Consider the following 144179-nt stretch of genomic DNA (forward strand, 5'->3'; position numbering starts at 1 on the left):
CTCGCTGCAGCCCCTGACCTCCTGCCTGTCCCTGGACCTCCGAGCCTGCCTTGCCCTTTCTGGACTTCCGCACCTGTGTCAACACGCACCTCCAACACCTCCCGGTAACACTCAACATATAATCGCCTCACATAGTCTCACCACACATATTTGGATTAGTTACACGCCTCATTTCTTGTTATAATAAATATGCCTAGAGCTAAAAGACGTCCCTGCCTCTGTGCCAGCTCCTTCCCCCACTGTACCATAACAACTACAATGATTACATCTCTTTTTTCTACTATCACAAAATGTTTTGTCATTTTTATTGTTTATAAACCCAGAAAAAATGTCCCTGGATACAGGAGAACTTTACCATTGGATGAACATGTGATTACTTGGTATTGGACAAATTGTGGAGTATCACCCAAAACTTATGTAAAGAACAAGTGCAGAAGTGCAGATAGTGTCTATGGTGTGAAACACAGAGGAGGTGGAGTACAAAGATGCGTGGGCAAAGCGGTAAATCGACAGTCTTTAGTAACAAAAATACACATAACTGTCATGGCCCGGGCGCACGTCAGTGCGCATTCATCTGTGCGCTCTGCTGAGCTCGCCTCCAAGAGCGCGCAAGGCGTGCGCCAGTCCGTTGGTAGCAAGCAGCTGCAATCAACACACTTGAAGCTGATGATGACACCTGCCTTCATAAGCCGGCGCAACCTGCTATCCTGGGCGAGAACATAGTCATCTGTTCCTGTACAGTAAGCAATTATCTAGCTCTATGTACTCTTGCTCTCTCTATGTGTTCTACCCCATTGTGTTGAATTGTCTCGTGTTGTTTGGGCGGTGGTGTGTTTGTGCGGGTTTGGGTTGGGGTGGTGGGGTCTTTTGGTGAGGGGGGGGGGGGGGGGTGTTGGTGTCTCTTGTTTGCGTGTTGGCGTTTGGGCTTGCTGGCGGGCTGGCGCTGGCTGGTCTCTGTGATCCTGTTGGCGTGTGGTTGCCGGTCGCGTTTTTTTTGTTTTTGTTTTTTTTTGATCGCTTTGATTTGATTGGGTGGTGCTGGCTGTCTGGGGGTGTTGTGGCTGCTGTTTCTGCTGCCGTTTGTTTGTGGTGTGGGCGCCCGTGGCTGCGGGGTCTGGTGCAGGGGGGTGGCTGATGTTGTGACTGGTGGCAGCGCGCGCGCGTGGTGGTTGTCGGGGCTGACAAACTGTGTATATGTATGTGTATGTATGTATGTATGTTTGTATATGTGTATGCATTTGTATGTGTGTGTATGTGTACATGTGTATGTTTATGTGTATGTATATATATAGGTATGTATATTTCTGGGGGTACGTTCTGGGCCTGCCTGTCGGGTGGGGGTCGGCGCCTCAGGCTACTGCATCTGGACTGCGTGTCTGCAGCTCCTGGGTCCCACCGTCCATCCCTTCCGGGTGCCCATCTTGGTTGGGGCCTGCTGGGTCTGGTCCCTGCGTCTACTGTGGTAGCTTGGTGCTGCAGGGTATTCCGAGGTGTTGCGAGTCGGCCAGTTGTTGGGGTAGCGACTTTGTGTGTCAGCATGTCTGTGATCTTCTTTTAATTCTTTTTTTTTTTTTTTTTTTTTATAAATAGATTTAATTTTTTATTTATTCTTATTTTTTTAAATATATTTTATTAATATTATTATTATTATTATTATTATGTATTTATTTATTTATTCCCCTACCTCAGGGGGGGGACTCGGCGGGGCGGTTGCTGGTTGTTCCATCTCCATCGTTGGGGTCCCTGCGGGTGGGGTGGGTGGTTCCCGTGGCCCCGTGCTGGGTGGTCCTGTGGCGGCCGGCTTGGGTGGGGTGGCCGTGGGCTGGCCTCGCCGCACTCTCCGGGGGTGGGGGAGGGCTCGTGGGGGCCCTATTGCCGGTGGGGCAGAGGCGGTCTTCCCGTCCGGTTGCGGGGGGTCTCCGGGCCCCTCGGGCGGGGCGTCCCGCCTTTCTGTCCGTGTGGGGTGTGGTCTCTCGCTGGCTTGGGGTCTGGCTGCTCCCTGCTTTTCTCGTGCCTTGTCCTCTGCCGGGTGCGTCTGTCTGCGGCCTTCTGCTGGCCCTTGTGGGCGGCGCGGTGGGCCAGGCTCTGGGGTTCCTGTCGCTGTCCGGCTTGGCTGCGTGGGGGCGGTGGCCCCTGGTTCCCTGGGCACCACACCTACTGTTTGTGGGATGGGCTCTCTGGGAGGCTGGGGCCGTACTCTGGCTCCCGCACACACTGGGAGTCAAATGTATTGTACATGCAAATTCACATATACTCACACACATACATAGGTACCTACGCTCCCACATACATATACAAATAAATACAGTACATATTTACACACCCAAAGTTCGTACATCCACACGCACATTCATTATACAAACATACTGTATACACATACTGTACATATACACTCACTGTACAAACACACACATACACATACTACACATATACATTCACTGTACAAACACACACATACATATACTGTACATATACATTCACTGTACAAACACACATATACACATACTGTACATATACATTCACTGTTCAAACACACATACTGTATACACGTACTGTACATATACATTCGCTGTACACACATATACACATACTGTACATATACATTCACTGTACAAGCACACATATACACATACTGTACATATACAAGTACATATGCACACATACACTCATGCACATAATCACGTTTCATCAAACATATATTAACGTTGTTGCCCTAGGGTAAACTGGGTACAACACATGGCACACTGACAAAGCTTAACCTATTGTTACTATAACAATCTACAAGGTTAATGTAGGTTGCTTCTCTTTCTTCCCCTCATTTTTCTGCATTCTTTCGTATCTCAAGTTATCATTACGTATATGTATTGTTGCATTTGAACAATTGTATTGTTGATAATAAAGGTAAAGTATTGGTATTGTTTATTATCAATAGCACTATTTCTATTGGTATTCATATTGCTCCCTTTTCAGTGTAATAATGCTCATTGTCATTTCTGTATTTTTTTTTTTTTTTTCGGTAACTGCTTATTTGCTATTACTTTTACCATCATATTTGTACATGTCGTATTTGCTGATGTTGCTCTGTTGTTGTTGTTGTTGTTGTGTTTGCTGTTGTTGTTTTTGTCTCTCTGTCTAATCCCCCTCTTGTCCCCACAATTCCCCCCTCTGTCTTCCTTTTTCTCTCTTTCTATCCCCTCCTGCTCCGGCCCGGCTGCACCAAATGATAATATAAATACATTTAATAAAGTCAAAATACAAGTAAGGCAACAAGAGAAGAATCCTACACTTCTCTTTTGTAAAGTAAATCTGAACAGCCGATGTGGGCATCTACATCTGCTATATGATTTACCCGAGAAGCTGGGCAGGACATTATAAAAAATAAAAAAATAAAAAAAGAATTGTCTCGTGTCCTCCTTGTCGTCCTCCCTGCAGCCTGCTTTTGTTCCCACGTTACGAGCTGTGTGTCTCGTCTTCCCACGTTCCCTCTGGTTCCCTGGCTGCCTCTTGGATCTCGACCTCCCGCCTGGATACGGACCTTTGACGCCTCTCTATTGCCCCCGACTGCCTGCCTGTCTCACGGACCTTCGAGCCTGCCTATCCCCTCCAGGACTTCCGCCTCTCGCTCAACACTTCCGGTAACACACAACAGTTAATTCCCACACATTGTCGCACACCATACACTTTTGGATTTGTCACACTTCATTCTGTAGTTTATTAAGATTATTATTAGTTATTTATATATATATGGTATATATATATATCTAAATAAATAGAGCGTATACGCCATCCCTCCTGTCTTCCTCCTGTACACATAACAAGAATGGCAGGCACTCACAAAAAACAATGGTGCCACAACCACCTGGAGGGGGAACCAAGAAAAATGGAAGAGTGAAAAGTAACAAACCCAAATGTTGAGGTCGTGCCGGCAAAGGAAGAAGGTGCGGCGGCAACTCACAAGGATTCAGGATTACGAAGGTAGAGCTTGGAAACACAGGAGGAGGCCACGTGGCGTGGGTAAAGCAGAATGAATCTCCCAATGCTACCAGCTGGGCGTGACCGGACTAAATACCCCTGCTGATGTGAGCACTCTACACTCCGCCCACCCTGGAAGTGCTGGCACTGAAACATATAACCCCAACATACAAAAAAGATGCATAAAACACACTGACAAACCAACAGATAATCACCACATAAAACGTAACCTAAACCATACTGACCAGATGTCACGACTGGTGCGACAAGTAGTTAATATTCCATTTTCTACCGCTTGTCCTTCATAATTTTGACAAAATAATACAACCAGAAATGTCTCAATATGTTACTGCATACATCAGCAGCCAAATTAGGAGCCTTTGTTTGCCTACTTAACACTAAAAAAGAAGTTGTCTAGTGTGTTCACTATGTTTTTTATTGCCAAAATAGTGTTTGGATTGCAAAAAGAAATATATGTTTAATGGATCATAAGATTTTATGTTAAAATAAAGCCAATAATGAATAGTTTTTCGGGTCCCCTTTATTTTGAGAAGTATCAAAAAGTATCAAAATACATTTTGATACTGGTACCAAAATATTGGTATCGGAACAACCCTTGCGCAGATGAGCATTAATTCACTCGAATTGCATCAATCAATCAATCAATGTTTATTTATATAGCCCTAAATCACAAGTGTCTCAAAGGGCTGTACAAGCCACAACGACATCCTCGGTACAGAGCCCACATACGGGCAAGGAAAAACTCACCCCAGTGGGACGTCGGTGAATGACTATGAGAAACCTTGGAGAGGACCGCATATGTGGGTAACCCCCCCCCTCTAGGGGAGACCGAAAGCAACGGATGTCGAGTGGGTCTGACATAACATTGTGAAAGTCCAGTCCACAGTGGATCCAACACATCAGCGGGAGTCCAGTCCACAGCGGGGCCAACAGAAAACCATCCCGAGCGGAGACGGGTCAGCAGCGCAGAGATGTCCCCAACCGATGCACAGGCTAGTGGTCCACCCGGGGTCCCGGCTCTGGACAGCCAGCACTTCATCCATGGCCACCTGACCTATGCAACTCCCCCTCGCAAGGGACAGGGGAGAAGAGGAGAGAAGAAAAGAAACGGCAGATCAACTGGTCTAAAAAAGGGGGGGTCTATTTAAAGGCTAGATTATACAAATGAGTTTTAAGATGGGACTTAAATGCTTCTACTGAGGTAGCATCTCTAACTGTTACCGGGAGGGCATTCCAGAGTACTGGAGCCCGAATAGAAAACGCTCTATAGCCCGCAGACTTTTTTTTGGCTCTGGGAATCACTAATAAGCCGGAGTTCTTTGAACGCAGATTTCTTGTCGGGACATATGGTACAATACAATCGGCGAGATAAGCTGGAGCTAAACCGTGTAATATTTTGTACGTAAGTAGTAAAACCTTAAAGTCGCATCTTAAGTGCACAGGAAGCCAGTGCAGGTGAGCCAGTATAGGCGTAATATGATCAAACTTTCTTGTTTTTGTCAGAAGCCTTGCAGCCGCATTTTGTACCAACTGTAATCTTTTAATGCTAGACATAGGGAGGCCCGAAAATAAAACGTTACAGTAATCGAGACGAGACGTAACGAACGCATGAATAATGATCTCAGCGTCGCTAGTGGACAAGATGGAACGAATTTTAGCGATATTACGGAGATGAAAGAAGGCCGTTTTAGTAACACTCTTAATGTGTGACTCAAACGAGAGAGTTGGGTCGAAGATAATACCCAGATTCTTTACCGAGTCTCCTTGTTTAATTGTTTGGTTGTCAAATGTTAAGGTGGTATTATTAAATAGATGTTGGTGTCTAGCAGGACCGATAATCAGCATTTCCGTTTTCTTAGCGTTGAGTTGCAAAAAGTTAGCGGACATCCATGGTTTAATTTCATTAAGACACGCCTCCAGCTGACTACAGTCCGGCGTGTTGGTCAGCTTTAGGGGCATGTAGAGTTGAGTGTCATCAGCATAACAGTGAAAGCTAACACCGTACTTGCGTATGATGTCACCTAGCGGCAGCATGTAAATACTAAAGAGTGCAGGGCCAAGAACCGAACCCTGGGGAACTCCGCACGTTACCTTGACATAGTCCGAGGTCACATTGTTATGGGAGACGCACTGCATCCTGTCAGTAAGATAAGAGTTAAACCAAGACAAGGCTAAGTCTGACATACCAATACATGTTTTGATACGCTCTAATAAAATATTATGATCGACGGTATCGAAAGCGGCGCTAATATCAAGAAGCAGCAACATAGATGACGCATCAGAATCCATCGTTAGCAATAGATCATTAGTCATTTTTGCGAGGGCTGTCTCCGTGGAGTGATTTGCCCTGAAACCGGATTGAAAAGGTTCACAGAGATTGTTAGTCACTAAGTGTTCATTTAGCTGCTGTGCAACAATTTTTTCGAGAATTTTAGAAATAAACGGAAGGTGGGAGACCGGTCGGTAGTTTACCATGAGGTCAGGATCGAGGTTAGGTCTTTTGAGCAGAGGATGAATAACCGCTTTTTTGAATGCTAGGGGAACAGTGCCGGAGGAAAGTGATAAGTTTATAATATTTAACACTGATGGACCTAATAATGCAAACAGTTCCTTGATAAGTTTCCCAGGAAGTGGGTCAAGTAAACATGTTGTTTGTTTTATCCCACTTACACGCTGTAATAATTCCTCTAATGTTATTTCATCAAAAATAGAGAGACTATTTTGGAGGGCAGTGTCCGTCGTATATACAGTCGTATTTGTGTTAATAGAACCCAGTTGTAGCTGGGATGCGTTGTCTTTAATCTCCTTTCTAATGAGTTCAATTTTCTTATTAAAGAAATTCATAAAATCATCTGCCGAGTGGGTGGAGCTACTGGGAGGAGTCCCTTGTTGGGTTAGCGATGCTACTGTACTAAACAGAAATTTAGGATCGTTTTTGTTGAGGCGGATGAGATTTGAGTAGTATTTAGCTTTAGCTAAGGTAAGCATGCGTTTATAAGTTATTAAACTATCACTCCATGCTTGATGGAAAACCTCAAGTTTAGTCGCGCGCCATTTGCGTTCCAGTTTTCTACATGATAATTTATGAGCTCTAATTTCTTCTGTAAACCATGGGGTGCGCCTTTTAGGGGCCCTTTTTTGCTTTAGCGGTGCTATACTATCAATAATTTTGCGCGAGGCATCGTCAAAGTTGTTAGTGAGGTTATCAATAGAGCCGACATAATTTGGGAATGGTGCCATTACCGAAGGCAGTAGGTCAGCAAGAGTCATCGTTGTGGCAGCATTAATGTTGCGGCCGCTATAGCAGTTATTATTATTATTAGCTTGTTGACAAAGAGTCAAAACTTCAAATTTTATAAGGTAATGATCGGACATTACTTTATCACCAAGTCGACTATACGCTTGGTTATGCTTTTGATGATTTCTTTCTTTAATTCAATGAATATCATCCACATCTTCTTCTCAGGACTGTCCTTCACACTCACCTTTTTCCTTCTAATGGTGATGTCCATCTCGAGCTTCACTGCAAATTATGACACTTGCCAAGATTTAAAATTTGGTTTCTTTACAGATCCGCAGTTTTGTTTGTAATACATTCCCCAGGTTTCCAAATTTACCGACTGACACAGTTTTAGATGTTTTTTTTTTATTTTTTACATAACTTCTGACTTTAAAAGGATCAATTAGACGTATTTACAGTCTCTGAATTCAATTAATTAAATTTAGTATGACTTAAGGATAGCTGGACAGAGATTTTAAGTATAGTTCATAAGTCTTTTATTTCTGCTAGACACAGCCTTGTTCAATGCATGCTAACACATGGTACTTAATATACCAAGGTCCAACTGGCTAAAATATATGACGGAATAACGTATTATGTGATCATTGTCAAAATTCTCCAGCTAACTTAATACATATGTTTTGGCTTTGCCCATCCCTGTGCAGTTATTGGACTGAAATGTTTATTACTTTTGTCTTTTGTAATTGGCAAAAACATTGACCCGAATCCTCTAAGCGGACTATTTGAGGTAGCATCTTTGTCGTGTTCTCTAAGCAAATCCAAAAAGAACTTGGTAGCATTTTTGTTGGCCAGAAAACTCATTGTGTTGAATTGGAAGGTGACAGCGCCTCCTTGCCACACACGCTGGATGAGAGATACTCTTTATTTCCTTAAATTGGAGGAAATTTAGGCTGACATTTTTTTTTTCTAGTTTATTATTTTTATTTTATTGTATATATATTGTTTCTGGGTTACTTGATTGGCGGAAGAAAAAAAAGAACATCTGAAATATAAAAAAAATATGAATGCAACTACAAAAAAATATATTTTTTAGAAATGTCCCTAGTTTTAAGAGCTATTTATTTATTTTTAGTCATTGACTAATCTTAATTTTAGCATGGATAATTATATGTTTCCTATTCTAGTTTAAAAATCTTAAAATTTAGAAAATAACTGTTTATAAAAGATATTTTGTTTTTTCCCCCACATCGAACATATTGTTTAAAGATTCTGCAACATCTCGAGGATATTTAATTTAAGAATTGCAAGTTGAATAATGCTTGTTTGCATAATTAATCTTCTTATGTTTTTTATATGTCATTATGAATTTGCACTAAATTAGTTTGCCTGCAATTTCGTTGTACAATGTACAAACCCCGTTCCCATATGAGTTGGGAAATTGTGTTAGATGTATATATAAACGGAATACAATGATTTGCAAATCATTTTCAACCCATATTCAGTTGAATATGCTACAAAGACAACATATTTGATGTTCAAACTGATAATCTTTTTTTTTTTGCAAATAATCATTAACTTTAGAATTTGATGCCAGCAACACGTGACAAAGAAGTTGGGAAATGTGGCAATAAATACTGATAAAGTTGAGGAATGCTCACCAAACACTTATTTGGAACATCCCACAGGTGAACAGGCAAATTGGGAACAGGTGGGTGCCATGATTGGGTATAAAATTAGATTACATGAAATGCTCAGTCATTCACAAACAAGGATGGGGCGAGGGTCACCACTTTGTCAACAAATGCGTGAGCAAATTGTTGAACAGTTTAAGAAAAACCTTTCTCGACCAGCTATTGCAAGGAATTTAGGGATTTCACCATCTGCGGTCCGTAATATCATCAAAGGGTTCAGAGAATCTGGAGAAATCACTGCACGTAAGCAGCTAAGCCCGTGACCTTCGATCCCTCAGGCTGTACTGCATCAACAAGCGACATCAGTGTGTAAAGGATATCACCACATGGGCTCAGGAACACTTCAGAAACTCACTGTCAGTAAGGTCGCTACATATGTAAGTGCAAGTTAAAACTCTCCTATGCAAGGTGAAACCGTTTATCAACAACACCCAGAAATGCCGTCTGCTTCGCTGGGCCTGAGCTCATCTAAGATGGACTGATACAAAGTGGAAAAGTGTTCTGTGGTCTGACGAGTCCACACTTCAAATTGTTTTTGGAAACTGTGGACGTCGTGTCCTCTGGACCAAAGAGGAATAGAACCATCCGGATTGTTATAGGCGCAAAGTTGAAAAGCCAGCATCTGTGATGGTATGGGGGTGTATTAGTGCCCAAGACATGGGTAACTTACACATCTGTGAAGGCGCCATTAATGCTGAAAGGTACATACAGGTTTTGGAGCAACATATGTTGCCATCCAAGCAATGTTACCATGGACGCCCCTGCTTATTTCAGCAAGACAATGCCAAGCCACGTGTTACATCAACGTGGCTTCATAGTAAAAGAGTGCGGGTACTAGACTGGCCTGCCTGTAGTCCAGACCTGTCTCCCATTGAAAATGTGTGGCGCATTATGAATGCTAAAATACCACAACGGAGACCCCCGGACTGTTGAACAACTTAAGCTGTACATCAAGCAAGAATGGGAAAGCATTCCACTTGGAGAAGCTTAAAAAATGTGTCTCCTCAGTTCCCAAACGTTTACTGAGTGTTGTTAAAAGGAAAGGCCATGTAACACAGTGGTGAACATGATAAATAAATAAATGATAAATGGGTTATACTTGTATAGCGCTTTTCTACCTTCAAGGTACTCAAAGCGCTTTGACAGTATTTCCACATTTACCCATTCACACACACATTCACACACTGATGGCGGGAGCTGCCATGCAAGGCGCTAACCAGCAGCCATCAGAGGCAAAGGGTGAAGTGTCTTGCCCAAGGACACAACGGACGTGACTAGGAAGGTAGAAGGTGGGAACATGCCCTTTCCCAACTACTTTGGCACGTGTTCCAGCCATGAAATTCTAAGTTAATTATTATTTGCAAAAAAAAAAACAGGTTTATGAGTTTAAACATCAAATATCTTGTCTTTGTAGTGCATTCAACTGAATATGGGTTGAAAAGGATTTGCAAATCATTGTATTCCGTTTATATTTACATCTAACACAATTTCCCAACTCATATGGAAACGGGGTTTGTACAATGACAATAAAGACATATTCTATTCTATAAAATACTTATTTCAAGCTTAAAAGATTTATAAATATACAAATATTGATTTCGGATTACTTCCATCCATCCATCCATTTTCTACCGCTTGTCCCTCGCGGGGTACACCCTGAACAAGTCGCCACCTCATCACAGGGCCAACACAGATAGACAGACAACCTTCACACTCACATTCACACACTAGGGCCAATTTAGTGTTGCCAATCAACCTATCCCCAGGTGCATGTCTTTGGAGGTGGGAGGAAGCCGGACTTCCCGGAGGGAACCCACGCAGTCACGGGGAGAACATGCAAACTCCACACAGAAAGACCCCGAGCCCGGGATTGAACCCAGGACCTTCTTATTGTGAGGCACACGCACTAACCCTTTTTTTCCACCGTGCTGACATTTTGGATGACTTGCCAAGTAAAATGATCTGTCCTTGCAGCTGGTTGATTTCACTAGGTTTTAGTATGTATTTTATTTTATTTTAACTTTTATGTATAAGATAATGTTAGCAAGTAAGACCAGATTGGGTTCACTGTGACATTTGCTATGCCAACTAGTAAATCAAAATTTTGCTTGTAACTTAAAGCATAACAATTAGCCCAGAGACAACTCATACCTCAAAACACTGTTGGGGTACTCTTAAGGTGAGGTACCACTTTGTTGACATAATAGATGAAACACAGTAGGGTTATAACGTGAATCACCATTAAAAGCAACTATTAAAAAATGCACTCTACTCTCTCATTGTGCAAAATCAGTTCATTAGTCTGCTTGTAAAGATGAAACATATGCAATTATGATCAGTCATACCCCAAACCCACACACGCTCTGGGAAAACATGCAAACTCCACACAGAGATACTGCAGTGCAATCACATCATCATGGTAGCCAAAGCAAAGACCAATGCTATCATTTTTTTAAAATGTATTATTTGGCCATTGGCCTAAAATTTGAACAACAATACAATACATTAACTATGGCAGTTAAGGCCTACTGAAATGATTTTTTTTTATTTAAACGGGGATAGCAGATCCATTCTACGTGTCATACTTAATCATTTTGCGATATTGTTATATTTTTGCTGAAAGGATTTAGTAGAGAACATCGACGATAAAGTTGCAACTTTTGGTCGCTGATAAAAAAAAGTCTTGCCTGTACCGGAAGTAGAGTGACGTCAACAGAGGAAGGACTCCTCAAAATTTCCCATTTTTTTTCAATGCAGCTAGAGCGATTCGGACCGAGAAAGCGACGATTACCCCATTAATTTGAGCGAGGATGAAAGATTTGTGGATGAGGAACGTTAGAGTGAAGGACTAGAATGCAGTGCAAGACATATCTTTTTTCGCTCTGACCGTAACTTAGGTACAAGCTGGCTCATTGGATTCCACACTCTCTCCTTTTTCTATTGTGGATCACGGATTTGTATTTCAAACCACCTCGGATACTATATCCTCTTGAAAATGAGAGTTGAGAACGCGAAATGGACATTCACAGTGACTTTTATCTCCACGACAATACATCGGCGAAGCTCTTTAGCTACTGGGCTAACATGGTAGCATCAGGCTCAAATGCAGATAGAAACAAAATAAATAAATCCCTGACTGGAAGGATAGACAGAAGATCAACAATACTATTAAACCATGGACATGTAAATACACGGTTAATAATTCCCAGCCTGGCAAAGCTTAACAATGCTGTTGCTAACGACGCCATTGAAGCTAACTTAGCAAGGGGACCTCACAGAGCTATGATAAAAACATTAGCGCTCCACCTACGCCAGCCAGCCCTCATCTGCTCATCAACACCCGTGCTCACCTGCGTTCCAGAGATCGACGGAAGGACGAAGGACTTCACCCGATCATCCGTGCGGTTGGCGGCTAGCGTTGGCTAGCGTGTCTGCTATCCAAGTAAGTCCTCCTGGTTGTGTTGCTACAGCCAGCCGCTAATACACCGATCCCACCTACAACTTTCTTCTTTGCAGTCTTCATTGTTCATTAAACAAATTGCAAAAGATTCACCAACACAGATGTCCAGAATACTGTGGAATTTTGAAATGAAAACAGAGCTTTTTTGTATTGTATTCAATGGGGTACCAATACTTCCGTATTAATTGTTGACGTCACGCTCTAGACGTTTTCAACCGGAAGTGTGGCGGGAAATTTAAAATTGCACTTTATAAGTTAACCCGGCCGTATTGGCATGTGTTGCAATGTTAAGATTTCATCATTGATATATAAACTATCAGACTGCGTGGTCGGTAGTAGTGGGTTTCAGTAGGCCTTTAAATGATTGAAAGTGTACAACATACATAGTGTTATTGGGTGTACAATGCCACAATGACAACCAACCATAGACAACTCCTAATGACTATTAGGTTGCTTAACAAGCTGTGTTACAAAATCTAATCACCTGAACACCTTTCACTCACTCAGGGGCATCGGGGCAGAACACCCATTAGGGCTCATTGTGTTGTAGATTAGCATTCTCAGTTTGAGTTACAGGGAATGGAACTGTTTATTTTTATTTTTTTATTTAAAAGCGAACTGCTGTTAGGAGCTGCAGGCGAAGTGTCTCGTTCTAGAATTTGCTGAGGATTGTGTCTATCCACTCAGGCATCTGCAGATTAGCTCTCTCTAAAGGTTAACTGAGCCAGCTGTGCCTCGGACTCAAACAACAGTGTTGGGTATTGGCATTCCTTTATACAATAAAGAGGACCTATGACGATTTTTATTTTTGCTCCACAGTCCCTTTAACAACCTGTTTTTCTGACAAGATGCAAATGAAACCACATACCCACCACTATGAGGGGAATGGGGGGCATGCTAGTAATGCCTACATTAGTACAACCGTCAATCAGTGTCGTCACTGATCCCCCACTGTTAAAAAAATACTCAAACACTGTGCAGAGGCATCCAAAACTGCGTTCAAGCGTTCTGATTTGACGCGTTGGCATTGTTTAACACAAGTATCCAACATTGTAACATCATTATAAGTCAGAAAAGAGGAACATTTTCATTAATCGCCTGAAAAAACTATAAGCCGTGCACATCTGCATATTGAGAGTAAGTACTATGCTACAGATGGACGCTAATGTAGACAACATTTTAAAAACAAATACTTGAGTGGATCAACAAAAATATTCTTATTTTTAAAAGATGCTAATGTAACGCAACGGCGACAAAACAATGAAAGTCAAAGAAGTGGGCGAAAAGCGCCATAGGAGCAACAATTTAACAAAAAGTTGAATTATACGTGGCACAGATAATGCATAAATTGACCTCGTCAGCGTCCTTGTTGTGGAGATTTTATCAACACTGTAATGGGCAAAATGGCCATTTTTGAAAATAGTGTTTCAATTCCGCAGGGGTTAGTGCATGTGCCTAACAATACGAAGGTCCTGGGTTCGATCTCCGGGCTGGGGGTCTTTCTGTGTGGAGTTTGCATGTTCTCCCCGTGACTGTGTGGGTTCCTTCCGGGTACTCCGGCTTCCTCCCACCTGCAAAGACATGCACTTGGGGATAGGTTGATTGGCAACACTAAATTGGCCCTAGTGTGTGAATGTGAGTGTGAATGTTGTCTGTCTGTGTTGGTCCTGTGATGAGGTGGTGACTTGTCCAGGGTGTACCCCATCTTCCGCCCGAATGCAGCTAAGATAGGCTCCAGCACACCCCGCGACCCCAAAAGGGACAAGTGGTAGAAAATGGATGAATGGATGGAATTTCAGACTGTCTGTGAGGCCATGAATGTGTCCTAACTAGCGATTGAATGAGCGAGTGTGCAATGTCAGTGAAAGACACGACTTGCAACATACGCAATGTAACGGTGGCGCAAGCGACATGGTCCCTTTATTAGGAACGGCAGGCAAAAAGAGCCACACAGGTATACAATTTGTTCACTGTGGCATTTAGGAAACAGTGAACCAGCAACGTCAGAAGGTATAAAAATACTCCTAATTAGTTTTCCCGGCAGGTGAGTCTAATCAGCAAGCCGGTACAGGTGTAGACAATCAGCACTCCAACAGGAAGTCATAAAGAAGGGAGGAAAGAGCACTGACAGAGAAGCAAACACCAAACACAAGAAGAATGTAACTAAGGCCCCTTCTACAATAATGTTATCCAGGGTAAATCCCACCTAAAATTATCCTTGTCCACATACACACACAATGGTCGTTTAAGACCCCCTCTGTCCGCCGTCGCAACGAGACCTAGTAAGCATGCGCGGAAAATGCGCACGTCATAGTCACCTCCAGTGTTGCTTTGTGTGCAAGTTCTTAAATTAAATTTAACTTATCTGAACAATATCCAGTATTGTGGTATTTCAATTAACTGGAATCCAGTGTGCTGTGGGGCCCTATTGTAGTAAATCACACCTGAGCCATCATAAATTAATCAAATCATTATTAGACACGTGAAAGTAAACAATGTGATAAAGAACATTTTACATCAGTCAATCTAGGAATCTAGATATCTGGTCAGGACACTCCTCACTCTTTTGCCTTCACCTTCATTGTCCATTCGTTTTTGGTGACTTAATATACTCTGGACCTAGACGTTGAGTCCATGACATACATGGCGGACAATAACTGATACAGTCTGCTCTGCCAGTCCAAATGCATTAGATGTTTTTCGTAGTCTTCCCTCGATGGCCAGGTAATACAAAGCACACGCTACCCTTTTTATCACATCCACGGGAGCCCGCATTCTCGTTGACTCTCCTTTGACAAAAGGACAAAGTTTTTCGGTAAGTAGAATCACAGCAGACCTCAACATTTGAAAGTTCTCTTGCCGTCTGAGATGTGCAGTATCCAAAATAGCTGCAATCGCGCGTTTCCTTCTCTTAAGGTATTCATGTGTGATTTCCACAAGCGTCTGTACATGTAGAAGAAGGAGAATATCTGGATGACTCGCCGCTATCTTTCCAGTGGTTACCTCTGGTTGTTATAAAGCTGGCTGTGGCGCGTTGTTTGTGATTTCACTTCCTCTCCGAACTCAGTTTGTAAACGATCAATGAGTCCATACAAAGCTAAGAGCCGGAGATTCAAGAAATACACGGCACACTTACCCGTGTAAAAAATTATCCAAGGAGGGGAACCTTAAACGATAGATTAGCGTGGCTGAAACGGGGCTTAGGATAAATAATTATTCGTTTAAGGGGTTATCCGGTTTAGTGTAGACATGGCCTAAACCAAAACAAAGTATGCTAACCATGAACATATGCTGCTAAATTTTTTTTAGAAAAATGTGTTTGTGACGGACTCAAGCCGTCTCGTGGGTTCCCTGGACGATCAAATAGAGACATCTTGAGCAGAGTTGACGTTTGTTTTATTTTTTCAAACAAAACCTTCAGTCCAGGTCGCTTTTCAGCTCCTCTCCTTCGCTCGTCGTCGTCTGTCTCTCGCTCTCCTCCTCTCTCGTGCTGCGTCAGCTTCCCTCTGGTTTCGTCTCCTTCCGTCTCTCCTTCCGGTCCTCCTCCCTCTCTCTGCTGCTCCCCTTTTCTTTAGCGAGAGGATCGTGCCCAGGTGCGCAGATCGCGCACCTGGGCACGATTGCGGCGTCGCTCCCGGCGTGCCTCGCCTCGCCGCTTGCTCACCGGCCACGCCTCCTCGCCGCCATCTTGGGCCGGGCCCCGGCGTGCGCTGCTTCGTTGCTCGCTCGCCGGCCCCGCCTCTCCACAGTCCTCCATCGCCGGACGCAAGCCGGGAGTCCGACCGGCTAAGCCTACTCCCCCCCCCCCCTTTTTCCGAGGGAGCGGGAAGTGAGGATGGCCAGGTTCTCCTGTGGCCCCGGTCTTCTCCTTTTCTGTGTCTTTTTCTTTGTCTTTTTGGTCTTTTTCTTTGTCGTCTTGGTCTTTTTCTTTGTTTTTTCCTTTGCCGCCTTGGTCTTTTTCTTCAACTTCTCCTTCTTCTTCTTCTTCAACTTCTTTTTCTTCAACTTCTTCTTCTTCAACTTCTTCTTCTTCTTCTTTTTCTTCCACATCTTTTTCTTCAACATCTTTTTCTTCAACATCTTTTTCTTCTTCTTCGTCTTTTCCTTTGTCTTGTTCTTCTTCTTGTTGAGCACATGAGTGGTTTCCCTCCTGTGCTTCTTCTTCCACCACTTCCTTGGGGAGCCACTCGCCGCCACACCCCGCCTGGACCGCTAGCACCTGCAGGAGCTGCAATTGTTTGCGGGACTCTTCAGGACGCTGGCGGCTGCCTGCTGCCAGTTCCGTGAACGCCCCCACGAGGGCCCACAGGAAATCGTCCTCCCCCGCCTCCGATGGTCCAGCCAAGTTGGGTGCCAAATGTGACGGACTCAAGCCGTCTCGTGGGTTCCCTGGACCATCAAATAGAGACATCTCGAGCAGAGTTGACGTTTGTTTTATTTTTTCAAACAAAACCTTCAGTCCAGGTCGCTTTTCATCTCCTCTCCTTCGCTCGTCGTCGTCTGTCTCTCGCTCTCCTCCTCTCTCGTGCTGCGTCAGCTTCCCTCTGGTTTCGTCTCCTTCCGTCTCTCCTTAAGGTCCTCCTCCCTCTCTCTGCTGCTCCCCTTTTCTTTAGCGAGAGGAGATTGGATGATCGTGCCCAGGTGCGCAGATCGCGCACCTGGGCACGATTGCGGCGTCGCTCCCGGCGTGCCTCGCCTCGCCGCTTGCTCACCGGCCACGCCTCCTCGCCGCCATCTTGGGCCGGGCCCCGGCGTGCGCTGCTTCGTTGCTCGCTCGCCGGCCCCGCCTCTCCACAGTGTTTAATTCTGCATTAACAGATTTATTTGAACTAAAATAAATTAAACTTCAAAAAGGTTGAAACACTTCTACTAAGACTGTTTCTTTAGTGGAAAAGGGGAAAACTGGTTATTTTTCCTGGCATAGGCGACCTGATTCCTCTGACACGTAAACAACATAGGATTAAACAGAACCGTATGTAAAAGTCATGTTATTTTTCTGACCTGATGCATCTCTCTCTCTCTCGCACACACACAGTCACACACACACACCACAACCAAAAATTCAAGATCTTTACGAAAATGAGAAGCATATTCCAGGTCCTTCCATCCGCGCCCACCCGCCTTCCCTCATCACTGGCAACAGGTAAGTGTGAATACATCCATTAAATTGGATTCTCAAATTGGATTCATGGCCTGCAGGGAGTGACAAGTAGAAAAAAGGTGGTTCACTCTGGGAGGAAGGATATTCATTTGGGGGGATGCAGCAAACAGTCTGTGTCCTAATAACATGCCTATTTGGTCTTCTCAAGCTTCAATTTTCACAGTGCTGGACACAGGACCACAATCAACATGACCACAATGGAGGAAATAGCTGTGACAGGCGACCACTTTCACAAAAGGAAATACATATTGAGAGGAATTTGTATGCAGTGTAAAACAGTCGCAGAGGATGTTTGCATGATGTGCCACAACGCTTTCCAGTTTTATTGCTGCTTTATTTTCACACTCGAGCGCCGCAGTCTCACTGAATGGAAAACATGGATCAAGTTGCTTGGCTGTCCATCAAATAACAACTAATTACCAAAGCAGCACACACGCTTGACAATTTTTTCCACAGTAACCTCATTATTCACCTGTTGCCTGCTAATGAGGAGGCTGCAGGCCATACTGTATATGTGTAACAGAGGGAATTTATGATCTCAATTGCTTACTGTCTTACTACTCTTCTTATTTTAGTGTCATTTTATTTTAATGTCATCTTATCTAATTTATTATATTCACACATTATGTAATGTGACTCTTTATTTTGCAAATTGTACTATTCTAAGTTTAGTACTGTAATGTCCTATTTTTTTATGGTCACTGAACGTCACATGTCCCAGCAGACTTCCAGGCTGTAGCCCGTATGTGTAGTCAGTCTGCTATCTTCCATGTGACTGTAAGTTGTGCTCTCTGGCGCCCCGTGAATTAGCTTTCAGCTAACTTATTAGCAGGCTAGCTGTGTTGCTTAAGGCTTAAAGGAGACACATTTATGTTAAGTTTTGTTTTATTTCTGTGCAGGTTTAGAATGTATAGAGAAGGCTGATTGAAGACTCTTTATGACTGTTTTTACCAGGTATTGTGTGTTTTTTTATCGTGTGATTAATATGTTAGTCAGTCTGCTATCTTCCATGTGACGGTTTAAATGTATAGAGAAGGCTGATTGAAGACTCTTTATGACTGTTTTTACCAGAATAAACCCTGTTTGAGCCAGAAGAAAGACTGGGTGTCATCTTTTGGGGAAAACACAACGCAAAGGAGTACTACATCGCTACAATGGTGCCGTGACCCGTTCTTCTTCCTGGTGTACCTGCGGGCTCAACGTGGGACAAACAACTCTCCATCCATCTGCTCCACGTGTGGTTTCATCAGCTTTCTGACGGTGCAGTGAGTCGCTACTTGTGGCTTGGAGCCTCATATACTGTATATTAGCTACTGTGGACTGTATTATATTTAAGGTAGCCTCAAGATAAAGAAAAAACAAGTGTTTTCTCTTTATTTGAGATTTAAATCTCAAAGGAAGAAAAATAAGTGATAAGAGGGATTTTTTTTTTAAGTGTTAAAAGAAAGAAAAAGTGGGGAAAAAAAATATTATTAATTGAGAATTGTTTTTCCCCTTTTCTTTTTCACTGACTATGAATGGGTTTAATATGTCAGGTATTGGTCGGGGTGCAACAAGGTGGTTTAATGAGTCACCGGCTGTGGGTGGGCTTAGGACGGACAAGAACTTTACTTCTACTCCTCACCGTGCTAATGTTGCTCATACTGTGTATGATGATGCAGGTGCTACGGCAGATATTGGGGTGGGTGAGCAGTCTGTACCTCCCAGTCAGGATGTTGAACATGTCCCGGTTTCTCTTCTCGGTGACTTGGTGAGGCAGATAGGGACCAGTATAGGTGAAAACATTGTTTCATGTCTACAGTCCATCCCAGCTGCTAATGCTAGCCTTACTCGGTCAAGTATAGCTGATCTTTCTAGGGTTAACCTGACTGTTTCTCATGATAGTTATGAACCACATACTTTCAGGGGAGACCACACTGACAGACTTCCCATCTCTGAGTCGGAGGAAGCCATCAGGCTTTATCTGAGTAGGAGGGGCATTGAGTTAAGTGAACAGGTAGATGAGGTTCTGAGTAAGCTAAGGTGAAGGGCACGTGATTTTGTGACTGTTGGACTGCGCAGCAAACCCTCCTTGGACTTAAAGTCTTGCCCGCAACCTGTGTTTGACATTCTTAAACAGCACTTTGGTGACTCTGTGACCTCCTTTATGCCTCTAGCCGACTTTTATGATACAAAGCCTCACTCCACCGAGAATGCTGTCGATTACTGGATTCGGCTTAACAAAGCCATTGACAATGCAATAGAAGGACTAAAGAGACAGGGCAAGACTCTTGAAAACCCTTCTCGTGAAGTAACAGTCATGTTTATCACGCACTGCCCTGACACTGAACTGTCTCTAGTCTTTAGCTGCAAGCCGTTAGAGGAGTGGACAGCTGCTGATATTCAGGTGAGGCTGGATGAACTCCACCGCAGAAGGCGTCTCCAACAGCGTCAGTCCACATGTCCAGCTGACAACTTACAGTCTACCCAGCCTGCGAGAGTTCTGCAGAGTCATGCTCAGTCTGTTGAGAGCCCTCCTGCCGCACAAACAAATACATCTGGCAGAACATTATCACCTGAGGGTCAGTCACTTGATTATGTCATTGTTCTGCTAGAACGCTTATTGCAGCGGGAGGCCTCCCAGGCTTCGAGGCTACCAAGATCAAGAAATGGCGGCCGCACGAGATTTCAAGGTCCATGTAACATTTGTCAGGATGATAACCATGACACAATGTCCCACTGCAGGAGAGAACGCCTCTGTTTCTGCTGCCATGCTGCAGGACATCAAGCTGTAACATGTACTGCTGCTCCGGTCAGGGACACACCTGCTGCTCAACCTAGTGGTTCCAACCAGCAGGGAAACTAAATGGCCCACATGACCAGGGGACTAGTGGAGGGCCAAAAGACATGTCCCCAAAATATTTTGACGATGCTGACCTTGAGTCTATCTACTCACAATTCTGTGCTTCAACAGATGATGGCTCTAAGGTGATATTTCAAAACACACAGAGACTTTCTGCGACAGATAACCTTTTCCACACTGATGTGTTGATTCAGGATGTTGTGGAGCTGCGTGCCGTGTTGGATAGTGGTTCGATGGCCTGTTCTTTGAGCTCTCGTATGCTTCCTCTCCTTGAGCAGGCTAATGTTATCTCTTCTAAAATTGATCTCTCCCACATCTGTTACCCTTATTGGATGTGGCGGTTCAAAAACCAGACCTGTTGGCGTGTGTGAGCTTCAGATGACAATCTTTGACTGTAAAATCTCAGTACCCACACTTATTGTGGACGGTCAATGTGATGACCTCATTCTTGGCAGCAATGTCATAAAACACCTCATTCGCGTGCTGAAATATACTGGGAATTTCTGGGAGCAAGTGTCACTTTCAGACAAGACATCCGTGGAGGAGGAAAGTTTGCTGCAGCTGCTGGCCGCTGTGGAGACATGGAGAAATGGTGAGTGCCCTGACAAGGTTGGCGCTGTCAAACTCAAACATGCTGTGACCTTGGAGCCCATGACAGAACATTTAGTTTGGGGTCGCCTGCCAAGCCATGCATGTCTCTCTGCTGGCAGCGCAGTGGTTGTAGAGCCAAGTGAGTCGCGCACAGTGCCACGAACTATAGTAGTGGGGCGGGTTGTAACGCCATTATGGGGCGATGGGTGGGTCCCAGTGAGAGTCATTAACCCCGCTACTAAACCAGTAACCCTGAGACGCAATTGTATAATTGCAGACGTGTCCCCTTGTGTAGCACTAGAGGACTTTGACACTGACTACTTGTACGACAATAACCAACCCAATGATGTGAAATGCACAGTTACCAGGACGGTTGACCAGACTGACACAGGTAGTGAGAAAAGCTTGACAGTTGACTCAGAGTATGCTGCGCACAGACCTTACAGCTCGACACTCCATGATTTGGGACTGGGGGACATTGACATTGACTCAAGTAGTCTGTCTCCATTCTGGAGGACAAAGCTTGTTGATCTGTTGGCCAAGTATGAGTCCATCTTCTCCCGCAACAGTTTGGACTGTGGAAAAGCCAAAGACTTTGTCTATCGCATCCGGCTGAGTGACAACAAACCCTTCAGACTGCCATATCGTCGCTTGTCCCCATCTCATTATGAGAAGCTGAAGGTAGCTCTGAATGAAATGGAGGAACAAGACATCATAAGGAAGTCCACAAGTGAGTACGCCTCACCACTTGTCCTAGTCTGGAAAAAGAACGGTGACCTACAGCTCTGCACAGACTTTCGCTGGCTGAACGCACGCACCATCAGAGACGCACATCCCCTGCCTCACCAGGCTGATGCCTTGGCTGCTCTTGGAGGAAACGCTTTCTTTTCGACTATGGACTTAACCTCAGGCTACTACAATGTGGAAGTTCATGAGGAGGACAGGAAGTTCACGGCGTTTACCTCTCCTTTTGGACTGTACGAATATAACCGGCTCCCTCAGGGGCTGTGCAACAGCCCGGCCACGTTCATGAGGATGATGATGACTATCTTCGGTGATCAAAACTTCTTGAGCCTTCTCTGCTATCTAGACGACATCTTGGTATCTGCTCCCACTGAACAGCTGGCACTGCAGAGGCTGGAAATGGTGTTTGAGAGGTTACAGACGCACAACTTGAAGCTTGCTAATAAAAAGTGCCACTTCATGAGACCATCTGTGAAATTCCTGGGACACATCGTTCAGAGAAATGGCATTTCTACTGACCCTGACAAAGTCACAGCCATTGTTGGCCTGGGGGAGAAAGATTTGATGGAGGAGGGCACCGACATACCTTCTCCTTCCAAGATCAGATCCTTCCTTGGTATGGTTGGATTTTATCAACAGTTCTTTGAGGGATACTCGCGCATTAGCAAACCTCTGTTTGCACTGACATCTGGGGTGAAGAGGCCGCGAAATACAAAGGACAAAAAGCGCCCACCTGTCTCTAGGAAGCTCTCTTCTGCTGATTGGACCCTGGAATGCAGTGAAGCTTTCAGGAAGCTGAAGCAGGCTATGTTGGAGAATGCCACCCTTGCTCATCCTAACTTCAGTAAGCCTTTCCTGCTGTCGATTGATGCCTCCTCCAACGGCCTTGGAGCTGTTTTGTCGCAGTTGGCTGAGGGTGATGATGTTGCACGAGCTGTCGCGTTTGCCAGTAAGTCGCTCAACTATGCCCAGTCCCGCTATCCAGCACACAGGCTGGAGTTTCTCGCGCTCAGGTGGGCTGTTTGTGACAAATTCAGTCACTGGCTGAGGGGACAGCCATTTACCATCTGGACTGACAACAACCCCTTAACGCATATCCTCACTAAGCCAAAGCTCGATGCTTGTGAGCAGAGATGGGTGTCAAAGTTGGCCCCATTCAACTTTGAGATCAAATACATACCTGGCCCTAAAAATGTGGTGGCAGACGCCCTCAGCCGTGAGCCATTTGTGCAGCCAAGTGTGCTTCATCGCCTTACGAAGGTCCCTTATGGTGCACTCTTGGAGGAGGCAAGTGCCTTACATTCTGACTGTGTTCAGGACGCTTTCCGTCTGTCCTGTGACCCAGTGCGCCGGCTGCAGCTGCTCCAACCCCTCACTGTGGCCTCTGAAAACACTGTGGTGGTGCCCAGTGGTCAAACTATCTCTGCCCAGTCAGTGGCTGCTGTCCTTGAACAGTCTTTCGATCAAGAGTGTCCACCTCCTCATGCTTTCCTCTTGCCTCAGCTCACCCAGTCTGTTCAACCACCAGAGCTGGCTGATTTCCCCTCTCTTCCGAGAGATGAGCTAATTGCTAAGCAGCGTGATGACCCCTGCCTGGGTCGTGTGCTTCACTTTGTGGGACGGCAGCGGAGACCATCAAGACGAGAACGTCCACACGAACCTGCCGATGCTCTGCGACTCCTCAGACACTGGGACAGACTCATCGTCAGGTCGGGTGTGCTATATCGCACTTCCAAATATGTGGTAACAAAGAAAATGACTTACCAGTACATTGTACCCTCTGCTGTTAAGGAGAAAGTTCTCAAAGGAGTTCATGACGAGGCAGGTCACCAGGGGCAGAGAAGGACGCTCTACCTGGCCCGACAGCGGTTCTATTGGCATGGGATGGAAGGGGATGTCAAGGACTATGTGCGGCGTTGCCATCGTGTGTTCAGCAAGTCCCCTGAACCTGAGACCAGAGCGCCACTCGAGAGTGTCAAGTCCTCCAGGCCTCTTGAGTTGGTTTGCATTGATTTCTGGTCAGCTGAAGATTCCTCCAACAAGTCCCTAGATGTGCTTGTCGTGACTGATCATTTTACAAAGCTTGCACAAGCTTATCTCTGTCCCAACCAGTCAGCTAAGGCTGTCGCTGAGCAGCTCTGGAACAATTTATTTTGTGTATATGGCTTTCCTGAGCGTGTGCATTCTGATCAGGGGGCGAACTTTGAGAGCAATCTGATCGCTGAAATGCTCAAAGTTGCTGGTGTGGAGAAATCTCACACGACTCCTTACCACCCCATGGGTAACGGAGTGGTTGAAAGGTTCACTCGCACCCTTGGAAATATGATCAGAGCCCTTCCACCGAAGGCCAAGCAGCGGTGGCCCCAGCTCTTAAAATCTCTCACCTTCTCCTATAATGCCACTGTACACGAGACTACAGGCTTTGCCCCTTTTCAACTCATGTTTGGCAGAACACCCAGGTTGCCTGTGGACATGATGTTCCAGTCTGTGCTGTTGGATGATCAGGTGGTGGACTATGATGATTATGTCCAGTGTCTCAGGCGTGACTTGGTGGATGCTATCAGGATAGCTCAGACCTCAGCCACTAAACAGCAAGAGAGGCAAACCGACCTTTACAACCGCAAGCTGAGAGGTGCACCAGTGGATGTTGGAGACAGGGTCTTGTTGGCTAACAAGGGTGAGAGAGGCAGGAGGAAACTTGCTGATCGCTGGGAGAACCAAATCTACACTGTTGTGGAGAAACAGGAGAGCACTCATACCTTCAGACTCAGGAACTGTGCTACAGACCAGGAGAAAGTGGTCCACAGGAATCTCATCATGCCTGTGAATTTTCTACCTGTTCCGACTGAACCTGAGGACCCTGGTTCTTTTGTCAGTGACCTGACTGATGTGGATGGATCTGCACTGGATGTGGACATTGAGAGACCGTCTATACCGCCTGACAGTGTACAGGACAGGACTGTCACGTGGGTGTCCCAGCTCCCAGTTTCCACTGGAGATCAAATGACAGCTGTGGCAGATGTAGCTGCCATGGATGACTCAGTGGAGCCTGCAGATGAACCTGACCAGTCCGGTCTGTGTGATCTGACTGAACCCCATTCCGCTATCACCATGCCTCCAGATAATGTGCTGCCTTCTTATGCTGGTTCTGTTGTCACAACAGGGGCAGTGCGTAACCTTATCAGTGATAGGACACTCGATGTGAGAACAAGGTGTGGTAGAGCTATTAGGCCAGTTGTTAGGCTTATTCAAAATATGCACCAGAAAGTTCTTGCTGGTCGCTAAATGGTTTTGCTGTGCGATGTTTTTGAGAAATGGTGTACGTGTTTGATTTCAGGTATTTTGATGGGGGGGTCTGATTTTTGTTTTATTTCCTTCTGTCAGAACAGGGACATCTGTGTGGGACTAATGATACAGTATGTATTCAAGTGATGTCTATTGGTACTGTTTAATTTGATTTGTGAGTGACTTAACATGTAGATGGGCATGTTTTCCTATGGGTGTCGAAAGGCTTTGCTAACCTTTCCCATTCTAATTCTTCAGGAATAGTCTTGTGACTGGTATACTCAGAATCAGTGATCTTAGAAGCACTGTGCATTTGAACAGGAGGAACATTTTTTTCTTAGTGGGTTTTTTGGTACCTGGTGTGTTTTTGTTTCATATTGTCTCACAGTCTACTCTATTTTTGTGTGTGTTTCTTTTGGTTGAGCTTGAAGGAGCAAGTTGAGATCAGTAGGGGGGAATGTAACAGAGGTAATGTATGATCTCAATTGCTTACTGTCTTACTACTCTTCTTATTTTAATGTCATTTTATTTTAATGTCATCTTATCTAATTTATTATATTTACACATTATGTAATGTGACTCTTTATTTTGCAAATTGTACTATTCTAAGTTTAGTACTGTAATTTCCTATTTTTTTATGGTCACTGAACGTCACATGTCCCAGCAGACTTCCAGGCTGTAGCCCATATGTGTAGTCAGTCTGCTATCTTCCATGTGACGGTAAGTTGTGCTCTCTGGCGCCCCGTGAATTAGCTTTCAGCTAACTTATTAGCAGGCTAGCTGTGTTGCTGAAGGCTTAAAGAAGACACATTTATGTTAAGTTTTGTTTTATTTCTGTGCAGGTTTAGAATGTATAGAGAAGGCTGATTGAAGACTCTTTATGACTGTTTTTACCAGGTATTGTGTGTTTTTTTATCGTGTGATTAATATGTTAGTCAGTCTGCTATCTTCCATGTGACGGTTTAGAATGTATAGAGAAGGCTGATTGAAGACTCTTTATGACTGTTTTTACCAGAATAAACCCTGTTTGAGCCAGAAGAAAGACTGGGTGTCATCTTTTGGGGAAAACACAACGCAAAGGAGTACTACATCGCTACATATGTATGCAGCTAAATTAGGGCCAAAGGTTTTGTATTTGGGAAAAATAAACTTTGAAATGGTATTTTTTTTAAATGCACCAGGGTTTATGGTTTTCTGAAGGGTGACAGACATTAAAGAGATGAGACTTGCTCAATATTTATTTTTCAGACTTTTTTCAGATATTAGTCGTTTCTATAGCCGATGACAAGATTTGGATCAAAATTTTAAAATTTTCACCAATTTATACTCGGCTTGTGAGAAATATTATGTTGTGAATTCATTGTAAGCATTCCATAAGGTGGTACATTATGCCCATGCTTTGATCGTGAGATTCTAAGAAACTTAGCTTACTTGTCTCTTACTTGGCACAACAAAAACTACAGAAACTATGCAATTCAACTTTACCATAAAACCTTCCACACAAAATGAGTTTTGTCACTGTTGCACATAATTGCTGGTGGCCTGACCACAAGATGCAGAGATGGTAGGCAAAGGGCAGAAAATAAGGTATTTCAATTAAGAATAGTCAGGTAAATATCCAAAGGCACACCATTAACATTTGTTCCGAAGCTGTCATGAGCGATCATGACAATTTTAACAATACAGAAAAAAAGCCTATACATGATAACTCTAGAATACTTAGTGTATAAAAATTGAAATAAAACAAAAATAATAACTACAAAAAGGCCTGCTACCTGCGCCATGGACCTCTGGCCAGGGGGTCGCTGGAAGCTACCATACTTAGAAGATGGTGCCGAGTGTCTTAATCCGTTTTAAGTGTAACAGTACAAAATAAGCCACAGAGCTAGCCTAAAACAGTACCATGTTTACATAAAAAAAGCTAATACTTAGCATGTGTGCTAACGATAGCATGATAACAGTCAGCATGTTTCATATACCAAGTTATATGACTCAAAGGTGTATGGCTGCGGAAATAGAAAAAAAAGTGTAAATGGGGGTTCGTTGGCCGGTTCGTCTCGTATTAGACAAAAGGTGCGTACCCATTCAATTGGCCTATTTTTTTTTTGTTCGTGAATAGCGTTGCCATGGTAACACGAAATGTTCCCAATTTAGATGTCCTCCATTGGCGCAAACAAGACCTTTCTGACGGCATAACATATGTGGGGGTTAGTTGGCCGTAAGAGAAACATGCGGAACAAGAATAACAATAAAGTTTGAAGTATAAGTAATAATAATATGGGCTGCTTGCATTGCAGCAGACCCATAATAAGTACAATATATGTATATGAATGCAGTGCACTACTCTTCCTGGTGTGTGTATACCAAAACTTGGCTACTTCAGAAAACAATGGACCAGAAAAGTGCATCCTAATGTTGCCACAATTATTTTGACTGTGGCTCATTTTGTGGGGTGTTTTAGTCGATGTGACTCCAGTTTAATCAGACGGCACACATATTATGAAGGCAGCGTAGGCAATTTGCATTCAAAAAGACTCCCAAACGAATTGGTTCTTGTCGTTCACCACAAAAAGCCATTCAAAAGACTCGACTCATTCACAAACCTCCCATCTCTAAACAATATATTCAAAATAAAAATAAGTGCACATATAATATAGTTATTGTAATTATTTTTATTTAATATATTTGGATATTTCAGCTTCTGTTTTTTTTCCGACTCAATTCTATTTTTTTAAAGTTATAATTTTTTTTAAAGTTTCAGATACTTTGCAAATTCAGACTTTTGGCGCTAAGGGCGGGGCATCAACCTAAAGGCGTGTGGAATTATGACAGACTGCTGAGCAAAAAGGGTCGAGGACAGCCAAATAAAGTTGGGAAAAAGGAACGGTCAGCAAAACGTAATGACACAAAACGACGTATTGATGCCAAAAGTGGGGCTTTCTTACAGAATATTATTTTTTACAATTAAGTATTTGCAGCCATGGTCTGGTGGTTGGGGGCCTTCAGTGTAGTCTACATAAAGTGTAGAGTTGAATTGATTTATGTCCAACACTCCCTGAAGGCAACATGGTATAGGACATCCGTTTATCTCGGCTTTCTGTTATGATTCCACGCACCTCACAGTTGATTTCGAAAGGTGGTCCAAAAGTCTGAATCTGAAAAAAAAGATTTGAATCTGAAAAAAAGTGAAAAAACAAGATTTTACAAAAAAAACCTAAAACCTCAAATATCAAAATATATGAAAAAATTACTAAAGTGAATCATTATATTTAACCTGAAAAAAAGTGGGCACTTGTTTAAATTTTGAATACACTGAACGTGGGTGGAGTGAACGAGTTGAGTCTTTTCAACAGCTCTTTGAAATGAATGACGAGAACCAATTTGCAATTGGGAATCGTTTGTTTCGGAAAGACCTGGGCAAAATTTGGCCAGATGTTTCCAAATAAATTTTTTTAACCTTTAACATCAAAACTGTGGCCACCATTATGATGAGTGCTGTTTTCAAATTGCCGTAAGTCTTATACTATAGAAAGCATTCCAATGGTTGGAATCTGCGCTTTTGGGTGATATACTGATATACAGGTTGTTATGGTTATCTGCGTCACAGCAGCTCCAGGCAGACGAGGCAACAAGCAGAGTGGACGGGGTTTGTTTACAGAGCAGCCAGCGACCGGCCCGTGACACGAGTGTCAGGAACAGGAAGCAAAGTTTTACAACAAAGTTCTGCAGAAAAGTGATACTATATCAGACTGTAGGTGTTTATTGCCATTTGCGTTCATATTTCGCTGTGTTTGTTGCATTTTTGTTGCGTTGTGCTTGATTGTAAAAGATGTCGATGAAGGAGGTGGTCTGAGAAGTAAAAGAGGAGCGACGTTCATGTGCTGTTAGTATTCAGTGTTTTATTGTTCATAGTTAATATTGTAAATCCCACATTGTTTAGTTTCATGTACATTATGAGTGTGTCATTTAGTAAAAAAAATACATTTTAGGTGGTCTGTCTGTGTTTGACACATTTTTTTCTTTCAATGTGGCACCCGAGTCAAAATAATTGCCCAGTTCTGGTTTAGGAGCTGTTTTTAAAGCCAAATGTTCAACGCTGCCTTTATGTGCACGCCACCTGACTGGACTGGAGTCACACTCTCTCAAAAAACCCCAAAATGAGCCACGGTCAAAAGAAACATAGCAACATTTGGATGCACTTTTCTGGTTGATTGTTTTGTTAGGTAGATAAGTTTAAGATCAAATGGGAAACAAATAATATTGTACATACTGTACGTATATACAAACGAACACACAAATGTACATACATACATACGTACTGTACATACAATACTGTACATAGATACATACTAACATACATACAAACATACATACAAACACACATACAAACATACATACAAACATACATACAAACATACAAACGTACATTCACACGCACATTAACTGTTCATACATACATATACATATACATACATACGTGCCAGAACGTAGTCTCCTGTTCAGTACAGTAAGCCGTACCGACTAGCTCTATGCTTTCTCTCTCTCTCTCTTGTTCTTTCCACGTCAAGTTCATTGTGTCCTGTGTCGTGTTGTTCCCGCAGCATTCCTCCGTCCCCTGATTGCGAGCTGTGTTTCTCGTCTCCCCGTGTTCCCCTCTGGTTCCCTGGCTGCCCCTTTTGGATCCCCACCTCCCGCCTGGACACGGACCTTTGACGCCTCTCTCCTGCCCTTGACATCACGACTGTCTCTGGACCTTCGAGCCGGCCCTGCCCCTCTCAAATCAAAATATATGAAGGTGAACAATTATTTTTCCAAAGAATTACCAGAGTAAATCATAAATATATTAAACCTGGGGAACAACTGTGTGCAGTTTTTAAAACTCAACAACAATACTAGACTTTTCAGTTTCAAAGTTTATTTTTTCATGTACACATAATTTAGCACCATACATTTGCTGCCAACTTAAACACATCGCATTGGAAAATATGTCGCATTTATTGGATGAAGAGATGTAAACATTACATTCTATATATAATATTTCCTGTGGGTAAAAAACTCATATCAAAGCACAAGTTTGGATTCCACAGAAGATTTTAAACCAGTCTGCTGACATTTCAGAGCTTACACCACGTGTCACAGTATTGATTTTAATCATCTCAATCCAACTTCCAGCACTGCTCTGGTCGCTGCTAATCTGTTGTGTTTATAATATTTGCTGACGTTGTTTTCTTCGTTTGTCTTTTTTTACCTTCCTTCTATTTCACCGTGACACAGGTGCATCCACGGTTGAAATGGTTGCCATCATTATCTGCAGTTGGAGGTGTAATTCAACAAAATGCATATGCAAGACTCAACGGCGACAACGTACTGTTTGTTTCTTCCACATGCTTTTAGTGCTCTCCTCAGTGCTTGCTGGTATATTAAAAACTCATATCAGTGTGATGCACTGCAGTTCTACAATGCAGATCACAATGTTACATATTCATGGATACCGTGGACAGCGTCAATTGGAGCCTATCCCAGCTGCATTCGGGCGGAACGCAGGGTAAGTCAAGTCGCCAGCTCATAGCAGGGCCAACACGGATAGAAAGACAAGGATTCACACTTTAAGGTCAATATTTTTATGCAGCTCTTGTAATAGATTGTATAAGATTGTACAAATCTGCCAAATGTCGTGGGTATTATAGCACACACATAAGGCTACCTTCCTTCTATTTCACCGTGACACAGGTGCATCCACGGTTGAAATGGTTGCCATCATTATCTGCAGTTGGAGGTGTAATTCAACAAAATGCATATGCAAGACTCAACGGCGACAACGTACTGTTTGTTTCTTCCACATGCTTTTAGTGCTCTCCTCAGTGCTTGCTGGTATATTAAAAACTCATATCAGTGTGATGCACTGCAGTTCTACAATGCAGATCACAATGTTACATATTCATGGATACCGTGGACAGCGTCAATTGGAGCCTATCCCAGCTGCATTCGGGCGGAACGCAGGGTAAGTCAAGTCGCCAGCTCATAGCAGGGCCAACACGGATAGAAAGACAAGGATTCACACTTTAAGGTCAATATTTTTATGCAGCTCTTGTAATAGATTGTATAAGATTGTACAAATCTGCCAAATGTCGTGGGTATTATAGCACACACATAAGGCCACAGGCAGTGTTTGCATCGCCTGCAGTGTAAGCAGGTTTAATGAATAATGAATTGTATGCTATTGTACAGGGTGTCCATAGTGGAGCCTAGGGGGCATTTGTGGCCCGTAGCTAATTTTTTTAATGGCCCGCGGCACATTATGAGAGACAAGAACGCACATATTTTTTTTTTCTTTTAAAGATTATTAAAAAAAACACTGGCAGCACGGTGGATCATGGGTTAGTGCATGTGCCTCACAATACGAAGGTCCTGGGTTCGATCTCCGGGCTGGGGGTCTTTCTGTGTGGAGTTTGCATGTTCTCCCTGTGACTGCGTGGGTTCCTTCCGGGTACTCCGGCTTCCTCCTACCTCCAAAGACATGCACCTGGGGATAGGTTGATTGGCAACACTAAATTGGCCCTAGTGTGTGAATGTGAGTATGAATGTTGACTGTCTATCTGTGTTGGCCCTGCGATGAGGTGGCGACTTGTCCGGGGTGTACCCCGCCTTACGCCCGCATGCAGCTGAGATAGGCTCCAGCACCCCTCGCGACCCCGAAAGGGACAAGCAGTTGAAAATGGATGGATGGATGAATAAAAAAACACTTACAAAATGTGGTAAATAGGAGTCACCGTTGTAGCCTTCAAAGCCTCTAAAACAACTTCAAAACTTTCTATCAATGTTTTATATACACACTGCAAGTCAATATATAATGTAGCAACAGACACGTTCATAACAATATGTAATATGTTCAATATTCATCGTATTTTGATAATTTTATGCACAGCCGGAAGTAATTGTTCTGCGCATTTATTTCCGACTTCCTGCAACAAATATGTTCCTACTCCCGGAATAAAACGTGAGTGTGGGTTCTAATCATGGCAGACTTGGTAATAGAAAACGAAGACGACAATTTTTGGACAAATGAGGATTCACAACCTTATCTTTTTTAAACTAAATATACAGAGGATGAACTTCTACTTATAGAAGCGAGCACTAAGAAAAAGCTGAAACGTTGGAGCAGACGGAAGCCGAGAGAGTGTGACATGGTCACGCAACAAATCTGGAACTTTTGAGCCAAGCGATGCAAAATGACACAGCAAGCTCGACGGCGTATGCACTGTAGTGTACGGTGATGTGCTGCATGTATCATGAACAGTATTATAGTGCCCAAATCAACTGGAAACATCCCTGGGCAGCCTTACCAAACAGACAACTGTCACTATAATACTGTTCATGTTACATCCAACACATCACCGTACACTACAGCAGTGGTTCTCAACCTTTTTTCAGTGATGTACCCCCTGTGAATTTTTTATTATTCAAGTACCCCCTAATCAGAGCAAAGTATTTTTGGTTGAAAAAAAGAGATACAGAAGTAAAATACAGCACTATGTCATCAGTTTCTGATTTATTAAATTGTATAACAGTGCAAAATATTGCTCATTTGTTGTGCTTTCTTGAACTATTTGGAAAAAAAGTTATAAAAAAAACTAAAAACTTGTTGAAAAATAAACAAGTGATTTAATTATAAATAAAGATTTCTACACATAGAAGTAATCATCAACTTAATGTGCCCTCTTTGGGGATTGTAATAGAGATCCATCTGGATTCATGAACTTAATTCTAAACATTTCTTCACAAAAAAAGAAATCTTTAACATCAATATTTATGGAACATGTCCACAAAAAATCTAGCTGTCAACACTGAATATTGCATTGTTGCATTTCTTTTCACAGTTCTTTTTGACAAGACATTTAAAAAAAATCTCACGTACCCTTTGGCATGCCTTGAAGTACCCCCAGGGGTACGCGTACCCCCATTTGAGAACCACTGCACTACAGTACATACGCTGTCGAGCCAGCTGTGTACAAACAAAACATGAAATGTGGGCTAATACTTTACAGATACTGTAATATGATTGTCCATGTTTTTCAGTCAGTACAGATTGGTGTCGTGTAGCATTGTGGTGTGCATTACAAACTCAAACGCGTTTCAAGCTAACTACAGAAGCGATAAGTTAGCTTATACGGCTAATACGGTAGCACTCTGATGTGTTAGTACGCTAGTGTGAATGTTTATATTCAACTTGGAGGAAGCAAACCATCGGGTCGGAGTAAATAATGTTTGAGAAAGCCTTAGATGGACATTCGCATGTGGATTGGAATTGGCTCTCTCCTGAGAAGAAGCAATAAAACCAGGCTTCGGAATGCCAGAGTTATAGCTCTATTCTGGCGGAGATATTCCATGTTTACCTTAAATGTCAAGCCTATAAGTTATGCTATACATCTGTTGTTTTCCAGACACTTACACACGAACATCTCCTTAAATGGTCAGGTGGTGCTGTTTGGACTTAGTACCCACCCAGACTGAGGAGAAGGAATATATAAACTGATGGTTTGGCTTCTCCAGTTAGGAGTCCTCCATATTTGACCTGACCTCCTCCCAGGAACTGCAGTCCTGTATAAATGACGCTCGCTTGCAATGAAGCAACTTTTGGTTCAGCAAAGCATCTCTGACGTCTCTTTTGAGCCAACTACCCAGCCGCGTATTCCCTCGACCCGGGTGGGGAAGACAAGACCAGAAATACGCTTCACGAGAAAGAAAGTTCCTCAGTGTTCGCTATTACAATAACAATGTCGCTACAATTTGGTTATTATACAGTTTACAGAACGTAAATTTAGTGTTGTTGGCGGTTTTTGAATGCATTTTTAAAGTGATTTAGAGGTAGAATTGATTGCTACCATTAGCTGCATTGCTAGCCACCAAGAACGAGTCGATTTCTATATGTTAGACTGCCAAAGAAAACAAAAAACCTTTTGTCTTCTTCTCTCTCATAATGATTGTGAATGATTGGCAAAATTCCAAAAAAGGGCTATTCCCCTTTAAGAGCAGTGTTGGTTACCTAGTTAATAGCTTGGCCTTTTAGTTTGGTGGGTAGCACGCTCCTCTCTCATGCTGGACGACCCAAGTTCGAGTCCAAGGCGTAACAGAAAAGCAGGGACTAAGCGAGGCGGGTTACACGTGGACAATAACAAGATGGCCGTTATGACAGAGATGCGAAGAATCCTTCTTGGAGTGCGTAAAGGCATAGCAGAGGAGGCGAGGAAAGTGCGTTAGATCCCAGGGGGATTACTTTGAAGGGGAAAACATGTAGTTTGGATATGATACGTACTTTCTGTCAGACTTTGTGGTTCATCATTTCAGCTCTTTTGATTGACTTTGACTTCCATATTCAGTGTTAATAATCTAGTCAAATTTTGATGCAGCTCACAGTTTAATGCACAGTGGGAGAGTGTTGTCACCTCACACTATGACTGCTCTGGTTTGAACTTGCCAACCATCTGTGTTCTTTCACTGTGCCTCAATGGCTTTTATCTGGATCCCCCGACTTGCCAAAGACAAAAATCATGCTGCGGAGCGTAAAAGAGATTTGAAAACATCCACAGGGTGATAGAGACTTGGGATATGGGTTGTGAATTCTTTAAAATATGTCTTAGTCCTGGCTGAGCTCGTTATCTAAATTTCAGTCACGACATAAAAAAAAGTACTTGAATAGCTAATGCAGAAAATATTATCATTAAAATAGTTGTATACATTGAGATTAGAGTTACTGATAGGAGGCAAATGGGCAACAATGTCCAGATGCTCCAAACATTAGAAATGATCCGAACCCAAACAAACACAAACACCATCAAACACATGCAACGGGAATATATGAATAAATATGCATAAATGAGAAATGCTGCAAGTTTAATGGACCTTTCTCAAATTCACACTTCATCAAGTTTCTCAATTTAAAAAATGTGTGTACTTGAGGCATTCAAAATCACTTTAAAATACAGACAATCACTGAAATTAAATGCCTCAGGATATTGTATTTTTCGAACTAAGGCGTATTATAAAATCCTTTGATTTTTTTCAAAAATCAACAGTGTGCCTGTTAGAATAATTATGTATAAGTTATCACACAACTCTTATGCTTAAAGGCCGTTGTTATAGTTATTATCAATTGTGCTGAAGTTGTACTTTTCTATCTGTGCAAAGGCACACTACTTGTAATCTTCCATTGGGAGTTGTCTCGCATCAGCAGTTTGTTTCCAGGCCCTGCCTGCTGACAGCCAAGGACGGACATCGAGTACCTCAACGCAGACAAAACAGAGACAGGGCGAAATCACGAGTGTCAGCACATTTCCATTCTGAATAATCACGTATTGTGGACACTGGGGCTGCTTGCATTACCCCTCCCTTCAGTAGCAGTCAGTGATGTTAACTAGGGAACTCCCGAATAAATAGAGGAGCACATGGAACTGTACCTTAGAGCGTAGGGTGAAACTGTAACTGAGTGTACAGTCCCAATACGTTTCTCCTCATGAGCCAAATTGAACTCTGACTCTGCCTGATTCCTTCTTCTTGTCTTGTGCAATAGATAGTTCGGTGTTTGAACCTGGCAGCGCCTTATAACCCGGTGCGCCTTGTGTACTTATTAATTCTGGTTGTGTTTGTTGACCTCTAACCAATTTTATAAATACAGTTGATTTTATATAGTACATGGTGTAATGATAAGTGTGACCAGATGGAAGTCACACATAAGACATAAGTGTAGAGTGCAGGTTGACGCCTGTTTAATAAATGACGCTAGAAAGTCTCGGTAAGCAGGCAAGACCAACATTTTTATGTTTCATTGAGAATATAGAACATTACACACAGCGCTCCAAAATCTGTTAAAATGTTTTAGTACAACCTTGGTAAGCTACGAAGCCGCACTGCTTGATGAATTGTCGGAGCATTACGTCTATCAGAGTCAGATGTACTGTACTTCAACATATTGGTATTATTATGGTGTCTGTAAAAGGACACCAAAATAGCACATATTACTTTAGGAGACAAATTATTTGGTGTTTTTTGTTTCAATCAATCAAAGTTTATTTATATAGCCCTAAATCATAAGTGTCTCAAAGGGCTGCACAAGCCACAACGACCTACTATGCAAAACCAACTTTTCTTACCTATTAGTACCTGCTGTTGTGTATTTGGGAAATGTAAAAGTCCACAAAATGTGTGCGCCTCCGCCATTGTAGTCCTCGCCACATTCAATATATTCCTTCTTTTTCTCTATCTTCTTGTTGTGGGGCATTCTGTTGCCTTTTTTGAATACAGAGCAACGTACAATTGTAACTTATATATTTAAGTAAACTCGCTATGGAAGCGCTAAAATCTACAACAAACGATGACGGGTAGAAGACGCTGTCAAAATGGAGCCAAGTAAATAAGACCGTTCACAAAACGGCGCACCCTTAATAAAGACGGTGAGAAAGCGGCTTGAAAACATAATTTATGCAAAATGTTGACCAAAGAACCTACATCACATATTATGTAGAACACAAAGAAGTGTTTTAAATGTGAGGAAAAAAAGATAAATGACCCCTCTAGTGCGCCTTATAATTTGGTGCGCCTTGTGTATGAAAATAGACTCGTTAATTGACAGTGCGCCTTGTAATTCGGTGTGCTTTAGGAGCCGAAAAGTAATTCAAAACCCCCAACTAGAATTTGAGATGCACATCTAAAGAGAGGCTCAAAAGTAGCAAAAAGTAATCACTATTGTTTAAAACTAAAAGTACATTTCATACCCATTCAAGCAGCTCAGACGCATGCTATGTTTTTTTTTAGATGTTTCCTATTGTGTAACAGCTCGGGCTCAAGCTTTGCCCACTACAATCAAAACCAACACATCTCTGTACAACCAGGCCTTGAAAATAAAGGATAAAACACCCATCTGCTGGCATCACTGTCAAATATTGGAAAAACATTACTGTCTTTCAAAAAAACAAAAGTAGACTGAGTTGTATTTATATAACTGGTAACATTCAAAATCTACTTAAAGTTTCCTTAGAGTCCAGATGACCAAAATTGTTCTTACATTTATGTATTTTTTGCTCCTGAAAATAAATCTGGCAGTCATTTCCCATAATGTCAATTAGTTTTTGAGTAATGAGTAGATAACTAACTGTACTTGGAACGCCTCCTTTCCATCGCCAGACTCGATATGCCGCCCCCTCTTGTTGTGACGTTGCCTACACAACCGCAGCCTATTTTCCCACAGAGTGGCAGTGTTGATAAAGAAATACGTAACTATTTTTCGATCACTTAATTGCATGTTTTTGTTACCCTGGTCCATAATTACTTCAGAGAGGAAACGGTTAACATTATTGAGCAAAAAAAGTAAAATAATCTGGAAATAGACCATGTTATTGAATTTGATTACTAGTTTGGACAAACATGGCTTCTTTGATTCAAATTCTGATTCTGAGATTTTCATTCGGATTCCCCTAACGACCACTGACTTTAACCACGGACTTCAACCATATTGTTTTCAGCCTGAAACCGAGGAGGTGTAGGCAAATCCTGACTGGGCCCCGGCTGTGGGTGGTGTACTCTTTCAGCATTTCTTCAAACATATTGAGGGAAATATCAGTAGAAGAGGACGCAAAATAGAACACAAGCGGCTTGATTTATTTTTCTCTCATTTTTGAGCGCCGGGTCTGCTCTTCTTTCTCTACTTTTCTGTAGGTTCTGACTCAGTCTATCCCCATCCAGGGTGCTCCTGATTTTCGGGATCGCATTTGGTTTGAGTCTTTTATTATTTTTACATCCAAGCTCCAATCAAAACCCTCCTTCTTTGAAGTCCAAATCTTTAAAATGATTGCTGCAAATTACACTCCTCCCACTTGGTTAGTTCCATTTTGCGGAGTCAATATGACTGGAGAGGTCAATCAATCAATCAATCAATCAATCAATCAATCAAAGTTTACTTATATAGCCCTTAATCACAAATGTCTCAAAAGGCTGCACAAACCACAAGTAAGGTCCATATTTAATATTAATAAAAATAATAATGGATTAGATTTATATACTGCTTTTTTATTAAACACTCAAAGCACTATACAGAGAAGTGACAACCCATCATTCATTTACTCCACATTCACACGTTGATGGCGGTAAGCTACATTTGTAGCCACAGCTGCCCTGGGGTAGACTAACGGAAGCCTGGCTACCAATTTGCGCCTACGGCCCCTCCGACCACCGCCAAACATTCAGTCACTTTCATACAACGGTGTGAGCGGCACTAGGAGCAAGGGTTAAGGGTCATGCCCAAAGACTTGGATGGCAGAAGCGGGGATCGAACCTGTAACCCCTTAATTTGTTGGCCAACCGCTCTACCAACCACACCCCTTCTTTAGTTGTATCGCTACAACCTACAACATTTGATAATTCTTTCAAATTCTGCACAAAATAAACATGATTCGGGATGAAGAGGCTGTCAAAACACAAATATAAAATTGCCTTCAGCCTGATGTCAGCAGGATGATGCAGGTCAGCCCACATTTTGGAGCAATGTTATACCTGTTAAAAAACAAACCTAAAATCACTACAAACCTCAAATCACTACTGCCCACATTTTGGAGCAATGTTATACTTGTTAGAAAACAAACCTAAAATCACTACAAACCTCAAGTCACTACTGCCCACATTTTGGAGCAATGTTATACTTGTTAGAAAACAAACCTAAAATCATTACTGTGTTTATTTAGGTGGAAATTTTACCTGTAGACATAATTTTTAGGTCTAGAACTATAAAACAAATTGCCAACGTTGTCAGAATTAGAACAGCCCTTTTAAGCAGATCTTCCCTTAGGTCAGGGGTGTCCAAAGTGCGGCCCGGGGGCCATTTGCGGCCCGCTGGTCATTTTTTAACGGCCCCACGGCACATTTTAAAAATACGATGAAAAAAAAAATAAAAAACATAAAAAGTGGTATAAAAGAGCAAACAGGTGAAATGTAACAAGAAAATGTTGCATTATTTACTCTAATAACACAAAGCTGCCATGCAGGCTGTTTCTTTCTATAAAAAATAATAATGAATCAAAATCAATGTCATTATGAATTATTGACCTATTCAAGGCTCCATTTACTTCACATTAAATATTCCACAAAAACAAAGTTTTTTAAAGAAGTGCCTAAAACGAACAAACAAAAAACATAAACAACAAAAGAACTTATAATTGACGGATAGATCTGAAGTTGATCTTGAGACTATTGTGGTAAAAGTTAAAAAAAAATGTTGGATTTATTTTTTTAAACTTTACTGAGCAGTACCCTTTTGGATCCCCAATAATTTTAGTTGGACTTTTTTTTTTTTTTTTAAGTGTCATTGCTCAAAAAAATAATGAATTAAAATCAATGTTGTTATGAGTTATTGACCTTTTTAAGACTCCAATTATTTTATAATCTCAAATATTCCACTTTAAAATTTTATTGGGGGAAAATATTGCATATTTTGTGTTTTTTTTCCATAAAAAAACACGGTTTTCCTTGACAAAAATGGCATACAACTTAAATCTTTAAAAGCGTTATATTGACAGATAGACCTAATGTTGATCTAGAGATTTAAACCTTGAATAATAATAATAATAATAATAATAATAATAATAATAATAATAATAATAATAAAACTAAATAATTACACTTTTCTAATATTTTTTTTGACCAAAACCTTTTGGGGTCCCCGGGATCAAGTCTGAGTGGAGGCCTAAATGTATCTTTTTTATACATACAGTATATTGTATTGGTTTTTAAAATAAAAAATATCAAAATGGCCCCCGCTTGCTTTGATTTTTCAGTGTGCGGCACTCAGTGGAAAAAGTTTGGACATCCCTGCCTTAGGTAGTACAGCCATCATTGTAATGCTATTTTGTTGGTAATTTGTCATTAAATAGGAGCATAATGTCTGAAATGACTTACCTTTGTTGTGAAGGCATTTGCAGTGTACAAAGTACAAAACAACATAACAACAAACAACCAACATACCAAGAAAATATGACAATAACATAATGATTTGTTTAAACATAATGTTTTGACAAATTGCATGTTTTATTGTGCATAAACCTTAGACTTATTTAAAATAGCTCTAGAGCAGAGATATTAAATTAAACTGTTTTGGAGACCACATTTCCAGAAAGCTATAGACTTCTCCTTCTTTAGTAGTCCTATTTTGTATATTCTAGAGAATGCAGTTGACAATTAATTTTGGTCTATTTGGTGTATTTCTGCTGTTTTAAGGACCTTCTGCCAAAAAGGTAGTCAAAGACCATCTCTATGACAGCACTCTGGTGTTTTTAAGAATCTGCTGCAATAATGTCAGTCTCTCACCAGTTTTTGTTGACCAGCCGAAAAGATGAAAACACAGGGGACCTAAAATTGAACCTTGAGGAACACTAAAGATGTAATATAAAGACTATTCACTGTGTCTGAAGTAAACAAGCATCATCAACACATTGGCTACATATACTGAACAAAATTATAAATGCAACACTTTTGTTTTTGCTCCCATTTTTCATGAGTTGAACTCAAAGATCTACAAAACACAAAACCAGTGAAGTAGGCACGTTGTGTAAATCGTAAATAAAAACAGAATACAATGATTTGCAAATCCTTTTCAACTTATATTCAATTGAATAGACTGCAAAGACAAGATACTTTAGGTTCGAACTGAGAAACTTGTTTTTTTTGCAAATAATCATTAACTGAAAATTTCATGGCAGCAACACATTTCAAAAAAGTTGGCACAGGGGCATTTTTACCACTGTGTTACATGGCCTTTCCTTTTAACAACACTCTGTTAACGTTTGGGAACTGAATGGACCAATTTTTGAAGCTTTTCAGGGGGAATTCTTTCCCATTCTTGCTTGATGTACAGCTTAAGTTGTTCAACAGTCCGGGGTCTCCGTTGTCGTATTTTAGCCTTCATAATGTGCCACACATTTTCAATGGGAGACAGGTCTGGACTACAGGCTGGCCAGTTTAGTACCCGCACTCTTTTACTATGAAGCCACGCTGTTTTAACATGTGGCTTAGCATTGTCTTGCTGAAATAAGTAGGGGCATCCATGATAATGTTGCTTGGATGGCAAAATATATTGCTCCAAAACCTTATGTGCCTTTCAGCATTAATGGTAGCTTCACAGATGGGTAAGTTACCCATGTCTTGGGCACTATACACCATACAATCACAGATGCTGGCTTTTGAACTTTGCGCCTACAACAGTTCGGATGGTTCTTTTCCTCTTTGGTCCGGAGGACACAACGCCCACAGTTTCCCAAAACAATTTAAAATGTGGACTCGTCAGACCACAGAAAATGTTTTCACTGTGCATCAGTCCATCTTAGATGAGCGAAGCCGGCAGCGTTTCTGGGTGTTGTTGATAAACGGCTTTTGCTTTGCTTCGTAGAGTTGCACTTACAGATGTAGATACCAACTGTAGTTACTGACAGTGGGTTTCTGAAGTGTTCCTGGGCCCATGTAGTGATATCCTTTGCACACTGATGATGGTTTTTGATGCAGTACCGCCTGAGGGATTTCCGAAGGTCACAGGCATTCAATATTGGCTTTCGGGCTTGCCGCTTACGTGCAGTGATTTCTCCAGATTCTCTGAACCTTTTGATGATATTACAGACCGTAGATGGTGAAATCCCTAAATTCCTTGCGATAGCTTGTTGAGAAATATTGTTCTTAAACTGTTCGACAATTTGCTCACACATTTTTTCACAAAGTGGTGACCCGCCCCATCCTTAGCTTTGAATGACTGAGCATTTAATGGAAGCTGCTTTTATACCCAATCATGGCACACACCTGTTCCCAATTAGCCTGTTCACCTGTGGGATGTTCCAAATAAGTGTTTGATGAGCATTCCTCAACTTTCTCAGGTTTTTTTTGCCACTTGTGCCAGCTTTTTGAAACATGTTGCAGGCATCAAATTCCAAATGAGCTAATATTTGCAAAAAATAACAAAATGTACCAGTTTGAACGTTAAGTATCTTGTCTTTGCAGTGTATTCAATTGAATATAGGTTGAAAAGGATTTGCAAATCATTGTATTCTGTTTTTATTTATGATTTACACAACATGCCAACTTCACTGGTTTTGGATTTTGTATATAGTAAACCTTTACTATATACACAAAATACCTATTCCTCTCAAATATTGTTCACAAATCTGTCTAAATCGGTGTAGTAAGCACTTATTTTTTGCCAAGATAATCCATCCCACCTCACAGATGTGGCATATCAAGATGCTGATTAAACAGCATGATTATTGCACAGGTCTGCCTTAGGCTGCCCACAATCGAAGGCTGAAGTGTGCAGTTTTGCTTTATTATGGGTGTGGGGGGGTCAGAAAAGCAGTCAGTATCTGGTGTAACCACCATTTGCCTCACGCAGTGCAACACATCTCCTTCGCATAGAGTTGATCTGGTTGCTGATTGTGGCCTGTGGAATGTTGGTCCACTCTTCTTCAATGGCTGTACAAAGTTGCTGGATATTGGCAAGAACTGGAACACACTGTCGTATCCGCCGATCCACAGCATCTCAAACATGCTCAGTGGGTGACATGTCTGGTGAGTATGCGTGCCATGCAAGAACTGGAATGTTTTCAGCTTCCAGGAATTGTGTACAGACACTTACAATATGGGGCCATGTATTGTCATGCTGCAACATGAGTTGATTGTCTTGGGTGAATGGCACAACAATGGGCCTCAGGATGTTGTCATGGTATGATGTTGATGTTGCATTCAAAATGCCATCAATAAAATGCACTTGCTTTCGTTGTCCATAACATACGCCACCTTGGGCCACTCGATTCACAACGTTTACATCAGCAAATCACTCTCCCACACGCTGTCTACCATCTACCCTGAACTGTGAAAACCGGGATTCATCCGTGAAGAGAACACCTTTCCAACGTGCCAGACACCATCGAATGAAAGCATTTTCCCACTGAAGTCGGTCACGACGACGAACTGCAGTCAGGTTGTGACCCCGATGAGGACGACGAGCATGCAAATGAGCTTCCCTGAGACGGTTTCTCACAGTTTGTGCAGAAATGTTATGGTTATGCAAAACAATTGTTGCAGCAGCTGTCCGGGTGGCTGGTCTCAGACAATCATAGAGGTGCACCTGCTGGATGTGGAGGTCCTAGGCTGGTGTGTTTACACGTGGTCTGCGGTTGTGAGGCCGGTTGAATGTACTGGCAAAAACAAAAGTGTTGCGTTTATATTTTTGTTCTGGTAAATCACAGCACAGCAAAAAAATTGGAATTGCCAAAAAAGAGAGGGCTTAGTCTTGGCTGAGGACTTGAGGAACACTTCAGTTATGTAAGGCCCCATTTACAATAAGCCAGATAAGGTTAGCCAGGGTAAATCCCACCTAACCTTATCCATGTCCACACACAACAATGCCACAGTTTAAGATCCCCTACCCTCTCCATCCGCCGGCGCAACGCGACCTAATACGCATGCGCAGAAAATGTGCACGTCATAGTCATCTCCATTGTTGCTTTGTGTGCAAGTTCTTAAATGTAACTTATCTGAACAATATCCAGTGTTATAGTATTTCAATTAACTGGAATCCAGTGTGCTGTGGGGAATCACACCTGAGCCATCATAAATTAATAAAATCTTTATTAGACACGTAAACAATGTGATAAAGAACATTTTACATCAATCAAACTAGGGATCTAGATATCTGGTCAGGACACTCCTCACTCTTATCTTCACCTTCATTGTCCATTCATTTTTGGTGACATTATATACTCTGGACCTAGACGTTGAGTCTGCGACATACATTGCGGACAATAACTGATACGCAGTTTTCCGTAGTTTTCCCTCGATGGCTAGGTAATACAAAGCACACGGTACCTTTTTTATCACATCCACGGGAGCCCGCATTCTCGTCGACTCTCCTTCGACAAATGGACAAAGTTTTTCGCTAAGTAGAATCACAGCTGACCTGGACACTGGAAAGTTCTCTTGCCGTCTTAGAAGTATTGTATCCGAACTAGCTACAATCGCTTTCTCTTAAGGTATTCATGTGTGATTTCCACAAGCGTCTGTACAGACGGAAGGAGAAACACGGGCATGTCCGGATGACTCGCCTCCATAGTTCCAGTGGTTACCTCCGAGTTACGAAACCGCTTTATTATGAAGCTGGCTGTGGCGCGTTCTTTCTGACATCACTTCCTGTGTGGGGCGCTGTCTTTCTGGCGTCACTTCCTCTCCGAACTCAGTTTGTAAACGATCAATGAGCCCATACAAAGCTAAGAGCCAGAAATTCAAGAAATACATGGCGCACTTACCCGTGTAAAAAATTGTCCGAGGAGGGGGACCTTAAACGATAGTTTAGTGTGGCTGAAACGGGGCTTAGGCTAAATAATTATTTGTTTAAGGGGTTATTCGGTTTAGTGTAGACATAGCCTAAATCACATGTTTGGATCCCAGTGTTCTATGTTTTCTAGCAAGGTTAAAATGTCAATACTTGGATCTGCCAATGATTTTACAGTGGTCCAAGTTCCTCTACATCAGGAGCCCTCTCCTGTCTTTAGGAATGTCCTGCAAAAATGTTTGTCTCGCAAGTTTTGAACTAAACGTCATCTTACGCTAGTTCGTCCTCAGTGCCTAATCATGGTCGCTACATAAAGCTACATCTGCAAGATTGATAGTGACAATATAGTAAAAGGTGTGTCTTCTTTTTTAGGTCACAAAAAGTTAAGCACACAGCAGGGATAGAAAAGTTCAAAAAGGCTTTAACAACAGTGAAAGTAATAATTTTACTATTGCTATGTTGTGTGGTAAGAAACACACCCAGAGGGACATCAGAGCAGCTGATGGAACAACTCTGAGGTCAGATTGATGGTGGACTTTGTACCAGAAAGCAGCTGTCTCCACATTCACCTACAATCATGGGTTATTCATTCAGAGGGACTTAATTAAACATGCCTACTCAGGGTAAGGTGTTGGCTGTGATTTCTCAAAGGACGCAGCAGCCATTAGTCCATCATCCAATAGATAATCCTCAGGTGCACAGCATTACCGCCTGCCATCTGCTGCTATTTTAGAGCTCGATTGGATGACAACCTTAGAATGAGACTCTAAAAAAATATGTCCCCAACCTGTGATTTTTTCAAAAAGTGATGAGGAGAGACAAATGGAGGACATGGGAGAATATCCTTCCAGGTTTCCGTTAATGAGGTTAACATAGAGTTTAAAAAAAAAACTATGAAATATCAGAGGCTGCTGATTGCGCCGTTTTGCCATGTCATCTAACATGCCATGCATGGTCAGCACACAGGACTCAAGGGATGTGCATGTTGTGCTACCCTTCTGTACAAATTAGTCTCGCTTATAGACGATATGGTTTGCATTTTCAGAGGCAACAAATCACTGCAGGCATAAAGCTTACATTGGTTCTGTAACTGTATGTGTGTGTGGGCAACACACAGAGAGAGGGGGAGAGAGAGAGAGAGAGAGAGAGAGAGTAGTGGGTTTATGTGAATGTCCCTTTGGTGAGTATGATGTGCAATTAGAATGGTGATTTGTGTCCAAAGGGCCAGAGGAAATTTCTTTGCAGATGTGACAAACTGAGCAAGTCCCTGATGGAAGCCACAGGCGAATATCAGCAATAACCAGCAACCGGAAAGCAGTCCAGTTAATTAAGGATGAAGGGTGCTGGATTCAGGTGCAGCTCTGTGTGATTCATTTTTTTGAAGTGGCGGAATATCAACTTTCAGTTTTATATCCCCTGAAGGAAATCAGACAGCATTTGCTTTATGATATAATTGTCTTTTGTGAACTATGGAGCGCCTGGAGCTATAAAACTGTTTTGCCACACAGGAATTGAATTTGTCTCCATAGAATGTTGATAATAAATAGATGTTATTACCTCACAGTGCAGGGAATAATTATTTGATCCACTGCTGATTTTGTAACTTTACCCCCTTCCAAAGACACTCCATAATACTGTGGTATGTTTATTTTAACGATGTCAAATTTAATGAGTATAACTCAGTCGATTATTCACAAAAATATGACATTATACATGTATCAACACAGATTAATCACCCAATTTATTTTGACTGTACATGCTTATTTTGTTTTGTTCCCCCCATATAGAGACATGAGAAGTCCAGAATATTGTGGTAAGTTTACTTTAGGGCTGTCAAATGTAACAAGTGAACTGCAATTATTTAATGTATAATCACAATTGTTTTCTATAATTTGTTGTTCATTAGCAGGCCACATTGTAAAATGCACTATGTCATGTTAATGCATTTGTTTAGTACATGATCTATTTGTGGACACTAGCAGTGTGCTGTCATTGCAGAAGTGTTCAAAATGTGCACTTCATGATACCAAGTTTTGCGCAAATAAATGACCATTTAAGTAAAACAGTCAAAAAATGTCCGCGTATGACATTCTGACAATAAAATTGCATTTGTGTCCAAATACTTCGCTATTTTCTAAAGTTAATTGAAATTATGCAAGCAAGTAAGGTATTGTGATTTATCACAGTTCAAAAGTGTGGTTAATCTGATTTAAAAAAATATAATTTGACAGTGCTAGTTTATTTGAACAAAATATAAGCAACAAATCCCAAAAAATCTCACATTAATCATATATAAACGCAATTTATTGCATTATTTTTCATTGGCAAAGCACATTGCCACTGCTGCTGCCCAATGCTCCCCTCACCTCCCAGGGGGTGATTATGGGTGATGGGTCAAATGCAGAGAATAATTTCGCCACACCTAGTGTGTGTGTGATAATCATTGGTACTTTAACTATATTATACACTGAGTTATGTTTTGCATGTGTTTAGTACATTATCTATTGGTGTACATCAGCACCGTAAATGCAATATTATTGCAGGAATGTTAAAAATGTGCACTTCATGCTATACTGTTACTAAGTTTTGAGCAAATAAATGACGTGGATTCAAGTAGAACAGTCAAAAAATGTTTGCTTATGACATTCTGACAATAAAATTGCATTTTTGTCAAAATACTGCAGTATTTTTTAAAGTTATTGAAATTATGCAAGCAAGTAATTGACTGTGATTACTCACTATTCAAAAGTGTGGTTAATCTGATGTAAAAGATACTAAGTCCGTTGATTATTCACAAAAATAGGACATTATACATGTATCCACACAGATTAATCACCCAATTTATTTTGACTGCACATGCTTATTTTGTTGTGTTCCCCCTTACAAAGACATGTAAAGTCCAGAATATTGTGGTATGTTTACTTCAGGGCTGTCAAATTTAACAAATTATCTCAAGCAATTATTGAATTTATAATCACAATTTTTTCTATCATTTTTTGTTCATTAGCAGGCCACATTGTACTATGCGCTATGGCATGTTTATGCATGTGTTTAGTACATGATCTATTTGTGGACACTAGCAATGTGCTATTATTGCAGAATTGTTCAAAATGTGCACTTCATGATACCAAGTTTTGCGCAAATAAATGACGTTGATTTATGCAGAACAGTCAAAAAATGTCCGCGTATAACATTCTGACAATAAAATTGCATTTGTGTCCAAATACTTGGCTATTTTCTAAGGTTAATTGAAATCATGCAAGCAAGTAACTGTGATTCATCACAATTCAAAAGTGTGGTTAATCTGACTTAAAAAAATAATGATTTGACAGTGCTAGTTTATTTTAACAAAAATATAAGCAATTAATTCCAAAAAAAATCACATTAATCATACAAACCCCGTTTCCATATGAGTTGGGAAATTGTGTTAGATGTAAATATAAACGGAATACAATGATTTGCAAATCCTTTTCAACCCATATTCAATTGAATGCACTACAAAGACAAGATATTTGATGTTCAAACTCATAAACTTTATTTTTTTTTTGCAAATAAGAATTAACTTAGAATTTCATGGCTGCAACACGTGCCAAAGTAGTTGGGAAAGGGCATGTTCACCACTGTGTTACATGGCCTTTCCTTTTAACAACACTCAGTAAACGTTTGGGAACTGAGGAGACACATTTTTGAAGCTTCTCAGGTGGAATTCTTTCCCATTCTTGCTTGATGTACAGCTTAAGTTGTTCAACAGTCCGGGGGTCTCCGTTGTGGTATTTTAGGCTTCATAATGCGCCACACATTTTCAATGGGAGACAGGTCTGGACTACAGGCAGGCCAGTCTAGTACCCGCACTCTTTTACTATGAAGCCACGTTGATGTAACACGTAGCTTGGCATTGTCTTGCTGAAATAAGCAGGGGCATCCATGGTAACGTTGCTTGGATGGCAACATAAATTGCTCCGAAACCTGTATGTACCTTTCAGCATTAATGGCGCCTTCACAGATGTGTAAGTTACCCATGTCTTGGGCACTAATACACCCCCATACCATCACAGATGCTGGCTTTTCAACTTTGCGCCTATAACAATCCGGATGGTTCTTTTCCTCTTTGGTCCGGAGGACACGACGTCCAGTTTCCAAAAACAATTTGAAATGTGGACTCGTCAGACCACAGAACACTTTTCCACTTTGTATCAGTCCATCTTAGATGAGCTCAGGCCCAGCGAAGCCGACGGCGTTTCTGGGTGTTGTTGATCAACGGTTTTCGCTTTGCATAGGAGTTTAAACTTGCACTTACAGATGTAGCGACCAACTGTAGTTACTGACAGTGGGTTTCTGAAGTCTTCCTGAGCCCATGTGGTGATATCCTTTACACACTGATGTCGCTTGTTGATGCAGTACAGCCTGAGGGATCGAAGGTCACGGGCTTAGCTGCTTACGTGCAGTGATTTCTCCAGATTCTCTGAACCATTTGATGATATTACGGACCGTAGATCGTGAAATCCCTAAATTCCTTGCAATAGCTGGTTGAGAAAGGTTTTTCTTAAACTGTTCAACAATTTGCTCACGCATTTGTTGACAAAGTGGTGACCCTCGCCCCATCCTTGTTTGTGAATGACTGAGCATTTCATGGAATCTACTTTTATACCCAATCATGGCACCCACCTGTTCCCAATTTGCCTGTTCACCTGTGGGATGTTCCAAATAAGTGTTTGATGAGCATTCCTCAACTTTATCAGTATTTATTGCCACCTTTCCCAACTTCTTTGTCACGTGTTGCTGGCATCAAATTCTAAAGTTAATGATTATTTGCAAAAAAAAAAAAGTTTATCAGTTTGAACATCAAATATGTTGTCTTTGTAGCATATTCAACTGAATATGGGTTGAAAATGATTTGCAAATCATTGTATTCCGTTTATATTTACATCTAACACAATTTCCCAACTCATATGGAAACAGGGTATGTACATAAATGCAATTTATTGCATTATTTTGCATTGGCAGAGCACATTATACACAGAGTTATGTTTTGCATGTGTTTAGTACATTATCTATTGGTGTACATCAGCACCGTAAATTCAATATTATTGCAGGAATGTTAAAAATGTGCACTTCATGCTATACTGTTACCAAGTTTTGAGCAAATAAATGACGTGGATTCAAGTAGAACAGTCAAAAAATGTTCGCGTAAGACGTTCTGACATTAAAATTGCATTTTTGTCAAAATACACCGGTATTTTTTAAAGTTATTGAAATTATGCAAGCATTTAATTAATTGTGATTACTCACTATTCAAAAGTGTGGTTAATCTGTTTTAAAATATACTAATTTGACAGAGCTTGTTTATTTTAATATATCAGCAACCAATTTAGGACAAATATAAAATAAAGGATTATGAATTCATTTTATTTAATTTTATAGCTGTCAAAGTTAGCGCGTAAACAAACAACAAAAAAATCCCATTAATCAAGTATAAATGCAATTCATTGCATTTTTTCTTCATTTCTTGCCCATTGTACACTGCACTCTGAGTTATGTATGTCAAGGCGTGGACTGTGGTGTGGTTTGTTTTCCCGTGGTGCAAAGCGACTTGACACGACGTGAAGCTAAGGACATGTTTAATATTTACAATAAAAAGGAACAAACAAAAGGCGCTCACAGCGGAGGTACAAAACTTAGCTATGAAAACAAAACTAGCACAAAGGCAGAACTATGGACAAAAAAAAACAAAAACACTTACTGTGACAAGAAACAAGCAGCATGGATCATCAGCATAAATAACAAGGGTGTGTAGAGAGTGATGTCACCAGGCTGACTGCCTGGCAACTAGAAGCTTAAATAATACCGACATGATTAGTGAAAACAGGTGCGTGACTCAAAATGTGAAACAGGTGAAACTAATGGTTGCTATGGTGACAAAACAAGGGAGTGAAAAAGCAGGAACTGACAAAATCCAAAAACCAAACAGAACATAGCCAAACTAAACATGATCACCAAGTCATGACAATGTACATCAGCACTTTAAATGCAATATTATTGCAGGATTGTTCAAAATGTGCACTTCGTATAAAAAGTATACTGTTTTGAGCAAATAAATTACATGGATTCAAGTAAATGATTTAAAAAAAATGCTTGTATATGACATGGTGACAATAGAACAACATTTGTGTAAAAATATTGTGGTATTTTTAAAAGTCAATATGAATTTTTAATTTTCTGCGAAAAATGAAATTAACTGCAATTATTCATAATAAGAACAATTTAAAAATTTGTCATGACCTGCCATGACAAGTCTGGCTATACAAATAATTTTCCAGTCTTTTGTGTTTATTTAGAGCAGGGGTGTCCAAAGTGCGGCCCGCGGGTCATTTTTTAATGGCCCCACGGCACATTTTAAAAATACGATTGGAAAAAATTAAAAACATGAAAAATGGTATAAAAGAGCAAACAGGTGAAATGTAACAAGAAAATGTTGCAATGTTTACTCTAATAACACAAAACTGCCATGCAGGCTGTTTCTTTCTTTAGAAAATAATAATGAATCAAAATCAATGTCATTATGAATTATTGACCTATTCAAGGCTCCAATTATTAAATATTCCACTTTGAGATATTTTTTGGGGAAAATGTTGCATATTTTGTGTTTGCCATATAAAAAACTGAGCTGTTTTTTATAAAGAAGGGCTTCAAACGAACAAACAAAAAACATAAACAACAATAAAATTTATAATTGGCGGATATATCTGAAGTTGAGATTATTGATATTATTGTGTTAAATGTAAACAGTAAAAAAAATGTATAATTTATTTTTTAACACTTTAATGAGTAGGACCCTTTTAGATCCCCAATAATGTTAGTGTGATTTGTTTTTAAGTGTCATTGCTCAAAAAATAATAATGAATTAAAATCAATGGTGTTATGAGTTATTGACCTTTTTAAGGCTCTAATTATTATATAATGTCAAATATTCCACTTAAAAATTATATTGGGTGAAAATATTGCATATTTTGTGTTTTTTCCATAAAAAAATGGGTTTTCTTTGAAAAAAAGAGCATACAACTTAAATCTTTAAAAACGTTATATTGACAGATAGACCTAATGTTTATCTAGAGACACATTTTTTATATTTTTTTGACCAAAACCCTTTGGGGTACCCGGGATCAAGCTTGAGTGGAGGCCTAAATGTATATTTTTTATACATATATTGTATTGGTTTTTTAAATAAAAAATATCAAAATGGCCCCTGCTTGCTTTGATTTTTCAGTGTGCGGCCCTCAGTGGAAAAAGTTTGGACACCCCTGATTTAGAGTGTTAGCGCTCCTTCTTCCCAGTTTTGTCACGACTGGGTTCTTGGGTTTTGTTTCTCCAGAAGGCAACGGAAAGTTGGCGCGAGCCGGACGTGAGTTTAAATACATGATTTATTATTTTTTAACACTAATAAACTACAAACAAAAAGGAAGCAAACAAATGGCGCGCACAAAGGCGGAAATACAAACTTGACTAAGAAACAAAAGACATGCACGTGGGCACAAAAACTATGAACAATAAAACAAAAACACTAACTGTGGCATAAATGAACAAAACTTACTTGGTAAAGAACTGTGACACGACATGAAGCAGAGTGACGAAATAGTGTGAGGACGCCAGGCCGAACAACAGAAACAGACAGATTTAAATAGTGACGTGATCAGTGAAAACAGGTGCGTGACTCGAAACGTGAAACAGGTGCGTGACAAGACAGGTGAAAACTAATGGGTGACCATGGAAACCAAACCAAACAAGGAAGTGCACAAAAAGTCCAAAACCAAATCCGAACATGACTAAAACAAAACATAATCACAGACATGACAGAGCCCTCCCCCTTACGGACAGATCCCAGATGTCCAAAACAAGCAAAACAAGGCAGGATCGAGAGTCATGGGAGGGCGGGAGGGGGACATGGCGGTGGGTCGCCAGACCAGGTGTCCCCGAATCCACCGGGGCAGGATCAGGTGGCGGCGACGCGTAGACCGCCGCTGTACCTGACGAGGTGGGCGACCCGGGAATGGCCATATCCATGGCCGACGAGGAGGTGGCCGCACTTGGCGTGGCGGCCGACCAGGTAGTGGCCACATCCGTGGCCGACGAGGAGGTCGGCGTACCTGCCGTGGCGGACGCCCATAGACTGGCCACATCCATGGCCGACGAGAAGGCAGGCGCTTCGTCGACGTGGCAGTCGCAGATGACGAAGCTTGGCGTGGTGCGTCGTGCGGCAAAGCTTGGCGTGGCGTGTCCTGGCAGCGTGGGTCTTGGTCTTGGCAGTCTTGGTCTTGGCAGTCTTGGCAGTCTTTGCAGTCTTGGCAGTCTTTGCAGTCTTGGCAGTCTTGGTCGTCTTGGTCTTGGGGTGGTGTGTCTTGGTCTTGGCGTGGTGTGTCTTGGTCTTGACGTGAGGGGTCTTGGTCTTGGCGTGAGGGGTCTTGGTCTTGGCGTGAGGGGTCTTGGTCTTGGCGTGAGGGGTCTTGGTCTTGGCTTGAGGGGTCTTGGACTTGGTCTTGGCTTGAGGGGTCTTGGACTTGGTCTTGGCTTGAGGGGTCTTGGACTTGGTATGAGGGGTCTTGGACTTGGTCTTGGCTTGAGGGGTCTTGGACTTGGTCTTGGCTTGAGGGGTCTTGGACTTGGTCTTGGCTTGAGGGGTCTTGGACTTGGTCTTGGCGTGGAGCTGCGACTGGCGGCACTTGGTGTCGTGGAGCTGCGACTGGCGGCACTTGGCGTCGTGGAGCTGCGACTGGCGGCACTTGGCGTCGTGGAGCTGCGACTGGCGGCACTAGGCGTCGTGGAGCTGCGACTGGCGGCACTAGGCGTCGTGGAGCTGCGACTGGCGGCACTAGGCGTCGTGGAGCTGCGACTGGCGGCACTAGGCGTCGAGGAGCTGCGACTGGCGGCACTTGGCGTCGTGGAGCTGGTAGCGGAACTTGGCGTGGAGCTGCGACAGGTGCCTGGCGTGGAGCAGGTACTGGTGGCGCTTGGCATGGTGGATCTTGGCGTGGAGCTGGGCGTGGAGCAGGTGGAGGTGGCCTAGCTGGAGGTTGCGGCTTGGCAGGCCGAAAGACCGGTGGTGGTGACCGAACCGGAGGTTGCGGCTTAGCAGGCCGAAAGACTGGTGGTGGTGGTCGTGCTGGAGGCTGTGGCTTGGCGTGACGAAATACTGGTGGTGGTGGTGGTCGTGCTGGAGGCTGTGGCTTGGCGTGACGAAAAGCGACCCCACCTGAACAGTCCCCAGCCCTAGCCCCCCCCCCTCAAGGAGTGGATCCCAGACGCGCTCCCTGCGGTCTGGAACCGTCTTTTGGGGTGGGTGGAGGGAGGTCAGGAGGGGGGCAGAATCTTCCCCTCCAAACTGTCCAAAAAGTCTTTCTTCCTGGGATTGAGTGGGTGAAAAAAAATAATTGTGTGACTTGGGCGTGGCTTGAGTTCTGGGGGGCGGGGCATTAAAACTGGGTGACTGTCACTGACAGGATCTAATTTGTAAAAACATGTCCTGATAATGTCTTAACATGTTTTTAAAGTATTTTGCTGGAGGTGAGTGATCACAAGAAAAAGAGTTCAGAGAAAAAAAATCTTGAGCTGTGATGTCATCAGGGTGACGCCGGGCTGCCTGTGGCTTGCTTCCGCCCGTAGGGGGAGGAGCTTGCGGGAGTGACGTGTCCTCTCTGCTTGCGGAAGCCCTCCCTGACGTCCTTCGTCGGGAGTGGCGCCTCCGGGACTGCGGTGACGCAGCGCAGTCCTCGGACCAAATGGAGTCTCTGTACTCCATGGAGGAGTAGCGCAGCGATTCCTCCTCCGTGGCGCGGAGGACCTCCCTCGCTGCCTCGTCAAAACCGTCCAACTTTCGTTTGGAGAAACTGTTATGCTGGCGTCCTACTGTCACGACTGGGTTCTTGGGTTTTGTTTCTCCAGAAGGCAACGGAAAGTTGGCGCGAGCCAGACGTGAGTTTGAATACATGATTTATTATTTTTTAACACTAATAAACTACAAACAAAAAGGAAGCAAACAAATGGCGCGCACAAAGGCGGAAATACAAACTTGACTAAGAAACAAAAGACATGCACGTGGGCACAAAAACTATGAACAATAAAACAAAAACACTAACTGTGGCATAAATGAACAAAACTTACTTGGTAAAGAACTGTGACACGACATGAAGCACAGTGACGAAATAGTGTGAGGACGCCAGGCCGAACAACAGAAACAGACAGATTTAAATAGTGACGTGATCAGTGAAAACAGGTGCGTGACTCCAAACGTGAAACAGGTGCGTGACAAGACAGGTGAAAACTAATGGGTGACCATGGAAACCAAACCAAACAAGGAAGTGCACAAAAAGTCCAAAACCAAATCCGAACATGACTAAAACAAAACATAATCACAGACATGACAATTTTTCTCCACTGCCTTTGCGCTTTCACAGCCAGTGTGGACACAACTGTCTCTGTTTTGATTAGATGTTGACAGACACCACCGGAGCGCTTTATACTGTATGCCAAGGCCGCGAGGTGCGTTGTTGTGTGCATGTGTTATTGTTGTGCAGAGTTCTGCATTGCTTGGTGTTGCGCCTAAGTGTTTGCATGTCTTCCGCCCTTGCTGCCTGCTTTGCTACTGCTTTGGACAATCACCTGCACGTCGTCCACTGTCGCTGCATCTTGGGGTCACGCCTACCGCCGACCTGCGAGTTAATGACAGATTATTCTAAAAAAAAATAAAATCGTTCAACAGCACTAACGTAGCGATGAGGGAGTTCTTTTTCAGGATGTTGGTAACCGTCACATGCGGTGTGGTGCGTTCGCAGAAGTAAACATGGCCCACAATCGTTTATGTCTCAGTCCTGGTGCATTTGTGGCAATTTCAAGGATTTTGTGCAATCAGAGTCATACTTTTTTTTATGATTTGAATAAAATTGGAACTGTACAGTTCTCTCTAACACAAAAAATCAGATACCTGTCAAATATGACTTGACCTGCAGTGTGAACATGGTTCTCGATGACATGGGCAGCTGTCAGAGCAGAGGAGAGAAAAGCTGTCACTTATCATCCTGTGTGTGCGTGTGTTTGCGTGCGTGCGAGCATGTGTGTGCGTGCGTGCGTGCGTGCGTGCGTGTGTGTGTGTGTGTCGCAGACATTTGTCTCTCTTTGTTTCTACAGTACATGATTTGGGAACAAACGTGTGATACATGTACACAACAAAAGATACATTTAATTATTAGTGACAGTATTAAATGCAAGCAAAATAAATTACCTGACTGTTTGCATGACAAACTTGCACAATAAATGGTGACAACAGTATTTTTGAAGTTCTGATGGGTTGTTTAGTCTTTAATTTGCATGGAAATTGGTTGTTTTTTTTAGGACACGCAAATCTGATTATTTTCTGTGAGTTTACAAAACTGAATTATCAGCCTTTGTCTATTGTGGAAAATCATGTTTTGTCTGCCTGTCAAAATTGGGTACTTTAATCTCATAATATAAAGTTATTCAAATCAGGGCATGTCTACTCATAGTTTATATGAAGGAATTTATATTTTGTGGAATGAAGTAGAGTTTATTTCAAACATATTTAGACACTAAAATGGGGCCCTAAGCAAAAAAATAGTTTGAGCCCCCTCGTTACAAAATTTGATCACACTTGTTTAATTTCTGTGATTTTTTTTTTACACTTTTGAAATCAAACTTGAATTTATTCCGGTGGATGTTTTGTACTAATAAGAATTTATTGGAAAATTAACTCTTCGATAAATTATTATTTTAGTGCAAAATAATACACTTAAAATTATAATCATAATTTTACACGTTTTCATGACACAGATTTAAACCCAGTATTTCTGCTCACTAGCACCACGGCACAAAACTGTGGACTTTGTGAATTACTGGGAACATTTGCCATTATATTGTTATCAGTGACAGAGCAGGAAGAAGCTAAGAATCAGTTTGCAGTAAAATTTCATATGAAGCGCCCAGCCATTATTTATTGACATTCATGCAAAAAAGTGCCCCATAATGGCCTAATTTAGCAATGAAGATGACAAAGAGTAGTGATGGGCAAAATGTGTTGGCATTTGTGGTCATATGTTTCTACTGTTGGGTGACTTGCAAAGACCAAAAATAAGAGTAAGTTTGGATGGAAACCTACAGTGCATCCGGAAAGTATTCACAGCTCTTCACTTCTTCCACATTGTGCTATGTTACAGCCTTATTCCAAATTGGAAAAATTCATTTTTGTTCTCAAAATTATACAGACATAATCAACCAATCAAAGTTGACTTATATAGCCCTTAATCACTATTGTCTCAAAGGGCTGCACAAGCCACGACGATATCCTCGGCTCAGATCCCACATCAGGGCAAGAAAAAACTCAACCGAATGGGAACAATAAGAAACCTTGGAAGGGGCCGCGGGGGAGTGGACCATCCCGGGTCCAGACTTGGAACAGCCAGCGCGTCCTCCATGGAAACTGATCTGTGGCCACCTAAAAACCTCTCCACGTAGGAGAGGAGGACAGAGCAGAAAAGAGAGAGGGCAGATCAACTGGTCCACCAAATGGGTCTATTTAAAGGCTAGCGTGTATAAATGAGTTTTAGGATGGGACTTAAATGCTTATACTGAGGTACTTTCTCTAACTGTTACCGGTAGGGCATTCCAGAGTACTGGGGCGCGAATAGAAAACGCTCTAAAGCCCGCAGACATTTTTGGGGCTCTAATAAGATGGAATTTTTGGAACGTAGATTTATGGATGGAACGTAGGGTACAATACGATCAGCAAGGTAGGATGGAGCTAGACCGTTTGGTATTTTATACGTAATAATAAAACCTTAAAGTCACATCTTAAGTGTACAAGAAGCCAGTGCAGGTGAGCCAGCATAATATGATCAAACTTTATTGTCCTTGTAAAAAAGATAGCAGCCGCATTTTGTACCAACTGTAATCTTTTAGTGCTAGACATAGGGAGACCCGATGATGCATCAGCATCCATAGTTAGCAATAGATCACTAGTCACTTTTGCGAGGGCAGTCTCAGTTGAGTAATTTGCCCTGAAACCGGATTGAAAGGGTTCACAGAGATTGTTAGTTGCTAAGTGTTCTTTTAGCTGCCGCGCAACAATTTTTTCAAGGATTTTCGAGATAAAGGGAAGGTGGGACACTGGCCGGCAGTTTACCAGGAGGTCAGAAACAAGGTTGGGTCTTTTGAGCAGAGGATGAATAACTGCTGTTTTGAATGCTAGGAGAACATTAACAGAGGAAAGTGATACGTTAATAATATTTAGCACTAATGGTCCTAGTATTACAAACAGTTCCTTGATAAGTTTCCCAGGAAGTGATTCAAGTAAACATGTTTGTTTTGTTCCATTTACGAGTCAGGGGAGTTCCTCTCATATTATTTATTTTAAAAAAGGGAGATTATTTTGGAGAGCAATATCCGTCGTACATACATAATTATATTATCTGCGTGCGTTACTAGATGAGAAAAAAATTCAGATAATTTGCTGATAAAGTCTGAATAGAGCCCAAGCGGGGCGATAGATAACAGCCAGATGGAGATGTAGCCCTGTAACAGACCTCATATTAAGCACTTCAAATGATTTATATTTATTACTAAGGTTATGGCTAAGGTTTTCATTGGATATTACTCATATAGTTAGGAAGAGATGCCTCGTTAAGCGGAAAAAAATAATATGGTTTTAGCCAAATCTCACTAAGACCAATGGCAACATAAGGTGGCAAGAGAATCCATTAATAATGAATAAAGCAAAATATGTATTGGACAAAAAATCAATCCATATTCTCTACTGTTCGCTAGTGTTACCATATTTAAGGTATTGTTTAAAAATATGCGGAAATTACTACAAAAGCACACTTCATTTACCAACTGTGTTACAAAAAAGGTCAGTAAGAATAATACATAATATTGGTTATGGAGAGCATTCAAACCCTTTATTTATTGAAACACAAATACTGAAATTCAACAATACAGTGAATACGCAAACAATTAAATATTATGTACAAAGCAATCTATAAACTGCTAACCAAGAACATCCAACAATTCTTCTCAACAAAAGAGGAAAATTATAACCTCAGAGAAAAATTTAATTTAAAACATGTGTATGCACGTACAACACTTAAAACCTTTAGGATATCAGTATGTGGAATTAAATTATGGAATCGATTAAGTAAAGAAATCAAACAATGTTCCAATATGATCCACTTTCGGAAATTGTACACACTGAAAGTGTTTACAATGTACAAAGAAGAAGAATAATGATAAGCATTTTGAACTTATCAAAAATGAAATAATGTTTTTTATCTCACTATGTGAATTACAACTTATTTTACTATTTATGTTTTTTTAGAATTGTGTTATTAATGGAGTAAATTGTGTACAAATTGACAACAGGAAGTGAATAAATGTGTTAGCAATTATTGTGAAATGGAAAAGGGGTAGGATTAAATAAGGCCTGCTTCTTTCTACTTCTTTTCGAACATGTTGAAAAAAGGAACTAGAAATTGGGATGTATCATGTTGTAATTGTATGCATGTTCGAAATAAACTTCAACCATTAAACCATTAGTATTAACAGCCTTTGCTCAATATTTTTTTCATGCACCTTTGGCAGCAATTGCAGCCTCAAGTCTTTTTGAATACGATACCACAAGCTGGACAGACCTAACCTTAGGCAGTGTCACCAATTATTCTTTGTAACACCTCCGAAGCGCCATCAGATTAAATGGGAAGCGTCAGTTTTCATCCAGGATGTCTCCGTACATTGCTGCATTCATCTTAGTCTGGTCAGCGAGGTGACCAAGAACCCGATGGTCACTCTATCAGAGCTACAGCTTTCCCCTGTGGAGGGAGCAGAACCTTCCAGAAGAACAACCATCTCTGCAGCAATCCACCAATCAGGCCAGTATGGAATAGTGGTCAGACGGAGGCCATTTCTTAGTAAAAGGTACTACCAAAATGCACCTGAAAGACTTCCCAGACCATGAGAAACAAAAATCTCCGGTCCATAAAAGAAAAAGATTGAACTCCTTGGCGTGAATGCCAGGCGTCATGTTTGGAGGAAACCAGGCACCGCTCATTACCAGGCCAATACCATCCCTACAGTGAAGCATGCAGGTGGTAGCATCATGCTGTGGGAATGGTTTACAGCGATAGGAACTGGGAGATTAGTCAGGATAAAGGGGAAAATGAATGCAGACATCCTAGTTGAAAACCAACGCTTCCCATTCAACCTGACGGAGCTTGAGAGGTGCTGCAAAGAGGAATGAGCGAAACTGCCCAAAGATAGGTGTGCCAAGCTTTTGGCATCATATTCAAAAAGACGTGAGGCTGTAATTGCTGCCAAAGGTGCAATAACAAAGTATTGAGCAAAGGCTGTGAATGTACATGTGATTTTTTTTTTTGTAAATTTGCAAAATAAAATTAAAAATTCTGTTCACATTTTCATTGTTGGGTATTGTGTGTAGAATTCTGAAGACAAAATGACTTTATTCCATTTTGGAATAAAGATGTAATGCAGGGGTGCTCACACTTTTTCTGCAGGCGAGCTACTTTTCAATTGATCAAGTCGATCTACCTCATTCATATATATAATTTATATTTACTTATTTATGAAATATGTTTTTGTTAACAAGTTAAAGGTGTTTAATGATAATGCAAGCATGTTTAACACAAATAGTTGATATTGTTAATAAATTAAAGGTGTGTAATGATAATACAAGAATGTTTAATACATATAGTTAATATTGTTAACAAGTTAAAGGTGTTTTAAGATAATGCAAGCAATTTTAACACATATAGTTAATATTGTTAACAAGTTAAAAGTGTTCAAAGATAATACAAGCATGTTTAACACATATAATTAATATTGTTAACAAGTTAAAGGTGTTTAAAGATAATGCAAGTATGTTTAACACATATAGATTCCTTTCTTTCATGAAGACAAGAATATAAGTTGGTGTATTACCTGATTCTGATGAATTGCATTGATAGGAATCAGACAGTGGTGCTGATAACGTCCGCATTTTCAAATGGAGAAGAAAAAAAGTCCTCCTTTCTGTCCAATACCACATGAAAGTGGTTGGTTTTTGGCATCTTATTTGTCCAGCTTCCGTACTCCTTTGTATACACTTTACAAGAAATACATTGGCGGCAAACTCCGTAGCTTGCTAGCTTGTGCACGCAGCTTTCTGAGACTCTTATGTTGTTAGCGCAGGCAGGATGAAGCAGGGCTTTTATTGTGCAACTGTGCAGTCGGTCTTTGGAGTTTTGACGACAGGTACGGCGCCAGAGTCCGTTGAAATAAAAAGAGTTTCTCGCCTTCCTGTCGGTAATTTTTTCTTAATAATGAGCTGGCAGCAGCCAGCATCATCTCAGAAGACCCTCGGGTGCTGTGAATGTCAATCAAGTGACGAAAGTGACGTCATAGTGAAGATTTATGATCGCTCATTTTTAGGACTATTTTTTTAATGCCTGGCTGGGGATCGACTGACACACCCTCCGTGATCGACCGGTAGATCGCGATCGACGTAATGAGCACCCCTGATGTAATGTAACAACATGTGGAAAAAGTGAAGCTCTGTGTATAATTTCCAGATACACTGTATTAGTTTGTGGAGTTGAGCCAGAAGAGACAGTAGATTTTTGGATGAATCCCCAAGCATGCCTCATCTAACAGGTGGGGAAGGGGGTGGATGACTTGATAGATTTATTTATTTATAGAAACTCAAAGAACTACTTTCCCTTCCTCAAGGCTTTATGAAGTGAACTTGTTGAAATTATTTATTTCACCTACAATTGTTTTAGTTGTAACGGTCTTCGTTATTGCTTTATAGCTCTTTGGAGTAATTCAGATCTTCTAGAACCGTTCCTTTCAAAGAGCTGTTCAGGTTTCTTTTTAGAATGTTTTTTAGCAAGGAAACAATCTCTGGTAGCAGTTAGATGATAAGATTTGCATCAGGAAAATTCCAATTTACACATCCCACGAATATAGTCCTTATGGGGAATTATTCTGAAACATTTATAATAATTGTATTTGGTTTTCATTGCAAACATTCCATAAAGTGGTGCCATATCTCATCTGATATACATTTGCAATGAGATAAATATTTTGAATTTTCCCTCACTTATAAAACTTTAATACAGAAAAAATATATAAATAATAGTTGGAATATAATGTCTATGTATAGACCAGGGGTCCCCAAACTTTTTGACCCGGGGGCAGCATTGGGTTAAAAAAAAATTTAAAAAAAAATATATATATATATATATATATATATATATATATATATATATATATATATATATATATATATATATATATATAAACAAAAACAAGCCACATGTCCACTGATGTTTAAAAACTCTACACTTGGAGTCTATATTACGTTGCCCCAACGATTTTGCCATTTTTTCCCCCTAGTACACTAATTGACTGAAAGAGCGTGCACATGATGACGTCATGTTATCGATGGGAAAATGCATTTTTAGACAATATGATTTGCCTGAGCGGCAAGGAGACCCTGAAAGTAACAAGCAGTAGAAAATGGATTTATGGATGGGCTAGAAAGGACAGATTAAAAAAATAATAATAAATAAAACGTTTTAATTTTTTTAATCATGACTACGCGCGGGCCGGACTTTGGATGCTGGCAGGCCGTATCTGGCCCGCGGGCCGTAGTTTGGGGACCACTAGTATAGACAAATATTAATAAAACAGGAATACAAATTTGTACAAAATAAAAATGTCAATGCAAAATTGTACACTTGAACTACTTCACAAATCCACAGCAGAACAATTGCACTGCATGCGAAACACTTACCTTGTCCTACCTGTGCTGACCTGGGATTTTATTTGGTTTGCTATGCGGTCATTTTTTTACATTGTATTTTGCACTACAGGATCACAATCAATTCTATTTTCTCTTATATGTATATATAATTACTTTCAACTGCAAATTGATTCTCAATTAAAGGCCTACTGAAATGATTTTTTTAAATTTAAACGGGGATAGCAGATCCATTCTATGTGTCATACTTGATCTTTTCGCGATATTGCCATATTTTTGCTGAAAGGATTTACCGTATTTTCCGCACCATAAGCCGCACCTAAAAACCACAAATTTTCTCAAAAGCTGACAGTGCGGCTAATAACCCGGTGCGCTTTATATATGGATTAATATTAATATTTATTTTCATAAAGTTTAGGTGTCGCAACTACGGTAAACAGCCGCCATCTTTTTTCCCCGTAGAAGAGGAAGCGCTTCTTCTTCTATGGTAAGCAACCGCCCCCATAGAAGAGGAAGCGCTTCTTCTTCTACTGTAAGCAACCACCAAGGTGAGCACCCGCCCCCGTAGAAGAAGAAGCGTGCGGATATTTCATTTCATTTGTGTGTTTCTGTAAAGACCACAAAATGGCTCCTACTAAGAGACACGCGTACAAGGTTCCACTGACTTTTGATATTCCTGTGAACCGCACTGTGGGTACAACGGGAGCATGTACGGTGAATATCCGTTAGCTTGCCATGCTAACGGCCAGAAACTTCCACCCATGGTGATATTCAAAAGGAAGACCTTGCCAAAAGAGAACTTTCCAGCCGGCGTCATCATAAAAGCTAACTCTAAGGGATGGATGGATGAAGAAAAGATGAGCGCAGAGACCGGGTGACTTTTTTCACGTAGCTCCGTCCCTGTTGTTCTATGACTGCATGCGCGTCCACATCACAGATGGTGTCAAAAAACAAGTGAAGCACACCGAAGAAGAAGAAGAATTCGAGGGATTTGTGGATGAGTAATAACTTCAGAACGTGAGCTTTAAATGTTTATTTTGTGTGTTGTGTGACATTAACGTTCGAGCAACGTTGAGTTATTGATGTTGCTATTGCTCTGCACTATTTTGAGTGTTACTATTTTTGTGATTGCACATTCGCACATTACATTTTGGGAGTGAACAGAGTTGTTAGAACGCTGGTTTGTAATATATTATTAAAGTTTGACTGACCTATCTGACTGTTTTTTTGACATTCCCTTTAGCGCAGCGTAGGTGCGGCTAATAACACGGGCGGCTAATAGGTAAACAAAGTTTTGAAATATGCCATTCATTGAAAGTGCGGCTAATAACACGGGGCGGCTTATGGTGCGGAAAATACGGTAGTATAGAACAACGACGATAAAGTTCGCAACTTTTGCTCTCTGATAAAAAAAAGCCTTTCCCCTACCGGAAGTAGCGTGACGTAAACAGTTGTTCGCTTCCTCATATTTTCCTATTGTTTTCAACGCAGCTAGAGCGATTCGGACCGAGAAAGCGACGATTACCCCATTAATTTTAGCGAGGATGAAAGATTTGTGGATGAGGAACGTTAGAGTAACGGACTAGAATGCAGTGCAAAACATATCTTTTTTCGCTCTGACCGTAACTTAGGTACAAGCTGGCTCATTGGATTCCACACTCTCTCCTTTTTCTATTGTGGATCACGGATTTGTATTTCAAACCACCTCGGATACTATATCCTCTTGAAAATGAGAGTCGAGCACGCGAAATGGACATTCACAGTGACTTTTATCTCCACGACAATACATCGACGAAGCTCTTTAGCTACTGAGCTAACGTGATAGCATCTGGCTCAAATGCAGATAGAAACAAAATAAATAATACCCTGACTGGAAGGATAGACAGAAGATCAACAATACTATTAAACCATGTACATGTAACTACACTGTTAATAATTCTCAGCCTGGCAAAGCTTAACAATGCTGTTGCTAACGACGCTGAAGCTAACTTAGCAACCGGACCTCACAGAGCTATGATAAAACATTAGCGCTCCACCTACGCCAGCCAGCCCTCATCTGCTCATCAACACCCGTGCTCACCTGCGTTCCAGCGATCGACGGCGCGACGAAGGACTTCAACCGATCACAGATGCGGTTGGCGGCTAGCGTTGGCTAGCGTTGGCTAGCGCGTCTGCTATCCAAGTAAGTCCTCCTTGTTGTGTTGCTACAGCCAGCCGCTAATACACCGATCCCACCTACAACTTTCTTCTTTGCAGTCTCCATTGTTCATTAAACAAATTGCAAAAGACTCACCAACACAGATGTCCAGAATACTGTGGAATTTTGAGATGAAAACAGAGCTTTTTGTATTGGCTTCAATGGGCTACTGATACTCCTGTTTCACTGGCTACGTCACGCGCATACGTCATCATTCAAAGGCGTTTTCAACCGGAAGTTTAGCGGGAAATTTAAAATTGCACTTTATAAGTTAACCCGGCTGTATTGGCATGTGTTGCAATGTTAAGATTTCATCATTGATATATAAACTATCAGACTGCGTGGTCGGTAGTAGTGGGTTTCAGTAGGCCTTTAAAAGAGCCGTTTAAAAGATTTGATTTGATTTAATTCACAACTATTAGTGTTTTTCCTTTGTGAGAGTGTATGGAAGGGTGTGTTTAACTGCTGCTGACTTATAGCTGTGGTTGTTCTTGGTCAGGACACTTTTGCAAAAGATGTTTGTAATCTCAATGAGTTTCCTCCTGGTAAAATAAAGGTTCAAAAATAAATACTATAACAACTATGGAGCCATTGTAAGAGGGGTAATGTTGTGGTCATTGCATGCGTATGTATTAACACACTGTACATGATCCATCTTACCTTCACTAGACTCTCAAAGACACCTGACATCCTTATTTTGGGGACAACAATTCAGCTGCCCCGAGGCTGCAATCCAATATTTTCCATGATAAGGACAACATCCACCCACCCATTTTCCTCTACTGCCTGTTCCTGTTTGTCAGGAGGCTGCCGTCTATCCCTAATGACTTGTAGACAACCACCTTTACATCATGTCTCCCAACATAATAATGACAAATAACATTCAAGTTCATCCATGAAATCATTCATTATTATTATTTTGTTCATCATTCATTATTTTCCATTGCGTCTCTTTAGTGATGTAACAAAAAGCCCAACTCTGACTGCAGGTTAGTGTTGTCCAGATACCAATGTTTTGGTACCGGTACCAAAATTATTTTGATACTTTTTGTTACTTTCCGATACTTTTCTAAATAAAGTGGACAACAAAAAATGGCATTATTGGCTTTATTTTAACAAAAAATCTTAGGGTACATTAAACATATGTTTCTTATTGCAAGTTTGTCCTTAAATAAAATAGTGAACATACTAGACAACTTGTCTTTTAGTAGTAAGTAAACAAACAAAGGCTCCTAATTTAGTCTGCTAACATATGCAGTAACATATTGTGTCAATTTCCATTCTATTATTTTGTCAACATTATTAAGGACAAGTGGTAGAAAATGAATTATTCATCTACTTGTTCATTTACTGTTAATATCTGCTTCCTTTCTATTTCAACATGTTCTATCTACACTTCTGTTAAAATGTAATAATCACTTATTCTTCTGTTGTTTGGATGTTTTACATTAGTTTTGGATGATACCACAAATTTGGGTATCAATCCGGTACCAAGTCGTTACAGGATCATACATTGGTCATATTCAAAGTCCTCATGTGTCCAGGGACATATTTCCTGAGTTTATAAACATAATATACATTTAAAAAAACGAAAGAAGATGTGATGGCAAAAAATATCAACGTAATCATTGTAGTATATAATTGATACGCGCCAGTACTTGGTATCATTACAGTGGATGTCAGGTGTAGATCCACCAATGACGATGGTTTACATTTCGACGCCGGTGAGCTATGGTGTGTAGTGAAGCATGTTTAGCTATTCCTCATCCTGCAGGGATGATACTTGTAAGAAACTTACTTTATTTGTCACCATGGAGACCAGGATTAGTGATTTAGAAGTAGCTAAAACACTGCCGACTGCGGATTAACTTTAGCCGCTAGCTAGCTAGCCATCTCTTAAAGCTCCTCTTCCTGAGGGCGTTTCAGTGTTATAACTTCACCTCTATCGTTAGTTTTTAAGCCAAAATGCGTCCGTTCTCCCTTTTCTGTCTACACGCTGTGTCTGCTTGTAAATACTCTGTGTGTGCGCTACCGAACATAATTCTCTGCTCGTAAACCAGCAATGTCACGACGTGACAACGACGAGGACACGGAGTGGAGGACCGGTACTTTTCAGAGGCGGTATAGTACCAAATATGACTCATTAGTATCGCGGTACTATACTAACACCGGTATACCGTACAACCCTACTGCAAGTGTTGACACAGACACGGCAAGTATAATTCAGTAGTTGTCAATAGCAAGGTATTGTCTTGATTTAAATGGCTGTATCATTTTACAGTTTTGATTTTAAAATGTTGTTTTTCGTAGCAGTAGAGTAGAGTAATTTGTATTACCGTACATGTAGCGCTTTGTGCTATTGCGTTACATGATGTCACGTCTGACTGATTGAATATGCTTGGTGGTCAAGCCGGCGTCCGTTCTCAATGGGTACCTGCTCAGTGGCCTTGTGGTTAAAGTGTCCGCCCTGAGATCGGTAGGTCGTGAGTTCAAACCCCGGCCGAGTTATACCAAAGACTATAAAAATGGGACCCATTACCTTCCTGCTTGGCACTCAGCATCAAGGGTTGGAATTGGGGGTTTACTCACCAAAATGATTCCCGGGCGCGGCCACCGCTGCTGCTCACCGCTCCCCTTACTTCCCAGGGGGTCAGGGTGATGGGTCAAATGCAGAGGATAATCTCACCACAACTAGTGTGTGTGTGACTATCATTGGTACTTTAACTTGAACTTTTAGGCGCAATTCAGCCTTTCTCGAAGAAAAATGCCATACGCTTGTGTTGTGTAAGCCTTTTGGAACCATTCAAATTGCGACATGGATCATCCCGAGTCCCTTGAGAGGTAATCAAAAAGGGCGTAAGAGTGCATGATTTTACCAAATGATGGACAAGAGTCCAAGGGAGCAGATTTGAAGAACGCACAAGTTTGCGATGGTCACTTCGTTAAAGGTTTGTTTGTTATACGTTATACGTTTAGTGTTCACCATTTAAGTCTTATATTGGCATTATTTGTATTTCTTAAACACATTTTTGCTACGAGTGTTTCGTAAAGCACCCACTCGGCGAGTCTAAATAAAAAAAAGCAAATCTGAGCAAAACCTAAAAGACTGGTACAGTAAGATTTGAACACATACCCAATGCATATTTGGATGTGTGTTTGTGTTGGGAATATTGCAGTACAGTTTATGGATATTTCTTTACTGCAAGCATATACAGGGTGCGCAATACTTGTACATATTTACTGAGTTGTGTCCGTGCATCTATTTGCTTAAATATCTCTCTTTTCATGGCTATTACACAGCTTGTCACGAGTCGACCACACGACACACCATTGACATTCACACAGGAGGCATACAAGTCAGCCTTGTGAAACACTGCATTATAACGGGATCTTATGCCAGAACCAATCCTGCGGATCTGAATGGCTTAAGAGTCAGCCAAGTGTCGTAAAATATTAAACCCCTTTGTGTCCTGGCCATTATTGCAACCAATCAATCTCCCGTGGTGAGATTTGGGTACTGAGATGTACTAATTGCTTTATTGATTCTGAGGTTTTCTGATAAACCCATCATGAACTTAGGAAAGCATGTGGGCCTACTGAGCTTTACTTTAAAGTTCAACCCAGATGATTTGTAGCGCCTGGGGAATTTAGCCATGGGAAGCTGTGTGCTCTGGTGTGGTGAGAGATGCGACTCTTCTGTTCTTTCCCGTAATTCAGGGGTTTTTTTTAGGCCAAAATGGTAATTTCTATGAATCAAGAGAGAGTGGACCAATGTAATGTTCAATTATACTAAAATGTTGAAAGACCCATATAGGACCAAAAATACAAAAAAAAAATCTGTCTGGAGCCATAAAAAATTAAAAGCTTTATATAAGTGTTATAATGAAGACAACACATAATATAAGTATCTATATTAGCTATATTAGCCTTCTATCAAAGGGAAATCTTCGTTGACAGAAATACTGTATTTACATTTTTATTCTACACATTTTTGCAACATTGGAAATCATTAGTAAAATGGAGGCTTCTCACAGGATGAGATAACTTCTGGTAATTACTGGCTCAGAATGGCCAAAGGTATATATGTGTGTGTCATCATCTAATGAATTTATTAACATTTTTGCAAGCTGGGTAACTATTGTTGTGGTCTGGAACAACATGGCAAACAAACAACTATCAGAAATGCAGCCAATATTACATACAGATAATGGGTCAAGAGACATGCAAATGTAAATTAAATACACAGAGGACATAAGTAAAGGAAATTAAATGAGCTCAAATATAGCAACAATCGAGGCATAATGATGCAATATGTACATACAGCTAGCATAAATAGCATGTTAGCATCAATTAGCTTGCAGTCATGCACTGACCAAATATGCCTGATTAGCACTCCACACAAGTCAATAACATCAACAAAGCTCACCTTTGTGCATTCACGCACAGCATGAAACATTTGGTGGACAAAATGAGACAAAGAACGAGTGGCATAAAACACGTCTTTCTGTGGCAGCATCGGAGAAAGTTGTACATGTAAACAAACTACAATGAGTTCAAGGATCGCTGAAATTAGTAGGACAAAATTGTGCTTGCCAAATAGTCCAATCAGTGAAGCATGTATAACATAAAAAGTGGGATTACTAACAATTAGGAAGGTTTGTGTCATGGTTGTTCTCCTACAGAAAGTATATTAAAACAAAAAAAAATGTTTTCTCCATCTATTTCCATTTTCACACATCTCTGAAAGAGGTCCAGGGAGCCACTAGGGCGGTGCTAAAGAACCGCACATGCGGCTCTAGAGTCGCGGGTTGCTGACCGCCGAATTATACTGTTAAAGTCGAATTTCCCCCATGTGGGATGTATAAAGTTGATATTATCTCATCAAACCACAGTTATTGACACATTTGCAGATAAAGCATACAGTGGAACCTCAATTTACGAACCCCTGTACTTGCAAACTTTTAAATTCACAGACTTTTAGATCGAACCACATCTGTTGCAAATCATGTCTCGGTGTGCAAACACCTCATTCATTTATTTTGGGTACCGGTGGAAGCCTTACGGGGATGTTACTTCTTGTGCAGTACAGTGCACCCAGGTCGCTGCCATTTTGGCCAGGCGGCGCTCCTTACGTCACATCCTGTTTACACAGTCCATTACTCGGTCGCCACTCTTCAGTGCTTTTGTGTGTCTCTTTTCTTGCGATTCACCAAGTTTTGTCTATTTTGTTATTCAATATGGGTCCAAAAAAAGCCAACAAACCAGCCTGGAAGAAAGAGGAAATCGCTGTGGACTTAAAAAGGAATATTTGCAAGGAGTACACACATGGCACACGCATTGCTGATCTGGCTCACAAATACGGAAGAAACAAGTCCTTAATTGCAACCATTGCAAATAAGACAGATGACTTTGCCAAAGGGTTAAAATATATAGCAAGGACAAAGAGAAAGTGCAAAAACAGTTCAAAAAGATGTTGCTCCTGTAGATAAATGAGATATACCTAACAGGTGATAGCATTTCCGACGTTACTATTTGCAAAAAGGCTTGACATTTATATGGCGACTTGATGTCGAGAGAAATCAGCACAGAAGAACAATTTAAGGCGAGCCGTGGTGCGGTATGGCGAGGCTGCTCGCTTTGACAAAGCTGCCACGGGGGAGTTTATTAAGCACTTCTGGGATTTTATCAGTGAAGGGTGCTTTGTACCGCAGGAAGTCTTTAATTGTGATGAGACCAGACTTTTTTGGAAAAAAATGCCAAAGCTGACTTATACTACAGCGAAGGAGAAGGCACTCCCGGGACACAAGCCGGTGAAAATTCGACTCACAATGCTTGTTTATGCTAACGGTAGCGGTGACTGTAAGGTCAGAATCAGAATCAGAATCAGAAGAGTTTTTATTGCCATTGTTTGAGAACGGGTTCACAAACTAAGAATTTTACTTGGCGCAATCGTGCAACATAAAACACGTATAACACAGAATGGAATAACATGAGCTGTAACTGAGCTATCAGATCTTGTTATTGTTCATGTGCCTAATGGCCGAGGGGAAACAACTGTTCAGATGGCGGGAGGTGTGGGTCTGGATGGACCGTAGTCTCCTGCCTGAGGGGAGAGGGGAGAATAGTTTGTGTCCAGGGTGAGAAGAGTCAGCTGTGATCCGACCCACACGCCTCCTGGTCCTGGAGGAGAACAGGTCCTGGAGGGGCGGGGGGAGTTTGCAGCCAATGACCTTCTCAGCAGCACGTACGATGCGCTGCAGTCGATGCTTGTCCCGGACTGTGCCGCCGGGGAACCACACGGTGATGAAGGAGGACAGGATGGACTCGATGATGGATGAGTAGAACTGCACCAGCATCTCGGTCGGCACCTTAAGTTTCTTCAGCTGCCGCAGGAAGTACATCCTCTGCTGGGCCTTCTTGACGAGGGAGCTGATGGTCGGCTCCCACTTGAGGTCCTGGGTGATGGTGGTGCCCAAGAAACGGAGGGAGTCCACAATGGAGACGAGGGTGGAAGAGTCAATCAGGGTGAGGGTGGATGGTGGGGCTTTGACTTTCCTGAAGTCCAAGATCATCTCCACCGTTTTCTGGGCGTTCAGCTCCAGGTTGTTAAGGCTGCACCAGGACGCCAGCCGGTCCACCTCTCTCCTGTAGGTGGACTCGTCGCCATCCGAGATGAGCCCGATGAGGGTAGTGTCGTCCGCAAACTTGAGCAGCTTTACCGACTGGTGACTGGAGGTGCAGCAGTTTGTATATAGGGAGAAGAGCCAGGGGGAAAGTACACAGCCCTGAGAAGTACCAGTGTTAGTGGTTCGACTGTCCGAGACAATCTTCCCCAGCCGCACGTGCTGTCTTCGGTCCGTCAGGAAGTCATTGATCCAACTGCAGTGGGAGTCGGGCACGCTGAGCTGGTCGAGCTTGTCTCGTAGCAGTCCAGGGAGGATGGTGTTGAAGGCAGAGCTTGGGTGTGAACCAGGGCTTGTTGTTGTTATAAAAAGCCCTGGTGCGCGTTGGAATGATGTGCGCCTCATTGAACTGTATGTATGAGGTCACAGTGTCCGTATACTCGTCCAGATTGTCCGTGGCCGCTCCAATTGCCTCCCAGTCTGCGCGCAGCTCCCCCACAGCCTCAGCGGTGTACTTCTTAATGGTCTTCATAACAGGTTTAGCCAGTTTCAGTCTCTGTCTGTATGAAGGGATTAAGTGCACCATCACGTGAGCTGATAGTCCGAGAGCAGCGCGCGGGACTGCATGGTATGCCCTGCTTATTGTGGTGTAACAGTGATCCAAAGTGTTCTCCTCTCTGATCGGGCATTTAATAAACTGCCTATACTTGGGTAATTCCTGGCTCAAATGTCCCTTGTTAAAGTCACCAAACACGATAACAAGAGAGTCCAGAAAAGACTGTTCCACATGTAAGATCTAGTCTGCAAGCGTGCGCTGAGCGTCATGCACGTCTGCGCTGGGCGATATGTAGGCAGCCACCAGTATGAATGAAACAATCTCTGAGTAAAAGGGCTTACAGGGAATAAAAAGATATTCCAGAGCAGGAGAGCAGTGTTGGGATATCACCGTCACAGCCTCTTGTTTTGCCGGAGAGCCCCGCGTCCCAGTCCGCGCGGAGAAGATGAAAGCCCTCCCGTTGAACCGCGCTGTCCGGGACTCTCGCATCCAGCCACGTTTCCGTGAAGCACAAAACACATGAAGATGAGATGAGAAGAAAAGTCCTTGTTTCTTCTCATCAGCAACGCCAGCTCGTCCATCTTGTTGGGAAGTGAGCGGACTTTGGAGAGAAAGATGCCAGGTAAAGGCGTGCGTAATCCTCGTCTGTGGAGACGGACGAGGGCTCCCGCTCTCTTTCCTCTTCGGTACGGTTTCCCTCTTTTGATCAAAGCATGGACCAAATCCGCAGCTGACGCTAAAATGACCGGTAATAAGTCCGTAGGGGTGATTGATCTGATGTTCAGTAGCTCTTCGCAGGTGCAAGAGCACGCAGACACACAATTTACGTACAAAAACAAACAAAACAGAGCGCACGATAGCACCGAGGCAGCCGTGATCGCCATGATGATCTAAGATCATCATGGCGATCACGGCTGCCAATGCTCGTTTTCTACCCTAAAATGTCATAGTGTTCATAGAATGCCACAAATATTTGCAGACACAAGTTAAAAACCCTTTTTAAAAAGGGTTTTCCTTTTTTGTTTATTGTAGTAACATGGTTATTACGCTTTGGAGAGCCACAATGGGACTTTTGTGTGTGCACGCGCGCGTTGGCAGTTGAGCTTGCCGTTGTTGTATTGGTTGGTTAATAAAGAGATTGTCGATCCATTACCCCCTTGTTATGTTGGTTTGAAATATGTACAGTATAAGATAGGGTTGTACGGTATACCGGTATTGGTATAGTACCGCGATACTAATGAAACATATTCGGTACTATACCGCCTCTGAAAAGTACGTCAGCACTTTCAAGCATAAAGATACGAAGAGAAATATCAATACTACAATAGTATTGGCCATTAGATGACACCAAACCAATCAGTGTGCTGTTCAGGATCGAGGCCACGGATTGGTTCAGATTCAGATTCAGATTCAGGTAGCAACTAGCAAGTGTAAAAGTGACTATGTGGATGTCCAGAGGACTCTCATAATGCTAAAAAATATTTATCTAGAAAGTCTTCATGCTCTCACTATACAAATAGTTGCTTCATAATTATGAAAAGTTCTACTTTGCGGAAATTAATTTACCACAGTCAGGCCCAGGACCAATTAACAGCGATAAACAAGGGTTTACTGTAGTGTTATTTTATATCTGTTTGTTTCCAATTCTGATTTCTCCGGGGCTTTCTCTTATGATTGTGTTGGTGTGGAACCCCAGGGTGCAGAGAAAGCAGGCGATGTGCAGGTAAAAAAACTATTTTATGAGGGAAACATAGGTAAACAAAAACAAAGAAGTGCAGCAGGTAAGTGCACAACAAGTAGACAGGCGAAAGTGCAAAGCACAGCAATGACCAAGCCAAGCCAGGCAAATGAAAAGTTGTGGCAAATGGAGGCAAACAGTTAGTGGAAACAAAAATAAGAGCACTGGACAGGAAATAAAACAAAAGCATGAGAAACTAATAATAACTGACATTAAAGAGTATGACAATTTTAGGACATTTAATTGCAATTTTTAAAGAGTGGGGTGTGTTTCCTCCACTTTCCCAATGTTTCAGTTTTTTTGCAAACCCACATCCACCCATAAATACACATCACTGGTTATTTATAAATGTCCTTAAAGAAAACATTCTTAGGAAGCTTCTGCTGATGTGTCGCATCCGATGAAGTTGGGGTGGAGAAGTTAGAGTATGACAATGTTTTATTTGACCTATTCTGCTCTGCTTGCATTCTATCAATAGAGCAGATAAATTTAGCATTGTGAATTAATTAAAACCTCTTTGGTATTGTTTGTTCATCTCTGTTCTGTTATGCATCAGTGACTGTGCTAAAAGCAAGGTGCAACAAGCAAAGAAGAGCAGCCAGTCAAGCACATCCACGCATCAGTGACTGTGCTAAAAGCAAGGTGCAACAAGCAAAGAAGAGCAGCCAGTCAAGCACATCCACATACTTAATTACAAAGTGTAACTAGGAAGAGATCCAACTGCAGTCTTGAGTAATCTACCATCATGTCATTATTTTTAGTTGAGCTTTAACAAGATAGATACAGTACCAGAGTCAATCAAAGCTAAGTACAGTGGTACTTTGGCTGACGAGTCTCCCATCTTACAATGTTTTTGAGATTTAAAAAAAAAAAAATCTGTCTGCCAATATCCATCCATCCATTTTCTACCGCTTATCCCTTTTTTGGGGTCGCGGGGGGCATTGGAGCCTATCTCAGCTACAATCGGGCGGAAGGCGGGGTACACCCTGGACAAGTCGCCACCTCATCGCAGGGCCAACACAGATAGACAGACAACATTCACACTCACATTCACACTCTAGGGCCAATTTAGTGTTGCCAATCAACCTATCCCCAGGTGCATGTCTTTGGAGGTGGGAGGAAGCCGGAGTACCCGGAGGGAACCCACGCAGTCACGGGGAGAACATGCAAACTCCACACAGAAAGATCCTGAGCCCGGGATTGAACCCAGGACTACTCAGGACCTTCGTATTGTGAGGCAGACGCACTAACCCCTCTGCCACCGTGCTGCCAATATTTTGCTTTAAAATGTAAGTGGAAATTTAAGTTGCGAGCCAGTTTTAGCTAACTTCCCACCGCTACGTCTGCTGAACTTTTCGTGCCTCACTCCCCACACAGCAGAAGACTCCTATACGGATCCGCCTTCAAGTCGCCCAACCCGCGTTACTGTCACATTCGTTTTGGCTCCGCCTAGAGGATACAGCTCCACCTCTGAAAATTGTACGGTCAGACAGCTGATCCTGAGCGGACTTGTGTCTGATTCGCATACGCGGACGCGACAAAGTAAACCGGCGCGCACCGCCTAGAGTTATAGGCTCCGCCTACGCGCGCTGAGCCGACCAATGTCTGCACCCGCAGACGTGGACGCGCCTACTAGCGTGTACGCGCATGAGCCAAGATCATCATTTCTGGACTTTCTTTGCTGGAACACGAACGTAAGTATAGATTTATTGATTTATTGCTACATTCGCAGTAAAGATCGGCCTTTGTGTTTCCATCATCATTTATGTATGATTGTAATGACGTTGTTTGATATTAGGACTAGCAGTAAAACTTCATATTCTTTAAAAAAAGGCTATTTCCAGCGCCGCCTCCCAGAATGCTTTGCATGGGGACGTGCGTCTGACGTCACGTATCCAGAAAATTCGAAATGGCTGCACGCGGTAGGTGAGGCCCGAACGAAGAAAAGTGGAAAAGAGTGTTATTCGTCAAAAAACCCACACAACGACGGTCATTTTTTCGCCGTGCTATTGTAAAATTGTCTTTTATCTGTGTTTTGTGTTCCGGGGGACCCCGACTCCAGAATTTGAAAGTTTCCCGCGTGAAGCCGGTGAGTAACGTTCAATACAGTTAACGTAGGCCATCTTTTGTTAGACGCTGTGAATGTGTGTAGTTTACATGCTACGATATTCCACATATTTCCAACTGCTTGTAATATTTCGTATTACTGCTTGTAATATTTCGTATTACTTTATTGTCAGTGTTGTTTAGGCCCAGGTCGCTACGTTACTTAGTTAGTCAACAACGTAACGTTAACGGAGTGGAAACAGCCGTTCTTTGCTATTAATATGAGTGTGTATTATTTATTTCTTTGTTCTTTAGTGGAGCTCGAGATCCTGTTTACTGTGGACTAGCTGTGTGTGACGCCCTGTTTTTGTTTCCATTAAAAAAAAAAGGTATGTCTATGTGTTTTTTGGCATAGTTAATTGTAGAAAAAAATATAAAATGAGGTGATGTGAGTGGGAAAAATTGCTGCACATATTAAGGATCCTTTTTCTTGATTTATATTTTTGTTATTTGCTGATGTATATATTTTATATACTGTTTTTTATTTAATTAATTTATTAGAGACTATTTTATGCGTTATTTACCTTTTTTTATTATTATTATTTTATTTACTATTATTATTATTATTATTATTTCCACATGTAAGCATAAATAATTGGTCATATTAGTACATTGTTTGATTGCTTTGCTTAATCCATTCCATAATTTAATTCCACATACTGATATACTGAAGGTCTTAAGTGTTGTACGTGCGTACAAATGTTTTAAATTACATTTCTCTCTAAGATTATTTTTCTCCTCTTTTTTTGAGAAGAATTGTTGTATATTCTTGGGTAGCAGGTTATAGTTTGCTTTGTTTATAATTTTAGCTGTTTGCAAATTCACTATGTCGGGGAATTTCAGTATCTTTGATTCAATAAATAAAGAATTTGTGTGTTGTCTAAATCCACATTATATATTATTCTAACTGATCTTTTTTGTAACACCGTTAATGAATGAAGTGTACTTTTTGTAATTATTTCCCAATTATTTCCACTAGTGAACAGTAGAGAATAGGGATGGGCGATACCACACTTTTAGGATTCGATACGATACCGATACTTTTTCTTGCATTTTCATCGATACCGATACCGATACCAATAATTTCTTATGGCAATTTTTTGTCAGTCAAAAATATTATTACTATTGTTATTATTTAAGACAAATCACAAGACAAATACAGACCATTTATACCACATTTATTATGATCAATATATAATAAAAGTAAAATTAAAATAACATAAATATGAAAAATAAATTAAATATCATATATAATAATAACTATATATTATATATAATAATAATTAAATATTAGGGCTTTCCAATTAACTGTCAAATCCGAATCGCAAGAAGCTGCAGTTATTTTTTAAAGTTTGTGATATAATTAGCAATTAATGAAATATGAAATAGGCTAATGTTTTCGAAATGTAAGAAATCATGTTACAGATTAAAACCAAAATCACATTCAATCATATATTCACGATTTTCTTGGAAAAAAATAAAGCTGTAATGCAAAGATGAAGAATCTCCAAATTGTGTCTCTTTCTTATCTTGTTTTAAATACTCAAGCAATTTTCAACTAACAGTAAATTCCCCTGTGTGGACATTATTTGAATTTAGGATAATCATTTAAATAAAAATATTCAGTAAAAAAATAAAATAAACAATGCCTGACACTGGATATGCCTGGCTGCATCGCTACAGTCGGCTGGCTGTGTGTGTGTTGCACGTTGACGACGCTCATTCGCTGTCTCCTGTCACGTGACTGGGCCAGCTCTATACTCTGCCAGGTACAGGGGTGTCCCAGCACATAGTAAGTTAAGTAAGTCATCAAAAACATCTGAAAGTGATGCTTGCACCCCCCACACGCCGTTTTTTGGTTTATATCGATACTTTTTTCAGAAAAGTGATGCCAAATGAGTAGCGTGTGAGTATCGATATATCGATACCACAGGATCGATACGCACATCCCTAGTAGAGAATATGAAGGGATTTTTTGTCTAGAACATGTTTTGCTTTATTCATTATTGACGTGTTTCTTGCTACTTTATGTTGTATATTTTTTACTTGAGATTTCCAGTTCAATTTATCATCAGTCAATATACCTAGAAATTTGGTTTCATTTACTCTTTCAATTTCTATTCCGTCTATTTGTATTTGTGTTAGACTTTCTCTTCTGCTGTTACCAAATAGCATTATTTTAGTTTTACTGAGATTCAAAGATAGTCTGTTTTTGTCAAACCATCTTTTTAATTTGTTACTTTCTTCTGTTATTATTTGTATTATCTTCTGTGTGTTCTCTCCTGAACAAAACGCTGTTGTATCATCCGCAAATAATACTAACTTTAAATCGTTTGTAACTTTACAAATGTCATTTATCTAGACATTGAATAATTTAGGTCCTATATTGATCCCTGAGGTACACCACAGGATATATTTAGCGTTGTAGACGTGTGTTCGCCTAGCTTCACATATTGTTTCCTGTTCGTTAGATAACTTCTTATCCAGTTTAAGACTAACCCTCTGATGCCATATCGTTATAGTTTTTTGATTAAAATATTGTGATTAATTGTGTCAAATGCTTTAGTTGGATCCATAAAAACTGCTGCCGCACATTTTTTACTATCTATTGCATTGGTAATTTCTTCTGTAATTTCAATTAAAGCCTTTGAAGTTGAAACATTAGCTCTGTATCCATATTGGTTCTCTTCGAGTATTCTATTTTTATTTATGAAACTCTCTAATCTGTTATTGAACAGTTTTTCAATGATTTTAGAAATTTTTTGAAGTAAAGAAACAGGTCTATAATTTGTAAATTGATGTTTGTCTCCAGTCTTATAAATTGGTGCAACTTTAGCTATTTTCATTTTGTTTGGAAATTGACCTGTTTGAAATGATAGGTTACTAATATACATAAATGGTCCTGAGATCTCTTCAATAACCTTTTTTATCGTTTCCATATCAATTCCGTTACAATCAGTTGAAGTCTTAGATTTAAACATTTTTCACGATTGTAACTATTTCCTCCTGTGTCACATTACTGAGGAACATGGAGTTGGGATTTGCAATCTGAGGCAGAGAATGAGGAGCTGCCAGAAAAAAGGAACAGGAAGCCAGTGTAAGTGTGTTCCGTCTTGTTTTTGTCATGTTTCTACAGTAATAGGAAGGTTATTTCCGGTAGCATTCAAAAATAGACCAGAGATGCTTGTACTATATGTATATTTGGCAATTTTGGTATTGCAATAATCCTAATGATATGGTTACCCAACAGCCATCGTCTCAGGGACTCTGATGATAGCGAAGAAGACCCGGGAAATGGTGACCTCGCATCTCTGGGGTTGGCAAGCCAATTGCACAGGCAGAGTAAGGAATAATCTCTTAACATCGAAAAAAACGAAACCACCACATTAATATTAAAGATATGGTTAACATTCTTAGTGCTAAAGATATTCCCCCCTCCTTGTATCCTTTCTCCCAGCTCTACCGTCTCGCCGAGTGCCAGCAAGAGTCATGAGTACTTGTCAACTCGACTCCTCAACTGGAGATAACTTTCTAGGTAAAGACTGATCTCTGAAATAATATCTCAGCATCCAGTAACCATGGTTAACAGATCTCAACCATTTAATACCAATTTATCTCCCTTAGCACCTCACCATGGGGAAGAACGCATTCATATGCCTTCACCAGCACCTGCATTAAACATGCAGAGAGTTACACAAGGTAGGGACTGATCTCTGAAATAGTAGTGTATAGATAGGCCCCTTGGGTATTACCAGTCATGGTTAACTGATGGCTCTCTCACAATGCCCACCTCACTAGGAACGGCAGTCCCTCCTCGACTCCCTCCACCCCCCTCACCAGCAGCCCTCAACATGTGGCTGACAGAGGAGCCTGGATCCAGCCTGGCCTACAGGCCAACATGGCGAGGGGAAAGAATGGCCGACAACATTTCCTGCTCTGGTGAGCAATAACTGACAAATACCGGATGGTCATTCTGTGCCACAAATTTTGGAAAAAATTCAAATTCACAAGCAATCACATATTTTATTCAAACTTTGTCAATAACTTTTGTCATTAACTAAGGTCAATAGCTAATGTCAGGATTATGAGTAATGAGGATAAACACTGAAACATGTTAATTTTATACTGCTGTTTGTCAACAGCGCCTGAGGTAATCCAGATCCTTAGCCTACTGGAAACTATTAAGCACAACCAAGACCAGCTGATTGCGAAGGTAAACTTCTTAAGCCTTGAATAGGTCAATAATTCATAATGACATTGATTTTGATTAATTATTATTTTTTAAAGAAAGAAACAGCCTACATGGTAGCTTTGTGTGATTAGAGTAAACATTGCTACATTTTCTTGTTACATTTCACCTGTTTGCTCTTTAAATACCACTTTTAATGTTTTTTTATTTATTTCGATCGTATTTTTTAAAAATGTGCCCTGGGGCCGTTAAAAAATGACCTGCAGGCCGCAAATGGCCCCCAGGCCGCACTTTGGACACCCCTGGCCTACACGAATACAAACATAGAATGATAGTACAAATATAATAAGAAAACAATGTCAACCTCCCAAAGTTGGGTTATGGATATTTATTTATGCCCCCCACCCCCAACCCCCCGCCGCCGTCATCCAACAGAGCCAAACAAGTACTCTGATCAAGGAACCAAATAACGATATTGTTTAAACATTTTGGATGTCTTGCACACCTATACCCTGATCACAAATTCATAGTTTACGCACCTTATTTTAACCACCTCCAGTAACTTTAAGTCATGTTTTTTTTTCAAATGTAATCTCCTTAATACCTATCACATATTTTGTATTGTGTAAGCATACTTGGCTTTGGATGCTTCCTACCATAAACATAAACGTATCTGTCTTGTAATCTTGTTTGATTACAGGTGCTGTGAGTAAAAATGTGTTGAAAGGTCAGCCACGGACGCTGAGGTCACCAAACACGCCATCAGGTGGTTCAACTTGGTGGGGGATCGGGCAACGAGGAGACGAGTCCCGCTTCCACCTCCTCAGGAGGAATAGAGATGTATATGTATAAATAAACAACCTTTTATTGGACTTCTTGTCATTCACCAGTTATTCATTTTCTGATATGTTAGCTGTGCATGGAGCAGCGTTTCCTTGAAGTTGTAGCCTAATAGATTAAATACGTATATTTACTTTTTAAATATATATTATATATATTTACTTTATAGAGTGAATTGACCATTTTCTGTTTCTGCCTATTGACAATATTGTTAGTTTAAAAATACAAGGCAATGCATATGTAAGCCTATATCTCTGTAGTAGGGCTTAGTGAATTTTTTAGTTTCCTATTTTCTCCTACAGCAAGAACAGAAGGGATTTTGAAAATAAGATAAAGGGGTCCGAAAAGGCCAGATGAGCCAGGGTTTTTATGAGTCCGTTGCTGGTCCGCGGCGGGAGGTTAGGCTTTGATCATGGGTGCGGAGCGGATGCAGTGCGCCGCCACGGCGGATCCGCTACCCGCCGCCGTGGCGGATACGTTCCTAAGAGCAAGTGGACGCCGATGCGGGTCCGTTTCGCGGTTCCGTTCCGGAAAGCGCGATACCTCCACGGGGGATCCGCCGCGGAGTGTTTTTGCTGTGTGGGTCAGTAACATTAGCTAGCTAGCTAGCTAAACATACATTGTTTCGCCAACCATGGATCAAACAGTGAGTGATATAATAAAAAGCATGGCGAAAAGGACAAAATTCAACGAATGAGTCTACTCTTCAAGGTAAATGCTGTACATCAGGCCTATCCAACTGGCAGCCCGCTGAACATCACCCAAGTAGGCTTGATGTGACTGTGAATGGTTGTCTGTCTATCTGTGTTGGCCCTGTGATGAGGTGGCGACTTGTCCAGGGTGTACCCCGCCTTCCGCCCGAATGCAGCTGGGATATGCTCTCGTCACCCCTGCTACCTCGAGAGGAACAAGCGGTAGAAAATGATGAATGGATGGATGGACACCATTATAACTAGGGTTGCCCTTGTATGCAGTACTCCCGCCACCCCACAGGGGGCAACAGCAAGGCATATGTGTCACAATGAAGCAGCAGTGGGGTGAGTAAAAGAAGGCTACTCATTCAACCCGGGAAAAACATGAAAATAAATTGCGAACATCTGACTTTTAACAACAACTGGATAACAAAGTATGAATGTTCTGCGCCGAGCAAGAGCTCGAGTCATTGTTTCTTGTCGGGCCTTGTTCTAGACAAGCAGCAACAACGGTAGAAATCCACATGTGTAAGCTTCATCACGAAACATGGTCAAACATTTGTGTTTAAATATTGTGCATGAAGATATTTCGAGTTTTTTTCTATTGAAATTGCTGACTTTGTGAGTTTAGGAGTAACTTTGGCGATCAAAAAAGCGTTTAGAACGTGTAATTCTAAATTTGACCAGTAGAGGGCAATACCGCTACACCTTGGGTTTAAAATGTGATAAGTCACATTCATTGTGTGCAATGTTTGACGTGGATGTTGTTTAATTTCTATGTGCGTAAACATCTGTAGTTTATTGTGTAAATGTATTAACACAATGGATGTTATACTTTCGTAATGTTTATTTTATGCATATATTGGTAGTCTTACAAACCTAAATTATGGAAAATGTGTAAAGAAATAAAACTGAGAAAGAAAATGAATTCAAAACAAGGAACATCAATCCTCAACAAAACTTTTGGAACTTATGTTTCTTCATGCTGTTAACTATCTGTCAAGCTGCACACGCTGGAAACGAGTAGCAAGAGCAGAATAATGAATTTATTGACAGTGCAGTGTGAAAGTCGATGTGTTTACTTTGCGATTAAGTAAACGCAGTCTCAAAGAAATCTGTCTCTAAGCTAATTGTTGTGCTTTAAAGAGGGAACTGCACTTTTTAGGAATGTTGCTTATTAGTCACAATCTTTATGTAAGACAAGAACAAAAATGTTTTTGCTTTTTTAACGCATTCTAAATTATAAATACGTGCGATCAAAGTCCGCTTACGATGGAGCCTATGCGAGCTGTTCTATTCTGCCTATAAAGCCCTTAAAGGCCTACTGAGACCCACTACTACCGACCACGCAGTCTGATAGTTTATATATCAATGATGAAATCTTAACATTGCAACACATGCCAATACGGCCAGGTTAGATTACTAAAGTGCAATTTTAAATTTCCCGCGAAATATCCTGCTGAAAACGTCTCGATATGATGATGTTTGCGCGTGACGTCACTGATTGTAGCGGACATTTTGGAACACCATTGTGGCCAGCTATTAAGTCGTCTGTTTTCATCGCAAAATTCCACAGTATTCTGGACATCTGTGTTGGTGAATCTTTTGCAATTTGTTTAATGAACAATGGAGATAGCAAAGAAAAAAGCTGTAGGTGGGAAGCGGTGTATTAGCGGCCGGCTGCAGCAACACAAACACGTAGCAGCTACGTTGTAGCCGGTGTTTCATTGTTTACATTCCCGAACGATGACAGTCAAGCTTTACCATTGGCCTGGGACAACAGAGACTCTTACCAGGAGGACTTTGAGTTGGATACGCATGCTTGTGGAGATGGGACAACAGAGACTCTTACCAGGAGGACTTTGAGTTGGATACGCATGCTTGTGGAGATGGGACAACAGAGACTCTTACCAGGAGGACTTTGAGTTGGATACGCGCTACCGTGAGTACGCAGCTGCGGCTTCCAAACATTTGATCGCTTGCCCGTACGTGCGTGCCGCTATGTGCATGTCACGTACGTAACTTTGGGGAAATATATGTGCTGTATGAACTTTGCGGAGGTGAACGGTACTTTGGGCTGTGGGATTGAGTGTGTTGTGCGGGTGTTTGATTTGTATTGGCGGGTTGTATGGACGGGAGGGGGGAGGTGTTTTTTATGCGATATTAATTTGTGGCATATTAAATATAAGCCTGGTTGTGTTGTGGCTAATAGAGTATATATATGTCTTGTGTTTATTTACTGTTTTAGTCATTCCCAGCTGAATATCAGGTCCCACCCGCCTCTCACAGCATCTTCCCTATCTGAATCGCTTCCACTGCCCTCTAGTCCTTCACTCTCACTTTCCCCATCCAGGAATCTTTCATCCTCGCTCAAATTAATGGGGAAATCGTCGCTTTCTCGGTCCGAATCGGTCTCGCTGCTTGTGGCCATAATTGTAAACAATGTGCAGATGTGAGGAGCTCCACAACCTGTGACGTCACGCTACTTCCGGTACAGGCAAGGCTTTTTTATCAACGACCAAAAGTTGCAAACTTTATCGTCGATGTTCTCTACTAAATCCTTTCAGCAAAAATATGGCAATATCGCGAAATGATCAAGTATGACACATAGAATGGATCTGCTATCCCCGTTTAAATAAGAAAATCTCATTTCAGTAGGCCTTTAAAAAACATCCCAACACCTTCTTTAGGGTTTTATATATGTGATGTAGGTATATATGTAATGTAGTAACAGGCACATTTATAATAACATTTAATATTTACATATTTTAAGCATACGTGGCGCATTCATTTCAAAATCGTATCACGACATAATTTTTTTTTACATCACTGATTACTGCTCAACAGTATTGGTCATCTTACCTTAAAAAAGTAATTTGTTATACTTACAAATTACTTCTATCAAAAATTAAGTGATTTAATAATTAGGTTACCTCATTGTAAGAGTAATTAGTTACACAGCAAAGTAACTGAAACCTTATTTTTCATTTCGTTATTTTATACGGTATTACTTTCGATAACATCTTTAATGTCAAAGATATTTATATTAACTGATCGAACAATAAAACTACTGTATACAGTATTTAAGAACATTTGGCATATATCTCAACTCAATAAATTAGATATGCATAGAAAAAAAAATGTGTTAAAAAAATATTAAAGTAACATGAAACATTGAAAGTAAAAAACCCAATAAGGTGCCAAAAATGTAAACTTAGGTAAAAAGACACACACCAGCATTTGGCCTTTAAGTAGTGCAATTCTCTGCACCTGTATACCAAAACACAGCCTGAAAGAACTTCAGATAAAACTGTAACCACGTTTTTGGACAAATAAATGACATGCACTCAAGTAAAAGTTTTAAAAACGTTCCTGAATGACATTCTGACAATAAATTGCATTTGAATACAAATATTGGGGTCTTTTCCTAATTTTAATTAAGCAACATGGCCAGTTCTTGGCAGGCATATATGAGGGGGCAACACCTGTTCCATCATGCTGCAGTACTTTCTTTTCTATGTTAATACTGTAGTAACATTGCTGCCTTCTTCATTGAATTTGGTCGTAAGCTACAGTATGTGACCAGGGGCCATATTTATCAAGCTTCTTAGAATTACTTCTAAGAAGTCTGCGAAGAGTTGACTTATGAGTAAAGAAATTCTTCGCTGAAAGCTGCTCTTAAAAGTTAGTTATCAAGCATCTTACTCACACTTTCAGCGAAGTGTAGGACTGAATCTTAAGTGTCACACTCAGAGCTGAATTACGACATTACTATGTGCCGTAAACGGAATTTTAGGTGACGTCATTTCTGTGTCCATAGAAATGACCAATCACGGAAGGGAATCCCTTGTCTAAGAATAAAGAAATATCTTAGAAATATTTAAGTGGACAATGGGAGTGTATATTTTTACAATAAACTACAAAATAATACAAAACAAACAAACAATATTGGCAAAGAATCAGTTTGCTTCTGCTGAATTATCCGGGGTGTAGTTGGAAAGTCAATGAAACGCATGACGAGGTGAGGAGCAGTAAGGGCCATTATTGTTTCCATAACAATTCTGCTTACTGATGGTTGTGATGGCCCCAAATCATCACTGTTGCATTTTCCCAGTGGCGAGATATCGAAGCATTGTGATGACCTTTAGTTCTGCTGTGAAAGCTCTGCTGCGTGATGTTGCTGATGAGATGACGCCCCTTATTAAATCTGTGACAAAAATAATACCCGCTTTGTCTCCGTTTGATCAGCTGCTCGTCATCAAACACAGCCAGGACATCCTTCCGCTCCCTGAACGTTCGCGCACGTCTCTCTCGCCTCAGTGCCATCCCATGCTGGCAACTCCTAACCACTTAGGACACCTCTGAAGGTCTCTTAAATATCGTGGAGAGTAGGAGTGATTCTTAGACTTAAGAAAGTTGATAAATAGCTTTTATTCTTAAGTTTGAGAGTAGGACTAAATTTCGCAAATTCTCAGGACTTAAGTGTAAAATGGCACTCTAAGACGCTTGATAAATACAGCCCCAGATCCAACCTGGGGAAGTTGACAGCACTTCATCCACATTCTATCAACCATCACAATGTTTATCTTAACTTGATGGCATAATTCTTAAATTGAATGTAACCTTAAGTAAGATTTCACACACAATAGTCAATATTTACAAAGTATAGTCGTCTTATGAATAATAAAAAATATTCTTCTTAAACTAGTTTATCATCAAGTCAGCTGCATCATGTCTTAAAGTTTCTGTATTCTCCACATATTTAAACACAGAGAAACGTAAAAATTATTTTTGATGCTACTCCTCTGGCAAAGCAGATATGTTTGTGTGTTGTGAAACGGAGTTACGATGCATTTCTTCATCATAGATTGTTTATGAGTGCGGTAGAAGCAGCAAATACGCATAGCTAACTTACAGTTGTGTAGACGTCACAATGGCTCACCTGCTGATGGCATCATATAGTGCCAAAAATAAAAGGGGTCTCTTCAAATATTATGACCTGGTACATGTTCAATCCACACATTTTTATTTTGGCACCGCAGGCGAGAATTCTAACTTCCTCATCTGACAAGGAAAAGCATCTAATGGGCTTTACTTCAATGCTAACTCCCACCTGTCATGATTTCTTGCCCGGATCATGTTTTGTTTAGTTTGATATTTCTTTAAGTGGTGATTAGTTCTGTTTCAGCACCCTTGTTTGTTTGTTTTGTTGCCATGGGTGCTGATTTTTGTCACCTGCCTCTGATTAGTAGTCGAGACGCTCACCTGCTCCCGGTCACTAATCAGAGAGTTATTTATTCCAGCCTCGCAACACACTCAAATTTAAGTTGATTCTACTTGCTTCTTGCTCCTGTTTTGGCTAGTCTTTTTGCTAAGCTTTGCCGTAGCTTCTCGTGCCATCTGCACGTTTAGTATTTTGGCCTGGTAATTGGATTAAATCATCTTTCTTACCTTTTTGCTGCTTCCTGACGTCCATCTGCATCTTGGGGAAACAACCACCGCGAAACTATGCGACCCCGACATGACACCCCTAGTCTCTCATATTTGACGCTATTAAAAAACTGTGATTGGATATATTCCCAACTTGTCCCAACCGTCTACAAGTATAAATTAAATATGATTGGATTTTGTTTAAGTCAACATTTTCATCGACACCGGTTGACTGAGGGCTGAGGCGAGGGTATTGTGTGTCTGTGTGCACGCAGACTCACTCACAGCCGAGGGACAGTGATGAGGGAAGATGATACAAATGTATCGTGTCCCTTTTTCAGTGGATTTCTACGCTATTGCCGATCATTTTGTCATCCCCACCCTTGCTCTCTGCATGCAGAGGATGTGTGGCCGAAACCTGACACTTCGTGCTTCATTCAACCAAACTGTAGTAACACGCCACTTCACATTCTTAGTAACAGTAACGGCATTACCAAGGTGGGAACAGTAATTAAACATATTACTTGTTACTGTAAAAAGTAACACCGTTATACTCTAACGCCGTTAATACCAACACTGCTGCTCTCTGCAGACTTAATGAGAGCCAACAAACATAACAAAACATCACTTACTGTACAATGTCTGCTGTCATTAGGATGCCGACTGTTACAATCTTGTTATATACCCACTTAGATGAAGAATGACTCATAATCCTCGCGAAGAAAACAGAGGTGGAACCAAGCGTCTTGTTGTGTTGTTCTAGCCATTCCCGGGTCAGCTCTGCTCTTTTAATGTCCTTTGTGTTCTTTGATGTTTCCCTCTTACACACATGTTTATGTGTGCTAAGGCTATGAAGTTTTTTCTTCTTCCTTGGCCTCAGTCAGGACCCCCTCTCCAGGGGCCCAGGCTTGGACTGAATTTTTTTTTTCTCACCCCCCAGTCTCCAGCATTTACCCGTTTCTCACCTTTTTTGTAAGGGGCGCCGAAAGTTGGCAGACCCGTCAGCGATCCTGTTCTGTCTCCCTGTAGTGTTTGTCTGCTCTTGAATGGGATTGTGCTGAAAATCTTAATTTCCCCTCGGGGATTAATAAAGTATTTCTGATTCTGATTCTGATTCTGAAATTGGCTGTGTACCAACATGTTGGATTAAATCCTCGTCCTTCTACTATCCAGGTGAGAGGCACCAGCCAAGGACGTTGAAATAATATCTAAACAGCAGACATGTATCCATGAAAAGAAGAAGCAGCTGGAAAGAGATACCGTAGAAGTCCATTCTCCAAGTAAAATGTTGTGCTTTATTTTTACATTACTTCAAAATCCTACTACAGTTTTTAGTAGGACATTCTGTTGTATTGCTTATCATACAATTGTTGTTATGTAGAGGCGTTTTTCGTATCTTTGTTAAAAGCATTTTATATGTTAAAATTGTGATGTTTTTTGGGGGGGCCAGGGAAAATACCGATTAAATTGATTCATTTCACCGGGTGATGTTGATTTGAGATAAAAGTGTTTTGAGTTAGTGTTATTATTGTGACTTTTTTCTACATTTGAAACACTTCCTTGTAATCTACATAACATGTAGGGGGGGTCCTCATATCTGTGGTCCCCTCCAAGGTTTCTCATTGTCATTCCATTGGGTTGAGTTTTTTCTTGCCCTGATGTGGCTTGTGCAGTCATTTGAGACACTCGTGATTTAGGGCTATATAAGTAAACTTTGATTTATTGATTGATTGATTGAATCCGAATCAGAATCAGAATCAGAAGAGTTTTTATTGCCATTGTTTGAGAACGGGTTCACAAACTAGGAATTTTACTTGGCGCAAGATTGATGTAAAGTTAGTAGTAATAAGTAACTCCTATTAAGGGGAGAAAAGGGGGGATTGATGGGGGCTTTTCGGGGAATGATGTCAATAGGGGGAGTGGCATCAACGTACCATCTGTTCAGGGGGGTCAGTGGGGATGACGTCACACGTAGTTGGGGTGGTCTAAAACAGAATCAAAACTAGAAGTAGGTCTACGTCATGTCCACCTGTCATTTTGTTTTGTAGTTTTTTTTAAGAGATCTGCTTTTTTTGGTAGTCCAAACTTCATAATGATTTATGACCCCTACAGGCAAATGTAGGTATTTTCTCTTGTAGTCTTTTAAGGTATCCGCCATTTTGTTTGTAGTCTTTATTCACCATACTGAATTTGTTATACAGTAGGTTTGTCCAAGATTTTTGTTTTTAATACTAACAAAGGACGTTGTTTAAGCTTTCTGTACTTTGGAAGTAAACATTAATAGCCATCAAAATCATTTACCAGTCATTGTGGAGTATGTTTAAATGGTTTACGCCCGCAAAGACAGTGTTACATATTGGTGCTTGAAACATGATAATTATGTAAGTGACTCACCTAGACACTTATCATCATTTGTTTTGTAGTCCAGATTCACTGCACTGTGTATGTATATATGTATAATAACTTTGGTCTACAAATGAACACAAATGGCGGACTCAGGCAAAGCTCTTCAGGTAATCCACAGACATTACATGTTGGAAAAATGTCACAAGTGGTGAAAATTTCAAATAGCTCGTTTGGAGGAAGTATGAAGGGAGGCAAGATTGTTTTACAAATATCTCCCCGTGCTGGGTGGTCCTGTGGCGGCCGGCTTGGGTAGGGTGGCCGTGGGCTGGCCTCGCCGCGCTCTCCGGGGGTGGGGGTGGGCTTGTGGGGGCCTGGTTGCCGGTGGGGCGGGGGCGGTCTTCCCGTCCGGTTGCGGGGGGTCTCCGGGCCCCTCGGGCGGGGCGTCCCGCCTTTCTGTCCGTGTGGGGTGTGGTCTCTCGCTGACTTGGGGTCTGGCTGCCCCCTGCTTTTCTCGTGCCTTGTCCTCTGCCGGCTGCGTCTGTCTGCGGCCTGCTGCTGGCCCTTGTGGGCGGCGCGGTGGGCCAGGTTCTGGGGTTCCTGTCACTGTCTGGCTTGGCTGCGTGGGGGCGGTGGTCCCTGGTTCCCTGGGCACCACACCTACTGTTTGTGGGATGGGCTCTTGGGGAGGCTGGGGCCGTACTCTGGCTCCCGCACACACTGGGAGTCAAATGTATTGTACATGCAAATTCACATACACACATACATAGGTACCTACGCTCCCACATACATATAAAAATACAGTACATATTTACACACTCAAAGTTCGTACATCCACACGCACGCTCATTATACAAACATACTGTATACACATACTGTACATATACATTCACTGTAAAAACATACATATACACATACTGTACATATACACTCACTGTACAAACACATACACATACTGTACATATATATTCACTGTACAAACACACACATACATATACAGTACATATACATTCACTGTACAAACACACATATACACATCATCATCATCGGCGGTCACTCGTGGTCGAGTATGACTGTCCTCCTTCCTGGTCCTTGTGGGTCTTCAGGTGGGCGTAGAGGCCGATTTTGGACCCGATTATTCTGGGGCAATGTGGACAAGGGAATGTAGTGGTGGTGGGTTTGGGTTGGGCCTGTTTGGTGGATGCTCTCTCCTTTCTTAGTCTGCGCTTGTCTTGTGCAGCATGGCGGAGGTCGTCATTATATTGCGCGGCACCCTCACGGACAAGGTTTCTCCACATCGTCCTGTCTGTTGCCTTGACTTCCCAAGACTTAAGGTCTATGCGACACTTTGTCAGGTTTGCCTTGATGTTATCCTTAAATCTCTTCTTTTGACCTCCCGGGGCCCGTTTCCCTTCAACAAGCTGGGAATAAAGGACTTGTTTTGGGAGGCGAGAGTCAGGCATGCGGACTACATGGCCCGTCCATCTGAGTTGGTTTTGGGCAATCGTGGCAGTGATGGTGGGCAAGCCAGCCTCCTCCAGGACGCTGGTGTTGGTGCGTCGGTCCTCCGAGCTGATCCTGAGAATTTTCCTGAGACATCTCTGATGGTAGGTCTCGAGTGCCTTTAAGTGCCTGCTGTAGGTGGTCCAGGCTTCTGACCCATACAGAAGGGTGGGGAGCACGACTGCTTTGTAGACCAGGATTTTGGTCTTTGCTTGGAGGTCACGGTTCTCGAAGACTCGCTTCCTCAGCCTTGAGAAGGCCCCACTGGCACAGCTGAGGCGATGGTGAATTTCATCGTCAATGACAGCTTTAGATGACAGGAGGCTCCCGAGATATGGGAAGTGGTCCACATTTTCCAGTCGGATTTTGTCAATTGAGAGGTTGGGGGCAGGACAGGCGCACTACTGTTTGGTGGTGATTGGTGGAGTATTTGGGTTTTCTTTATATTGATGGCAAGACCAAGCTGTTTGTATGCCTTCGCAAAAGCAGACAGAGTGCACTGTAGGTCCTCTTCTGAGAGGGCTACGAGGGCATTATCGTCTGCATACTGCAGCTCTATGATGGATATGGTGGTGGTTTGACCTTTAGCCCTGAAACGGTTGATGTTGAGGAGTTGACCGTCGGTTCTGTACATTATTTCTACTCCCTGGGGCAGATGCATGTTTGTGAGATGGAGGATAGTAGCAACAAAAATGGAAAATAGTGTTGGAGCGATGACACATCCCTGTTTTACACCTGTGTCTACACTAAAGGGTTCTGTTTCATCTCCACTGCCACTGAGCACTGACATGTTATCATGCAGTAGTCTCAGTACCCGGATGTATTTATCTGGGCAGCCAATCTTGGACAGAACCAGCCAAAGGGCCTGACGGTTAACCAAGTCGAAGGCTTTGGTGAGGTCTATGAAGGCCATGTATAGTGATTGATTTTGTTCCCGGCATTTTTCTTGCAGTTGTCGTGCGATGAAAATCATGTCTGTGGTGCCTCTGCTTGGGCGAAATCCACTCTGAGACTCAGGAAGCACGCTTTCTGACAGGGGGGTGAGTCTGTTGGCCAAAACTCGAGCGAGGGCTTTCCCTATGGTGGACAGGAGAGAGATGCCACGGTAATTCCCACAGTCTGCCTTGTCTCATTTCTTAAATATGGAGACAATTAGGGCATCCCTGAGCTGTGCAGGGATTTCCTCTTCTTCCCATATTTTGAGAAGCAGGGCATGGATGTGCTTGGTAAGATCGGGTCCGCCTTTCTTCAGGACCTCTGCTGGAATGCCGTCGGGCCCAGCAGCCTTGTTGTTCCTCATCTTCCCAATGGCATCCTCCAGCTCATCCAAGGTAGGTGGTTCTCCCATGCTTTCATCTGTGGGTTGTTGTGGGAGTTGGTCAAGAGCCTCCATCTCAGGTATAGTGTCCCTGTTTAAGAGGTCCTCATAGTGTTCTTTCCACCTGCTTGAAATTGCGTCCTTGTCCTTCAGCAGCAGCAGACCATCCTTTGAGCGAAGGGGGGTTAGGCAGCGGTGGCTGGGACCATACACCACTCTTGTGGCATCGAAGAAGCCTCTAGTGTCTCCAGAGTCAGCAAGCTGCTCGATCTCCAGAGCCTTTGTTGTCCACCACTGGTTCTTCAGTTTCCTAACCTGTGTTTGGACAGCTGCCTTCGCTTTGGCGTGGGCTACTCTTTTCACTTTGCAGTGGATGTTGTTTTGCCAAGTGATGAAAGCTTGCCGCTTGTTGTCAATTAGTTGTATATCATCAAACCAGTCTTGATGTCTCCGCTTTTTGAGACCAAGGATATTTTTGCAGGATTTCATTATGGCAGTCGAAAGTGTGCTCCAGTGTGTTTCCGTACCCTCTGGGTACTGTTTGGGCAACGCTGCGCTAAAGGCCTCTTGCAGCTGTTGTTGGTAGGTGGTGTCACTCAACAGCTCGATGTTAATTCTTGGCCGGCACTGTCTTTTCTGCATCCGTCTTTTCCGCATTAAGCGGATGGACATGATGGAGCGAATGAGGCGGTGGTCGGTCCAGCAGTCGTTTGCACTGGTCATTGCTCTGGTGTTTAGGACGTCGCGACGGTCTTTAGAGCGGACAATGACGTAGTCAATGAGATGCCACAGTTTGGAGCGAGGGTGCATCCATGATGTTTTGAACTTGGTTTTCTGACGGAAAAGTGTGTTGGTGATGACCAGGTTGTGCTCCGAGCACTTAGTTAGCAGTAGTGCGCCATTTGAGTTTGTATTTCCGACCCCTTCTCTCCCCAGTGTACCCCTCCATAGGTGGTGGTTTCTTCCCACTCTGGCGTTGAAGTCTCCGTGCAGGATTAACTTGTCCTCCTTGGGGACTTCAGATAGAACTTTGTCCAGGTCAGCATAAAAGGCCTCCTTAACTTCATCCTGTGCATCAAGGGTTGGTGCATAGGCACTAACGACCGTGGCCATATGACTGCTAGCAAGCATAAGGTGTAAGGTCATTAGGCGCTCGTTGATGCCCACAGGGAGTTCATGGAGGTGGTTGATGAGGCAGTTCTTAATAGCAAAACCCACACCGTGGATTCGTGGCTCATTTGCAGGTTTTCCTTTCCAAAAGAAAGTATATCCGCCTATGTCTTCCTTCAGCTGCCCTTCATCGGCCAGTCGGGTCTCGGAGAGTGCTGCGATGTCGATGTGGAACTTCCTTAGCTCTCTGGAGATGATGGCAGTTCGCCTTTCAGGTCGATCGCTGGTTTGGTTGTCCGTGAGGGTTCGCACGTTCCAGGCTCCAATGTGTAGTTTGTGTTTTCTTTGTTCTCTTTGTTTCTGACCGCGTGGTGGTGATCCCTCTGGATGTGGTATTCCAGACAGGATGTTGCAAGGCAGGCTATTTTTAGGGTACCTTTTCTAACCCCCTCCCCTACTGGGGTGAGCAGAGTGGATCCTGAATAGGGCTGCTCAGTCATGGGTGCAGCTGCCGAAAAGCTCTTCTGCCTCAGTCCATGAGTTTAACGACTGAATCTAACACCCACCGCCTGTGTGCCAGGTTGTGGCTAGGGACTGCCAGACTTCACTGTCCTACCCCCGTTACCACTTCCCGGTCGCCAAAGGACTTTGAAGTATCCGGGATGTAAAATGGATGGGTTCCCATTCGGGAGGACGCCTACGTGTCACGTCTTTTAGCGTGGGGAAACTGATGCGCCTGCAGCCACCACACGGTCCTTGGCAGAGAGGGGCCTTGATCCAGTGGCATGGATCCATGACGACTGGAGACCACCCTCTGTTGCAGCCTTCATCCGCCTTCAGTGCAGTTGTGACATGCAGTGTCATCCTCCGCCACTTCCACCGTTGAGGTCTTATATCTATTTAACCCATAGATGGGGCAGTGGTTGGCGGACACCAGGGCGTGTCCACACACTGGTGGGCCTGCATGCCTCGCCTCTGGGGCCCACTGCTGCTCCGAGATCCCCCACAGTTTTGCCTGTGTCCGCAAAGACGCAGTTTACCGTGTGTGGCCACGAGGAGGCACCACAGGGGTCTTGGTAGTGGAGAGGCTTTGTACCAGCAGGAGGAGGCTTACGCACTCGGCTCCTCTTTTCACCCACCCAGGGGCTAGCTGGCGGCGATAGCTCTAAGCAGAGAGTAGCAAGCAGGGGCAGCATGCAGCATGCACTAACTACAAGCACTTCTGCCACAAATCTAACGCACTGACGCATCACACGCACCCTGTGCGCGAGCACTCACACACACATATACACATACTGTACATATACATTCACTGTACAAACACACATACTGTATACACATACTGTACATATACATTCACTGTACAAACACACACATACACATTCTATACATATACATTCACTGTACAAACACACATATACACATACTGTACATATACATTCACTGTACAAGCACACATATACACTTACTGTACATATACAAGTACATATGCACACATACACTCATGCACATAATCACGTTTCATCAGACATATATTAACGTTGTTGCCCTAGGGTAAACTGGGTATAACACATGGCACACTGACAAAGCTTAACCTATTGTTACTATAACAATCTACAAGGTTAATGTAGGTTGCTTCTCTTTCTTCCCCTCCATTTTTCTGCATTCTTTCGTATCTCAAGTTATCATTACGTATATGTATTGTTGATAATAAAGGAAAAGTATTGGTATTGTTTATTATCAATAGCACTATTTATATTGGTATTCATATTGCTCCATTTTTAGTGTAATAATGCTCATTGTCATTTCTGTATTATTTTTTATTTTTGCTAACTGCTTATTTGCTATTACTTTTACCATCATATTTTTACATGTCGTATTTGCTGATGTTGCTCTGTTGTTGTTGTTGTTGTTGTGTTTGCTGTTGTTGTTTTTGTCTCTCTGTCTAATCCCCCTCCTGTCCCCACAATTCCCCCCTCTTTCTTCCTTTTTTTCTCTTTCTATAAAAATGTTTTTAAAAAATGTAAAAAAAAATATCTCCACCATGCCACCTTGGTTTGATTTCAAATTTTTGGGACTTACGCAGATCCCAAATACACAACAGGTACTAGTAGGTAAGAAAAATTGGTTTTGCTTAATAAGTCCCCTTTAACAATATTGTGATAAGATAACACTAACAATAATATAAAAATGTTCATATTGTTACATCCCTATTTGAGAAGAGAGAGAAGAGAAGTTACAACTACAGTCTATAAGGGATTACCTTATGTCAAGATACCACTGTATTAGTCATTATCTTTGGCTACTGGCTCATTATTGACCAGTCAGTGTTCAACAAATGTTATAGTATGTTCATGCCAAGTTACTTATATACACCTTTAGATTTAGCCATGCATCCTACTGCGAAATTTCTATTAAGCTTCATCTGCCTAACGGAGATTGCACTGCTGTGCAACCACAACAAAGAAGATGTAAAATAACGGCAAACAATGTAATTAATTCCTGTCAGAGACACAAAAACAGACGTGTGTATAATGAGCATTTCTCAAGCTGATCTGGTTGTAATATGTTTGCGGCAAACTTTCTCTTGTGTTTACCCCAAAGAATATGCGCAACATGATTTCAAATTTGTAATCAGCCATAGACTCTTATCTATGCAGACTCCAATCTAGCTAATTAAGTGTCCCATCACACAAGAGGATTTCAACAATACATGCTCTCTTCATGTCAGTTTTGTATTTGCAGCGGATTTTGCTGCTTTAACCCCCAGGGCCAAATATTTAATTAATACAACTTCCATTAACAACAACAACAATATTCCACTGTGATGAGATATACAAAATAGACTGATGGATTGATTGATTGAAACTTTTATAAGTAGATTGCACAGTAAAGTACATATTCCGTACAATTGACCACTAAATGGTAACACCCGAATAAGTTTTTCAACTTTTCAACTTGTTTAAGTCGGGGTCCACTTAAATTGATTCATTATACAGATATATACTATTTTCATAATACAGTCATCACACAAGATAATCATCAGAGTATATACACATTGAATTATTTACATTCTTTACAATCCGTGGTGTGGGATATGGAGGGGGGTGGGGGGGTTTAGGTTTGGTTGGTGTCAACACTTCAGTCATCAACAATTGCATCATCAGAGAAATGGACATTGGTACAGTGTAGGACTGACTTTGTAGGATATGTACAGCAAGTAGTGGACATAGAGAGAGAGATCAGAATGTATAGGAAAAAGTGTCTACATTTGATTATTTACATTTGATTATTTACAATCCGAAGAGGTATGATGTGGAAGGGAGGGTGTTAGTTTAGGCTTGAAGTTGCCTCGAGGTGTTCTTTTAGTGCGGTTTTGAAGGAGGATAGAGATGCCCTTTCTTTTACACCTATTGGGAGTGCATGCCATATTGATGTGGCATAGAAAGAGAATGAGTTAAGACCTTTGTTAGATCGGAATCTTGGTTTAACATGGTTAGTGGAGCTCCCACTGGTGTTGTGGTTATGGCGGTCATTTACGTTAAGGAAGTAGTTTGACATGTACTTTGGTATCAGGGAAGTGTAGCGGATTTTATAGACTAGGCTCAGTACAAGTTGTTTTACTCTGTCCTCCACCTTGAGCCAGCCCACTTTGGAGAAGTGGGTAGGAGTGAGGTGTGATCTGGGGTGGAGGTCTAGAAGTAATCTGACCAGCTTGTTCTGGGATGTTTGGAGTCTAGATTTGAGGGTTTTGGAGGTGCTAGGGTAATAGGAGGTGCATGCGTAGAAGAAAAAGGGTTGAATGAGAGTTCCCGCTAGAATCGTCATGGTGCTTTTGTTGACCAGAGAGGAGATTCTATCGAGCAATCTCGTTCGTTGGTTGACCTTTTTGATTACCTTGGTTGCCATTTTATCACAGACGTGCCCTTATCGTCCACGAGAGACGTTGAATTCATGTCTCACGGCAATAAAAATGGCTAATGCTGATTCAAAAGTGTGCACTTGTAGCTCGCCGTTCATCATCCTCGCTGAGCGTCAAAAAAAGCATTTGACAGATGGGCTTTTTGATGAGAGATCCATGACTACATGACGAGCTGCCATCAAAGACAAAGTCACCAAATCTGGTGCTCCGCTGAATCGTCATATTGTGCCAGTGTGAGAATGTCATGCATGTTGCAATTAAAAAAGATGAGTTATAAGTTCCTATCTGCCTTTAACAGACTGCACACGTTACACTGAAGTGAGATAACACATCATCCACGACGCTTGAACTGTAATTAATCTTTTTTTAATCATATTCCCAAACTGTTTTGTCATCACTATTTAACTGTGAAGCTGCATATTAATTTGTGAAATGAGGGAATAATTGCCCGTTCACGCCATTGATGTGTGCTGTCGGCACAAAAAATATATACAATTGCATAATTGCAAAAATGATCTATTGTCATTTTATTCACCAATCACAAAAGAACATGTGACTGTCCTGCCTTTCACTTAGTCACATCTTGAGGTGAAACAGTTCATAAAGAGCATAAAAGAGTATATAGCTTTGTGTACAATGTATTGTTCTTTAATATTACTTATCTACCATTATTAGATGCCTGAAGGGCCCCCATAGTACCACTAACCAAACGTCACTGCTCCAAATACACACACTCAGTAGTTTTACATCCACTAAAAAAAACTATTATTGACTTTATTTGACTAAATCGGTTAAGAAATGCTGCCAAACAACAAAGAACAACTTACCACAAAAGAAGAAGAAATGTCTGTCGCAAACAAAAACTAAATGGACGGCGCCAACAAAGGAGAAATAGCCACCGCCAACGAGACAAAAATAGCCGCCACCAACAAGGAAGAAATGCAACGAAGAAGAAATAGCAGCCACCAACAAAGAAGAAATAGATTTTTAATTCAAAAGAAAAAGTATACTGACACAGGTAATAGTATTGCTATAGATAATTCTTAACTATTATGACCTCATATTTTATAACTAATAGACGTAGATGAAAGAAAACAAAAAATTTAGACACGCCTCCAGATGACCACAATCTGGCATGTTGGTCAGCTTTAGGGGCATGTGAAGTTGGGTGTCATCAGCATAACATTGAACGCTAACACCGTATTTGCGTATGATATCGCCTAGCAGCAGCATATAGGTGCTGATGAGGGCAGAGCCAAGAACCGAACCCTGTGGAACCCTTCACGTTACCTTCAAATAATCAAAGTGGAATGTTGTTGTGGGAGATGCAGTGCATCTTTTCAGTAAGGTAGGAGGTCAACCAAGAAAAGGCTAAGTCTGACATACTGATACATGTATTGATACGTTCTAATAGTATATTATGATCAACGGTACAGGAAGCAATTTGTGAAAGTAGGTGAAAACATGTCAACAGTGCTGGAGATATCTTGAGGCGTACCCCAGGGATGAATAGTGGGACCAAAATTGTTCAATCTATAAATATTAACAACATTTGTAAAGTGACAAAGGATTTAAAATTACTATTATTTGCCGAAGACACAACTGCTTTTTGTTCAGGGGTAAACACATAGAATCTAATACAAAAAAATAACAGAATAAATTAACAAATTAAAAAGATGGTTTGACAAAAACAGACTTACTTTGAATCTCAGTGAAACTAAAATAATGGTATGCAATAACAGTAGAAGAGAAAGTCAAACACAAATACAAATAGATGGAATAGACATTGAAAGAGTGACATACTCAGACCTACTCAGTGGCCTAGTGGTTAGTGTCCGCCCTGAGATCGGTAGGTCGTGAGTTCAAACCCAAAAACTATAAAAAGGGTTGGAATTGGGGGTTGAATCACCAAAATGATTCCCGGGCGTGGCACCGCTGCTGCCCACTGCTCCCTCACCTCCCAGGGGGTGATCAAGGGGATGGGTCAAATGCAGAGGACCACACCTAGTGTGTGTGTGACAATCATTAGTAGTTTAACTTTAACTTAACTTTAACTTAACATAAATGCATTTTTGGGTCTAATAATAGATGAGAAAATGAATTGGAAATGTCATATAAAAATACACAACTCAACATATTTTGGTTAAAGCAAAAAATAAAGCAAAATATGTTGTAGACCAAAAATCTCTCCATATTCTCTTGTGCACGCTAGTGTTACCATATCTAAGTTATTGTGTAGAAATATGGGGAAATAATTACAAAAATACACTTCATTCACACCATGTTACAAAAAAGATCAGTTAGAATAATACTTAATGTTGCATATAGAGAACATACAAACCATTTATTTATTAACTTAAAAATATTAAAATGCAATGATATAGGGCATTTGCAAACGGCTAAAATTATGTGCATGGCCAACTATAACCTGCTACCCAAGAACGTACAACAATTCTTCTCAACACAAGAGAAGAAATACAATCTTACAGAAAAATCTAATTTAAAACATTTGCATGCGCGTACAACACGTAAAACCTTTAGTATATCAGCATGTGGAATGAAATTATGGACTGGATTAAGCAAAGAACTCAAACAATGTACTAACTTGATGCAGTTTAAGAGGTTGTTCAAACACAAAGTGTTTACAAAGTATAAGGAAGAGGAACAATGATAATTACTGAAAATAAGATAGGATTCACCTCTTTATGTGAATCGTAACTGACTTAACTATTTATAAAGAAAACTGTTGTATTTAGAAAACACTGATATAACTTTGCTACAAATTGAAAACAGGAAGTGAATATATATGTGTGAGAAACTGCTATGAAGTGGAAAAAGGGTAGGATTACTACTCACTTTCGGACATGTTGTAAACTGAAGGCTTTGAATGTTTTTAATGCTAACCCCACATTTTGCTAGCATAAACATACACCTAATAAAATTAGTATATTAATCTTACCATCATATTTATGCATGCTAACCATCATGTAGTTATTCTAGTAAATTAGTCGGTATTACTGTAAATGGTTAGTTCTAAAGTAACACATATAAAAGGACACAGAGCCCTGACATCAGGATGCGAGGTATTTGCAAGCGGCAATAATCATCAAAATAAATCTGCAGAGGAACAGTAACCATGGAAACCGGAGTCAGGGGGGACAAAGACAACCCAACCCCCCTTTGGAACAGTTTATCAGTCCTTGGGATGGAAGAGAAGACGGACATTTTGCGAGGAGCCATAGGAAGCAGGATGTCTCCCTTTCTTTGCTTGTAGCCATGAGGGAATTGTATTTCTTTGCTTCAAACAATCACAATTTAAAATCAATCTAAGATGGTGAATGTGAAAATTGACAGCGACTTGGTGAGCATTATTAGAGATTAAACGAACAAGCGTAGAAGAAAAAGTACTCCTCCCTTCAAAAGAGAAATGGAAAACATGTGATGTATCATGTTGAAACTGCTGTCATGTTCGAAATAAACTTCAAACAACGGTATCGAAAGCTGAGCTCAAGTAGAAAAAACTCAGATGATGCATCAGCATCCATAGTTAGCAAAAAATCATTAGTCACTTTTGCTAGGGCTGTCTCAGGAGAATGATTTGCCCTGAAACCGGACTGAAAGGGTTCACAGTGATCGCAATTAATTTGAGTTCGATCACAGTGATCAGCTGTCAGCATATTTCTTCAATCAAACATGGCTGAAAAGTCTGTTAGAAGTTACCGCAGTAATAAACAGTAGAAGAGCAACTATGCTCTGTATTATCCTGAACGGAACACTCCACCTTTATTGACTGCGATCCTGTGCGTGTCTGTGAATGAGTGTGTGTCTTTGTGTACATTTTTGTGAAAGTGTGTCCTTGTGCTCGACCTCCCGTTTCACGGTCACAAAAGTCAGGCTCGTCACAACGTAATGAATCTTCAATCAGCGTTGTGCCTCTTCCCCTTCTGGACTGGAAGTGCAGCCCAGAAGAACAAAATAAAGAAATATGACTAACACTAGCATGGAAGTTGAAACACAACACTTTTGTGGCACACTTTACTTTCACTATCTGCTGCGGACTTGCAGGCACTCAGAACGTCTATGTAACTGTAATTGGTGCCAACTGGGAAAATCAACACACACATTAATTTATTCAGAAAAGGCATTTTTATATCAAAATATTTTTAATCAGACTTTTTGTTTACGTGTCTGCAAAGATTCCACTCCTCTGATATAACATGAACTGTATTTTTGTGGATAAAAAAACAACATTTTGTTCCTGAAATAATCAATAAACTAGTTTTATGTGTTGTTCAAATTGAAACTGCACTTTAATGTGTTTTCATTCAATACAAGATACAGAATTTGGGTCACCGCTTTGTTGTTTGCCAAAGCATTGGTGAGAGGCACTGATGTATAAAAAAGAATACAAATAATAATTGACCATTTGAAAGTGTTGTTTAGTAAATGTTAACTTTAAATAAAAGTCGTATTGTATTCACTACACAAATCATACTTTGTTTAATGCAGAATGTTTGTGGTAAGCAAAAAAAAATAAATTTGAGAAGCAAAAAAGTTGTTCTCTTTAACCCCTCAAAACATACCAAAAAAAAAGCAAAACCACGGCTCTAAAACCAAGGTACGGACCGTAGAGTGGGTTACCTGTACCGTTGCACCTCTAGTAAACACAAATATATATATATGATCAAAATGACAGTTGTAAGCTGTTAGCATATATTACCTCCATCAAATATGGTGGAAATGTCTGTTACAAGATACTGCAGTAGTAAACAGTAGGGATGTGGTATTCGCTATAATCCTGCATGGAACAATCCACTTTAATTTTAAAAAAAATTGGTGCTATTAATCAAGAACGGATGGTATGAAAAAATCAATTGTGATATTTTTTTTGCCATATCGCCCAGCCCTCGCTCACAAAGCTTGTTAGACGCCAAGTGTTCATTCAGCTGCCGTGCAACAATTGTTTCGAGGATTTTAGAGGTGAAGTGGAGGTGCAACACCTGCCCGTAGTTTAGCAGGAGGTCAAACTCGAGGTTAGGTCTTTTAAGCATAGGATGACTAACCACTGTTTTGAATGCTAGGTGAAGAGTACCATGGGAATGTGATAAGTTAATAATATTTAACACTGACAGTCCTAATATTACAAACAGCTCCTGGATAAGTTTCCCAGGAAGTGGGTGAAGTAAACATAAACATTTGTTTTGATCCATTTACAGGTCTCAAGAGTTCCTCTAATGTTATTTCTTCTTGTTGTTTTTTATGTCCTGTTCAGCTCCTCAGGTAAATCATATTGTTGATTTAGATGCACAGATTTACTTTACAAAAAAGAAGTGTGGGAGACTTATTTTGTTGACTTATTTGTATTTGACTTTATTAAATAGATTTATATTCATGTTTGGCGCAGCCGGACCGTAGCAGGAGGGGATAGAGAGAGGAAAAAAAGGAAGACAGAGGGGGAAATTGCGGGGACAAGAGGGGGATAAGACAGAGAGACAACAACAACAACAAAACAGCATCGGCAAATACTGAATGCTGAATTTCCCCCAGGGACAAGTGGTAGCAAAGAAGCAGTTAGTGAAGTAAATATTAATAACACAGAAATGACAATTAATATTATTGCACTACAGATGGAGCAATAAAAATACCAATAGAAATAGCACTATTGATAATGAATGCAACAATACATATGTGATGGGACACAAGTAGGGGATTTTATTTTTCATGTTTTATTACCATGCATGTTTTATAGTGTTTTATTGCTGTGGATTTTAATTGCATGTTTTTACATTTCAGAATTTGATTGTATTTTTAATTGCATGTTTTTATACTTTAGAATTTGATTGTATTTTTAATTGCGTGTTTTTATACTTTAGAATTTGATTGTATTTTTAATTGCATGTTTTTACACCTTGTGGACTTTGCTGGCATTTTAAGACTCGCCCCTTTTAGCTTGTTGCCCCTAGTAACCAAGGTGCCCAATCGAACGGCACCTGAAATTAGACGCACCTGTGGAGCGTTAAGACTGCACATTTAAAAGGACCGCAGCAGGAGAAGGCAGGAAAACGAGGAGCAGGAGGAAGCGACCGGAGAGGATCGACCGGCTTTGCCGAGAGCGACCGGGGGGGGGACGCGCGCAGGCTGGGAAGGAACCCCCGGACTACACAGCCGACCCCGCAGGCTACCGGAGTGAACCCCTAGACACCCACAACACGCAGGGGCAGAGGAAACTCTGCCTCGGAAGTAAGTGACGTTTGTTGTGGATCTGTGGGGGCAACCAACTGCCTTGGGCTGTGGGTTTGCGGGCTCGTGCGTTGTACGCTGGCTGTGTGGTCCTGTGGACAGGGGGCGATCGGGGACCCAGAGACCTCCGGCGACCCCCGGGAGCGACCAGGAGGCGGAGCGAGACGGGAGGGTTACCGCCACATAGGTCCCGACTGGCGAGGAGAGTGGGCGTACCCAAGACTTCGACGTGGAACTACAGCAAGGGCAGGGGAAACCCTGCCTTGCGTGTAAGTGTGGCGTCAGCCCGGAGAGCATCTCCTTGGTTTTAAAAGATTTTATCCCCGTGGCCTGCCTCCGTGTTAATTGTGTGTGCAGGAGGATGCCGTGGAAGTGGGCGGAGCCAGGACGCGGAACCCCTAAGCCTGTCGCGGCTGTACCCTCACAATAATGATATTTTTAGCGTTGTCAACTGGACTGGTTTTAGCTATATTGTAATAAATTGTGAACAAGCAAAATCATCATCCCTTATTTTGGACAGCTGCTCTCACTTCATTGGGTTCTTAATATTTTATATTTGTTTTTAGCAACATTTTTATTAGATTTTAAATATACCACCGCTCGGGTCCATCACACATATACTGTATGTAATGGTAACTTGTATTACAAAAGAAAGCAGATACATGGAGGGGAAGAAAGAGAAGCCCACTGTATTAACCTTGTAGATTGTTATTGTAACAATAGGTTAAGCGTTGTCAGTGTGCCGTGTTTTACCCAGTTTCCCCTAGGGGAACAACGTTAATATATGTTTGATAAAACATGATTATATGCGTGAGTGTATTTATGGATATGTACCTTTATATGTACAGTATGTGTATATGTGTGTTCGTACAGTGAATATGCGTGTGGATATATGTACCGTGAGTGTGTTTGTATGTACTGTATTCGGGTATGTATGTAGGAGAGTATGTATCCATGTATGTAGGTAGGTACCAATGTGTGCGCGTATGTATGTATGAATGAATGAATATACGTACAGTATGTGTGCAAACCATATTTTTCAGATTATAAGGCGCACTTAAAATACTTTCATTTTCTCAAAAATCGACAGTGCGCCTTATAACCCGGTGCGCCTAATGTACGGAATAATTCTGGTTGTGGTTACCGACTTCAAAGCTATTTTATTTGGTACATAGTGTAATAAGTGTGACCAGTAGATGGCAGTCACACATAAGAGATATGTGTAGACTGTAAGACGACGCCAGAAAACAACACCAAAACTTCTAATATTCCATTGAGAATAAAGGACATTAGACACGGCGCTCAAAAATCTGTTACAACTTTGGTGAGCTATGAAGCCACACCGCTTGATAGATTGTCGATGCATTAAGACCAATGTTCTTATGTTTTTTTATGTTTCATCTATGAATTTGCACTAAATGGGTTTGCTTGCAATTTCGTTGTACAATGTACAATGACAATAAAGATGTATTATGTTCTATTCTATTACGACTACCATAGTCAGACATACGAGTATTATTATAGCGTGTGTACAAGGACCGCAAAATGGCACTATTAGCAGAAATATTATCTGGTGTTTTGTTTTGCAATCTAATGCAAAACCAACTTTCCCTACCTTCTGGTAACTGCTGATGTGTATTTGGGATCTGCATAAGTCCTGAAAATTTGCGCAGGTCCGCCATTGTAGTCCGTGCTGACACCGTAGTCGATAAGCTTCTTTTTCTCTATCTTCTTGTTATGGGGCTTTCATCCTCCGCTGTTGCCATTTCTAATATAAAGTGGTGTAAAATTCTAAATTATATCTGTCAGTAGACTTGCTATGGAAGCGCTAAAAACTACCAGTGTAGTGGGTTTACATAATTCACCTACAGAACTTTAGTTATTTTTAGAGAGTTCCGGTCAGACAATTTTTCTCGGGCGTTGTGGTTGCACTAGTGAGCCACGGATGGGGAGATGCTGCTTCGTTATTGATTTAAGTAAAGTTTGAATTTCATTAAAACAGTTAGCTCCATCTTTTGACCATTCTTCGACTCTCATACTTGCACGCTACACCGCTACAATAAAGATGCCGGGGAGAAGACGCTGTCGAAGTGGAGCCACGTAAATAAGGCCGCCCATTCTTAAGCGACTTTCAGAAAACGACTTGAAGTAAAACATAATCTATGCAACATTTTGACCAAAGAACCACCATTACATGTTATGTAGACCACAAGGATTTGTTTTACATTTTGAAAAATTAATCATAATATGACCCCTTTAATGCACCTTACAATCCGGTGCGCCCTACGGTTTGAAAAATACGGTAGTTCAGAATATTAGTAAAAAAAGACATCCAATCAAAACATACTCTATGTTGCCACCTGCACAGGCATTGTACGTTTTAGCTATTATTATTAAGAGTACACACAACACAACAATTTCTGCAGATGGTGACTATTTTGTTTCCTAACAAAGTGCTCACAACAAATACAGGACCAGCATGCATATTACAGTATTTTTGGTTGTTGTGCACGTCCATCTAACCGGGGGATGATTTTGAGAACAAACCTTTTCAAAATGAAAAACCCTTCCAGTTTTTTAGGTTATTTTCATACTGATTTTTCAAAGGTAGTTGTGCAGAAAGGGCGGCCTAAAATGGATTTTTAGATGGAAATATTTTTTAGACAGAACACATACAGTATATACATTGTATGTAAGAGATTTATTCAGGTTTTGTGTCAGATAATTGTTTCCTTCACACCTCCATTGAAAATCACACGTCCATATGTTCTCTCACCTCAGCTGTTGCAAAGTATTGCTATACTGTCCATTATACAGTCTCCCGACTTAAAGACAGGCATGTCAAATCCAATTTCTAAGAAGCCTGCGATGGAAAATCAAATCCCAACATGCCAGACATGGCCATGACTTTAATTGATTTCTCATCCAGGCTTGAAACAGTTTGGACTTGCACAGAAATGTATTTTATTTTAGAGACATATAATTACAGTTTTAATCAAATCAATACATATAGTGCCTCACTGTAAGCAATATTGATATGTCATTCATGTACTGTATGTATATAAAATGGCAGAATAAGTAAGCCAGATGACATGCTAAATGCTTTGCAACCCTTTGAAAGGCAATTTATGTCTGACACTTTTACATTTGTTGAACATTTTTATTTTTTTTATCGATAAATGTGATAAAGTGTTCAAACCTTATTTTAGGAATAACACAATGTTTTAACCCCAACTATTAAATTACAATTTCGGGCATCTGGTCAGGATGCCACCCGAACGCCTCCCTAGGGAGGTGTTTAGGGCACGTCCGACCGGTAGGAGGCCACAGGGAAGACCCAGGACACGTTGGGAAGACTATGGGTTTGCCAGGTCTGTCCAGAGGTTTCCCCCGCCATCTAACCCAACTCACCACCAGATGGTGATCAGTTGACAGTTCAGCCCCTCTCTTCACCCGAGTGTCCAAAACATACGGCCTCAGATCAGCTGATACGATTACAAAATCGATCATTGATCTTTGGCCTAGGGTGCTCTGGTACCAGGTACACCTATGAGCATCCTTATGCTTGAACATGGTGTTTGTTATCGCAAGTCCGTGACTAGCACAGAAGTCCAATAACAATCCACCACTCAGGTTCAGATCAGGGAGACCGTTCCTCCCAATCACGCCAGTCCAAGTATCACTGTCATTGCCCACGTGCGCGTTGAAGTCCCCCAGCAAGACTATGGAATCCCCTGCCGGCGCCCCATACAGGACCCCATGCAAGGTATCCAAGAAGGCTGAATACTCTGAACTCCTGTTTGGTGCGTATGCACAAACAACAGTCAGAGTTTTCCCCCCTCCAACCCTAAGGCGAAGGGAGGCGACCCTCTTGTCCACTGGGGTGAACTCCAACGTACAGGCACTCAGCCGGGGACTCGTGAGTATCCCCACACCCGCCTGTGCCCTCACACCCTGAGCAACTCCAGAAGTGAACAAGGTCCATCCCTTGTCCAGGAGTGTGGTTTCAGAGCCCTTGCTATGCGTAGAGGTAAGCCCCACCAGATCCAACCGGTAGCGCTCCACCTCTCGCACCAGCTCAGGCTCCTTCCCCACCAGCGTAGAGACGTTCCACGTCCCGAAAGTCAGCCTCTGCTGCTCCGAATTGGTCCGTCCGGAGCCTCCACTTTCACCGCCATCCACTTGGCAGCGCACCCGACCCCACTGGTTCCGACCGCGGGTGGTGGGCCCACGTGGCAGAGAAGATGGTGTGTCCACGTAGCTTCTTTGGGCTGTGCCCGGCCGGGCTCCGTGGCAAGCCCGGCCACCAGGCGCTCGCTGACGAGCCCTACCTCCGGGCCTAGCTCCGGAGGAGGGCCCCGGGCTTCCTCCGGGCCGGGTAACGCATCCTCTTTTAGTGTAGTTCATGGGGGGTATCGTAACCCTGATGGGGGGGGGCATTCGGGTGCTACACCTTGCCCAAGGGTGACCCGGAACTATGTAAGGCAGGGGCGTTCAACTCCCTGAGGCTTAATACAAGCCCACATACCCTAGGACAGGGGTCGGCAACCTTTACCACTCAAAGAGCCATTTTGGCAAGTTTCACAAATTAAAGAAAGTGATCGGAGCCACAAAAAAAATTTTACAATTTAAAAAGAAAAACACTGCATACAAAGCTTAAATGCTTTGTGCTATGTTAACCAGGGGTCTCCGACACGCGCACCGGCACGCACTTTAATGTGGACATTTGATGTTAGCGCTGCCCGCAAATTTTAAACGAATGACGCTTGATGGCGTCATACTTGCCAATCCTCTCACTTTTCACGGGAGACACCCAAATATCAGAGCATTATGACTCTGCATTTGGCGCCCTCTACAGGCTGGCCTACCAGTGCACCTGTTGACCACACGTAGAATGCAGTCCCAGCTTGTTCACGTAAGTGACAGCAAGGCGTACTACCTCAGCAACCACACACCTTACACTGACGGTACCAATACCCAGAATCCCATGCAGCACTAACTCTTCCGCTCAACCAACGCAAGGAGAGGGGGGGGGGGGGGTTTGATGTGTGGGTGGGGTTGTGGTAGCGGGGTGTATAATCCAGACCGGAAGAGTTAGGGCTGCATGGGATTCTGGGTAATGGTTGTGTTGTGTTTATGTTATGTTACAGTGCAGATGTTCTCCAGAAATGTGTTTTTCATTCTTTTTTGGTGTGGGTTCACAGTGTGGCGCATATTTGTAACGTAACAATGTTAAAGTTGTTTGATACGGCTACCGTCAGTGTAAGATGTGTGGCTGATGAGTAAGTATGCTTTGCTGTCTCCTGTGTGTACAAGTAATAACAACATGCAACATGTGGCTGGACTGGCACGCTGTATGCTATAGAGGACAATTACTGCAGTGCAATTAGGGCACGCCCTTTTGTGTGGTAATTTGAGTGGAAATAGGATTATTTTTTCCCTGGGAGCAATCTATGAGAGACACTGAGATCCATAAATCTCCTGGGAAAATCAGGGGGGGTCGGCATGTATGTAGCTGAGCCGCATCAGAGTGGTCAAAGAGCCGCATGCGGCTCCGGAGCCGCGGGTTGCCGACCCCTGCCCTAGGAAGAAGCAGAGCTTATTTATTAATCCTACCCCTTTTTTTTACATAACAGTTGCTAAAACTTTTGTTCACTTCCTGTTCTCAATTTTTTCACAATATACTCCATAAGTAATCACAATTAACAAAATAATAATAATAATAATAATTGGTGAAGTAAGTTACATTTCATATGATGAGATAAGTAAGATTATTTTGAGAGTCGAGGGGGGTGCTGGAGCCTATCCCAGCTGCCAAAAGCAAACAATTTTTTATCAATCATTATTAGGGATGTCAAAGTTAACACGATAACGCGTTAACTATACATTTTGATAACGGCACTAATTTCTAACTTCATTTCAAGACACACAATTCTCAAAATAATCTTACTTATCTCATCATATGAAATATAACTTACTTCACCAATTTGTATTTATTTATTTATTTGTATTGTGATTACTTATGGAGTATATTGTGAATAAATTGAGAACAGGAAGTGAACAAAAGTTTTAGCAACTGTTGTGTAAAATAAAAGGGGTATGATTAAATAAGATCTGCTTCTTCCTACTCCTTTTCAAACATGTTGAAAAGAGAAACTGGAAATTGTGATGTATCAGGTTGAATGCTTGCATGTTCGAAATAAACTCAAACTCAACTCAACTCAACACAACACTTGTTCATTCTCCGCTGACACGGTGTGTTCACAGACCATGGGGAAAAAGATCATCATAATACACCAACACACACATTAACACCAGCAGGTATTTACAGTAGGAATGGCTATATATAGTTTATTATTTGCGCATTATTGACTAATGATGCACCAAAAACTTGGCCTGAAAAGACGTACTTTAATCACCGGAACCGTGCTTCTGAGACCGATGTTGCAATGACGTAAGCTATACGCACGGGGTTATCTAGAGTGGGGGCAGCGTGTCCGTGCTGTGGACATCCTTTAATATATTCGAGATATACCCGCGGACAGCGATCTTCACAATTTCAGATGACACTGCCGGCTTTTAATGAGAGAAAGGCTCCCAGCAACGCGAAGCAAGTGTGACGGACATGGCGTGACAGAAGTATCTAAACTAAGTCTCTAAACACGAGTACAGTCTCCAATAACACCAGAAATAGATGCTAGATTTGTTGTCAGTCTTTTTGTATTCAAGGAAGAGTAACTAAAAGGATTAGAGAAATAAATTTAAAAAAATGAAAAGTACACTGTACAATAAGCAGCAACAGTCATGTTCGTGTTTGCAGGATGAGGCCGTGTTGATAGCAAGTAACTTAGTTTAATGACTCACGTTCTCAACAACATAGATGTGTCTCCATGCAGTCTTGCTCTACCACCTAATATGGCACGGTAAGTTGAATACTAACCAGTACTGCGCCCTAGTGGTCATACATGTAATAACATCTGATCATAACATCCCCCTTTTTCTAAGACAAAATGTATTAACATGACTTATCACATTAGCTGTGTCAGTTATTTTAACAACCTCTCATTTGGTCTAACCCTGACACATATGTACAGTATGAACAATTTCAGATTGCATAGGCTATCTCAAATCTAAGTCAATACTATTTATAACACATTCACAACAATCAATATACAGTTTGTTCAACATCTTTAACATGCATATTGACTTTTCTTTGTTTATAAGTTCAGTCTATCAGGCCTTTTGATTTCTCTTGTGGACCTTCTTAACTCAGGTTCATTTGGAGTAGGTGTGTTACAGTCAGTGTTACAGTCCATAACAGGTGTGGGTATTACCTGAGATTCACCACAGGTTACACTGAGCTCACCAACAGTCCCTTGAGGAGTCTTCAACAGACTGCAACGATTTCGTCTGAGGATTTGTCCATCATCAGTTCTCACCGTGTACGAGCGAGGAGCAACTTCTTGCAGGACTGTTGCTTTTGTACTCCATCCATCAGTATCCTCAATCCTGACTGTGTTGTTGGTAGTCATTGGAGGAAGACGCTTGGTTGTTTTGTCATAGAATGACTTTTGCATCATCTTCTGTTTTCGTAGTTTATGTTCAATCTTTGAGGGATTATTTTGCTTAATTTTGTTGTTTGAATGACTCGGAAAGGTTGTTCGTAGCTTTCTCTTCATCAGCAGTTCAGCCGGTGATAGGCCGCACTGAAGAGGTGATGCTCTGTAGCTCAATAAAGCCAGATACGGCTCTGAATCACTGTCAGCTGCTTTCTTTAGGAGTTGTTTGATAATGTGAAGTCCTTTTTTCGCTTGCCCGTTTGACTGTGCATAATGTGGGCTTGACGTCACATGCTGGAAATCATTATGCACTGCAAATGTCTGCCATTCTTTGAAGCTGAAGCAGGGGCCGTTGTCGCTCACTACAGTGTGTGGCATGCCATGCCTGGCGAAGATAGATTTAGCATGTGTTATTACACAAGTTGACGTTAATCTTGCTAGTAGCGCCATCTCAGGGAAGTTTGAGTAGTAATCCACTACCACTAAATAGTCTTTACCTCTGAGATGAAACAAGTCCATTCCTACTTTGTGCCATGGTGCGGTTGGCACCTCAGCAACCACCCTAAGTGAAGTGAAGTGAATTATATTTATATAGCACTTTTCTGAATTGACTCAAAGCGCTTTACATTGTGAAACCCAATATCTAAGTTACATTTTTAAACCAGTGTGGGTGGCACTGGGAGCAGGTGGGTTAAGTGTCTTGCCCAAGGACACAACGGCAGTGACTAGGATGGCGGAAGCGGGGATCGAACTTGAACCCTTGAAGTTGCTGGCACGGCCACTCTACCAACCAAGCTATACCGCCCCATAGGCTCTTTGCTCTGCTTGTTCCTGTATTTCTGGCATGTTTCACATTTATTTATGAGCGTTTCAATGTCTTTGTTCAGTCCGGGCCAGAAAACCGACTCTCTCGCCCTCCTTTTGCACTTTTTGATGCCGAGATGGCCTTCATGTATTCTGTGCAAAAAGTCCATTCTCAAAGCCTGTGGAATAACAATTCTACCCGTTTTCAACAGCAGTCCATCCACAGTATTGAGCTCACCTCTGACGTGGTAAAATTGTGGACATGAACCAGCTGGCCATCCCTCAATCATGTTCCTCATGACATGCTGTAGCTCAGCATCTGTTGCTGTAGCTTTAGCTATTTGTCTTGACTTTGTGTCTGACACAGGCAGTGTAGCAGACACCATGTTCACATGACACTTTATGTCCTCGTCTGTTGCACTCACACTGTCACCTGTAGTTTCTCTGGATAGGGCATCAGCAAGGACTAGGTGTTTACCTGGAGTATATATCAGTTCAAAATCATACCTTTGCATCTTCATAATTAACCGTTGAATCCGCGGGGACATTTCATTCAGATTCTTTTTGGTGATGGCAACCAGCGGTCGGTGATCAGTTTCAACTGTGAAGGACGGCAGGCCGTACACATAGCTATGAAACCGCTCCAAACCATATGCCAGTTCCAAACATTATTTTTCGATCTGAGCGTATCGACATTCAGATTTTGTCATAGCTCGAGATGCATAGGCTACCGGTTTCCAGTGCTCACCCTCAGCCTGGAGTAGAACGGCACCAATACCATCTTTGGAAGCATCTGTTGACACTTGTATCCTCTTTGTGTGGTCATAAAATGACAACACAGGTGCTGTAGTCAGTGTGTTTTTGAGTAATTGCCACTCATGCTCATGTTTCACTGTACTGTCCATTTAAACTCACAGTCCCTGTGTAGAAGCTCTCATATGCAAGATGTCTTTGCTGTCAGATTGGAAATGAATTTACCTATAAAATTGACCCTCCCCATGATGCATAGCACACCGTTTTTTTTTGTGGGCATTGGCATGTTCTGTATTGCATGTATTTTTTCTTGATCTGGCTGGACACCACGTGCAGACAGCTTGTCTCCCAAGAAGAGGATCTCTTGAACACCAAAGTCACATTTACTCTTGTTGAGTTTTATTCCATATTGTAAACTCTGTTCAGTCTCTAATTGTGCTCTTGGGCTGTAGATCCCCATACGATGATGTCATCAATGTAGACTCGAACTCCATCCAAGCCCTCGATGATCTTCTCCATCAATCTGTGAAATATTTCAGGTGCTGACTTTATTCCAAAAGACATTTTGAGAAAGCATTGTCTGCCGAAGGGCGTATTAAAGGTACAGTACTTTGTGCTGCTTTCACTCAGTTTCAGCTGCCAGAAGCCTTGTGAAGTAGCTGGCACCTGACATTTCACTGATGATCTCTTCACGTGTAGGTATTTGATAATGTTTACGCTTTATGCTATCATTTAGATCTTTAGGGTCCATACATATTCTCAACTCACCATTCTTTTTCTTTGTAATGACCATTGAGTTGACCCAGTCTGTAGGCTCATTAACATTTTTGATCACCCCCAGCATGTTCATTCTGCCGAGTTCTTTCTTTAGGCAGTCTTTCAGTGGGGCTGGAACTCTGCGTGCTGCATGCACAACTGATTGGGCATCTTCTTTCAACTGTATTTTCAAACCCCGTTTCCATATGAGTTGGGAAATTGTGTTAGATGTAAATATAAATGGAATACAATGATTTGCAAATCATTTTCAACCCATATTCAGTTGAATATGCTACAAAGACAACATATTTGATGTTCAAACTGATAAACAACAAATAATCATTAACTTTAGAATTTGATGCCAGCAACACATGACAAAGAAGTTGGGAAAGGTGGCAATAAATACTGATAAAGTTGAGGAATGCTCATCAAACACTTATTTGGAACATCCCACAGGTGAACAGGCAAATTGGGAACAGGTGGGTGCCATGATTGGGTATAAAAGTAGATTCCATGAAATGCTCAGTCATTCACAAACAAGGATGGGGCGAGGGTCACCACTTTGTCAACAAATGCGTGAGCAAATTGTTGAACAATTTAAGAAAAACATTTCTCAACCAGCTATTGCAAGGAATTTAGGGATTTCACCATCTACGGTCCGTAATATCATCAAAGGGTTCAGAGAATCTGGAGAAATCACTGCACGTAAGCAGCTAAGCCTGTGACCTTCCATCCCTCAGGCTGTACTGCATCAACAAGCGACATCAGTGTGTAAAGGATATCACCACATGGGCTCAGGAACACTTCAGAAACCCACTGTCAGTAACTACAGTTGGTCGCTACATCTGTAAGTGCAATTTAAAACTCTCCTATGCAAGGCAAAAACCGTTTATCAACAACATCCACAAACGCTGTTGGCTTTGCTGGGCCTGAGCTCATCTAAGATGGACTGATACAAAGTGGAAAAGTGTTCTGTGGTCTGACGAGTCCACATTTCAAAATTTTTTTGGAAACTGTGGACGTTGTGTCCTCCGGACCAAAGAGGAAAATAACCATCCAAATTGTTATAGGCGCAATGTTCAAAAGCCAGCATCTGTGATGGTATGGGGGTGTATTAGTGCCCAAGACATGGGTAACATACACATCTGTGAAGGCGCCATTAATGCTGAAAGGTACATACATGTTTTGGAGCAACATATGTTGCCATCCAAGCAACGTTACCTTGGACGCCCCTGCTTATTTCAGCAAGACAATGCCAAGCCCCGTGTTACATCAACGTGGCTTCATAGTAAAAGAGTGCGGGTACTAGACTGGCCTGCCTGTAGTCCAGACCTGTCTCTCATTTAAAATGTGTTGCGCATTATGAAGCCTAAAAAACCACAACGGAGACTGTTGAACAACTTAAGCTGTACATCAAGCAAGAATGGGAAAGAATTCTACCTGAGAAGCTTAAAAGATGTGTCTCCTCAGTTCCCAAACGTTTACTGAGTGTTGTTAAAAGGAAAGGCCATGTAACACAGTGGTGAACATGCCCTTTCCAAACTACTTTGGCACGTGTTGCAGTCATGAAATTCTAAGTTAATTATTATTTGCAAAAAAAAAATTAAGTTTATGAGTTTGAACATCAAATATCTTGTCTTTGTAGTGCATTCAATTGAATATGGGTTGAAAAGGATTTGCAAATCATTGTATTCCGTTTATATTTACATCTAACACAATTTCCCAACTCATATGAAAACGAGTTTTGTATATGTGAATGGCAAAACACCAAAACCCTTGAAAACATCTGAAAAGTTCTGAACAATAGTTTCCATAGAGTCATTTGTTGGGATAATGCTATACACTCTTTTCACAAGTGCCAGTTCTTCACAGGCTCTGTCACCCAGAAGAGATTCACGTCCCTCATTCACAACAAAGAAGCATAGGTGGTGCACTTTTCCTTTAACTGTGACACTCAACCTGCATGTGCCCAAACATTTAATTGGTTGTCCATTGTAGTCTTTCAGTCCAGATTATTTTCTTTTTATTCGTGGCTTATTTTTCATTGTCTTTACATCACACATGCTTATGAGATTTGCTTTAGCATAGTGACTACAGTCCCATTTATCATTAGAGGAACTATCCATTTATCTTTTCCAGTGACGTCATTTACATTGTCTGGTTTATTTATTTGTTCACTTTCCAAATTTGCCATACCAACAAAGAACGTGTCAATGAGATCAGGCTCATCTACTATGTTTACAGTTTTTCCTTTGTTCCCCTCTTTCCATTTGGAGAAGCACTGTTTAGCAAAATTATTCTTGCCTTGGCAACTGGAGCATTGCTTACCAAACGCTGGATACGGTCTAGGCTTGCGTTGTGTGCCGCAGCGCTTGCAGCTTATCACGTCCTCCGACTGCCGTGTGCGCTGTCTCCGCTGATACGACACTGCTCCTACCGCTGCCGCGTTGTCGCTCTGCGCCGAGGCGACTGCAGACATCTCGCTGAACGTCCTCACATGCTTTTGGGACAGCTCACTCGCCTGGCAGATCTTAATGGCTCCCGCCAGGTCAGCTCCATCTCTCGTAGTAGCCTCTCTCTGACCTTTTTATCGTCCACGCCGAAGACTATCTGGTCCTGGATCATGGAGTCCTTCAGCGTCGCGAAGTTGCAAGATTGCGCCTTTAGCCGCAAGTCCGTCAGGAAGCTATCGAATGGCTCATGCTGCCGCTGCGTACGAGACCAAAACACGTACCTCTCGTACGTCCCGTTCTTCTTCGGAGAACAGTGAGCGTCAAATTTGTTAAGCACTACATCCAACTTTCCATTATCGTCAGGAGTGTCAAACACAAACGTGTTTAATACTTCTATGGCCTGTGGCCTTGCTATCGTTAGCAGCAGCGCTACCTTTCTCGCCTCCGGCTTTGTCTCGTGTCCCATAGCCGCAACGTACAGGTGAAACTGCTGTTTGAAGGTGCGCCAGTTCTCGTCAACATTCCCCGTTAGTTTCAAACTTTCCGGTGGTCAAGTCGAGTTTACTCCTGGTACCTTGTCATGTTCGTGTTTGAAGGATGAGGCCTTGTTAATAGCAAGTAATTTAGTTTAATGACTCACGTTCTCAACAACATATATGTGTCTCCATGCAGTCTTGCTCTACCACCTAATATGGCACGGTAAGTTGAATACTAACCAGTACTGCCCCCTAGCGGTCATACATGTAATAACATCTGTTCATAACAGCAACAATTTAAAAATAGAACAGAATTATGTTATGTAAGAAAAAATGTATATGTCAATACCATACTTAATAACAACAGATTTGTTTTAAATGTGTATTCACATTTTTTGGCCTTTTTAAAGAATTGATGTGTCATAACAAATCATACGATGATGTCATATCGACCGCCACAGGTATTTTGGCAATTTAGGAGAAACCCTGACATTGACAAAACAAAAATGTCTTACATTACAATCATGCTTTGTCAGAGATGTTTTGTAATGTTATTATGTTATATTTGCAACAAAAAAAATGCTAGTACATCAGTTGAGTGATATGAGGATGGGTGGGGGTCTTTCTGGCTGGGTGAAATATTGTGTAAATTATTTTATAACATGTTCTGGTCGAGTCCTCAATTACAGAATAATTAGCAGGCTTAATATTACATTTTAATAATTAATAGAGACGGTTAAAACATTGTCATGAAGCAAAATGAAGACCATTAACTTGTACAACAGTAAAATGTACAGAATATCAGAATCATTTATTCAGGTAGAAATATCACAGATAACAGCTGGGATAGCCCCCCGTCGCACTTTCCTTCCAACCTCCCGACTCCCCTTGAAAATGAACTGTCTTGGGTACACTTGTTAATGATGAAAAATTATACCTATCTGTGATTAATTATGAACAAAATGTGATTAATCGCAATTAAACATGTTAACCATTTGACAGCCATAATTGCTATATAAATGCACAATGGATTTGGAGGTCACAGAGAGTGAGACAGCACTTCTCAGAGGCACGGTATTAGTTTATAGTTCACTAAATTACTGTGATTTCAGTGCGCTGCTACAATAAAAGGTGCTCAATAAAAATAAAAAACCAGACTAATAATTGTTATAGATGCCCATAGACAAGCTTTAATTGCAAAGATTTCAAGCTGGCTGAGGTATTTGCAAGATGTACTGACTACTGTACTGTATGTTGCAATACTGTATATACCAAAATACAATACAATATTTTTTATTCAATAAATAAATGGTTAGTGTGTTTTCTATATCCAAAATTAAGTATATTCTAATTGATCTCTTTTATAACATCGTTAGTGAATGAAGTGCACATTTGTAATTGTTTCTCCATTATTCTACACAATAACTCAGTTATGGTAACATCCATTGAGGATGATCTGGCACGTTGGAAGACACTGCCCATCTCACTTATGGGAAGGGTTTCTACCATGAAAATAGGTCTTGCTTCGGGTTATCTATCTCTTTTCAATGATTCCCAATAAAACCTTCTCAAATTTGTTTTTTATATCAATCTGTTTCTTTGGAAAGTAAACCAGCACGAATCAAAAACAAAATCCCAAGGAATTTGGGGGTCTAGAACTCCCAAATGTTACCCATTACTTCCTTCCAAATAGGACAAAATGGATGGATGGATGGATATTAAAGTTGATCAATCCCAACTAGTCAATATGTGTCAGGGTTAGACCAAATGAGAGGTTGTTAAAATAACTGACACAGCTAATGCGATAAGTCATGTTAATACATTTTGTCTAGTCAATTAGATCATTTATGGTTAGATATTGAACAATCACTCAGCCAGGAGATCCCAATTTCTAACTTGCCCTTTATTAGCCAAATTATTCGAAAACACAACTGCATTAAAAAGTATTAATATATGCACTACTTTAATAACCTGACTCTCGCTGAGCTCCACACAAAGATCTGGGACTTCTCAATAGGAGATGTATTTCAGAAGGTGGGGCCTTGTAAAAAAATGAGAGATATCCGATAATGGCTTTTTGCCGATATCTTATATCCCGATATTGTCCAACTCTTAATTACTGATACCGATATCAACTGATACCGATATATACAGTTGTGGAATTAACACATTATATGTCTAATTTTGTTGTGATGCCCCGCTGGATGCATTAAACAATGTAACAAGGTTTTCCAAAATAAGAGAACAACTTCAACTCAAGTTATGGAAAAAAGTGCCAACATGGCACTGCCATATTTATTATTTAAGTCACAAAGTGCATTATTTTTTTTAACATGCCTCAAAACAGCAGCTTGGAATTTGGGACATGCTCTCCCTGAGAGAGCATTAGGAGGTTGAGGTGGGCGGGGTTGGGGGGGCGGGGTTGAAGTGGGGGTGGGAGATAGCGGGGGGTGTATATTGTAGCGTCCCGGAAGAGTTAGTGCTGCAAGGGGTTCTGGGTATTTGTTCTGTTGTGTTTATGTTGTGTTACGGTTTCGGATGTTCTCCCGAAATGTGTTTGTCATTCTTGTTTGGTGTGGGTTCACAGTGTGGCGCATATGTGTAACAGTGTTAAAGTTGTTTATACGGTCACCCTCAGTATGACCTGTATGGGTGTTGATCAAGTATGCCTTGCATTCACTTGTGAGTGTGTCATAAGCCGTAGATATTATGTGACTGGGCCGGCACGCAAAGGCAGTGCCTTCAAGGTTTATTGACGCTCTGTACTTCTTCCTACGTCCGTGTACACAGCGGCGTTTTAAAAAGTCATAGATTTTACTTTTTGAAACTGATACCGATAATTTTCGATATTACATTTTAAAGCATTTATCGGCCGATAATATTGGTAGTCCGATATTATCGGACATCCCTAAAAAAATCATTGTATGTGATTGGATAAACCATTTGTCCTTTATCTTGAATGATGTGCTACTTCAACCACTCACATCGAAATCAACCCGTGACGCTGATGAGAGCGACGCTGGGAAATCCACAACAGAACAGCCGACATATTGGATAACGACAGAGTGAAAAGTTAGAGAACTTTTACTGAAACAACGCAGCAATGTCAGTAGACGATCGATGTCGCAAAACAGTTGCAATAGCAGAATCAATGTCAGCACACGACTCCTCGCTGCGTGCCGGCCAACAGTCGCTTCGGCGCTACGTCACATCTATGAAATCCCGCCCGGTGATTCTGATTGGTTCATTATTTTTTTGCTATCTTGAAGGAGTTTGTGTGGAGCTCAGCGAACTACAATGATCTGGCGAGAGTCAGGTTACTCTCTTAACAGCTTGGTGGGAATTTTTGAAAATAACTGGGTCCCCACTCACTCCCTGCCAATTTACGCCTATTTGGAATAATCCTGATTTTCTGCTTAACAAAAAAACCATTGAACTTTTCCATCATGGTAAGGGAGTCAGATGCCTTGTAGATATCATCAATGGAAACCGTTTTTATCTCTTTTAAAGATTTAATAACACAATATGCAATAAATCCCAACAAATTCTTAAAATATATACTGTACAAATCAAATCTGTAATCAGTGCAAGATTCAACAAAACAACTACCGTTAAATTATTCAAAATATCTGTCCCATAAGCTTTATCCAAATATTATGCTTTATTATGAAAAAAATATAACAGAATAGGTATCCCAACATCCAAATGGCACTCAGATATATTCACAAGCTGTGACCCTGAATTCTGGAAACAAATATGCCTCAACACTTCTCCTTTGATTAAGAATTCAAATGTATGGCTGATTCCGCTCTAAACACTTTACAGAATACATTACACTGGTCAAAGAATGTATAAAATGGGTTTAGCTGACTCTAACATTTGTGTACACTGCTCAGATTTTAAGATAGATAAAGACTTACACTCAATGTGATACTGTGCTCCCGTCAATAACTTCTGGCGTGGAGTGTGTGAGAACCTATCATTAGCCCTAGAGATTCCCATTCCTTTCTCCCCCTCACTCTGCCTGTTGGGTGATTTCTCTGCAACTGATTTTGATAAAAACAAAACATACTGTCAGGTTTTGCAGGTGATGAACCTCAAGATGCAGAGATGGCAAGCGCTTGCACCCCTTGTTGGCATCTGCTGGGTCTAGTCCCCGCGTCTATCGTGAAGAGTATTCTGCAGTGCTGCAGGGCGGCCAGCTGCTGGGGTAGTGGCCTTGTGCGTCAGCATGTCTGTGATCTCTATTTCTTTCTCTCTCTGCCATCAGGGAGAGGATCGGCCAGGGCAGTGGCTGGATGTTCCCTCTCCATTGTTGGGGTCCCTGCAGGTGGGGCGGGTGGTTCCCGCGGACCTTGTGCTGGGCGGTCCTGGTAATTGTCTTCAGTCTTATAAATTGGTACGACTTTTGCTATTTTCATTTTGTTTGGAAATTTCATGTTTGAAATGATAGGTTGCTGATATATGTTAAAGGTTGTAAAATCTCTTCATTTACCTTTTTATCGTTTACATATCAGTTCCGTTACAATCAGTTGAGATCTTGGATTTAAATGTTTTCACAATATTAATTATTTCCTCTTTTGTTGCACCCTCATGAAAAATGAGTTGCGATTTCTGTCTATAGTGTCATTCAAGTCCTCAAGTGACCTGGGATCTGAAATGTTTTCCTCCAAATCTGGTTCAATGTTCACAAAGTACTTATTGAAGCTTTTTAGCTACTTTATTCATATTGTCATTATTTACATTTCCATCTGAGAAGAATTTAGGATAATCCTTCTTAGCGCCATTTTTAATAATGCTATTTAGGGTGCCCCATGTTTCTCTCATATTCTTTTTTTCCGGTCTAATAATTGACTGTATTATTCTTTCCTCCGTGTTCGTAGTATGCCAGTTCGCTTGTTCTTATATGTTTTGTACTTTTTTTCTGCCTCTGTAGATCTTTGTGTTATAAATATTCAATATAATGTATTCTTCTTGTTGCAAGCATTTTTTTTATTTTGCTTAGTACTAAGTTGTTTAAATGGACAATGTTTGACATAAAGAATCTCGAAGATATTAAACAAATTACCATATGCATCATCTACATTTTCACTGTATGCATTGTCCCAACTTTGATCTCTCAGTTCATTCTTGAAAGCTGTCTGTGGAAACTCTCTTCCAGTGGGTCCTCCTGACCACCAAGCATTTCTAGGCGAGCCCGTTTCATGCTTACAATATACTTTTTATCTTTCCAAATAATGTTCTCAGTTGTCTGTATGTCTCTTGCTCTAGCTCGCGCTCTTGCTCCAGAGTCCCCCTGTTATACAAGCGCTGTTGACGTTCCTGGGCCCAGAGCAAATTCTCGCGTGACAAGTGCCCCACCGTGTGGAGTTTTGCTCGCAGGTCCATGACGTATTGAATTTAATTTTTGCTGGGGCTTGGACCCTCCTCCCAGCTTTCTTTAATTATGTCCAAAACCCAGCGCGGCCTCCTGCTGTATAATAATACGAAAGGCGAAAATCCTGTGGAGGCCTGGGGTACCTCCCTCATTGCAAACAGTAGGGGCTCTAACCATTTATCCCAATTTGGTTTGTCCTTGTGCGTAAACTCTATTCTCTATTTTATGCTGCTGAGGTCACATATACTGTATATACTGTAATATTGTACATGGTCATTGGTATATATTGTATATATGTTATAGACCTAATATAATATATCTGTATATATAATATACTGTATGTTAGATTTTTTATCGCTATATAAGTCTATTTATACCTGCATTGTCCTTTCCATCCTTACACTTTCCATCATTGTAACTGAGCTACTGTGTTGAATAATTTCCCTTGTGGATCATTAAAGTTTGTCTAAGTCTAAGTCTAAGTCTAAACTTACGGATCATGATTTTCAGCATCTTGTTTAGCCGCTCCACCAGCCCGTCAGTTTGCGGGTGGTATACGCTGGTGCGGATCACTTTAATTCCCAATAATCCGTATAGTTCCTTTATCGTGCGTGACATAAAGGACGTGCCCTGGTCAGTCAGAATCTCTCTTGGGATTCCGACTGGGGAGATGACCTGAAACAGTGCTTGCGCTACACTCTTTGCGGAAATGGAGCGCAGCGACACTGCTTCGGGATAACGAGTTGCGTAATCCACCAGGACTAGCACAAAACGATATCCCCGTGTGCTTGGGTGGAATGATCCGATGAGGTCCATACCCATTCTTTTGAAGGGGACCTCCATGAGTGGTAATGGGCGCAAGGATGCTCCTTGGGGGTGGCCGCCGGATTGACCAACTGGCAGTCCGGGCAGGCAGCACACCAGCGGCGCACGTCTGCCCGGATGCCCAGCCAATAGAATCGGACCTTTGTCCGATTGAAAGTCTTATCATACCCCATGTGGCCAGTCATGGGGTTGACGTGTGCCGCCTGGAAAACCATTTCCCAACGGCGTTTCGGCACCAACAACTGGGTGATTTCCTCTCCTGTCTGAGTGTCACGGCTCACTCGGTATAGTCTATCCCTAATGATTGCAAAATGAGGGAATACCTGCGCTGTTCCCGGGCGCACCAGCTGACCATCGATGGAAACCACCTGGTCCCAGGTCGCGCGCAGAGTGTCATCCCGGGACTGATCGAGGGTAAAATCCTTCGTAGGGGGCCAGTGGAGGTTCCCGCGAAACCCCGCCGGTTCATCCTTGGCAGTGTCGGATGAACCAGCGTCGCCACTGAGAACTGTAGATGAATGTGCACCTGAGTACAGATCTTCTTAATAATAATAATACATTGTATTTATAAGGTGTCTTTCAGGAATACGTGTGTGTTTGAGTTCTGATTTGAAGAGAGAAATTGAGTCCATATTGTAAAGGTCTGGTGGTAGTGAGTTCCAAAGATGAGGGAATGAGTGGCTGAAGACTCGGGCCCCCATGGTGGACAGTCTATATAAAAGGACAGTGAGATGGACGGATGACAAGGATGGCGACATAGAGCAGGTCTGAAATATATGACATCGCAAGGTTATGGATAGCTTTGAAAGTGAGAATAATTATTTTAAATTGGATACAGTGTTTGATGGGTAGCCATTGGAGTTGCTGCAGAACAGGATTGTTGTTCGGTAATCCATTGGAGCGTTGTAGTTTTGTATTTGAATGTCGATGTTTTTTTTCTTCCGTCAGACTCAATATCGTTGTTGTTACGGTGGCTCTGGGAGTTTCAATATGTGTCCAAATCCTTGATGTCTCTGACAGCTAGGACTCTTGCTTCTGGAACCCCATTCAGTTTGTTGTAGAGTTTGCAGTTGGCGCTCCAAGTTCCCTGAATTTTTCCTTGTTTCCTCAAGTCGCGTGCTTTCTTGGATCGTTCATGTACACATTTGTACCCTTCTGCTTTTTTCCCTGTCTCAGCAATGCCATTTTGGATTTCCTGTTGGCAAGCATTTCCTCTATCTTTCCTCTGTTGCTGCTGATTATAATGTCCTTTATTTTTTGTTTACCGTAAAAAGGTAATGTTTCTAATTCCAAGGTGTTATGAAACAAAGGATGTGTTAGTATGTATCAAGGTGATGAGGTCCCTCGGGTTTAACAGAGAATTGTAATAACAAAATAATTCAGCTTTCCAAAGTACTCTTTTTTGTAATCATCTGTATTTTACTACAAAATCATTCACAAATCTGTGTGAGAATAACCCCACAAATATCATATTCAAAGATTCCTGTACAGCCCTTGTTTTAAAATAGGAACCATCTCCAGAATTATACAGAAGCCCATTCCAGTTAATGACATGGCCTACAAAGCTTTGTAAACTGTGTCCCAGATACACTGAAAATACTGAGAAATGTGAGGCCCGCTGCCCATAGTTGTAGCGTACTGGTACCAGGAGCTGTCTCATTCCCAAAGAGGTAGCAGCCGTTGTCATCGCTATCGACCTTTGCATTCTTCCAGCAGACAGCAATGTGCCATTCCATGAACATGCTTTAAATCAAACCACTTTCCTTCACAGGACTCTGGGGGATATGATGGTCCTATGCTGCCTCACAATGTATTTTCATATATCATTCTTTGTGATGCCACTGTTACATTTTACCTCCAGCAACATTAGTGAGCAATTCCATTGGTTTCAAACACCAAGATTGTAAGTATTATTATTTCTGGGGTAATGTCATCATAGTTTATAATAAAAGAGAAAGAAAGCCTTAAACGGGAACCGCACTTTTTGGGGAATTTCGCCAATCGTTCACAATCATTATGATAGACATTATGACGGATGCATTTTTTTTTTAATGCATTCTAACTCGTAAATAAATATAAATAAAAGTAGGCTTACAGCAAAGACTATGGGAGGTCCTCTATTCCGCCCATAAAACTCAATAAATAACCATCTAGGAACTTCTAAAAATCATCATGTGTCTGTAAAATAGTGTTCATGTCCATTTGTGTTGAGATGTGCAGAATGTTTAATAAGCAATCATTTGCATAAATCAGTAACATTTTGGGTGTACATTTTATTGAGATGCACTTTTTAAAAAAATTCTGTTTGTGATTAATCGCGCTAATTCTGAGTTATCTATGGACAATTTGTGAATAATCGCGATTAAATATTCAGGGCTCGAATTTAACCACAGGACTGCCTTTATTATTTGCCGTAATGCCCTAAAAAATTGACCAGCATCGGAGGCAAGAACATGCTGTGACCGCCCTTGACTTTTTACTTGTTAATGGACTAGGGATGTAACGGTAAACAGTATAATGATGATTTGCCATAAAATTCCCGCCGGTTAGTAATACAGTCTAATTTTTACATTTTTTAGTTACCAAAAAAACTTCATTTATTAATGCATTTTAGGCAACACAAGGTCAGGTGCATGCGCACTAGCGTCGTTTGGCTTGATAATCATGGCGTACAAACTACACAGACTTTGCTAAGGAGATTTCCCCTCGGAGTAAGCGGAGCCAAGCGGTTGGTTTAACGTAATATTCCCTCTCTTCTCAGTGTGCGTTTAAGACCGCACAGCTGTTAGATGGCGACAGGTGTGGACAATATTGGAGACAGACGCACTTGTCCCCACACTAAAAGTATACAGCAAAGGAGACAACTATTTAATGTTGCTTTCATTTTCTCAATACAGTGTCCATCAGCTGCTGTGACTGAGAGTTAATGACGTGAGGAAACATGCAGCAGGCGATGTGTCGTGAACGTTGCCACAACTTATTTATAAAGTCTTTAGTTTGTTTACTCCTCATTTATTTAACTTCAAACTGTGTCAGTGTTCAAATAACATCAGTACTAGCTATAATGTTTTGTCATCTCATCGAATTGAACGCAGGCTGTGAAGATTGTGTATTCGATGTGAGAGATGTCACGCCTGGTTTTCTTTTGTTGGCCAAACTGTTGTACTGAACCACTTGGAGGCATTGGAGAAGAACAAAGCTTGTTTATTAGACTTCATCTTCATTAGCCAAACTGCTTTGTGTTTTGTTTCAATATCAAAAAGTAAACACAATGTTTTTTTTGCATTATTTGTGTTTTTTTCATGTCACAAAGGTATTACTTCAAAAACAATCAATGTGACACAGCATTTTGTTAATGTTTTATTGTGTACAGTTAATTCCTATACGACATATTTTTGCTCAAACTCTTAATGGATCTGTCCTGACACAGCATCTACGTGTACATGTAAATGTACATAACTTAAAAAAACTTATAATAAAAAAATACCTCCCTCTATCAAAATGCAAAAATAGAGATAAAGGCATCATGTAATGACAAAAAGCTGACAAGTTGATATCAATAATGAATAAAAAAAACTAATATTTGTCTTTAGATATATGGATAACGTTTATCTAGAGCAGGGGTGTCAAACGTACGGCCCGAGGGCCGGATCAGGCCCGCGGACAGGTTTTATCCGGCCCGCGGGATGAGTTTGCTAAGTATAAAAATGAGCCGAAATTTTTGAATGAAAAAAACTGCTTTTCTAAATGTGTACCACTAGATGTCGCAATAGCAATTATTTGTAAATTTGTAGATGATGCTACATATGTACGAAAAAAATAAACCACATGATGTTAGTACATCATTGGAGGAAAATGAGCAAACTACATGAATAACATCCTGTAATTGGATTTTGATACTATTTTTTTTATCTTGATAGATTGCAAATTAACACCAATGAGTTGACTGATGAACATTATCACATAATTTATTCAGGAAGTATAAATAACGACAAATAAAGATAGAATACTATTAACCGCAACATGTAAGTGTAAAAAAACAACAACAACATTATGATTTGCACATTTTCAGAATGTGCTTGTTCTATTTTTAAACAAGAAAACAATCTGAAGTTGTCTTTATTTTTAAGTTATCGTGCCATGATTTTACCATTCCGGCCCACTTGGGAGTAGATTTTTCTCCATGTGGCCCCAGATCTAAAATGAGTTTGACACCCCTGACCTAGAGCCTTTCTATTAGACATTACAAATTACATGATGGTATTACGTTCACACCCCAAAACTGCTTTATCTAACAATCAGTAATCATGATTTTAAATATTGATAAAAATAATCATAATTATTACTTTGGCAATAATTGGCAGCCCTAGGTCTCATACATGAACACTATTTTTAACTATATGGCCAAAAAGTATATATATATATATATATATATATATATATATATATATATATATATATATATATATATATATATATATATATATATATATATATATATATATATATATATATACCTGCCTCAAAATAAAAAATTGTTTGCCTTGGTGCCCTTCCAACTTGCCTTGATGCCCTAAAATATGAGCCCTCCTTTAGGGAAACACTTGCCTTGACCTTAAAATTTGAGGCCTGCATATATTACAGATTGATAAATGTGTATGATGCATGCGTATGATGTTATGTCATAGGAATACTCCATACTTTTAGTTTATTACATTACAGCACCTGTTTTACTGTTCTTGTATGCTGTTTTGCATCAATCACACATGTGAAATTAATGCAACAATCCATGGTTTGAAAACATCACTTGTGCGTTTATTTAAATGAAATATCAATAAAAATACGATGTGAACAACATTTGTTGAACGTTCGCCTCAGCCGCAGGTACTCGCTGTTTTTCTTGCCTAAACTCTGCACTGAGTTGCTGGACGGGGAGACGATCTTAGGAACACTGAAACAAGCTCGCTAGTTAGCTAACCATCCAGCTCGCTTGTTTTCGCCTCCGTTCACTGTCCGAGCCACGTTTACAGCTGTCCACTTTGCTGCTAATCATATTTTGATGATGACAAACCGAACATTGTCAGTTGTCGTTCTAGAGCAGTGATTGTCAAACTTTTTTTTTTTTTACCAAGTACCACCTCAGAAAGAACTCAAGTACCACCATAATGACCAACATTAAAAGACCGTAGCTCTGTAGGCAAAAACAAGGCAGAGATTGTATTTAACATAAATATATATTTTTAAATGTTGCCACTGTAACATTATACAGTTTGAGCAGTTACACTGTGTTTGAAAATAGGAAAATAAAACATTGTACTTTCAATCAATCAATCAAAGTTTATTTATATAGCCCTAAATCACGAGTGTCTCAATGGGCTGCACAAGCCACAACGACATCCTTGGCACTAATCCCACATCAGTGCAAGAAAAAACTCAACCCAATGGGATTACAATGAGAAACTTTGGAAGGGACCGGTGCAATGGACGTTGAGTGGATCTAGATCATAATGTGAGAGTCCAGTCCATAGTGGGGCCAGCAGGAGATCGTCTTGGGTGGAGACAAGTCAGCAGCGCAGAGACGTCCTGAACTGATGCACAGATGAGTGGTCCATCCCGGGTCCCGACTTTGAACAGCAAGCGCATCATCTGTGGTCACCTAATCTGTTCCCCCCCGCCCCCCTCCACGAAGGAGAGGGGGGCAGAGCAGAAAAGAGACGGCAGATCAACTGGTCTAATCAAGTGATTCTTTTTCCGTACCACCATGGAGACTGTATACCACTAGTGGTGCACGTAACACAGATTACTGTCCTAGCAAATGTATTAGCAGCCAGCGAGAAGGTATGTTTTTGACGTGAGTGATGTAAACAGAGGTCACAACAGCGGAAGTATATTACCCGAGGCGGGTGCGGCAACAGGATAGAGTTGCCAATTAGGAAACGTTTTCTGAGTTCTTTGCTTGCATGTTATTGAATTTTACATTACATGTTCAATGATAATAATTGTAGTAAATGATCTACAAACAATTCTGTGGTACATTAGTTGGGACATGTAATGTAAGTGTCAAAAAGACAGCCAAAAGAGGCTGGTCGATGAGAATAAAGCCAAAGGTAAAATATAGTGTAGAAATCCCCCCAATTGAAGGAAATGTAGTCTGGATTTTCAAAATGTTCTTTGTGCTGATAGAAATGTACCTTTTATTTTTCTCAGAAGGCTCACATCCCTGCATCTTACAGGAAATGTAACTTACACTATTTGTGTGAGGATGTCTTGCATGCCGGTGATTTCCAGCTCAGGTGGTCAGGCGAGAGGCAGAAGTCAGACAAACTGTCGAGGGAATGGTAACATCTCCCTCTTAAAAACAGAAAAACACTAGTGCGTAGGTGACAACACTAACAACCTTGTCACAGAGAAAAGCAAATCAAAGCAGCCGTTATGCGGAGAACATGTGAGTGCTCGGCAAAGGATGACGGTGGTGATTGAACAGCCCTCAAGTTCACCTCTGCAGTGTTTATCCTCGTCGGGAGAGAAGTGAAGTGAGTGTCACTCTCACTTCCACACTGACTGTCTCAAGTACTTGACTATAATTGCCAATAAACAGTACCTTGGAAATGGCCACAATTAGTTTTGTCTCATCTCTTCAAGCATTGTCCTCTTGCCTCACTGCTTTTCTCCACCTGGAGAACTCATTCAGTCTTGTATCAAGGTTTTTTCTGATTCATCGTATAGATTACAGTCATACTGAAAGGCTGTGCTTTACTATTACTTTTGGACATATACTGTATGTACTCTTAAAAAGAAAAACAAGGAATTCAGTTGCTGTGTAAATAACATAAGTTTACGGAGCTTAAGTGCTAGAGTATGGAGAAATGTTTTGAAAAATTTAGAGCATGAATATCCTGGATGTTCTAGATCAGGGTGTTATGATCCGCTGCCCGGATCATAGTTTGTTTATGTTTTCTTGTCACTTGTGTTTTCAGCACCTCTTGATTTTGTTTGTTTTCGGTTGCGATGTCGACAGATTACATTCACCTGCCTCTGGTTAGTGTTCGGGATGCGCACCTGTTGCCCGGGCGCTAATCAGAGGGCTATTTAGTCTTTGCCCTGGCCTCACTCTATCTGGCTTCCTAGTTTGTTTTACGCAACAGATGACAACGTTTGTTTCCTGCTCTTTAGCTGCTAGCTTTCACGCTAGGCTATTTTGGCTTGCTAGCTCCCACGCTAGCCCCTTTAGTTTTGTACTTTTAGTACTATGAGCACGTTTTTCTTTGTTCCCGTCTGATTTATGTTTTAATAAATAATTTCCTACCTGCAAGCTGTGTCCGAAGCCCGTCTGCATTCCTGGGAGAACAACACCCGCATCATCATGCGACCCAATCTAGATGCATGTTCATAATCTAGAAAGAGTTTTTGCAGCCTCTGTAGCAGAACCTCCAGGTTCTGTAACAGCTTCTTCCCTCAGACCATCAGACTCTTGAACGCATCAAAATAATTCCCTCAATTCCCCCGCAAAAAAACGGATTAACTCGCTGGAATATAAAATATATAAAGACAATATAACATACGTCCATAAACGTGGATGCATATGAAAAAGTGCAATATATTTATCTGTACAGTAATCTACTTATTTATATCTGCACTTTATTGCTCTTTAATCCTGCACTACAACAAGCTAATGCAACAAAATGTAGTTCTTATCTGTACTGTAAAGTTCAAATTTGAATGACAATAAAAGGAAGTCTAAGTCTAAGTCTAATGTTGGCGTCACAGTCCGGAGATCGAGGGTTTCTGCTCTTTGGTTGGGCATCACATTGTGGAGTTTGCACAATCTCCCTCTGCATGTGTGCGTTTTTTCCGGCTATTCCGGCTTCCATACATATCCAAAATTGATTGATGTTGGGCCCATTAAATATAAGGCCCTGTCCACACAGGAACACCTTTTTTTAATGCATTCTAACTTTTAGATAAACGTAAATAAAAGTCAGCTTGCAGCAAAGCCAATGGGAGGTCCTCTATTACGCCCATAAAACCCAATAAATAACCATTCAAAAAGCGCCAACAATACTCCCATTTACATTTTGTGACTTGAATATTAAGCAAGTATTAGTGATATTGTTATTATTAGCGCTAAAGCAGACAAACTATATATAGCGGCAACGTGATGTTTACATTATCAAGTGTCCGGCTGTTTCCTCGCTTCCCTGCTCCTTGGAAGTTTATTGTAGATCAAATACCAACAAGTTGGTACATTTTGACAGCCAATTTAGTAAATAAATAGATATGATTAAAATAGTATCAATCTCACAGAGATTACTCAGCCACTTTGAGAGATAATGAGCGAGCCAGTCTGTGACGTAGAGGTAGGAATCACAGATCCCTTCCCCACCAACAACAATGCTAATCATGCAGACTTTATGGGAGCCAAAAACAATTACTTTGGGAAAAATTATGATCCAGAACCTTTTACTTTTTAGCCTGAATATAAGAAGGGTGAGCTACAAGTTTTAGAAGCAGTGTGCTAAACAGATCCAGCCTAAGCAAAACATTAGCATCATGTAGCAATATTGCTCAGTGTTAAACATGAAATACAAACTACGAACGTAATAAAACGATTGCTTACTGTACAATGTCTGCTCTTACTTTGATGACTACTGATAGGATGTTCATTACTTCCCGTTTAGATAAAGAATTAATCATAATCCACACCAAGGGTTAAAAGGAAACCGTCTTCGGTTGTCATGTCTTTGTCTCCATCTCTGAGTATAAGATGAATGTCACAGAAAAAACAACTTATATATTTATGTATACATAATTTTATCCAGATGAGAGGCATGATTTATAATCTAGAATTACTGATGAGCCGAGATCCTAAGCAAGGTGTAAAATGCAGGCAATAAATAAAATATTAAAAGTTAGTACATAAAAATACTTACATTAATAGTCCAACAAACAATGTTCTTCTTTTGGAATGAGTGAACCAAAACAATAATTTGATGCTCATTGAAGTAAGGTTAAACCAGCTATGTGCTGTGGTCTTGCATGGCTGTGACAATTTATGTGCTATTTTTAAGCAATATTTTAATGAGTTTTCGACAATTTCAGAGGCATTTTATTATTAAATTATAATTGTATCAATCATTTTGATTCAAGCTTTAAGTATGGATAAAACCCCTCAGGAACTCATGTATGTATCCTCATTCTCAGTAGAAGGGTCTTGATAAATGGATGTATTATTCATGGAAGTTTAAATTGGGGCACGGAAGAAAGTGTTGCCTTTCTTGAAAGAAGCAGCGATACATTTCTGTGCTGCTCTTAACTAACTAGATGCATTCTTTTCGGTCTTAAGAGAATATTTTGGTGGGACTGAAAGAAAGCAGCAAAGTCTGATACACTGTAAAAGAGTGAACTTCCTCAGCAAAGCAGCATGCAGGATTTGATGAAGTTGAACACAATGATTCACACAGTACCTTGTGACGAGTTCATGGGACTGAAAGGGTGTGGGCTGCTTTTGTATCTTACATCTCTGACAGAAAGCTTGGAATTGCTACACTAACAAGCACACTTGTTTACGAGCCCTGAAGGGAAAGCTATCTTGTAACACAGCAAGGACAATTTTTTTCCCCCAGCTTGGTCTGTGAATGTACGGTTGACTATGAGGCAAATCAAAGGCAGCTAAGAGCCCAGAAGGGTTTGGAATTGGTGCGCTGCCACTTTAGGCATCTGCCCAAAAAATGTCTGGCACTCTGATAGTTACTGTACCCTGAAGAAAATCTTACGTATTCAAGAAAAAAAGAAAAAAAAAGGAAAAAAAAGAGAGACTCAAACAAGCAATCCATCTGCAGATTTCCTCAAATATTCTGATGGTTAGGCAACTAAAAAATCAAGAGGTAGACTCCTAAATTTTTGTCTGTGCAAAACTGAAGCAGTTGTCCCTGAAAATGCAGGCTAATCCTTATGCTGTTTGCAGTCAAATAACAATACGACACCATCTACAAAGGGTTGTAAGCTCAGGTTGTACAAACCCCGTTTCCATATGAGTTGGGAAATTGTGTTAGATGTAAATATAAACGGAATACAATGATTTGCAAATCATTTTCAACCCATATTCAGTTGAATATGCTACAAAGACAACATATTTGATGTTCAAACTGATAAATATTTTTGTTTTTGCAAATAATCTTTAACTTTAGAATTTGATGCCAGCAACACGTGACAAAGAAGTTGGGAAAGGTGGCAATAAATACTGATAAAGTTGAGGAATGCTCATCAAACACTTATTTGGAACATCCCACAGGTGTGCAGGCTAATTGGGAACAGGTGGGTGCCATGATTGGGTATAAAAACAGCTTCCCAAAAAATGCTCAGTCTTTCACAAGAAAGGATGGGGCGAGGTACACCCCTTTGTCCACAACTGCACGAGCAAATAGTCAAACAGTTTAAGAACAGCGTTTCTCAAAGTGCAATTGCAAGAAATTTACGGATTTCAACATCTACGGTCCATAATATCATCAAAAGGTTCAGAGAATCTGGAGAAATCACTGCACGTAAGCAGCATGGCCGGAAACCAACATTGAATGACCGTGACCTTCGATCCCTCAGACGGCACTGTATCAAAAACCGACATCAATTTCTAAAGGATATCACCACATGGGCTCAGGAACACTTCAGAAAACCACTGTCACTAAATACAGTTCGTCGCTACATCTGTAAGTGCAAGATAAAGCTCTACTATGGTAAGCGAAAGCCATTTATTAACAATATCCAGAAACGCTGCCGGCTTCTCTGGGCCCGAGATCATCTAAGATGGACTCATGCAAAGTGGAAAAGTGTTCTGTGGTCTGACGAGTCCACATTTCAAATTGTTTTTGGAAATATTCGAAGCGAAACATCCAGACTGTTATCGATGCAAAGTTTAAAAGCCAGCATCTGTGATGGTATGGGGGTGTATTAGTGCCCAATGCATGGGTAACTTACACATCTGTGAAGGCACCATTAACGCTGAAAGGTACATACAGGTTTTGGAACAACATATGCTGCCATCTAAGCGCCGTCTTTTTCATGGACGCCCCTGCTTATTTCGGCAAGACAATGCCAAGCCACATTCAGCACGTGCTACAACAGCGTGGCTTCGTAAAAAAAGAGTGCGGGTACTTTCCTGGCCCGCCTGCAGTCCAGACCTATCTGCCATCGAAAATGTGTGGCGCATTATGAAGCGTAAAATACGACAGCGGAGACCCCGGACTGTTGAAAGACTGAAGCTCTACATAAAACAAGAATGGGAAAGAATTCCACTTTCAAAGCTTCAACATATACTTTCCTCAGTTCCCAATCGTTTATTGAATATTGTTAAAAGAAAAGGCCATGTAACACAGTGGTGAACATGCCCTTTCCCAACTACTTTGGCACGTGTTGCAGCCATGAAATTCTAAGTTAATTATTATTTGCAAAAAAAAAAAAAAGTTTATGAGTTTGAACGTCAAATAGCTTGTCTTTGTAGTGCATTTAATTGAATATGGGTTGAAAAAGATTTGCAAATCATTGTATTCTGTTTATATTTACATCTAACACAATTTCCCAACTCATATGGAAACGGGGTTTGTACAATGGTATCAATCTATCAGGGCCTTAAGGACAAGATTGGCACTTATTTCATAGTTCTGGACCCCAAAATGATGTCTACAGTTAAAATTCCCCCCAAAAGAAAAACTGTAGTGATTTTAGGCTTGTTTTCAAACTTGTTTCAGCACTTTTAGTTTCAAAATGTGCCTGCATCAGCTTGAGCCAGCTGATGTCACCCAGAGAAGACTGGAGGCAATTTCATATTGTCTAGTATGTGTTTTGGAACCATCTTCATCCCATGTGACGTAATTTTCACACAGAATTTGAAAGGAGTTATTAAATATGGCTGGCGGACAGAAATCTGAAAAGAGTATTGACCGCTCCAGTCAAATTAAGACGGACCATGGAAGAGGATTGTAATTTGCAGCGATGATTTGAATAATATAGTGTTTTGGTCAAATATATATATATATATATATATATATATATATATATATATATATATATATATGTATATATATATATATATATATATATATATATATATATATATATATATATATATAGCCGAGGTTACTGTGGTTTATCCATTCGAAAGTGCTCAATACCGGGGTAGAGCAAAAAAACACACAGAGGCTCCAAGAATTTCTACAAGAATTTCTACAACTCTTATTTTTTTGTGATAGAGTGATTGCCACACATACTTGTTGGTCACAAAAAACATTCATGAAGTTTGGTTCTTTTATGAATTTATTATGGGTCTACTGAAAATGTGACCAAATATGCTTGGTCAAAAGTATACATACAGCAATGTTAATATTTGGTTACATGTCAAAGGCGAGGCCTTTAATCCCAGGAACACCACGCCCACCGTCAAGCATGGCGGTGGTAGTATTATGCTCTGGGCCTGTTTTGCTGCCAATAGAACTGGTGCTTTACAGAGAGTAAATGGGACAATGAAAAAGGAGGATTACCTCCGAATTCTTCAGAACAACCTAAAATCATCAGCCCGGAGGTTGGGTCTTGGGCGCAGTTGGGTGTTCCAACAGGACAATGACCCCAAACACACGTCAAAAGTGGTAAAATAATGGCAAAATCAGGCTAAAATTAAGGTTTTAGATTACCATTCCCAAAGTCCTGACTTAAACGTGTGGACAATGCTGAAGAAACAAGTCCATGTCAGAAAATCAACACATTTAACTGAATTGCACCAATTTTGTCAAGAGGAGTGGTCAAAAATTCAACCAGAAGCTTGTGGATGGCTACCAAAAGTGCCTTATTGCAGTGAAACTTGTCAAAGGACATGTAAGCAAATATTAACATTGCTGTATGTATACTTTTGACCCAGCCGATTTGGTCACATTTTCAGTAGACCCATAATAAATTCATAAAAGAACCAAACTTCATGAATGTTTTGCTCTAATCACAAAAAAATAAGAGTTGGAGAAATTATTGGAAACTTAACTTAAACTCAAGACAGCCATGACATTATGTTCTTTACAAATGTATGTGAACTTTTGATCGCGACTGTATATATACTTTTGAGAAGACCCACACCATGCGAGTTCAGGTTGCAAATAAAATGAATGTGCAAAGCAGCTGCTTCGTTTACAGAGCAAGATGTAAATGTTTCACTGCATCCCATCGCTCATGTTAATGAGCCAGTCAATAGATACGGTGTGTTCGTGAATGTCACAACCCTAAAGGCATTAAATTCGATACTCCTAACATTTAACAATGCAGAACAAAATGTATTTAAATGTAGGAGAAAACAACTAATCAACAGAAGAAAGTTACTTTGCGGTTCCAATCATATTTAGCATTTTTTTAAACTCACTTTTCTATCTCTACCACCTTGTTCCTTCTCTCTTATGCAAATGAGGTGATGACATCATCTAGCGACTTCTTGGACAGCCAATCGCTACTTTCCTTGCTCCTGTATCTTCTTAGTGCAATTTGTTCAGGAGTGTGTTTAGGGAGGAAGATGCCTAATTTTTAACAAACAAGGAAAAGCAGAGATCATCAAATGCATTCAACAAAATACTTCTTAAAACACAACATGCAGGGTTGGATAACTGCTGAGTGAGAGTGTGTGATTTTTTTTTTTTTCTGTCTTAAATTAAAATAACCTTGATGATAAAATGTTCAATTAGCAGTCTCACAGTTTTGATCTTTTTTTCTTGCGTAAATATAAGAGCAATACACAGAAAAAATACATTACACCTTTCTTGATTTCAAATTCCAGCACCCAAGTACAAGACATTAGGGCAATTCCTCCATGGCATTAATGTCAGTCCCTTACATCAGTGGCCCCCAACCTTTTTGTAACTGTGGACCGGTCAACGCTTGAAAATTTGTCCCACGGACCGGGGGTGGGGGGTGGTGGGGTGGGTGTATGGTATTTTTTTTTGTTTTTGTTTTTTTGTCATAAAAAAATACAATCATGTGTGCTCACGGACTGTATCCCTGCAGACTGTATTGATCTATATTGATATATAATGTAGGAACCAGAAATATTAATAACAGAAAGAAACAACCCTTTTGTGCGAATGAGTGTAAATGGGGGAGGGAGGTTTTTTGGGTTGGTGCACTAATTGTAAGTGTATCTTTTGTTTTTATGTTGATCTAATAAAAAAAATATAATTAATAAAAACATTTATTTATTTATTTTCTTGTCCGGCCCGGTACCAATCGATCCACGGACCGGTACCGGGCCGCGGCCCGGTGGTTGGGGACCACTGCCTAAAATCAACAGGCTTTCGCTCTCAAGTAGCAAAGGGACGGTCTCCTGTGTTTAAGGCTAACAGCCTGCTTCTTGAAAAAGTTCAAAAGGTTTAAGAAGATGCAGTCGACTCCTGGAGGACCAAACTGTGATGAAAATTAGAGTTTTATGTTGGTTTTCAAGTCCTCAAAACGAGTCATGTGGGAACTGAACTAATTGGCATGCAGGTGATGCCTTGCTGGGAAGTCTGTGTGTGAGACGCAGACAGAAGAGGTGTTGCAAAGGACAGTGTTGCTCAATCATACTCTAGCGCATTAAACTTGCCAGCCATAGGGAAAACTAAGGTTGTGAAATACATCAAATAATAAAAGAAAATCAGAAAGTCTTCGACTGGAAATATGTACTGACTGGAGACGTCTTTCTGTGGTTCTACATAAAGTTAGTCAAATAAGGCAAGCAGAAGGGGTGAGCTGGGAATATGGTTCGTTATTTCTCTTTTACTCTTTACTTTTACAAATGATTATGGCATTAATTATTTCCTTTTAAAATATATTAACAAAATTAAGAATGATAACTAATTAAAAAAAAAAACAGTGTTGCCTAAAAAGACAAAATTACCCATCAACCTTTATTAAAGTGGACTTATGATATTATTAATCCACTGTCACACCGCGGTGAGGGATGTCTTGTCTTGGTTTCTTCTGTCTTGTGAATTGCATGTTTTACTTTGAAAAGTAACTCCTTTCGTGGGAGATCACTTGCTCTTCCTTTTGTGTCATCAGTCTTACGTCATCCCTGACCCTTGATTGTTTCCACCTGTTCCCCATTACCCTCATGTGTTTTATAAGCCCACGCCTCCCCTTGTTCTGTGCCAGATTGTTTTGTTTATTCGTGCTCTCTAGCGTCCATGTCCTTGTCTTTCAACTGTGGTTGTTTTTAAAGGGCTTTATAAATAAAGTTGGTATGGTATGGTATGGTATGTCCATGCCTTGCCTTGTCTCCTGCTTATGTTCCTTGATCCTGAATCCCTTCGTGGCTATTTTGAGTTTTCCTTTCTTCCACCTCAACAGAGTGATTTTTTGTTATTTAGTTTATTCAGTTGAAATGGTGAGTTATCAGTTATTTTTTCATTCTTTCCTCAAATTTTTGAGTAATAATTTTTGTTATACTTTAATTAGATTAGATAGTGTAGAATTTTTCATAGCTGTTGTTTCTTCCTCCTGTTGGAGCGTTTTTTAGTAAATACATTTTATAGCACATACTGCGCTAATTATAGTTCGTCTTTGCTGTTGTGTTTCCCTCCGTTAGGAGTGAATTTCGGTTGTTCCTATTTTTTGGAACCTTTTTCGCCGATTAGTTTTTTGGTTAATATGGATATTGTTATTCCTTGACTGTGGAGGTGAAAGGAAGCTGTCAAAATAAAAGCCGGTCAAAGCTCCCTACTCTGCATCTGAGTCCAATCCTTTTACCAAGCCTTGACATTACAATCTGGCCAGTATGAACCCAGCAGAGAAAGGACAGTTTTCAGCGATCCTACAAGCTCATGAATCACGCCTCTCTCACCAGGAGGAGTTTCAGACGGCGATGGCCGATTACATGAGCCGTCTTACCTCCCAGCTACAGGAGACGGTCATGCGACTTCCTCAAACTACCGCTTCGGCTCCCGTACACGCTCCGCCTACGTCATACGCCGAAGCAGGAAGTAAATTGGCGGCTCCGACTAAGTATTCAGGTGAAACATGACAATGCAAGACATTCATCAAAGACTGTTCTATTCATTTTAAATTTAACCCTCACGCCTTCTCCTCTGATCGAGCAAAGATTGCTTTCATGATGTCTCATCTTCCGCCGAATGGGGCCGGCGCTCAGCTATCTGCAGCTCGCTCACGGAATTCCAAGCGGCCCTAAGAATTACTTTTGATCCAGTCACCGACAACCGGGAGAAAGCACAGGAGCTGAGCAGACTAAGGCAAGGCCGAGACTCGGTATGCGACTACGCCATCCGGTTCCGCACGCTCTCGGTGGAGAGCGGTTGGAACTCCACAGCCCTCTATGACGTATTTTTGAAAGAGCTGGCCGCACCGATTCAGGACCTTCTCGTCCCATTGGATGCACATGACAAGATTTTGTCAGGCTTGGTCAAAAATAGGATTTAGATGCAGAGTAGGGAACAATCCGGCAGGCTTTTATTTTGACAGCTGCTTTTCACCTCCTGAGTCAGGGCAATACAACCTAGGCTATAATCTGACCACTCGGCGAAAAAGGTTCCACAAAAAAAGGAACAACCGAAAATCACTCCGAAAACAAAAATATATATCCCGAACTACACTTAGCGTAGGATATAATCTATGAAACTTATCAATAACAAAAGACGCTCCAAAAGGAGGGAGAAACAATGGCTATAAAACTTCTTCACTGTTCCTTATCTAGAAAAATAGCTAACAGAAAATGTCACTCAAAGAATTGAGGAAAAAGGAGAACTGTAAGAAAAACTGAAACTCACCACTTCGGCTGCAAAACAATGTAACTAAAAATCACTCTGCTTAGGAGGAGAAAAGGAAACTCAAAATGCCAACAAGGGAATTCAGGATCAGGATCATCAAAAAGCGAGACAAGACAAGGCTTGGTCGTGAAGCTAGACCGGCACGAAACAACAAGACAATCTGGCACAGAACAAAGGGAGGCGTGGGCTTATAAGAAACATGGGGGTAATTGGGTACAGGTGGAAACAATCAGGGATCAGGGATGACGTCAGACTGATGACACAAAAGGAAGGCCAAGTGACCTGAAACGAGAGGAGAGTTACTTTTCAAACTAAAACATGTAATTCACAAGACAGAAAAAACCAAGACAAGACATCCAGATTTAATTATTTTTGTATTTCCTCAAATTCAGCTGGCCTCATACAGAGCTCCTCCCCCTATGGCTGATAGCTCTAGTTAATGTCCAAATAAGTACGTCCACTTCTCTGTGACATCACAACGTAGCCACACTATGAAACATCCAAACCAATACAAGCTCAAGCTAAATGCATGAAACTTATGATTTGATGCTTTGACATTGTTTTGCATAAGTATACAACATTGTAACAACATTTATAAGTCCATCCATCCATCCATCTTCTTCCGCTTATCCGAGGTCGGGTCACGGGGGCAGCAGCCTAAGCAGGGAAGCCCAGACTTCCCTCTCCCCAGCCTCTTCGTCTAGCTCTTCCCGGGGGATCCAGAGGCGTTCCCAGGCCAGCCGGGAGACATAGTCTTCCCAACGTGTCCTGGGTCTTCCCCGTAGCCTCCTACCGGTCGGACGTGCCCTAAACACCTCCCTAGGGAGGCGTTCGGGTGGCATCTTGACCAAATGCCCGAACCACCTCATCTGGCTCCTCTCGATGTGGAGGAGCAGTGGCTTTACTTTGAGCTCCCCCCGGATGACAGAGATTCTCACCCTATCTCTAAGGGAGAGACCCGCCACCCGGCGGAGGAAACTCATTTCGGCCGCTTGTACCCGTGATCTTGTCCTTTTGGTCATAACCCAAAGCTTATGACCATAGGTGAGGATGGGAACGTAGATCGACGGGTAAATTGAGAGCTTTGCCTTGCGGCTCAGCTCCTTCTTCACCACAACGGACCGATACAGCGTCTGCAATACTGAAGACGCCGTACCGATCCGCCTGTCGATCTCACGATCCGCTCTTCCCTCACTCGTGAACAAGACTCCGAGGTACTTGAACTCCTCCACTTGGGGAAAGATCTCCTCCCCAACCCGGAGATGGCACTCCACCCTTTTCCGGGCGAGAACCATGGACTCGGACTTGGAGGTGCTGATTCTCATCCCAGTCACTTCACACTCAGCTGCGAACCGATCCAGGGAGAGCTGAAGATCCTGGCCAGATGAAGCCATCAGGACCACATCATCTGCAAAAAGCAGAGACCTAATCCTGCAGCCACCAAACCGGATCCCCTCAACGCCTTGACTGCTCCTAGAAATTCTGTCCATAAAAGTTATGAACAGAATCGGTGACAAAGGGCAGCCTTGGCGTTGTCCAACCCTCACAGGAAACGTGTCCGACTTACTGCCGGCAATGCGGACCGAGCTCTGACACTGATCATACAGGGAGCGCCACAATCAGACAGTCCGATACCCCATACTCTCTGAGCACTCCCCACAGGACTTCCCGAGGGACACGGTCGAATGCCTTTTCCAAGTCCACAAAGCACATGTAGACTGGTTGGGCAAACTCCCATGCACCCTCGAGGACCCTGCCGAGAGTATAGAGCTGGTCCACAGTTCCACGACCAGGACGAAAACCACACTGTTCCTCCTGAATCCGAGGTTCGACTATCCGGCGTAGCCTCCTCTCCAGCACAGCTGAATAGACCTTACCGGGAAGGCTGAGGAGTGTGATCCCACGATAGTTGGAACACACCCTCCGGTTCCCCTTCTTAAAGAGAGGAACCACCACCCCGGTCTGCCAATCCAGAGGTGCCGCCCCCGATGTCCACGCGATGCTGCAGAGTCTTGTCAACCAAGACAGCCCCACAGCATCCAGAGCCTTAAGGAACTCCGGGCGGATCTCATCCACCCCCAGGACGAAAACCACACTGTTCCTCCTGAATCCGAGGTTCGACTATCCGGCGTAGCCTCCTTTCCAGTACACCTGAATAGACCTTACCGGGAAGGCTGAGGAGTGTGATCCCCCGATAGTTAGAACACACCCTCCGGTTCCCCTTTTTAAAGAGAGGAACCACCACCCCGGTCTGCCAATCCAGAGGTACCGCCCCCGATGTCCACGCGATGCTGCAGAGTCTTGTCAACCAAGACAGCCCCACAGCATCCAAAGCCTTAAGGAACTCCGGGCGGATCTCATCCACCCCCGGGGCCCTGCCACCGAGGAGCTTTTTAACTACCTCAGCAACCTCAGCCCCAGAAATAAGAGAGCCCACCACAGATTCCCCAGGCATTGCTTCCTCATAGGAAGACGTGTTGGTGGGATTGAGGAGGTCTTCGAAGTATTCCCTCCACCGATCCACAACATCCGCAGTCGAGGTCAGCAGAACACCATTCTCACCATACACGGTGTTGATAGTGCACTGCTTCCCCTTCCTGAGGCGGCGGATGGTGGTCCAGAATCGCTTCGAAGCCGTCCGGAAGTCGTTTTCCATGGCTTCCCCGAACTCCTCCCATGTCCGAGTTTTTGCCTCTGCGACCGCTGAAGCCGCACACTGCTTGGCCTGTCGGTACCTGTCCGCTGCCTCAAGAGTCCTATGAGCCAAAAGAACCCGATAGGACTCCTTCTTCAGCTTGACGGCATCCCTCACCGCCGGTGTCCACCAACGGGTTCTAGGATTACCGCCACGACAGGCACCAACTACTTTGCGGCCACAGCTCCAATCAGCCGCCTCGGACCTCGGCCACAATAGAGGTGCGGAACATGGTCCACTCGGACTCAATGTCCAGCACCTCCCCCGTGACATGTTCAAAGTTCTTCCGGAGGTGGGAATTGAAACTCTCTCTGACAGGAGACTCTGCCAGACGTTCCCAGCAAACCCTCACAATGCCAGGTCTGTCCGGCATCCTCCCCCACCATCGCAGCCAACTCACCACCAGGTGGTGATCGGTAGAAAGCCTCGCCCCTCTCTTCACCCGAGTGTCCAAAACATGAGGCCGCAAATCCGATGACACAACTACAAAGTCGATCATGGAACTGCGGCCCAGGGTGTCCTGGTGCCAAGTGCACATATGGACACCCTTATGCTTGAACATGGTGTTCGTTATGGACAATCCGTGACGGGCACAAAAGTCCAATAACAACACACCACTCGGGTTCAGATCCGGGCGGGCATTCTTACCAATCACGCCTCTCCAGGTTTCACTGTCGTTGCCAATATGAGCGTTGAAGTCCCCCAGTAGAACGAGGGAATCACCCGGGGGAGCACCCTCAAGTACTCCCTCGAGTGAATCCAAAAAGGGTGGATACTCTGAGCTGCTGTTTGGCGCGTACGCGCAAACAATAGTCAGGACCCGTCCCCCCCACCCGAAGGCGGAGGGAAGCTACCCTCTCGTCCACCGGGTTGAACTCCAACATGCAGGTTCTGAGCCGGGGGGAAACAAGAATTGCCACCCCAGCCCGTCGCCTCTCACTGCCGGCAACGCCAGAGTGGCAGAGAGTCCATCCCCTCTCGAGAGAACTGGTTCCAGAGCCCTTGCTGTGCGTTGAAGTGAGTCCGACTATGTCTAGCCAGAACTTCTCCACCTCGCGCACTAGCTGAGGCTACTTCCCCCCCAGCGAGGTGACGTTCCACGTCCCAAGAGCTAGCTTCTGTAGCCGAGGATCGGACCGCCAAGTGCCCTGCCCTCGGCTTCCGCCCAGCTCACATTGCACCCGACCTCTATGGCCCCTGCTATGGGTGGTGAGACCATTGGAGGGTGGACCCACGTTGCCTCTTCGGGCTGTGCCCGGCCGGGCCCCATGGGGACAGGCCCGGCCACCAGGCACTCGCCGTCGTGCCCCAACTCCGGGCCCATTGATAAGTCAGAAAACATAAAAATCATAATTAGTCCTACTTAAATTTACTGTACTTGTTTTGTTGTTTGTACATCCGGACTCACCGTGATTCCATTATTCCTACACTTATACAGGGCCGGTTCTATGCAGGCCTATATGAGGGGGAAGTCAGAAATGTGAAGGGGGCATCATGTGTACACGCTGCTCCATCATGCTACAGCACTTTTTTTTTGTGCTAATACAGTAGTATGGGTTTTACTTGTATAGCGCTTGTCTACCTTCAAGGTACTCAAAGCGCTTTGACACTATTTCCACATTCACCCATTCACACACTGGTGGCGGGAGCTGCCATGCGAGGCCCTAACCACGACCCATCAGGAGCAAGGGTGAAGTGTTTTGCTCAAGGACATAACGAACGTGACGAGGTTGGTAGATGGTGGGGATTGAACCAGGAACCCTCAAATTGCTGGCCCGGCAACTCTCCCAACTGCACCACGCCGTCCCCAGTAACATTGCTTTCTTCATATAATTTAGTGGTTAGCTATAGTAAGGGCCTGATTTATTAAGATCCAAATACCACGCACTAAACAGCGTGAGCAATCTATAAATTAGCGTCTACTCTTAGTTGACGTGTTGCGTGTGATTTACCAAGACTGGGTGTACAATTGTAAAGTGGTGCAGACCGCCTTATGTAAATGAGGACTTTGCGTGTACTTTACAGGGCATCACCAGGTACACTCGATCTTTAACTGCATATTCATGTTAACATGCGTCTACCTGTGCCGTTTTGCTATGCTTTCAATCATGCATGAGGTGTGTACCACTTTTTATGGGCATTTTAGAAGCAGTCGTGCAGTGCATCTACATTGACACCTTTTTTTTGTTTACCGCTGAAAGTGCATAGATAGATAGATAGTACTTTATTGATTCCTTCAGGAGAGTTCCCTCAGGAAAATGAGTAAAGATGTACTTACTCCACTCAATATGCAAAAATGCATACTTCAAGAATTTCTTTTCATATAAAGATTTTTTTTTATGATATATATTCATTGTGAAGAAAACTAAGGTTTTTAAAAACAAATACTAAAGGACACAAAAACGCATCATTGAATTTTGTTTTAATCAGCCCTTAAGTCCTCTGGCAGCTGTAAAATTATGTTGCTGAACACACAATATGTCTAATATTTAAAATTTTTGACCATCCAAAAATGTTGACACACACACGTAGGACAGAGGATTGTCGTCTTGCCATCATGTGTCTGTGCAGCGCGAGCACTGATTCCGCAGCTTTTTGTGGAACTGTTAGTTTGCACAATTACTAAGAAAAACATAAAATAGTGCTGGCAAAACGGTGATAAATGTTGATGAATCACATTGCGCCTGACAAATAATTATATTCGCATTTTCTCCTCCCAATA

General features: G+C 41.5%; 1 protein-coding gene and 2 long non-coding RNA genes across 3 annotated transcripts; 2 read left to right on the forward strand and 1 right to left on the reverse strand.

The window, feature by feature from the left end:
* Positions 1-15715: 15715 nt before the first annotated feature.
* Positions 15716-87253, reverse strand: LOC133645910 (cilia- and flagella-associated protein 251-like). Its single transcript, XM_062040840.1, has 4 exons — positions 87175-87253; positions 16010-17191; positions 15801-15949; positions 15716-15736 (listed from the first exon to the last, which is right to left on the reverse strand). The coding sequence occupies exons 2-4, from the start codon at positions 16794-16796 to the stop codon at positions 15716-15718; spliced, it is 957 nt and encodes a 318-aa protein (XP_061896824.1). The 5' UTR covers positions 16797-17191; positions 87175-87253.
* LOC133645636 (uncharacterized) lies at positions 74937-75683 on the forward strand. Its single transcript, XR_009825160.1, has 4 exons — positions 74937-74979; positions 75130-75207; positions 75348-75374; positions 75647-75683. It is a non-coding gene; the product is annotated as an uncharacterized LOC133645636 (long non-coding RNA).
* On the forward strand, positions 78868-79249 carry LOC133645637 (uncharacterized). Its single transcript, XR_009825161.1, has 3 exons — positions 78868-78926; positions 79016-79090; positions 79190-79249. It is a non-coding gene; the product is annotated as an uncharacterized LOC133645637 (long non-coding RNA).
* Positions 87254-144179: the final 56926 nt, after the last annotated feature.

This window comes from Entelurus aequoreus, linkage group LG03 (assembly GCF_033978785.1).
Source record: "Entelurus aequoreus isolate RoL-2023_Sb linkage group LG03, RoL_Eaeq_v1.1, whole genome shotgun sequence".
NCBI classification, from domain to species: domain Eukaryota; kingdom Metazoa; phylum Chordata; class Actinopteri; order Syngnathiformes; family Syngnathidae; genus Entelurus; species Entelurus aequoreus.

Excerpts from the sequence above, each read along its gene's own strand:
- LOC133645910 (XM_062040840.1), bottom strand. The coding sequence starts at position 16,796 with ATGTCTCTATTTGATGGTCCAGGGAACCCACGAGACGGCTTGAGTCCG. Across the intron at positions 15,950-16,009 it reads GGCACGCCGGGAGCGACGCC|GGGAGCAGCAGAGAGAGGGA; the intron begins GCAATCGTGCCC and ends GCTAAAGAAAAG. Across the intron at positions 15,737-15,800 it reads AAAAGCGACCTGGACTGAAG|GGAACCCACGAGACGGCTTG; the intron begins GTTTTGTTTGAA and ends TTGATCGTCCAG.